At 44.1% G+C, this 112,721-nt stretch overlaps 2 protein-coding genes across 4 annotated transcripts; one reads left to right on the top strand and one right to left on the bottom strand.

The window, feature by feature from the left end:
• Positions 1 to 6,049: 6,049 nt before the first annotated feature.
• Positions 6,050 to 63,942, bottom strand: LOC119180122 (monocarboxylate transporter 12). Of its 3 annotated transcripts, none has more exons than XM_037431264.2 (5): positions 63,773 to 63,942; positions 31,427 to 32,977; positions 21,842 to 22,069; positions 19,872 to 20,154; positions 6,050 to 17,761 (listed from the first exon to the last, which is right to left on the bottom strand). In XM_037431264.2, exons 2-5 carry the CDS (start codon positions 32,636 to 32,638, stop codon positions 17,439 to 17,441), a joined length of 2,046 nt encoding a protein of 681 aa, XP_037287161.2. In that variant the 5' UTR covers positions 32,639 to 32,977; positions 63,773 to 63,942; the 3' UTR covers positions 6,050 to 17,438. The 3 variants fall into 3 exon arrangements, with proteins under 3 accessions (XP_037287161.2, XP_075725592.1, XP_075725594.1); XM_075869477.1 differs by lacking the exon at positions 63,773 to 63,942 and adding an exon at positions 52,144 to 58,232; XM_075869479.1 differs by lacking the exon at positions 63,773 to 63,942 and adding an exon at positions 35,141 to 35,351.
• Positions 63,943 to 64,009: 67 nt separating this feature from the next.
• LOC119179138 (uncharacterized) lies at positions 64,010 to 112,232 on the top strand. Its single transcript, XM_075869476.1, has 10 exons — positions 64,010 to 64,296; positions 64,484 to 64,543; positions 64,659 to 67,245; positions 68,492 to 69,696; positions 73,525 to 73,674; positions 77,923 to 78,089; positions 101,954 to 102,208; positions 103,137 to 103,230; positions 106,516 to 106,655; positions 107,824 to 112,232. The coding sequence occupies exons 1-10, from the start codon at positions 64,270 to 64,272 to the stop codon at positions 108,026 to 108,028; spliced, it is 4,890 nt and encodes a 1,629-aa protein (XP_075725591.1). The 5' UTR covers positions 64,010 to 64,269; the 3' UTR covers positions 108,029 to 112,232.
• Positions 112,233 to 112,721: the final 489 nt, after the last annotated feature.

The following is a 112,721-nucleotide window of genomic DNA, read 5'->3' as shown; positions in this document are numbered from 1 at the left end:
AAAGCTACCATCACAACTTTCCCGCTCCGATGCGACACTGTTATGCCGCCTTTGGTTGGGTGTTGCATTCACAAAGGTGTACTCCTTTCGCATTGGTATGGCAGACACTCCTACATGCGACTACTGCGGAGATGAAGAGACCATCGAACACGTCCTGTGCAGCTGCGCTTGCTACGACACACAGCGATTCCAGCTACGGATGGTTTTGAATCGACTTGACCCCGGACCATTTTGTGTGCAGAAGATACTAGGACCTTGGGCATCTGCCTCAGTTGCGCAGAAAGCAACTAAAGCACTGCTACTTTACCTTAAGTCAACAAACCTGAGCGACCGCCTCTAAACTGTGTGTGCTCCCCAAGTGTGCTCGTGATTGTGTGTACCTTCTCATCTTTCTGCAACCTCTTTTCTCCCCTTTATCCCTTCCCCAGTGCAGGGTAGCAAACCGGATGTGCGTCTGGTTAACCTCCCTGCCTTTCCTTGTATCTTTATCTCTCTCTCTCTCTCTCTCTGATTTGTTGAGATAAAAATTTAACCGAGGAACTCTACAGCGAAAGCTTGTGAGGGTCACCTCACATTAACGGGAAAGGCATTTTGCGGTGTTCCATGTGAACTGCAAGTGCCGAAATTCTTCAGATTGTAGGAGAGACGTTTCGTTGATTTTTAACATTAACAGGCGTTTGAATCGTTCGGAAGTAATAAAAGGAAACTGTGGGGCTACTAGCACCACTGGGAAATTTAAAGATGCCGAAGCGAGCGAATCAGCAATTTCATTTAGTAAAATTCCAGCATGCCCGGGTACCCAAATAAACCGAACTTCTGATAAGCTATGCGGTACGAGAGACCAAAATATCCCGGGAAGAGGAGACTGCTTCGCGGACGTTAAATGTGTACATAGAGACAAAGAATCCGAAATAATAATAGCTTGTGATTGCTGATAATTTAGTTTTCGAAGAGCCAATGTAATATCCAGGAATTCTACGAGATGAATTGGTGTGAAGTCAGGCAATCGGAGTGCAAAAGACCAATTAAGCTGATGATAAAAAATACCTACTCCAGCCTTCTGAAGATTTTGCGTTGCATCCGTCGAAATTACTACGTATTTAGGAAAATGACTGAGATGGTCTTGAAGGAGGCCCTCCAGAACATGCTTTGAAAGTAACTTGCCATTTTTCGGCAAAATATAATCGAAAATTAAGTCAACTGGCACCGAGCATTGGGTTTGGGGAGTTAAATGCTGGAGGGAAACGTGAAGGTTTGATAACAGAGATTCGACGAAAATGACTTAATTGGGGTCTTTGATAACGAAACCACGGGCGCTGAAAGAAAGAAACTGGATGTTTGATGAAAACTGTCTGTGAACAGAAGAGGGCCGCATCGTAAAGTTTTAAAAATGTTTGCACAGTAAGCTGTCGAAATCTAGCATCAAGTGGAATGATTCTAGCTTCCAAATAAAGCACGCTATTCGCGACACACCTAGGTAGCCCAAGACACAGCCGCAGAGCTTGCCTTTCTAGCAATATAAGAGGTCTTAATTTGTACTCAGCACTTCCGGAAAACAGAACACAACCAAACTCCAGAATTGGGCGTACGTAAAGTTTGTAGATCATAAGTAACGTATCCCTGCGCATCCCTGAATTCTTATTGCAAAACCGGCGTAGCGATCCTAGGGCGCTTTCTGCTTTACGGGTGTTTGATTCTATTTGTTGCTGCCAATTTAAATTGTCCACGTAAACAATGCCAAGATATTTTAGCGCCGTTACTTGTGGAATCGGATCATTTCGATAATGCAGTGAAAGAAATACGGGAACCAATAGAAGGAATACAAGCAGAGCACATTTGCTAACATTAAGTGAAAAAGACAGCCCGCCAAGCCATACCTCAAGCTCACTCAAATATGACTGTAAGATTTGATACAAACTATTGATATCTCAGGATGACGAGAAAAAAGCAATATCATCGGCGTAGACGTAAAGAGGAACATTTTTATGAACGGGAATGGATGATAATAATATATTAAATAAAAGAGGTGACAGGATCGAATGACGCTTGCGGAACACCTCTTGTTTGCCTATATAAGGCAGAAGTAATTTTCTCGTGGCAACAAAAAAAAATTGTCTCTGAAAGAGAAACTTCTGAACCCAAGATATAATGTACTTGGGCACCTCACAGTCCACTAATCTTGAATTTAATGTACTGTGTTCCACGCTATCGTAGGCTTTTGCGATATCTAGCGTGACTAATGCAGAAAAGCTCACCAGATACTTTTGCAAGGCGAATTCGGCTTTCCAAATCAACATGAGCCGACCATATAGAGCACCCCTGTCTAAATCCTACTTGCCTTGGTGAAATGATGTCCTGACGAGCGATGAATTCACTGAGCCTTCTATGAAGAATTCTTTCAAATATTTTAACTAGGTTTGAAGTAAGCGAAACTGGCCGAATGTTATTCAGGACATATCCGAGGCTTGGCTTTTTTTCGCAGCAACACAACTTTAGCAATTTTCCATGCGCTTGGAATTCATGCATGCTGTAAGGAGCAGTTAACAATATTCAAAAGCTCATCAGGATGGGGATTAAATATCAATTTAATCATAGAGTTTGTAATCTGATCTGGACCGGGAGCCGCTTGCTTTACAGTTAGTATGACATCTGCCAGTTCCGCCATAGTGACTTCCCGAAAGTTCGAGATTGCGCTTTTGAATGTCACAGGTCTGTCTCAAGCATGATGAAGCGAAACGCGCTTCAAGTCCTTTCGCGATGCCCTCTAACAAATCTGTTGTCTCTTTAGGAGACAGCACTACTGAATGCGAATATGCTAGTACCTGCGTCGATTTTTTTGTTCTGTAGAAACCTGTACAGGGCAGATCTTTTATCAGGTTTTGATAAACGCGAATGTAAGTCAGAATTGTGTTTATCTTTAGCTATAGCAACTGTACGTCACTTCCGGTTGGCCGTAATGGCATCGCTTTTTCTAGTATCGGTACCAAATCTTTCATCTTTAGCAAGCTTTCTTCTTAGGTACCCACTTGCATATGAAAGGTGAAATTTGGTGAAATTTTGTTGTAGATGGCTTTCAAGGAACAATGAAACCGTTTTTACTATGTTGTTTAATCACATTGAGCTGGTAAAGCAAGTCCTTAGAAACAGCAAGGTAGCAAGTTGGACTTGTTGGATAACGTTCATAATTGCAAATTTTGTTGAGGCGCACTAAAAAACAGATGAATAGAAGAGGCTGACAAGGACAGCGCTTGAGCTGTCTTTGTCAGCCTCTTCAGAAGGAAATAAGCCACACCTCTTTCTTCAGCTGAGAATTTTGCTATTTGTGTCCGAGGGCCAGGTTGGCAAGCACATTCCTGTCACCAAACAAAAGCAATAGTTTGTATTTCTGAAATAACTGATAATATTTTCATGACTCAGTCTCTTCTTCTCAATGTTTTTTTTTCCAATAATGTATGTCAGCATGTTAGAGGGAAAGTGAAAAATAGGAAGCCCAGAGTTTTTGTGTATGTTAAAACACACTCATACTATGCATTTTATGGTACAAAGTTTGTTGTTAACTGAATCCAGATAGCATGATGGAGGCTTGTAAAGCAAGTTACCACAACATTTACTAAGAGATGTTACCATATTTTCCAAGTCCTCGTCAGCTATAGAGCATGCAAGGCTTTGGTTGAAGCCATTATCAAGGGATGGGAGATCATCCTGTAATGTAGTTGAAAAAGAACGGTGGATTGAAGTGCAAAGAAGTTTCAGGCAGCCAATTTACCATGGTGGCGCTGGCAGGACTTGGCTCTTCAGGCAATGTCTTTTTTTCAGTTATGGTATCAGCAGGCAATGCTTTTTTTTTAGTTATCGTTTCAACAGTTTGTTTGCTCAGTCCATTCTTAAATGCATTAAGTGTTGACATCATTATGTACCCCATGCATGTAATCGCGGCTTATGTACAGGGAGACCACATCTAAGATGAATACGTCATGTGTAATGTCGTGCATAAGTTCAATAATAATTTTAGGAGTAATCCATCAGATTCTATGAGAAGGTGTTCACCTAAGATTGGATGACATTGTACCCAAAGCGGCTAGGTTATGTGTTATGAAGTGCATTTGACTCACTCTGGCCAACGGTTCAGCATGTCAACGAAGTCTTGGCTGCGACAGCTCTCTTAATCGAGAATCTTTATTTTAATCATAGCATAATGTCTTCGACATGTTTACACTTAGTACAGCGTTTTTCTTGAGCAGTCTTCGCAGGCATGGCACACCTAAAAAGTAAATTGTTTAAACTTCATGCATTTGTGTGTGCTGAATTTAGTTCTTCGCACCAGAAACAAGACCACATTGCCTAAAAATGGGGGAGGGCGAAAGGGTTTCATTGTCATAGAACATTGCACACCAAATGTAGCACCTGCAGACGTAGTTGAATGATGGTTGTAACACAATCAAATTATTAATGCTTTTGCATCTGGCATCAGAATAAAGGAAATCTAGATAGTGGTATATTACGTAATAAACTGCCCTTATGACACTGTACACACCAGCGGAAAGTGAATGCTGTTGGTTTCGTGAAGAATTGCAAGGGCGGTTAAAATTCACGCGAAGCTGGTGCATTTGTCGCCGATTACTGCAATGAAACTTTGTGAGTGAAATACCAGCATCATATGGTACATCTTCGCGCATTACAAGAAAACAATTTCTTTCTTGTGCGCTGAGAAGTGCCTGCGTGCACTGCAATTTCGTCCGTGCCACGCAAGCAATCAACCGCACTTCCAAAAAGTGCTAAGTTTATAATGATCGCTTCCCGAACTGGCTGGCACAATACTAGTAAACACCAGAACTCCCGATACCCGTTTAAGATGCGCGATCGATGTGCTAGACTAAAATGCTAAATGCCCCCTGGGTGGCCGCCACGTGTAAATACAAACGTCGCAGAAACTGCTGACAGGAAATACATGTGCTCGAATGGCGGCATAATACATGCAGTAAGTAATATTTGCAAGTGTGCCCAATGAATCAAGTCCCTTTATTCTGGTGAGAATATGCAGAAAATAAAACACAGCTCAATCGCAAGTGTAATGCACATGGTGCACGGCGTCTCTGCGAAATTCGTTTACATACTTCGGGCGCTGCAGCACCATGTAGTCACTGGATACAAAAGTCATTTAATAGGTTTGAGTTGACAAGTTAACACTAGTGCCTCACTAGTGTTGAGAAGAAATCGTTTTGTGCAAAATGCCGCGAGCAAACTGTCGTCTATGTCACGACATTGCCTATGTGGAGATTCGTAATCCACCGCGCTTCGGGCTTTGGCCTCGGAAGAAAATGCGTGAAAAGAAATGGCGCTGTCCTTCCATCTCGCTGACACGCACTGAGGAACACAGCAGAACTGCTTGGCTGCTTGTTTTTTTTTCTTCACGGGCGGTACCATCCTACTATGCTCCTAACGTATAAGTCTGGCACTTGGACTGTTTGGACCTCAGTACGCAGCTTCCCTATAATGCCACTAGGTTCCGCATGAATTGCTGGAGTCGCGAATCAAGTGGCAGCATGGCAGCAGCAAGCACAGGGCAGAGTTGACAGGCAGATTATGGGAGAGACCTTTGTCCAGCAGTAAATGTAGTCGGGCTGATGATGATGAATAGACCTTTTACTGCCAGCTTTTACTGAAAACCACGAATTGTTTGGTGACCGTTAATTAAACAAGCACTCGTTGCATAATCAGAAGCATTGATGCCTGCCGAAATTTGACTATTCTGTCACGCAACACCATAGGAGTTATCATGTTAAATGTGCTTGCACACTCTGCTGCCATTCAACCAAATATTGAGCCCACTACCCGTGTTCTTGGCAATGAAAGGTCACAGCTACTTACCCGCAATGGTAAATGAAGCCCGGTATCCTTTTAAGGTTTATGAGCAATCTCTATTTCCATCATGGAATGCATAAGTGCTAGTTCTAATGGCACCACAACATGCTTTTCAAAAAAGGCAAGTGGGAACATATCACCACTGATAAACCACACAACGTGGCAGCCCAAAAGAAATGAGTACACGTTACCAAGAAAGTGTCCAGTTTATTAAATCGGTTACTATATATGTACAGTTCAAGGCTTGCCAAGCACCCTATATTTCTTGGGCTATTTGTTGCATCTCGAGGACCAAAACTCACCCCGGAATCTTTCACACCAAGGGCATAAAAGTAAAAGCTAAATGTTTCTTATTTCACTTGTTATCGCAACAGACCACATGCGGGATAGTACTTAATGTGAAATCAAATATACATGGGGCTACCAAAATTGCCAGGAAATTACATGCGCAACAACAATGTGCTGGAATACTGTGAAGCATGTGCATACGCATTACACGTTTAATGTCTGCTAATTAAGAACAGCTAGAACTTGCATGTGACTGCTACACACGCTGCCTTGAATTATCGTATTGAATAAACTTACAGTCAATGCACTAAGCTCAAGAATTAAAAGAGGGCAAAGAAACTAGACACTGATCACCTAGCGACAAACACACAAACTTCCAATAGTTATTTATCACAGTCTGGTAAGGAAAACTCAAATGCATTGCAGCACAAAAATGTACCGATGACAACAAAACACACAAGCATAATGCGAGGGAGCAAAACAAAAACAAAAGAAAAAAATGAGTGTAGAGTTTCTTAAAAATGCGATTAAATTATTAATGCAACTTGCCGACATGTGTCCCGCACATTCTAACAATCACTCGAGTTCTGAAAAAAGCACGACACCACATTGGCGACGATTTCTGAAATAAATATACACAGAATGTGCAATAAAAATGACTGCTCCGCAACATTGTAACACTGGCAATGTGTACAGCAAAAGTAAGCATTGCATAGCAAGATTGTCGTCGGGAAACTGATGAAACAAAGTGTACAATTATTCCATCCCAGTTACACATTCCCAAGACACAAAAGTAACCTTTCGTGATGCAGCACAAGATAAAAAAAAACACATGCTATTATTCTTCAATCTCTTCTAGACTACACTGCAGCAACACATCATACTGACTTACTCGCTAGTCATGCCCATTTTTTCCAAAACATTTTGGCGAAACATTATTTTTCAAAAAAAAAAAAAACAGTGGTATGCAGCAGATAATGTAGACAAGTCCAATCAAAGTTTCTTTTAGTGTTAAATGTATCATTTGTACAGACAGGCTGAACCTAATGTCACCGTTAGAGCACACAAGCCATGGCAGAGGTGCCTATAATTTTTTTTTCTTTTTGCAAAACGTCTCCACGCAATTCTGCACAAATATCTCAACAGGGAAAGTGTGAAGGAAGAACAGCCAGAACTAATAAAGCACATCAACAGCTACTTTCTCTTTTATTCCGTACGAATAAGTCACTCCTAATATCCCAATGATAAATATGCTGTGTGCCTGTTGGTACAGTGAAAAAATGTTGATGAAGCCTTTTCTTTCTTTAGTCTCACCTAGTTGAGTACAGAATTTCAATTTCACATCATCAGTATGCTCTTTTGGCTCTGTTTTTACTGGTAAAGTGGTGCAGAAGGCAACTTTTTTTTTATTCAAAAACATCCAGCCATGCATGTCCTCAAGAACACTACATATAAGCTAATGACCTCCTGACCAGTTAGCTTCTTCACCAAAATAAGCAAGTAAAAGCTCTGAACGCATTACAGCTGTTGTCGGTGCGTTACACCAAGCAGCCACAGCAACACACAACAACTTGAGACATGTGTAGGCAGGAAAAAAAGAACAGTGGTAAGTGCAGTGAGCAATGTTTCATCATTCTGATACACCTTTCGCTCCGCGACAGGCTGCAGTATCAAACCTCACAATAACCCAATGATATCCAAGTCAATTGATGCTTTCTAACAGAAACTTCCCATCGGCATCAGTGCATCCAGCAAACACACCGCTAAAAGATGTTCGTCGGATAACAGCAACACTTGGTGACAAACAAGATCAGTGCCTGTGCTCTTCAGCACGTGTTAACATGCTTGTGCAATGAAGGCACTATCGCTGGTCTGCTGGTGCACGTAATGAACAATGGGGGGGAGGGGGGAAGAAAATTTTTTTTTTCTCATAAATTTTAGGCATGAGAGGAGTGCACAAATCATAGGTGCTCGCTACCAAATGCAGTGTAAAGAGAAGAGAAAAAATGCAAGCATGTTCCTGATATTCAAAAAAAAAAAGAAATTGGTTAATTTTTTTTCAAGTGTTGACAATAAAGTTCCTGCTCACTCACTCACTCAAGTGTTGAAACATACAGAAAAACTGCCGAAATTTCATTGATGATAATTAACGATAATTAAGTCAAGTTGTGCATCACTTGAATGTAAGAAAAATGATGTTCTAATAACATTGATAAATTATGTGACAAAGTCGGCATTTATGTTGGGTGCTCAGAAAGACCTGTCGAGAGGCTCCAAAGTCGAGCAGCAGCTAAGCAATAACAAAAGATACAATAACAAACTAATGTGTTGCAAGTAGTACTACCATCCCAATAAATGTTTTTAAAACTTTAGTGTGTTCTCGTTATTCTTCTTTGTGAAGCAGACACAGTTAAAAATATGCTGCTTTCCAAAAAAAAATTCTGATAACTGTCCCTTTTTCAAATCCCAAGGATAGAATTGTCTGCGTACAATCCCTAGGTTTCAATCTCGCATTAACTCGGACCGATTTAGCCATTGCCTTAACTACAGCACTTTGCTCAACAATGCATGCAAACTTACGAGAAATAAAAAGTGAGAAGCTTCGACCCAAGGACAAACTTGCCATGCTAGAAACGTAATAATTAGCACTACTCACGAATGCAGCAGTGTTTCTTTAGATGAAGCGTAATGGGGTCTCTTAAGAGGTTGAGGAGCGATTGATGATACAATAAATCAAAGATTTGATGCCTATGTGGACTGCTCGCAACAAACATCCAGGAATTTAAAAAAATGCACAAGGAAGTTTGCATTACACTAAAAAAACGCACACATGGAATGCTACGGGAGTACAAGCAGTTCTAACCCATCGTGCACATACAACGAAAGATACTGTGCTTCACTTATTTACACCAAATATTGCAACACCTGTTTCACTGCTTCTAGTGAAAACACATTTAGTGAAGTACTCCTCAGAATTTTGTTGGTGACGTCAGCGGCGACGCGAAAAGGCGTACATTTTGACGACACCGTGTTGCCAAATTACACTGCCAATATAATTAATTGAGCAAGTATTGAAACGCTGATATAATACCTGCTTACTTCACAAGCAGACACAAATCGCACAATGAATATCGGGATACTGGATAGTATTAGTGTGGATGTAAAAACACTCACATCAAACGACAATGGTGCCAAAAAAAAAAATTCACAGTGAAGATAGGCACCTGAAACACAACTGCTTAAACGTTTTAGAGAGGGCTGATCGCTTAGTGTTTGTTTATAAAATATTCACGTACAAAGAGAAGCACTCTTAATCTAAAGAAACTCTAAGAATTAGGTTTTGATTGAAGTTATCGGAGCCCTTTATGAGAAAGCAACACAAAAGCATGGTATCGGAGCAAACCAGTCAATGCAAGCACAAGGGATCAGCTTAACAAAACAAACCGAAGAAAAAAAACAAAGGGTTAACAGAATTGCATCACATGCATTGTTTCAAAAAAAAAAAAAAAACACGCAAACATGGGGGCAGCGTTCTCATCAAGAAAAAGCTATAGGCTGCGACTAGACTGAGCTACAATGAAGGTGCTAGCCTAGAAAGCTCAGTGACTAGATTCAAAAGTCACACAGAGGCACAAATCATAGTCAAAATGCTAACAGGCTATTGACCACTGTGCAGTAGCATCATCGGTCAGTTGATGGGTGCTCTGATGTCAATCTACAGACGGTTCTAAATCTGGCAGGTAAGCACATCTTACATCGCAATCTAGATGTTTCTAATACTAGAATTATTTATGCATGCTCTATTCGATGGAGACGTCACGCGACGTTATGACTTCGAGCAATGCGTTCACATTGAAATCAAGAAACTGCACACCTAAGTCTGGAGTTTGTTTCCATTTGGGCGATGGAGCGATGCCCAGGGTCACCCATGAACCAACTTTTGCGCTTACTAATGTGTATCTTAGTAACCAATGTGTATCTTAGTGACTGAAACTATCGCGTACGAGACAAAGTTGACACGTAGCATTTATCACACATTTGCTACATACATCCACTCAGGCATGCAACTCATAATAATTGAGGGGTTTCAAAAAAATTTAAAAACACTGTACCAAGAAATAACTTGGAGCCAAAATCAGATGAAAACACACAATAAAAAACTGTGTCACTGAAATTGGGCTGCAGAAAAATTTGCTTTCTGAAACCACTCGCTTCATTACTCGAACTTTGGTACTGAAAATGGTGCATGAAATTAAAACTGTTACGTGATGATCTCTAATGTATGGATGAGTCGGTTTAAGCACTCAAATGATCTTCAAAATGTAGCCAGTGGAAGTGTCTCTGATGCCCAGTACAACTGCACAGCATTACGAAGAAAAAAAAGATCATCATCCAACCCAGAAGAAAGGGTATCTAGATCTATGAATTGCACAGCTGAGTGAAAGGGGAAAAAAAGAGAAAGAAAAACACGTAAAATTGAGAAATCACTTAACTTGTGGCTAGAAGTTACAGATTCAGTTACTAATTGCAAAGTTGCAACTGGTGACTTAGGAGAAGACCACATAAATATGAAACTTTACACTTAGTCATGGTATTTTAAATGTCATTTAGCATAGGCAGACAGCTTGAAATTTGAAGTGTTCCAAAGTTCCCTCGAGAATTTACAGTTTGAACAGCAGCAAGTATTTCTCGTTATGGCACACTCAATTTCAACATTTGGTAGAGTATGACACTGAACGATTACATTTTTTTGGAAGTGTAACAACTAACATCCCACAGCCACTGTAGATTTAGCTCTAGAAGTATCTGCTACTACAGCTCGTGCGCAAACGTGCAATACCTTTTTCTGGCATCATGAGTAATGCACTCGGCAAGAGAATAAGAACCGTCACTTGGGGACTGCAACATCTCGGTCACCTTACCTTCAAGAGACAAGGGACACATACAAAATTTGAATAATCTAAAATGGACCATGGTAGAGTTCCTAACTTCCAAGTTGCTATACTAGTAACCGTATTCACAATAGTTCGAGAGTGAAGAAGCGGTTTCTTTTCAACATATTCACCTGCAAGTCCCACTCACAGGCACAACACACCATACAAGCTGAAGCTTGCCTCGTTTCGATGATGGATGAGAAGGGCAACACACCCTTCCCTATTGCGCAACTTCCGAAGTAGCCGCAACGATTGTCCGTTTATTGTTACGCAGAATTCTTGACTCCTCTGACGGCACCCTGTCTTCTAGGGCACACACGAAGTGCCTTCCACGACAAAACATTCTCAATTCTAGCTCTCCTTCCTCAAAGCAGTCTTGCTTGAAGGAAGGCACTCGAAACACTGTTGCGCTTTAAGTTCACCGAGGATGCTGTTACAGGTGTTTGCATTGCCAGAGATTTCCTGCCACTGAGCTCACTGCAGTTCCATCAACTGTCGTAACTTTGCCCTGCAAGTTAGCTGACACGCCGTGATGGTAGAATAGACAACAAATCTCCCTTGCATGTCAACCTGTTCTCAAACATAGCGAAACTGTGGGGGTCCTGGTTCGTGACAATGCTGAATTCTGTAACGGTATCCCAGACGCATCCCTAAGCGCTCAAAGCTGTCAAACCGCTCAGCCCTGCTAGACTTCTCAGGCTTGGTTACACTTATTCAACCTCTGCGAGCCTTGCATTTACACCATAAGCTCCAGTTTACCACCTGCACCTAGACTAAGTCACATCATTAGCAGTGTGGCAGCTTTTCTTTAATATAAATGACTGTACATAGATAACAAACCACTGAGCTCTAACACTCCAAGCCAAAAGAATTAGAAATGTGCGTGTTTAGTACCAATTAACACTGAAGAATGTTACGTCAAATCTGGAAGCTCTAAAGCGAAGCGAAGAGCTATTCTGCACACCTACGGTAAGCCACAGTAGCTCAATCGTGAAATATACACACGACAGCAAAGGTTTACGGGAACTTGGGCTTCACAGAAAAAGAAAATTTCGACTCTTATTGAATGACGCTTCTGATCTTCCGGGTCAGAAGCGTACAGGTGGCAAGAACTGCTACAGGCTGGGACGTTTGATTAGAGGCAGTGTTCAATTTCACTTCCCGCAAACTTTAGCTCTTAGGTGTACATATTCGGTCTTGCTGATATAGTCAAAAATCAATTTTAAGAAGCAAATGAAAGCATAATCATCAACGCCACATACTTCCAAAGCTGAACGGCATATGCCGCCTCAGAGAATACTACCTGCAACAAAAGGCACCAAAAAGATCATTAGCCAAAACACGCACATCTGAAGAGACTCACAGCCTCCCCGACCACTACCCAATTTTCAACAGATGACTTGAAAAGTACTCGACACTACAATAAGATCCTTTCCACCACTGAACGTACCTCACAAATGATCCTGAGAAGTTCCCCAGCAGTGGAAGCCAGTGTACATGCAGTTCATCTGAGACTGACGGCAAGCTGCGACCGGAAGTGGAGACTTTAACCACCTTTAAGCACACTCAAATGCTGTCATCCTTGAAATGTAGCTTTCACACATAGTGCGCACAATACATAGAGCAACGAAAGAACCATGTGTCGGCAAATTCCGTTCGTTTCATTTGACGAAGTTGGAAAGGCATCACTATGAAAACACGCACCTCCAGGGTGATTAGATAGTCTTCATAACGAGGGCTACATTCTTTCTCTTCACTTATGTTTGCCAGGGTCCACCAACGGGGTGACCGCAGCGTTTCTGTCATGAGGCTCGGGACGAGCACATCCAAAGCGTCATGAACACCTATAGACTAACAGTCTATCCTAATGTCTTACTGCCTTCACCTCAGCATCGAACCTACGCAGCTATAAGTGACGTTGTGAGGAAGGGCTTCTCTTAGCTATCGAAAAGAGCTCCAAAGAGTAGTATAGTACAAGTAAACTGGTAATGCTATTCTGGGCTGCGAATGAAAGTGGATTGACATTGTTAAGCGTATAATGTACAAAGCTCACCCCAGCACGGTGAATAAGCTCCTGAAGAGTGTACATAAGTCTTGATGCTAAGGTGAAATGCTACCTTTTGGTCAGCTAGAACTTGACTGGATAGTAGTGTTTTCTGAAATATAATTTTGAAATGGAAAATCAGCTTTATAATACAGAAACATGCAAAATTGATCTAACACTACTAGATTTAGCACTCCCCAAAAAGGAATGCACTCTAAGATTATATTTCCATTACGACCTTACGGCACTGGCTTGGATTACAGGCTCACTAGCTTGAAATCAGAATACTTCCCGCCTCTCTCTTTCTCTACAGGCATGTCCATTATTTCCACTCAGCGTGCTGCAACCAACGGCATCACAGGCACAATTTTGTATCCCTGTTTTACCGACATCAATTTGTGTTCAATTTTCACAGTGCCGGAAAATGTAGGTTTCACAGAATGTTTTTTTTTTCCACTAACTAATAAAAATCTCCACAGGAAACGGTTTAGGAAATAATGCATATTATTTTTACTTAGCAACATAGTTTCTTGCACACCCAATTCAACGTTTCTGAGATCTTTAAAGGGTGTTTATGATCAAAAGGGTATTGACAGGGCCAAGCCTACATACGACGACTTCCGTTTTTCTCCAACACTAATCCTCCACTATCATCGGCCGGCACAACACCACACAACTGGATATCACCGAGATCGGCCAGAAAGCGCAACGATTGCACGATGGAGAGCCAAGCTGGAGAAGAATCGGTACATTACGCAGACTGCTAGTTGTACATGCTGTGGAAACAAGAGTTTACCATTGGGGTAACACAATCCTTCCTGATTGTGTGGTTTAATATATATATGATGTAAGAAGGCAGGGATGGTTAGCAGAAGCAGAGAAGGTAGAAGAGCACATGCTTTGGAATAAACATAGCATATGAGCCAGGCCCCGTTTCCCAGTCATCATAGCATCACATGTATACACTAGAGGGCCTTTTATAAAAGGAACAATTGAAAGCATTTGGGGCACTACTTCGGCCTATGACACTCTTGGCCATGGTGTAAAAAGAAATAATTTAGGAGTGGACACTGTGCCCCATGGCGTGTGCATCCAAATAGTGTACGGCTCTTTCGATCCCTATAGGCCCCCTTGTGTCCCACGCAACTGTGCGGCAGTAGCGTGCGGAACACGAAGGGGGGGGGGGGGGGGGGGGGGCACAATTGCGACAGGAGCATGCGCTATTGACGAACTGCAAAACTGCATAAGTAGCATCCGTGATGGCACTGCAAACATGAGAACCACGGTGTACTTACACCATGGTCACGAGAAAAGCACGGCCTACATGATGTCTAACTCTAGTTGCTAGCATGAAGAGTGCTTTAAGGAAAATACGAGAGAGAAAAAAAAAGTGCGTTCACCACATCACGCTTAGTCTCTTTGACTCTCACGTCACAATGACAGCCCACACACAAAACTGCGACCACCATATGTAGTAGTATAGTTGAGCGTTATTTGGACACACTCACCGTTGCGACGTGGGGAGAGTAAACACCTAAATTATTTTTCTCGTACTGTAATCTTGGTCAAGTGGTCTCCTTATTCCTAGAATATTTCACTAGCAAGTACAGCTCATATATATAAAGGCCCTATTAGTATTGTTACAGCGGAAAACAAAAGCACTGAGACTAGTGCAGAACACACTGACCTGGACTTGAGCTCAATGTATTGCATATGGGATTTCGTACCAGGCATGCTATCTTCGTGGGCGGGCCTGCAGGCTCGGACATTTACTGTGTGCAGACAAGCCACGCATGTCTTCTACACGTTGTGTGTACAATAAAACACTATCTACGTTGCCTTGCAGAAGCAAGTTTGTACAGAGTGGGTGAAAAAACAAGCCGTCGAGAGCCGGCTGAAAAGTCCACGGCAGACCGCGGTGTACCCGACGGTGCAAGGAGCGAAAAAGTTTGAACCTCGAGCAGAGAGCGGCAAAAAGCTGTGCTTTGGGAGTACCGTACTATCGGCGAGAAAGTGTAAGGCTCAAGAACCGTAGGTGGGAAGGGGCAATTCCTTACTAACTACGTGCGACATGAAAAAGTAAGTCGGCACAAGGGCGAGACCACGTACCAGGCCTAGATGGTAAGGTGGTATTGAGAAACAGTAAAGCTGCAGGGTTTGAATGTGTTCCTATATCTTGACACTTGACGAGGCATAGAACACCCCCTCAGGCTTAGCGTAAATGTGTTGAGGTTTAAGACCTAGTCGTTCCGAACCATGGCAGATCGAAAGAGCATTGTCGGCCTCTTCGGGACCTGCCTTTGGCTCAGATTTCTGTAGTCATTTCTTGTGCCACCTAGGCAAAATAATGGCTCAGTTTTTTTTTTTTTCTGCACACACCGAGTAGAGCGTAGAGTAACGCTCGGTTACAGATACATTGTTCTTGTTCTTTGCATTCCTCATTATGACGTGACATCATAGTATGACATTATAATGTCACAAATTTTCATGATCAGTGTAACTGCTTGCTTGGAGACGGTCTTGGAGGTGTCTGACCAAAGCCTTGAGAGACTTTTCAAGACCTTACAAGACATGCTGCGGCGGCTGCATTTCCGATGGAGGTGAAAATGTTGTAGGCCCGTGTGCTCAGATTTGGGTGCACGTTAAAGAACCCCAGGTGGTCTAATTTTCCAGAGCCCTCCACTACGGCGACTCTCATAATCATATGGTGGTTTTGGGACGTTAAACCCCACATGTCAATCAATTAAGTCATTTGTGAAACTGTGTGAGGCTTGACAAGATTTTTTAGGCCCATACACAGCTACTTTCAGCTTTCTCCTCAAGATTAAAAATATCAGTGATTGCTATATCAAGGTTCAACTCAACCGTGTAAGAGCCAGAATTGATTGGGCTACAGAAGCAACACATTACTGCAGTGATTATTTACATGAAAATAAAAATTAGTACGGCACAGTATAACTATTCTTTGTAAAAACACGGATGGTATTGCAATCAAGCAATACTAAAGTGTTTTACCAATTATATGCTGCATACTCTGGTTATATGAGCACACAGGTGCAGATCATGTAGGTAAAATTTTTGCATTCCAATCATACCTCACTATAACGAAATAGCATCTTACCTGAAGAAAGTTTGTTATAACCAAAAATTCATTTACAGAAGTGTATTCCTAGTACTATAGCTATTGCAAGAGTATTCATTCATTTGCTATAACCCATATTTTGTTATATCTGAGTTCGCTATATCGAGAATTGAGTGTACTTCAATGTAATTCTTAGATAGTTTAGCTGTTTTGAAAAATACAAGCCAATGGCGCAAGATAAACGAAACAGCGAAAAACCACATAAATGTGCAAGAAAGGTGCTTTCACACCTTACTATCTTTACTTATTTGATGTTACTGGCCATCTAGCACAGTTAAACTCCGAATAAAAAGCGACCAAAAGGAGTGTTTTTTTTTTTGTCATCCCACAACAACAATTGCCATCTATATAGTGTGCCTTTCCTTGCACTACTGCTGTATCCCCAATACTTCCAGGTGACGAATGACACCCACGATATCGGCGTGACACACTGTTCCTGATTGGAAAGTGGCAAGCACCAAGTTTTGAAGGAAGGAACACACGAGCAGGCCAGGTGACAATTGATGATTGGGGACAAAAAGACACCCTTTTTATATCCCCCCTTTTTTACGATGTAAAAGGAATTCTTCCTTGCAGAAAAAAAAAGGCCACTGAGCGAGTGATTACGTCTAGTAAATGAGAGATTTCCGGCCAATCACTTGTTGCTTCGGCATAAGTTTGAACGGAAAGGCAAACAGTTTTTTATTCTCAAGAAGTTAGGCAGCCAGGAGGAGTGTTTCGTAGCGATCCATTTTGCTCGCTGTTCGTCAAACATCGCGCCAAGTGGCCGATCCCGGTGATAACAGAGGTGCGGTGGCTTTGTGGCCAATGACAATAGGGCAAAAAGTACAAAAAATCAAAATGGATCGCTGCAAAATACTGGGCCCCTACGGCTCCCACAGAAAATAGGCCGAGCGAGGACTCTCAGGCGTCGCTGTAACGTGACACGGCACGCAACCACGTACTTTCCTGGCACCCTGCAGTGACAAACACGCTGCCACATAATGCTCATAAAGGTGCGCCAGTCTGATCATCGCACTTGTTGGCCAGAAAAAATGTGATTGAAAACGAAGTGCGTAAGGTTGATGAATCCAAAAGAAAGTTTGACTGTCTGAGCCAACAACTGCGGCTCAAATGTGCCGTGCTTCCAGATCCCAAGTGTTCGAGGAAGAAAGACTGAGGGCAAAGCTCACACGCAGATTCCGTTGCTGACTAGCGCCACGGTCTCATGCGGGGCTCCCTCTTCAGTAAACTTGGTCGCGACCGGGTTGGTGCTGTTCTGCGGCAGGAGGACCGTAGTGACGTGATTACGCGGCTCAGCGGAGGAGGACGTAGTGGCGGCAGCGGCGGAAGACGAGGACGTGCTGTCGGCGTCGCGGTTGTTGTAGGAGGCTGGGTTCTGGCAGCGCCAACTGCTGGCCACGGGCAGCATTAGAACGCCCGATGCGAGAATGCTCAGGCCACTGAAGTAGAAGGTGGCGTCGTATGCACCGGTCGTGTCACATAGCCAGCCTGCAGAGAGCCAGTGGAGAAAGACTTAGCACTCAAGGAGCGTCGTCCAACTCAAAAGAAAGTTACGAAATGGCCTCTATATCAAGCGACAAAGAATTCATGCACACGAGGTGCCCCTGGAGCGAACGTTTTACGGTGAGCAGTCTTGCCTTCCTTAAGGCCGCAACCTTGTGGTTTTGAGGAAGGCAAGACCGCTGATCGTAAAACGTTCACTCAGAGGCACCTCATGTTCATAAATTTAACATCTCTTTAAGCTTCCACTTTTGCTTCAACTCCTGTCTTGTTTGTATCTGCATATGAAGGAATACACTCAAAGCTTCGACACAAAGAACATGGATGGGACAAAACATTGGCTACAGCAAAGAAAATCTTAAATTCGGTTTGCCACACCTTTATGGAGCATTTTCCTGTACATAATCTGGATAAGTTAGTAGATTGTTATGCCAGGGCTTCCAACCCAAACTTCAGTGCTTTAGCAAGGTATTCACACTGTCAACCTAGCAGGATGAAAATTCAGGAGAACGCAGTGGAGGAGAAGGGGGGGGGGGTTGCATATCTGACATTCGGACTGAGAGATTTGAGATCCTCTGTCGTTGTTTACATACACTGTAACTATGGAAGCACGGTTGTTTAGGACCTCCACACATTTTGTTTTCGGCATCTGCAGCCATTTTCCGACGATGGCAGTTGTTCGCGTGTGTCTGCGCCCGTATCGATTCACAACCGTGCAGTTCGGGAGTGTTTTACGAAACAATGACCGTGCGCGATCACTTATGCTCAGCGGCACGTTGTGTTCCACAAGAAATCCTGTGAATAGACATTCTGATGATGATCACACTGTCTTTGCAGCTATTTTGGAAGAGACTTCCGATGTCCTGCCCTATGTTGACCTGGTCACTTTGCGAAATGCTTACATCACAGGCACTCGTGGTATACAAAACCCATACTTGCCACCTTTCCGCGAAGTCACAAAGCACGGACACTAAGTTGTGTGAGAGTCCAGAAACACTTGCAAGTACACTTTTTACTTTAGAAACCGTCATAGATCTTTCAACTGAACTCGTGGAAACACACATCTCCCCAAAATCTTGTAACAAATACAACTGACACATAGGCAAGCGGCGTAGTTTTAGCGTACCCCTCAAGGCAGACATAAGCAAAACTTGTGGTCGCCTTCTTTGGGTACGGTGGTGACCTGGCCTCGCGACCCCCGGCCCTTGCGCAGATGCACGGTACTACAGTGCCTAGAATATGAACTTAGCGGTACTCTACGGTATGGTTACAATGAACTAAAAGTGTAGCGGTGAGTGCTCTTTTGCAGCACCACAACTGTCGCAGTAGGAAAGGCTGACGTACACGCATGATTAAAAAAAATGGCTCTGCTCTGGCGAGCACTTTTTGGGAGATTCCTGATAGCATTCGTACAATCGCGAGAGATGGCAGGCATGCACTGTAGAACATGTGATCACAGCGCCTGTGTAAAAAGATTCGACCTCTGAAAATAAGAACATCGAGTAAACAGGCATGCAAATGCGATGAAGGTGTAATGTGCTGCGTTGCACCCAAAGAATTTCATCGCCAGCTGGCTTCTCGGAAACGTGGATGGGCATTTTACGCATCGACAGCAAATCCCTCCTGGCTAAGCTCGTGGCGCAGCGACCACTTGGATCACCAGTGGGAGCAGCTGTTTATTGTCATTATCTTTATTTTCAGTTATAAGCTGTTATACTTATTTTCCAAAAGTTCGAATGCTTTGAATATTAACGCTCCGGGCCATTTGACTACTAAACACTACTAAAAACTATGTGAAAGTTCATGTATTGGCGCACCTCTGGATTTTACAAGCGGACATCACTGGCAGCTAAGCATGGGCGTAATTTATGGTTATTGTAAGAGAGTTTAAATTGGCTAGCAACCCGTGTCGTGTCTGAAAAATGGGTTGAAAGAAGCCTGGGCTTCCCGAGTACATCACTGTTATGTAAGAACACAAGCTACAGTAACGAGTTATTATCAGTGTAAGAAATCGTAATTTCTACGGTAACTGAAGAAGTGCTGGCATTCTATAGTAAGATAAATATGACCAACAGTGCCATCACTGGGCAACACGCACCGGCAATGGGAGGTCCCATGAGACCGGCCACTCCCTGGATGAGCAGGAGGAGGCCATAAGCACCCGTGAAGTTGTCCAGCGAGATGAGGTTGACCAGGATGATTGGCACCAGCGTGTAGTTGGCCGAGATGGCAAAGCCGTACACCGAGCTCAGCAGGGACAGGGCTGTGTAGCTGCTCACCATGGGCAGCACTGCAATAGCCGCTCCACTGATGGCCGTGAGCAGGCTGTAAAGCAGTGTGGGCTCCAGCCACGACTTGTCGCCCAGGTAGCCCACTATCACCTGCGCGGGGATAGCAGACTATAGTGGCGACTCATCAGTAGCCTACTGTCACCTGCACGGAGTACCACGGGATAGTAATGACTCAATGGTACGTTTAGCTGGGATGGTTTAGCTGGGATGGTTGGTTTATGAGTTTTCACGGCTACTCAGATTATCTGAGGAACTGTCGTCGAGGACTTCGGATAAATGCGGGGCAGTTTGTACAGTACTGTTTTATGTAATTACAGGTCATTAGCACCATAGCTAATGCAAACTGAAACAAAGAAAGAAAAAGAGCACGGTATACACTACTATCAACCACGCAGACTCACTTCTTTCCTTTACTCTAACTTTTTTTTTTATTTGTGCAAGGTGACCACACTGTGGTCTGCAGAACAGCACCAGTAAAGTCTTTGTGGAGCGTTGGTGACTGACTGAGCTCCCTGGCAGTTCATCCCAATAAGAAAATAGTGTGAACAATTTTAACATAAGTATCTGTGCAAGCACTATTGTTGACAGACTGTGCAGAAATACTGCACATGAAACAATAGTTCTTGCCCTTCCTTGCCCTGTCTGGACTGCACAGTCTTTTGCAAAAGCTTTAGAGGAGGGTAAGCATGTGCAGTAGACTCTGAATATGTGATTTGGTACTGTACAATCAAAAAGTGGTTGAAATCATGCAAAGAGAGGCCACCTAATTAATAAAAATTATATGAGCAGGCATTCACTCTTTATCACAGTCATATCATCATTTGGACATTTATCCATCAATGTTTGGTCTGTAATGTTTATATGACACCGTATGAAGTTCGACAAGAGAGCATCTTGAAGTCATAAAAAAGGGAGAATTTTCTGCGAACGTTCTGCCAAGGCCTTTCTCATGGAAGTGCTGCCACCGCACCAACAGTAAGAGTTTGTTCACTTTAATATTTTTTGTTAATATTTGTTGTTTAATATTTTTTGTTTGAAATTGAGTATCAAACTAAATTATAAGATCTGTGATAATATCACACTATTAGAACAGAGACAGCAATATTGTGAATAATGCGCACTGTTGGAACTGCTGGTTATTTCTAAGTAAATAAATTAGGTGCACATGCCACATATAGATGGAAACTATGTGCAAGAGAATTAAAAGGGTCATTACCCCCCACCCACCCCTCAAAGCTTGGTCAACAGCTCAGTCAAACCTTGCAGGCCGGTGCAGCAAAAGAGTTTAGAAGCGGAGTGCGTAGCCTGCTCTTGGTCAATACCCGACAAAAATCAAGAGCGGCGTTCAAATCAGATGTGCTTCAATCCACGGGGTAGCACCACATGCTGGCACCGCGCTTCATGGCCTGCTAACGTTACACAGTAGCCACACTTGCACACATGAACGACAACGGGAAAAAGCAATCACACTTCGTCACCCACGCTTAGGACTATCACGTGCAGTGACACAACTTCTTTAACCTGTACCGTCCTGCACTGCGTAGCTTGCAGCGCGCTCACGGGGACGAAAGATTAGAGAGAGATCTTAAAGCAAGTGACAAGTCCCAGCAACTCTGCATGGCCTTGACAGACTTGAGATTTTAAAATTTGGGGGGTGGGCAAAAAATTTATGAAAACAATAAACTTCGATAATGAATCTATTTAATGGTAACTTGGAAACGTGGTTCACAAATCCGTTAACCTGGCCGCTTCCCTTGCTCCGTCGTTGCAAACTCACCACGCCAAAGGTGTTAAGGATGCCAATGAAGGAGATGAGGAAGGACGCCCGGTCCTTGTCGACACCCAGCTGGATGGCGCTGTCGGGCAGGTACATGTAGGGGTTGTCAACGCATGCGTTGAGCAGGAAGTTAGAGATGCACAGCAGCGTGTAGCGGCCGTTGAGGAACAGCCTCACGTCCATGGAGTCGAGCAGCACCTCTTTTAAATCGCTCAGCCACTGGCACGTCTGCGACATTGCAAGGAGCGCAGCGAGTCAGCGAACCGGCGATTTACCAAAATGGGCGATGCATGACAGAACACTCGGTAAGGAATGTGTGAAAATGAGCCCTTACAATCATAGGGTGAACTTGACTTCAATATAGCCATTTGAGCAATTTTACAAAACGATACTTTAATTTTTATTTGTAGAATTTAGAAAATTAACCATAAAATCATTTTGCAAGGAGTTACATAACAAGAAGGCTAACGAGGCAAATGGCCAAAATGATTATTGCTGTTACACGACAATACAAAACAAAAAAACAGTGCATGCACACACAAAAGTGTTCTATGCAGAATATACAGTCGCCGACAGATCTTCCAGACTCCGAAAATTCGGACTTGTTGAATATTTCGGGCTTCACAAATGCACAGCCAAGGTTCCTATTTCACTTATGAATTTTTGCGACCAATGTTACAAATGAATTTCTGTTCCAAAGTTCAATTTTCTAGACTAAATCATTTATTTTGAGCTATGCCACTCAATTTTGAAAGCCGCCATGCTGGATGTTTTGTTCCCTTGGTCGAGTTTGGCTTGCAGTGGCTAGTTGTATGGCCTTCACGGTTGGAAGCGCGCACAATCTTTCAGTTTTGGAGGCCACGTGTGATCTTCCTTGGCTAGCAAAACGGCAAAACTTTTCCTTTTCAGTCAGCCTTATCATGACTAATATGCCAGTAAGTTTTCAATTTCTGGGTGTGTGTCTTTCTGTTCGACGTGGCCATGTTAGTGGTGTGCCAAAGCAGGGCACAGAATTTCAGGCCCCTTTACAGCCGCGTAACAGTATGGCTGTTCATATCCTCTTCATATCACTTCGACCACAGACCATTGCTTCTCGATCATCGTTGTTCATGGTGCTCTGTGGCCAAGCGTGGCCCTTGCGCCATAAAAACCCACACATCACCATCATCGTTTTTGTGCTCACAGTTGCCGCGCGTCAAATGCTTGCTACTGTTCGCGATTGCTCAGTAGCACTGTGGTGGTAATGCTGCTCAACTACTGACGTGGATTCAATCACGGCCACGACGGTAGCGTCTTGATGGTAGCGAAATGCTGGAGGCTCAAGTACTGCGTGGGGTCGGTGCAGCTAAAAGAAGCCCAGACTGTGTGGTTAAATCCCTCAAAACAGGCTTGTTTTGTTTGCTTGGTTCCATGAAGCCACCAACTTTTCCGCTTGGAACGGTTGGCAGCAGCAGTTGCCAACCTTGTTACCGTAGCACAGATATCGCTCATCCCTAAGAACAGCATCAATTGTCGCATTATTGGCGGCTTTCTTCAGGCTTTTCTAACCCAACTAAACTTCATTTTCATGGCTTGACCACTTTTTCGAACTGTTCAATTTTTCCGACTATTTCATGGTGCCCTGTCAGGTCTGAAAAATTCGCCGGCGGTTGGAAAAATCGGTCGAAAGATGTTGATGTGAAGAATACAGCTACAGTGGATTACCATATGTAACAAAGTAAAAAGGGATGAAATTGTTGCTCAGCAAGAATATTGAAACAAAAATGAAAGCAAAAAAAATTTTTTTTAATGTAACGGAGTCTCAGCCCACCTGAACATATGAAGTTTAAGAAATTTCATTGAGCCAATATCACAAAAATACAAAATTGTGCTTTGAAATTAGTGACATCACGTACGGCAATTTCAGCATGAAAGAAATTCGTAGTTTTCATATCATATATCCGGGCATTTCGTAGCACGACTTCTCCAGAGAGGTTTTCGCTTCGGTGGCTACACAACAAAGCACTTGCCTCACGGCCCTTGGACGCAAGGGTATGAACGAGTGAGGCTTTTGTGCTAATGCCATACATGTCCACCATCGTTTTCTATTATCCCCAACTTTTGTCATCTATTCACACCCCCCACACCTTTCACGGCATGGTCATGATTTTATTACTTGTATGTTTTTACCCACCTTACCGCGAGGAATTTTATGGCCCTTATAGAGCTGCTTATCACAATCATTGTCCATATCTTTAGTAAAATGAACTGGCACTCTTTGGCCGTGAAATGGCCCTTGCGCCACAAAACATCACACATCATCAATTTCAGCACGAAATTTAAGAACGATAGTTTGGCCAGAATTTCGGTCTTCTATAAATAATAATATGATGGTGAATTTAATCTTAGAGTTCTCAACAGTCCGAATCGTCAGCCTAAACCGATTCATTATTTTACTTTTGTGTTCCTTCAATCATAGGCATGTACACGGGGGGGGGGGGGGCTACCTTTTCTAGATAGATATGTGGGGTTTAACGTCCCAAAACCACCATATGATTATGAGAGACGCCGTAGTGGAGGGCTCCGGAAATTTCGACCACCTGGGGTTCTTTAACGTGCACCGAAATCTGAGCACACGGGCCTACAACATTTCCGCCTCCATCGGAAATGCAGCCGCCGCTGGCTACCTTTTCTAGTCACCTAATAAGGGGGGGAGGGCACAACGTCAGCCCCACACATAACAGGGAGGAGGGGGCACTGCGATTCATGGGGGGGGGGGGGGGGGGCACAAAGCCGGCCTCCATACATTGACATGATAGGAATTGGGGGAGTGCTCTGACATACTTTTGCCTCTCCTGAAGGGAAGGTCCCCACACACCTATGCCTACAAAGATTTGCAACGAACCCTGCCCTCTGTGAGCTTGTTCCATTTTATGCATGTAAATTTCTCAATGTCCTCATGCCGCCAAACCATTCCTTCTTCTCATGCCTGCTTCCCATTTCTTGCAATACAATCTCGTGCTATAGCTGATCATTGGTTACCTGCCTTCATGCCATGAAGTGAACAATAGTAAATTCTAAACCAGTGCAGTCTCAAATGGCTACAAGGATCTTCACGTTATCGAATGCTAAAAACTACTAAAAGAACTACTAAAATCGCACGGTCTTGAAATAACCAACCAAGCCCAGATCTTTACGTAACTTCACCAACGAGAAAAATTATTCTCTGTACATATTCCTGTCACAAATGATCCCATGATCCCACACTCAGTTCTCCGAGAACCACAGCATGGCGCTACGAACCAAAAACGCTTATCATTGCAAGTTAATCATTAAATACTAACAATCCGTAAAACTATCATCTGGTGAATATTGCAGGCACTACGAGAAACTGCCAAGAAATAGGGAAAGATAACGTGCCCTGCCTGGATGGCCATGCCTATCAACCACTCCAGACGCAATCGCCACAATGGTGGGCAGCTAAAAAAAAAAAATGAGGGCTGCTGCAGCTACTTCACTGGACTGAGTACTTCTGCAATAGCACAAAAATACCAACATTGTTTGTTTTTTGCTGAAAAGGCTTCAAAGAAACTTGTTTTCTGTAATGCTTGTTTGCACTGCCCTTTGGAACATGAATGTGCGTAACAGCAGAAGTGCATATAATATTAGATATAACTTCACACTTTAGGGCCTTGACACAATTTGGGCAGACTTTTCAAACCTAATGTGGGTACTCCCAAACAAGTGAGATGATATATATGATAAAGGTTGCTTAAGTGAATTCATTTAACTGACATGAATGTCTCTGATCTCTGTATAACGCTAACATAGCCGAATTTCTCTAAAGCCCAAATACACTTCCAATTTACTGCACCCTAATACCTTGTAGTCAAAGATCAGAGTAGTACACCAGTGCCACTTGCGCCACAAAACACTAATATATCGAGCAATCACTGGCATGTAGATTTTCATTTGATGTTGTCACTCAAGGCAAATGATTACCTTAAACCACGGTGTAAGAATAGTTTAGGTGAGAGAACGGCGCATACTGGAGGCTTCATGGAGAGAGGCGCATGCCGTTCTGGTTAGGAAACCTCTCCAGAGAGGGCGCGCTAAAATCGCTACTCACCGCCGCTGCTTGCTAATGCTCTCCCGCCGCATTCTTGCTGTTCCTTCACTCCACGCTGGACATGTTGTTGCTTGTTTTTCTGAACGTGCTCGCGTAAGTTGGCACTTCGACATCCTTCGTTGTTTAGTGTGCTAGTGTGCTTCGCGACGAGGAAGTGCTTTGTACCCTACTGCAACACAGGGTATAGGCCGTGCAAAGAAAAGTTTTCCCTTTTTATGCCACTACAAGATCAAGCCAGGCTTGAAGCATGGAAGTGGGCGATCCCTCGCAAGGATCGTCTGCTTCAACGGACAGACCGTGTGTGCGAAAAACATTTCGCCCCGCATTTTATTTGAAAGCGTGGTCTGCAGAAATTAATGGCCACGTTCTGATGCTTGGAAGCAGAAGAGCAAGACTTTCAAGGGACGCTGTGCCATCTATTTTCGACGGAGTGCCTAGTTACTTGTCTAAGAAGATAAGGAGCCATCGAAAACAGTCGAGGCGGCATGCTTGCCGTGCAGCTTCCTCTGCGAGCAAAGGCAAGACCAGCAGTGGCTTTCAAGTCGAGCAGCAAGCAGCAACAGCCCCAAATTCAGATGCTAAAGTAAACGAAAACAGCCATGTCGTCGTTGCAAGTGACCCTGACATTTCACCTTTCGGTGAAATGTTCTGCGCTGCATCAACTTTGTGCCTTCCGACGCCCTTGTGGGGTGTTCATCACATTGACTTGGAAGGGTATCGTGACCTAATGTTCTACGATGCCTCTCTGCTTTGCGCAAGTGATGGGTCATGTGTGTTTTTCAACAGAAAAACTGTGCATGCGAAATGTGACATGACTGTGCAAGGGCATATATTTGGCAAGCCCATTGATTGTAGCGCAATGGGTGTAAATAATTTTGCTGAAACGGCATCGTAAATTGAACATATCTTGAAAACTGTTGACAGAGTAGATGTCTGTGGTGAAAAACACAGTTGAAAGGACTTTCGTTCTGTGGCCCCTGAGTCTGCTTTCATTGACTGCCAAAGCAAATGGAGGCGTATACGGTGCCAAGTGTTGTTACCGAAGGGAAGCATATGTTGTGCATGCAGCAGTCTCTTCGATACTCTCAGAATTCATGCAAAGCGGCAGGTTGCTCAAGCGGAACAACGGCAACCACTGAAGTGCATCAGGCTGTTTGTGTCGCTTACCAAGAAACACAAAATTGACGCCTTGCATCAAGCAAGTTCCATATTAAAGAAGGCACAAGCACGACTATTGAAGCGTAACCAGCTAATTACTAAAGAACTGGAAGAAGGTAAAGCTGAAATAATAAAACTGCAAGAAGAGGATATCAAAAAGAAACTCCAAGCTTTTGATATTCAACCGATGCAGCTTCTTTTTGTGCAAGAACGTATATCTGCAGCTAAGTGCACTACGAAGAATAACAGGCGCTATGCAGATGACTGGCTACTCCTATGCATCTTGCTTAACATCAGGAGCCCCTCTGCTTACGCATTTTTACGAAGCAGTAACATATTGCCGATGCCATGCACAACCACCATTAGAAGATATATAAACATGGTGGGGCTCAAATGTGGCTTTGATGAGAACTTTTTAAAAGCTCTCAAGATTAAATTGGCAAAGAAGACACCCTTTAAACGCAGAGGGATGCTTATTCTAGATGAGATACAGGTCAGGAAAGAGATGACTGTAAACTCGAAGAACATGACATATGCTGGTCTTGTTGACTATGGAGACCAAGGTGGACAAAGCAATGAACTGGCTGACCATGGTCTAATGTTTGCTTTTGCCCCTTTTGCTGACAGGTATTTACAACCAGTGGCAATATTTGCATCAAAAGGTGCAACTAAGGGTACACTTTTTGCACAGCTGTTGCTTCAGTGCATTGTGCATTTAGAGCAAGCAGGAGTTTATGTTGACAGTGTGGTCTGTGACGGTGCATCTACCAATAGGGCCATGTGGGTGGAAGCAGTTTGGGGTAAGCGGTGCTCTAGGACATGTCGTAAATGTTTTCGAGCATCCCCTAGATCCATCCAGAAAAGCGTATGCTGTGGCAGATAGGTACCTCTCACTTGTTCAAGTGTATTAGAAATCGTCTTTATGATAAGAAAATATTGAAAGTAAATAGGAAAATTGTGAAGTGGTCATGCTATGCTGCACTTTTTCTTGCCGACACGAAAAACGCAGCAGAGCTTAAGGTTGACTTACTCGCATGTTGATCCCTCACATATGCTCAAAATGCGAGTGAAGTCGGCCACACAAATTTTTACCAACTCAGTTGCTAAGGGCATTTCTTTCTATGCATGGAGAGGCACACCACGGCTTGAGAATGTGGAATCGACTGGGGAGTTAACCCTCCTAATGAATGATCTTTTTGATGCCCTCAATCGTCGCTTTGCTGCAGAAGGCCTCACCCTTGAATGCAAAGGCTTCCATGTTCTAAAGTCAGCATCTAGGTGGCTTGATAGCTGAGAGCAGGAAGTAGTGAGGGGTGACATTCACAAAGATCTTTTTTTAACTCAGTCTACTGCTGAAGGCCTGCGTGTCACACTTAAGTCTGTTCAGGAACTGTCAGCATTTCTTCTGAAAGAGTGCGAGTTCAAGTATGTTCTCTCAGCCAAAATGAACCAGGATCCGTTGGAATGCTTTTTTAGTATTATAAGACAAGCAGGTGGCCAAAATGAGCATCCAACATTTCCGACATTTTTGCAGCTTTACCGCATGCTTTCCTTGTATTCTTTGCTCAAGCCACCAAAGTTTGGCAACTATGTAGTTTCTGAGAAAAACCAATCTGTTTTTCTCAACCTGAATGACTTCAGAGAGGTGTTCCAATCTGCACCTTTCCTGCGCACTGATAACATGCACGACCTCAAGGAGAAACTAGATGGCCTTATCAGTGAGGAAATGTGGGAGTGCGATGAAGTGCTTCAGCATGATTATTCTGATGCTGCCGTTGTGGACTGCATTGTATATTATGTCACTGGATTTGTGTCACGAAAGCTTGCCACTCAAACTTTCTGTACAATATGTAAGAAGGCCCTGGTTGGGCAGAGAGGCATTTTAAGCTACCAGAAGCAGACTTAGTAAATTGCAAAACCAGAGGGGGGCTCACGCATCCGAATGTGCATCTATTTCTTCTGTTTAAAAAGGCTGAGGAGCACTTTGCAGAACATGCTGGTGAGAGAGATGTATATGATCACACGACAGATGCAGTGATAGAAAGTTTCAACTTCACATTTCCATGTGCTGCTCACAAAGAAGTTCTTGCCAGCTATTGCACTATTATGTGTGCCTACGCATACGGCAATAGTGCTGGCAGCTAAAAAATAAGCATGTAAAAAAGAACCAAGACTTGCGCAAATGGTCAAAACTAGTATAATTGATTTAGGAGAAGAGAAACGTGTATGTTTAATATCTGTACAATAGTGCTTGTGTGTACTGTGATCATGGTGTACAGTGATGTACCCTTTGTTTTGTGTTTGTATGTAAAGTGTTTCATTTATAAATGCACTGCTGCTCCAATCCAAATAAATGAAATTTAGGATTGTCACCCACGCAAATGTGTGTGTCCATGTCATGAAGTATAGGAAGTCATAACGAATACTAAGATGTATATACATGAGAAGTTACACAAAGCAAAAGTGTTGAATGGGATATCACAAATCATTAGCCGCTTTTTTAGCCACGATGTGGCTAGCGTTATATGAGGGTTACTTAGATATCTTATATATATGAGGATTACTCTAGATATCTTGCGTGTTTACTGCCAACGCTAATTTAATAACATAATAAGGCCCTCGTGAGCGGCGGAAAATAAACTCGGCATGTACTCTTGACCGCCTACGACTGTGACGAAGGTGTAAATATTGCGTAGATTTCCTGCCGTAATAGGCGCTTTCAGAGAAACTTCCCGTCACCCCGGCAAATATCGGCCAGACAACTGGGACATTGCCACAGACGTGCTACTTCCCCTTTGCTACATAAACCTGAATGCTGCATGCTTAATGAATTCAATCATACGTTATTATAAGGCAGAAAGGTCAAAGAACATAATTTATTAAACAATCTGCTTCATAAAAGCTACATTCGGTGCCATAGCTAGGCCAAACTGGCTTCTTACTTACCGAGCTTGAGCTAGGGTGGCTCCGAGCTCTACTGGCTCTGCTGCGCCGGCGGGGCATTAGTTGCTAGCGCCATCTGCTGACGGGTCCGAGAAGCAAAGCTTTGTCGCAAAGCGAAGAGTGGTGGCGTTCTCTCACCTAAACTATTTTTACAACGTGCCTTAAACAAACAAAATGCTCCAAAGCTGTGCTTAGAGATGAATAAACGTGCATTAAGGTGTGAGAAAGACTGATCAGTGATCCGCAACAGGTCGCTGTCTATTGATTGCAATGACAGGGCCACTGAAAAGGATTAGCAGATAAGCTTAGGGAATGTCATAATCTGTAGTAAAACTGGAACTGTCTAAAGCGCTAGCAGAAAATGCCAGCAGAAATTTAGAAACACTGAACCAAACTGAAGGAAAAGTTCTTATCAGCCAGCAATGCCACAAAATTCACTCAGTGTAGTGACTCAAACAGCTTGAAAAAAAAAAAAAGAAAAGAACCAAGAAGCCGCCCTATAATTGCTCTTTATTGTACTTATATATCAAACTTGCTATACAAATGGGGCCAAAGAAGCATAAAAATTGTCACTTGAAGAATCACACGAAGCCTTTTTGTTTTGGTCAACTTCTCTTTCAGGCTTGGAAAAAAAAAAAAAAAAACTCTTACAGCATGTTAAACCAATGCAAAGCTAGATTGGGAACTTTTAAGACTGGCCTACAACCTTCTCAATGATACCTTTGCTCTAGTTATAACTTTTGAGTTGACTAATTACGGTGGCCTAGTTATGCAACTAGGCAAAATACAAATAATCTTGCCTCTTCTAAAAATGACAAACAAGACTGTATTGTTTCCGTCAAGCTACGTGGCACTTGGAAATTGTGGCACGAATTACAAACCACAGTTGGTATAACATCAAGGCATCAATAAGAATGCAGCTAGTCACCAGCCTTGATGAAAAGCAAATATTAAGTTGCTCGTTTATGACATTGATAGCATCAACGGAATAGGGTGCAATATAAACTATGCGCTGACTATAATGAAGAATGTAGAAGAACAAAGCTTAAACATAGAAGCATCTGAGAAGGCATAGACAATATTGAGGCAGTGGGAAGACAGATTCATAGCAGTGCCAAAAATGTGCGGGAACTCAACCATGTGGGTTAGTGGTCTACGTTATGTAAGTTACATATAAGAGGGTCAATTAATCATTACTTTTGATACCACAAATCCTTTCAATTTGCTACAGAATTATATAAGAGTGAACTAGTTGCCGTTTCAACAGTAGTAAGCTCAAAGCAATAACAAAAAGACAAGGTTGACAAGGTGGCCACAGGTGTGCCTTGAGGGCCAAAAAAGGAGACACTACGTGAAAACATGAATGCGATGCTCACCTTGTCCTCTCCGCTGATGGTCAACATGCTGTTGCGGTATATGTCGGGGCAGCTGGAAGCTCGCAGCCGGTAGCGGCGTATGTTGAGCATCGCACCGCGGTATGTGAGGCTGCCCCGCTGAAGCCGCATGTTGCGCAGGCACGCCGAGTCGGCCCGCTGCTGCAGACGGCGCTCGCCCCAGCCGTTAGGCACGTCACGGCCCCCCACTGCCGCGGGGCCGGCGGCAGCGCTGGATTTCGATGCCGGAAGCACAAAGTTGGGCGGCATGCTCTTGATTGTCGAACTGGGGTCGATGGTGTTCCAGATGTTGGGGTACTGTTCCAGAAGCGTGTTCAGGTGGCCCTTCTCTTTGTTGTAGTTTTCAGAGAGCACGTCCAGGGGCGCACCACGCTGGTCTGTGATGTATGTCGGAAGCTGAATGAGCGAGCTGCAAAGCCTCTGGTCGCTCCCCCCGGCAGATGGCAAGGTCCTCTTCTCATGGGTGTCCTCAACGTTTTCGTCCTCCTCGTCGTCGCCAAAGAGATCAAGGTCTCGCATCAGGGCACCAGAAATGACCATGTTGAGAAAGAAGCCAGCCAGAATGAGCAGCGTTCCCTGCCAGGCAAACGTTTCCAGCAGGCGGATGGTCAGCGGAGCAAATACAAACGTCCCAATGCCCGTGCCGCAGACGGCCAGTCCCGTGGCCAAAGACCGTCGCCTCTCGAAGTAGTAGGCAACGCTCACAATGGACGTCACGTAGCAGAGGGCTAGGCCGAAGCCAGACACGCTGAATGTGAGGAAAAGAAACTCGAGAGATGTGCCAATGTAGGAGGCCACAAAGCCACCGGCAGCCAGAAGCGAGCCCACGATGCAGACACGCCGGCAACCGTATCGGTCCGTCAGCGACGACGCAATGGGGCCCGTGAGAAGCGGCATGCTCAGGTAAAGAGAGCCGACCCATGCTGTCTTGCCCTTGCTCTGCTCGAAGTAGTCAATGAGGTCGACAAAGAGGATGCCAAAGGACATAGAGACGCCGTCGGCGATCAGGTTGATCATGAAGGATGCAAACACGACCACCCAGCCCCAGCCACCGTCGGGCGGCGTGGCTCGGCGGCAGCGACCATCGCTCGTCGACGAGGAGGATGAGGAAGATGAAGACTGCACCGAACACCGCTGGCCTAGCAGCTGCTGACCAGAAGGCACCTGAGACTTGGACTCTTCGTCCACAGACATGCTGGTGCAACACACGGGGACAACAAGAGTGTTGTTACAATGGGGGACACGGGTGTCAGGTGGGTTTTGCACTCACTACCCAGGGTGGTCTCTGCACTACACTGGGAGGGTTCGAGTTTGGGTTGCGTGCACGGGGCGGATGATGAGGAGGTGACTAGTGTGTGCTCTAGGTTCTTGCTGCTGTAGATTTCAGGCACTGATATACCGAGCTGCTGCAAGAGGACCAGTTTTGCCATGGGGCGTTGCAGAGCGTATGACTTGTTACTCAGGCGTAGGTGGTTGGCCGTCCTGACGTGCTGCTCCGGCAGTCTCTCTGATCTGCCACTGATCCCATCAAATCTGCACGAGAGATGCTCAACACTCAATACAGAATCTTGCATATTGCACCAATTTAGCAAGCTGGTCACGTCGTTTTACCTCCCGTCACACTTTCTGATAGAAGACAGCAGAAAATGGGGGCCGCAAGTCGATTGTGGTCAATGATCAAATTGCAAAGAATATTGTACAAGCACAATGCTAGAAGCTAGTCAGAAAAGAGCTTCCGTGAAGGGTTAAAAAGTGCTTAAAGAAACAGGAAATTCGGGTTTGTGTGTTTACGCGTGTGTTTATATGTTAGCAGAACTTGCAAAGGTTCAATAGAAATGTTCTATGACTTGAGACCAACTCGAATTGCTACAACAGGGGGAAAATTACTTGTGTTTGTTAAGATATCGTGGCATTAGATTCCACTGAACTAAAAACATCATCCCCTTCTTCACATATCTCCTGCTTCCGTGTGTGTTTAGCCCGAAAGAGGCTTTCAACATATAAGCAATTTTTTTTTGTTCCGCCATATTCTCTCTTTTAATACAAGTCATTTACTGCATTTTATTGCCATTTAGGAGTGCTGCACAGTATATTACTTGCGATAATCTTGCTCTTCCTGGTATTACTGGCTCATACTTATTTTCTAATCTATACTGTGGCTTACCAGATGGCAATGCCCGATACACCCATTATTTTGTTTCTTGTCGCTAACTTTAATGCCCCCAGTTTTGTACTTAATTTCCGATTTCAGTTTCATGTTATCTTTAAGCTTTCAACAAACTTTTTAAAGGTTTCAAAATAACTTTTACTTCCTGTCATCTCTTTATTTTCAAAAGATAAATACTGGCTATGCTTAGATACCTTGTGTTTGGTGCAGCTTAGCCTGAGTCACTCTTGCACCAATAAACCCAAACAAACTAACTAACTACCACAAGATAAACATTAACGTGGGAACCTCAAATTTTTTCAACATCCCATGATAACAACACTAAAGGGGAAAAGGGGATAGCGTTTCAGTCTTTTTTAAAGTGTTGTTTGTAAAGAGTGTGCACACTTTTCGTGCTACAAAATTACAAACTTTAACAATGATTAAATGTTTTGAAGGACACAATCAATCACCAGCCAAATCAGGATATAAGCCCTAAATAGCAATCGGAATGAATTTTTTTCATTTATGCCAAGTTTGTGAAAAACTCATTATTGGACACTTCGCACAACAAAGCCACAAAAACTGGCATAGTCGTGGCAAGTGGGACATGTCAAGAAACTCCTTGCACACCATACACACATGCAAAAACGGTGCCTAAGGCAGACAGGCCAGGAGTGAAACAAATTCAATATAGCTTTCGTCATTCTGTATGCAAAGAAACCATCAGATTTAGCTGTTTGCCGAAAATGCACATTATGCTAGAGCACTAAAAATAAGTAATGGCTTCATTAACCAATAAAATCACTGACTGTGCATGCTTGAGAATTTATGCAATTCAAGCACATGCTCTCTCTCTTCCTTATCATAGGCAAAATGCTAGCTGAACTTCAGCTAACTTCACCTATACACAAGTCTTATAACCAATGAACTGAAGCGACATATACAGGTGCCAGTGAGACAAAAGAATAGGGCTGACATTTTTATGCAGCCAAGAGCATAGCGCGAAAGAAACTGCATGAACTTAAAAGGCTTTTTTTGTTTTGACATACTTTCTTTTATGTACAAAAAATATTGCACAGACTCCCAACACAACTGATTATGAGCTCATTGGTCACCTTTAACACACAGTGTCCCTAATCAATGCATCAATTGGTAATGTAGTTAAGAAGCAAATGTGTCAAACATAGCAATCTGAAAGCTTACTGGCCCCACTTTCTTTAATTAATGCTTTAAAACACACTATCTGTTTATTTAAGAATACTACAGGCCTTAGAGGGCCCAGACATTGAGAGAAATATATGTGCAAAAAAAAAAAAAGGAAAGTAAAGAGGCAATCTATGACCAAAGTACAAAGGTAATCCATGAACATGAAGTCAAACACTGAAAAGAGCAATACAGGAAAATAGGAATACACAATAAAGAAATATTACCATAAGTAAACCGTTGAAATAGTGCTTAAAAGGAGACAAAATAGTAAGTGAACACTTTTTATGAAAGTAAATTAAAATGCTGCTGCAAGATTCCAGCAAGCGCAAAAGCAAACTCACCCTTTAAAAAATAATTAAAAATAATAATGGGCGAGGTCGCCAGATTATGAGTCCAGTTGCAAGAAACCGCCTTTAGAAACTTTCATGGAAACGCAATGCATCAAAACGCACAACCGGATCGCAACCACCTGCACTCACACTCCATGGCAACGGCGGTCATGCAATCCTCCTGCCGACAACCGGCACACAACCGCCGCACTCGGGAGCCAAGACACGCAATGACGACAACCTCAGGACGGACTCTTCCGACACCTAAGCACATTTTTCCGGAACCGAGTGCCCAGATAAGAACGGCCCCTTTTGTTCTCCATAAAAGATACGTGACGTAACTGAAGAGCCCAGCAATGCACACGCACGCAATTGCTGAAGGACGTATGGTGTCTCAAACACAGCGATAAGAAGAAAAGGACAGACCCTACCGCGATAGCATACATAGAGAAACGGGCGATTGAAGAGTGGCACTTTCCATTGAGTCCAAAGGGTACTAGACAGGTCTCTCGAACAAGCAAATCATTCACGGTATCGATTAATGTCGTCTATAGATGGAGATACCGTTTAGAGGTAACGCAAGCAAAAAAGAGTTCTTGGTCAGAGTTTTTCTTCACTACTGGGCATAAGGACAACTCAAACTTGTTACACTAAAACAACTTAAGAATATACGATATAGATTCTCAATCTACCTACAGCTAGCTGAATTCAGGGACAATGGCAACTTGTTTTGTTCTTGGAGTTCAATGGCACAGCCAGAATGTTTTTTGGCGTATGTGAATGGGGAGCGTTCAGCCACCCTTTATACATGTTTGTGCATGTAAGCATGTAATGTAGATGCGCAAAACAGGGAAATTTGAGGTGGGCGGTTGAATCGTAGAAAAATCACACATAGAGATTGAATCATAGGCAAATGCCTATATTTTTTATTTCACGCACCCTAGAGCCTCAATCTGTTAACGTATGAGCACGAATTGGGTGTTAATGGATGATTTAGCTTTGCCTACTGGCGTCCCTTTCTATCAATGGCACATTTTGCTTTGAAAGCACATTCAGTAATTTGTGCAAGATCGAGTAGAAGTGGCTGACGCTACTGTTAACAGGAATGCGTCCGGCAATGTGACCTAGCAAATAAGACCGCACGGTGTCACCGTTTGTTGATGTTTACAGGGCCTTTTCGCCATCTGCCTGGCACTGTTTTGCGATTTCAGAGCAAGAGCCTTTTTTTCCCCTTTTTTCTTTTTGTACAGCATGCCATACACAATCACTTTTTGCAGCAAGTGGGTGAATGGCCAGCACAAAAAGGTGCTGTATTTCTAGAAAAATATACTGCAGACAGTGTAATAGGAAGCAGGGAAGTCTGCGTATGACATAAACATTTCAGTACATGGTGACATGATGAATATATTAAAAGCTGTTATGGTACCTCAGTACATAAAATGTCACTTTTGTGTTGTTTTCTGAGGAAATTTCTGCCATAAATCCACAATTCTGTTTAACTTGATTACTGGCTTCATTCCTGCAATATCTGTATGCTTTCCCCTAATATTTTTCATTAAGAGGTGGCGGGTCTTTGATGAGTGTCATTTACTAATAAAATTTATACGATCAACTGAGGCACCTGTAAATGACAATGTGGCATCAGCTATCCAACAAAGCATTCATAGCCTTTGACTAGATGTGCATTTAGTGCTGTGTTCATTGACAGAGATTAGTATGAATATTAGTAAAAATACTAGAACTCTGCCCAACTACTTTGAGTGAATGCAAACATGCTAGGGCTGAACATCTCTTTGCATAAAACTGAACAAAGAAATTCGTAGGCTGCCCAAAAGCATGGCATTATTGTAGGATGAATGGGCATAATCATTTAAGAGTTTTTGCCTGTTTAAATCATTCACTTGGGAAATACAGCCCCCACACATACACCATAGCTCCCATAAACCCGCATAATTTGGAGAAATCCTTACATCGTAGAACTATCTCCCATGAGACTCCAGTGAACATTATAACCCCTTTCATATCAAGCATGAGGAAATGCTTGACAACATACAAGTTGTAAATTCTCCAACTGATTATCAATAAGACAGTGGTAACACTACTTCGCTTTGAGTTCAGAGTAATAGGATTACTGAACCTTTCTTCTTTTGTTACAAACATTATTATTTACATAGACCTGAGGGCCATTTCATTTATTGAGAATAGTACTTTTTCATATGATGTACTTCGATAGGCTCACACTCCCAATGTTAGTACAATAGTCAGGCTGAAAACATCACAGCCACTTGAACAGCCTTACTTTTCCTAACTTAATTTCCACATTTTCCAACTTCCGAGGGCTGTTGGCGACCTGATAGTTCCGCTTAGGCCTGAAATGCTTGTGGAATCATAAATAATTAATGTGCACACTTTCTGTATTCAATCTGCCACCCTCAAAACTCCTCGCCCCAGCTGCAAACTGATGAAAAGTTTTCAGTGTTCCAGAAACTCACGTCAGCCGGCATGTGTGTAAATGTGTGTAGTGCATCGCTTGCCACACAAAGCACAATATCCAAGGCCCTTGAGCCGTTGGCAAGCTCAGAAAATATAATGTTAAGCATACACATCAAAGACTGAGGCGCACAAAACGGTTGTTTCAAACAGGAAAAAATAGTTTGCGAAATCGAAAGCATCATCAACCTTCAAACAACCGAGAGATGAAAGCACTGTTACATTTCGTAGAGCCAATAGACTTATGTAGATGGCTTTAGTACTGCACTTTGCATAGAGGTAAGAAATTTACATGATTAACTTTAGCATTGTACTTCTTGCAGAGTAAAAAAAAATCAGTAGATGACTTAGCATTATCCATTTTGTGGAGGCCACAGCCTTATGTACACTGCTTCAGCATTGTACTTTTTGTACAGGCAATAAAATTAGATCGGTGGCTTTAGCATCAGTTAGCAAAGAGTTGCATCGATGCCTTTGAAATGTACACATGCACTGTCTCTCTTCCCTATTATTCAACGTCTCCTTCTCCCCTACACTTGGTGCGGCACGGCAAACTACATTTGCTGCTCCTAATGGCGCACCTCTTTTTCTAAGAAGTGTTCCCCCCGAGCCATTAAGACAACTTAAACAGTCATCGCAGGGCACTTCGTAACAGATAAGCGCGAAAGGGCGCTCGTAATTCTATATCTACGCGATTAGAAAAGCAAATAAGGCATGCTTCCAAGCAGCGCAATGCTGAAATTGGAGTGTGTGCACATAAGGCCCACTATCTGTTCTCCAACTCCAGTTAGAAAGCAAACCAAGAGGTTTATTCCACTGTAGCAACAACAAGAGCATTGCTACACTGGTAGCATCTTCCGCATCATTCTGCTATGTTTGTCGGAAAAGGGCCGTTCTTTAAAATGTAAGTCAGTGGCGGCATTTTCAATGGATTAACACATCTTTCAATTAGAGTTTACCCAAGCAATCAATCCATGGAATGGCCTCTTCAGAGAGGTCGCTACTGCGATAGTTACATTAAGAAAAGCATATACCTTCCAGCTTTTGGGTTCAATGGTGTAATTAATTAATGAGCATACATGAATCACTCTTTGTGAGACATTGTATTAATCAATTAACATACATTGCCATCCCTTTGTGAGACATTACACATGTGGGTATAAAAGTTGTTTGCAAATTATAGATAACAAAGAACAAATTAGCCCAAAAGTATCACTAAAATATGTGAATTGATAGGCAAATAGTAAAGCATGTCACGGAAATGTGCATATAACAAATCAACATTGCATAAAAATGTGTTTAATGGTAAAAAACATGAATATACAAAAAGCACACTGCAGAATTAGAACTCATGAGATACACGACAAACTTTTTCTCGAAATGCACATAAGGTGCATGTAAAGTGCGCCGCCAAGACCATTCCAGATTGAGACCGTGGATGGAACAAGAACAGAATTTAATTAAAGCCCTTAAAACATGCACGGAACAGGAGAAGATTAAGGGGGTGAAGGCTCTGAGTAGCACGAGTGGAGTGCTTTACAAATAAAACTGGTGCCACTATAACCGATGACCCACATACTATATCATGAAGAACAAGGCATTCACACATTCACGTCCATGCGCAAGTGTGTCAAGCAATAAGTTATGTGTGTGCAATGAGGTAGAAAAGTGGTGGTTGACGAGGCATTCGTGCTAAAGTCACACTCCCATATTTTAAAATCATGATCACTAATCAGTTATTCTCACCATGCATGTTTCACATCACTATCATGATTTCAGTAATCATACATTCTTACACAGCTCTACTATGCAGAATTGTAGGCCTTTATACAGCCACTAAACACCTGCATTGGTCACACCCTTTACTATAACCTAGCACTCTTTGGCCATTACTATAGCTCTTGTGCAATCTCTTTCTGTGTCTGAAATATGCACTGTATCTGAACGAGAAGATCAATGATAAATATGCAGCACTTTGTTCAGCACTACTTGATACGAGCTGTCCCCTCGAAATGATTTCTCTTGCGAGGTTGGCTACAGCTATCAACCATTTGAAATCTGCTGCCCCAAAACAAATGATCGCGTGGTGCCCTGTGTCCCGTGCACAGGGACTCAGTAACAAAGCAAAGAAGTCAACAAGGTCGCAAACTAAGTCAGGAGTGGTTCAGGTAACAGAAACATTCAGGATTGGGCCATAGGGACCTTGACGTAATTGCAGGTGCACTAAGTCAAGTTCTGTTGACGTTGATGCCGTAAAAACTCCCTCCCTCCCCCCAGGGAGGAGAGGTGCCATATTTACCTCCGACCCTCACCTGCCGTCGTCTGTCGCAACCTTGAACTTGGCCTGTGCCCAGACAATGCAATCAATTCAAAGGCCCTCCCTGGCCGTTTGTTTTTCTGATGAACGCGATGCATGACGACACCCAACGGTTTCTTCCAGGTCCATTTGAGCCCGAGTCATGCGTCCAGATTAAGAGAAGGATAGAAGGTAGGAACTCTGGCATTTGCGTAGTATTCCTACTTTTCATTGTGTTGGGAAATATAAGGAGGATCATAAGGAGCAACATGTGAAACACTGCCACTTGCACCGGGCAGTAGAGGTGGCAGGTTGTTAGGTCGGCATGCAGGTAAGCAGCAGCAGTCATTTGGCAAGCCGCCAGGTAGGGGAAGGCCCCACGAAAATGGCTCCACCAGTGAGAAGAGGCGTGACGCGTGTCCCACTTTTATATGCAGCTGCAAAGGAGCTTTGCATTCAACGTGGGGTGACACGGGACCCAGCCAACCTCGTGGAAAGTGCGATGTCGATGAGACAGAAAAAAAAAAAACTGTCATTTTATGTTTTCGAAACAGCTGTGCAAGTTGAAATGACATGCAGCTGACAGCACGTGTGCAGAGCACAACTGGCGTTCCAAGGAAGTGGTGCTTTTCTTTAATGCACTGCTTAATGGCACAAATCAAATAGGCATGTCTTTATTAAGAGCATAGACTGACAACACATGTGTAGGGCATGAACTTGCCTTTCAGGGAAGTGACGATCTGTTAAAAATGTTGCCTAAGACTTGATTGTAAGATGACAGAGTTTTCTCTAGGCTCGTGTCTGAACAGCATTCCCAAAAATGAGATTGTAGGTAACACTTCAGTGGGTGGATCTTAATCAGGCAACATAATGTGTACAAGGGCAAAGTGAAAGCTGTAAAATAAAAAGCTATGAAAGTACATTGCCTAGCATCAAGTAGGCACTACACAGGCGGCATGATGGATGCGAAAAAGTACAAACAAACACTTATTTTCTAATTTCTAGGAGTGGTTTTATCTGTAGTGACTGAAAGCAACTGCTACTTACGGTTGGAAAAAAAAAAGAGTATGGGCCTCAATAGAACGCAGAAACATCATTCGCACTTTTCACGCTCGGTCCCTGGTTTACACACATATATAAAGTTGCCTACATGACATCTATATTTTGCAATTTGTGCGTTTAGTTTTATGAATAGATCCCAAGACAAAAACACAAAAGTTGGATGTCATGTAGACAAAGGTGCGGTGTTTTTATCGCTCTGACATTTGCCTTGTGGTCCATATATGCTTGAACAGCGAACAAAATAAAACAGCTGAAAGTTGTGTTTTGTCCTTCTGAAAGTTGTGTTTGTCCTTCTGTACTTCTGTTTATCTTCTCCACGTCTTCTTCATCATCCTTGTTTAAAACAGCACATATACAAGATTTCAAAGCGAATATCAAATTGTTCTGAATCAGTCTTTAAAATGGCTCTTCATTTTTGCACCCACTGACAAAAATTCTGGGTGTTTTCAACACTAGGGCCTGTCATGTTGGAAAATGATGGGAAAAGCGCAATGCTCCGCTGCATTGTTTGCTGTATATGAACGAGAATTTCTGTACAATATTAGCCTGACCAACTTCCTTTGCAAATGGTACAACCAGCGTGTAAATTATGCACACTTTTCACAGGCAATGATTGTGAACTAGCACAATTACAATAATCCAGCATGCTGCTTAGAATCGATTAATAGTGACCGTTTTCTGCTACAGAGTGGTAATGCTGCAGTGCGACATTATAATGCTTTGAAAAAAAAAAAAGTGACACGAATGGGAAACGTATTACAGTCATGATGAAATGAGGTTTTTTGGAAAGCCAGCCAAACCGAAAATTGGGCGACCATTAAGCTTCGCCTTTAAGATTTGAACGCAATGCTGATATATTATCCCTAGTGCATACTTCAATTACCTAGTGTGTACTTTTTATTTTATAAAATGTTACTTAGAAATTTGAGTTGTTCACTACTACAATGTCATCAATAAAGTTGAAAGTGGCTTATGTCAGTGACGTTTTTGCATATGGCCGGGTTCTATGAAAGATGTAGCATGCTTTAAATTACGAGAGATTATGTGTCTGAAATGCTTTCGAAGTTATTATGCACCAACTACGTGGTATCCATTATAAAAACCTCAAAGTCGTAATATTACGACCTTGAGGTTTTGAACACGTGTTTAGCATATGCGTGGCTGATTCGATGGATACCCAATGACAATGTACGCTTGTTGTACGCAATATTATTGTGATATTACCTGTTCTATTGTGAGGCATGTATGTATTCAGGACATGTGTGTTTGTAAAGCATGAAAGTTAATTTCACAGCACTTTCAAGCACAGGAAGTTATTTTCACTGTATTTCCAAAGTTAATTTCACAGTATTTCCAAGCACAAGAAGGAATTTTCACTGTATTTCCAAAGTTATTTCCCAGCATGTGCATAGATGGGCGGTAGAACACCTGCTTTCAATGCAAACTTCCAGAGTTTGATCTTTACTCGGACTGGGAAATTCTTATTATTCATTTTACTTGCATCCATCTCGATTTTTTGGTCACAGACAAGGCGATTTTTTGCTCACAATCAGTGACACTGACGCCAGAATTTCTGCGAAATGAGCTTTTTTACGCTATCGCATTAATAATGGAGGAGAGTAGAGCAATTATGATAATATCTGCACCTTGTCAAGGCCACATATGGATAAATGTTTCCACTCTTGCTGCCTTACAGAGTCAATGCAAAGTTCAGTGAGAGTACTCAATCCCTCATACAGAGTTTGAACATTACTTGACTACCAGCTACAGATATCTAAGAATGACTGCCATGCAAAAGATATCTCTATACTGATAGCACAAGCAAATCTGTACAAAGAATCTTAAAAATGAAAAGAGGGCTATCCAAGCTACAACACTCTACATTTAAGTCTCACTTAGGAAGCACAAACAATCAAACATGTCCAACGTGTCTCAAAATGTCTCGAGGTGTTAAAGCACATACTTAAAATGACACAGGAATATTGACAGTCATAAGCTGTTCATTAATGAATCTTTTTGTAATGCTAAAAAAAGAAGGATCATAACAAAGCTATGGAGCCAGCTAATACATATAGAAAGAAAGTAAACCAATTAATCATAAACAGGTAAATAGAATTGGTAACAGCCATATTTCTGCAGGTTTGGACGTTCACACACAAGGCGTCAAAACATCTGACGCACAGTAAGAGCTTACAAACTTGGCAAAGTTCGCCGTGAGTTGGCGTCACAGCCCAGCCAGAGCCAACAAATGCATCGCGATGACACGTGCGTGCGAAAACTAGGCTGTGCCCATCGCACGTGATGGTCACAATCTCCGAAAGTAGCGCGATTTTCCCACGTTTCCAGCTTGTGAGATTAGTGAGTTTCTCTTTTCATTCAAGTCGGATAGGCGGGCGAGCACCGTATTCCTCCTCACGAGGTCTTTCACTGGGGCCCACGCACGCTCCAATCTCTGAAGTGGGCATTCGGCAACACGACTGAGAGGCCTTATCAGCGGCCACTCTCCCGTCAATTGTCCCACGATAGATGGGTCATTCCCGCCTGAAGTACTACTCAGGAGCACCCTTTAGCCCTGACAGATAACATGAACCCGTAAAACTGATATGAGACAGCCTCACCTCTGAGAAAGGAGTTGCCTGCCTTTACTGAGAAAGGAAAGTATTAGGAATACCTTATGCAAATTGATGAAGTACATATGCCCTTATTCTAATACGCTGAGGCACAAGAGGATGCGAATATGTCGGTAATAGGCCACCACAGTAGCTCGGCGGTCAAAGTGCTCTAGTGCTGGCCCAAAAGCTGCAGGTTTGGTCCTGGCCACAATGGTTGCATTCCCCTGTAGGTCAAACTCACACAGTACTCAGCCTGGAGGGCCTGTGCAATGTTTGCGTATGTTCAAGAACATCACATGATCGAAATTATTTGGAGACCTCCACTATGGAGTTCCTCATCACCCAAGTTGCTTTGAGATGTTCAACCCGTCAAACCATCCAAACCAACCAACAATATTTGTAATAGGAATAGCTGATAAGTAAACTGCAATACTAATACTAACACACTGCCAAAGCACTGACCTTTACACCTAGCAGCCAAGTAACAGTAATAACATATTTAAAAGTCTTAAGCCTCTTAAGCAATGAAAAAAAGCAAGTTTATTTTCAAGTTCCCCGATTCCGCAGTGTTTGCATGACGGCTGATATTTATACTGAATCAAACACCTTCTCGTAATCTATGCAGGCTATGTATAGTGGTTGGTTATATTTTGAGCATTTCTCTATTACCTGATTGATAGTATGAATATGGTCTATTGTTGAGTAGCCTGTTCGAAATCGTGCTTGTTTCTTTGGTTGATTGAATTCTAATGTTTTCTTTACTCTGTTAGCAATTACCTTTGTAAATAGCTTGTATACTACAGAGAGCAAGCTTATCGGCCTGTAATTCTTCAAGTCTTTGTCATCTCCTTTCTTATGTATTAAGATAAAGTTAGCGTTCTTCCAAGACTCTGGTACTCTTCCCGTCAGGAGACACCTCGTAAACAGGGTGGCTAGTTTTTCTAACACAATCTGTCCTCCATCTTTCAGCAGATCTGATGTTACCTGATCCTTACCAGCAGCTTTGCCTATTTGCATACTCTCCAAAGCTTTTCTGACTTCTTCTATCATTACTGGTGGGGTGTCATCTGGGTTACTGCTAGTTCTGATAGTATTAAAGTCATAGTTGTCCCAGCTACTGTACAGATCTCTGTAAAACTCTTCCGCTATATTAACTATCCTATCCATATTGGTAGTTATTTTGCCTTCTTTATCCCTTAGTGCATACATCCGATTTTACAGGGGATCAACTGCTACTATAGCGCTTCATAAAGAAAGCAACAGAATACCAATCAAGAAGAGTGTAAGGCAAGGGGACACAATCTCCCCAATGCTATTTACCGTGTGCTTACAGGAGGTTTTCAGAAGCCTAGAATGGGAACAGTTAGGGATAAGAGTTAATGGAGAGTACCTTAGTTACCTGCGCTTCGCCGATGACATTGCATTGCTGAGTACCTCAGGGGACGAATTGCAGCTCATGATTACGGAGTTAGACAAGAAGAGCAGAAAGGTGGGTCTTAAAATGAATCTGCAGAAAATGAAAGTAATGTACAACAACCTTGGAAAAGAGCAGTGCTTCAAGATAGGTAATAGTGCACTTCAAGTTGTAGAAGACTATGTGTACTTAGGGCACGTAATAACCGCGGAGCCGAATCACGAGATTGAAGTAACTAGAAGAATAAGAATTGGGTGGAGCACATTTGGCAAGCACTCTCAAATTATGACAGGTAGATTGCCACTATCCCTCAAGAGGAAGGTATATCACAGCTGTATCTTGCCGGTACTTAGCTACGACTGACGATTGATTGATGTGTGGGGTTTAACATCCCAAAACCACCATATGATTATGAGAGACGCCGTAGTGGAGGGCTCCGGAAATTTCGACCACCTGGTGTTCTTTAATGTGCACCCAAATCTGAGCACACAGGCCTACAACTTTTCCGCCTCCATCGGAAATTCAGCCGGGATACGAACCCGCGACCTGCGGGTCAGCAGACGAGTACCTTAGCCACTAGACCACCGCGGCGGGGCCGGTACTTAGCTACGGAGCAGAAACCTGGAGACTTACAAAGAGGGTTCAGCTTAAATTGAGGACGACGCAGCGAGCAATGGAAAGAAAAATGGTAGGTGTAACCTTAAGAGACAAGAAGAGAGCAGAGTGGATTAGGGAACAAACGGGGGTTAAGGATATCATAGCTGAAATCAAGAAGAAGAAATGGACATGGGCCGGGCATGTAGCGTGTAGACAGGATAACCGCTGGTCGTTAAGGGTAACTAAGTGGATTCCCAGAAAAGGAAAGCGGGTTAGGGGGAGACAGAAGGTTAGATGGGCAGATGAGATTAAGAAGTTTGCGGGTATAAATTGGCAGAAGCAAGCACAGGACCGGGTTAACTGGCGGAACATGGGAGAGGCCTTTGTCCTGCAGTGGACGTAGTCAGGCTGATGATGATGATTTTCAAGTTCAGTAAAGCAGACCAGTGACATTGCTTTTTCAATCAAGATTAAAGTTTTATAAGTATACAGGGTGTATTTTTTAAGGCAATACAACCTTTTCAAAAATTCTATGAGAGTCAGGCTGTTCTTAATTTCACTCATGAACTCTACATCTAGGCAGAAATAGTTCATTTTCAGCAACTGAAATGACACTAATGCAACAAATTCCCCAAAACTATCAAACTCATTTTTTAGTTATTGACTTGAGAGCAGTTTATATGAAAAAATTATAGTGCATGATAACTGATGGCAAGTTCATTTTTTAGAAATCATTAAAGTTGCACATAATTCGAAACAATCATAATCAAATTTTGTGGGATGACATCAAGACAGACGGCACCCTGTACACAGGAAACATGTTTTCTTTATTACATCAGACCAACCATGACAGAGAGGAGGTGAAATTCGAATCAAGGTGTGTGAAGGCAGATTCTGGTTGGGATAGTCGGCCAGCATTCTAAATTTCAGAGGTGGCCAGCTTATTGTTAGCATGCGATGTTTAGTGCTAGTCTGTTTTCTACTTGAAGGGCCCCTAAACAACTTCTGAATATGCAAAGAATGAGCGAATCATTTTCACCCGCAGTGGTTCTTCTTTTTTCGCACAATTTATGCCTGCTGTCTGTTCACATGACGCCATAAGTGAAAATAAACTCTAGATTGGTCCATGTGAGAGGGTTATTAGTTGCAAATTGTCACCTCAACCAATCAGTCATAAGGGATATTCAGGCACTTTCAAGCTGTTAGCTTTTGTACCAATGAATTGTCACAAAACGTTGGAAATAAAGATTTCATTGATTGATTGATTGAATTGTCACCTACACCACTTTCCCATGTAGTTGCAAATCTGCCCTGCCTTGTCTTGCATGACTATCATGCGCAACTAACTTGTTTCATTTAGTTTTGTGGGTTTTCAACTGCACAAGCAGAGCTAACAGCATTTAGCCAGAAATCTCTAAATTCTGATAGTGCACTCAACGCTTGGTGCTGATGCTGTTCACATGTTTCATGAAGGAGGAAGTGGCAAGGTGAAGATAGCACCTGTAGAAAAGATTGAGATGGCGAGAAAGAAACCACTCTCTCGTCTTGGATCACGGAGTAGTCTAAGGGCCAGTCTCTTTTGTGTGAATGCTTAAGAAAGAGCCGATATTTCTTGATGGTAAATCATTGACTTACTATTCTTATGTAAAGCTACATATCCGCTGAACCGACGTCTTAATGAAAAAAAATAAACATATGCTAGATAAGTAATACTTCTTTGTAGACTAGTTGGTTCATAGTTGAAAACTCGACTATGGTTAAAGCTGCAAGCTTTTACAGAGACAAGTGTGAGCCAAGCAAGACTACAATCAGGTAAGCGCAACTACATATTCAACAAGCTCGCGACCTGCAGCAAAGCCAATCCACAACACTTTCACGCGCTGTCAGGTTTCTAGAGGTCACGGCCGTGCTGCGCATGAGTGGAATCAAAACAATGACTCCCTACAGTGAAGGGAACAACCCCAAAGAGTATACAACGCTGAGCACACATGAATAACCTCATCTGACAAGTGATGATGGTGCCAACGTCCTAAGGCTGCCTTGTTAATTAGGCCAGCCTGTTAATACCAGTTCAAGTAAGCGTCACATGGGCAAGTGAAGAAGTTACCGAAAGCTGTGGTGCAGCATTTCAGAGTGGCAAATCACAACCTTGATGAGTCAAACCATTAAGTACTTCAGTCAAAACTTGTGGTCCGTAAGAGATAGAAAATTTAGAGCGTTATCTTATTTACAAGTTCAATATACTCCAGCCAATAGCTAGAAATGTTTCTAAGCGAGCTCTCGAGTCAATCCGATATGGTAGGCACATAATGAACACCAGTAAGATGCTTATCTATGGCTTACTAGCTGTTCTGATCACCGGAAAATCGTCATGTTTATTCGCTGCTCACTGGCGACATTCATGACTCCGTGAAATTCCCTCCCCTTTCTACCCTTTTAAAGCTAAAAAAAAAGACAAACAAATAAATAAAAATTTAAAAAATGAGACAAAACACGAGTGACCCTTCTCGCTATCTTTTTGCTCTTTTTTAATACTATCTATTATTGATGTGTTTTCACTTACTGACCCCATTAGGAATGCCAACTTATCTCAATACTCCCCCTCCCTCTTCCTACCTAAGCGAGGCCTGATTCAGAATGCTGATGGTTTCATGATATGCTTCGTTTAACATGGTAAAAAACGCAGTGTTTTTTCACTTACAGTTACTCATAAAAAAGTTAATTTTGCCTAAACAGAAAAAAAAGTAATTGAACTGCCAATATATTTTTGCCGCAGGCTTCGGGAATTAGTATCTCGAAACTCACATCCTCCTGAGAAATTGTTGGTGCATACGATGCAGAACACACAAGGTATTACTATTACACTTCAGTATGTGGCACCAAATAAGAATTAATTAGTGAAATGTGTAGGCATGTCAATGTTTTCTGTGAAAACTAAACCCCGTGTTTCAACAATCCCGCTAAAGCATTACAGTTCAAGTTAGTGCCATAATCTGCTTTACAAAGGGACTGAGACCCAATTTTTATGGCATCCGTTTTCTTTAGTGCAATGAAAATCTTGCTGGTCACAGTGTATAATCGTAAAAAATTAATGCAGGAAATACTCCCAATTATTTATAATCAATATATTTGGGTCTGCGGCAACTGTGAAGTCGTAAAGAAAACACACTGGAAATGAGGAAGGGAGAGAGAGATAAGCCCTGCCGACGTTCATGTTTGTGTGCTGCAATGAGCCGCACATGTGCCTGAATACGCACATACTCTAATTTTAATTGGTGCATAAAATAGAAGCATCAGATTATGAATTCAACACAGAATTACTTCACAGTGCAACATGAAGGCTCTTTCACATTAAACCCTTTCCCAATTGAAAGAAAAAGACAAAAGCGTGCCAAAATCATCGAAAACTTTTTCCCTACCAATTTGTACAGCTATTCTGTTTTCTTGGTAGAATTGTACCATTCTTTGAATTCAATAGTATTTCATTATTTTAACACTAATCACTTAGAAAAAGATAATGCACATGTGGCTTTACTACAAGGCAATACAGTAAGAAGTAGCAATAAGCTAAAAGCAGAGATACAAGTGTCCGAATATGAACAGGTGTGGCCATCTAACTTTAAGAAACACAAGTAAGACAAGTGTCGCCTTCATAACTTTCATGCGGGACCAATTTTTTTTACGAACGATATAGCTCTCATCGGTCATTGGTCAGAAAATCTAACCATGACCATACTCGCTGAAGGCTGCGAAAGGGTTAAACACGATTTAAAAACATAATGCTGTTAAAATCTTGAATAGGGGGCATGAATCCGTCACTGTAATCCACTGTCTATATTTACACTGGGACCTAATCGGACATTCCAGCCTCGGTCCCTTTAAAGTCTGAACAATAAAGAAAAAACAATCATACATTACTTTTTTACCCTACACAGTGTGTGTTATTGCCCTCGTAAAATAGCGCAACGCCATGCTATCAACACTTGTCTGCTCTTCATTTTGCATGCGCCCGTCACCATGCGCTCTCGCGCCTGAATATGAAAGAACCGTCGTGTGTCATCAGGGCGCCCCCATCTAAATGCAGAAGCCACTAAAACACGCCCGCGCAGTGCAATGTCCCCATCACGTGAGCTGCACGTCTCGCAACCGCTGGCTGCCGCAAGTACTCCCCACATGGCCATCCCAGGTGCTGCGTGCAATGGTCTACGACTCCAAATAAAAGCGGAGTCACGTAACGAGGGCTCAACACAATAAAGATAGGCAGCTGCCCTGTAACGGCAGGAGAACCTGCACGTTGGGACTATATGCAACTCCTGTGGAACGAAGTTGGACCGAGGCATCATTAAAAGGATGTGCATGTTTGCTATTGATAATGCAGGTTTTAAGAGACAGCGATGTACTGCGCTAGTAGCGTGTTGCAAATGTAATAAAAAGTACCTACTGGCTAGATTCTATGCTAGAGTAGGTAGGCCTTAGTGGTAGCGATGAAAGTGTACATCAGAGCTTTTTTTTACAGCGAAGGCTGTATATGGCTAGGAGGAACAAAAAACTGCTCGGCACCGGTGTCACGAGCGGTGTACTTTGGCTGTGCAATCAGTTATCTCGTTCTCAGTGTCATACCCCAGCACGCACGCCATTGGCTGCATTGTGAGTGATGTCGTCCATTGCTTTGCTGTCACAAGAGATAGCTACAACATTAAAACAAAACATATGAGCATCTTCTTTGCTTGTGAGTTGTGTACGAGATGCTGACTTGAGACATTGGCAATAAGATGATACAAGAGATAATGCCCTGGTGACGATTCACTGTTCTTTTTTTTGTTTCTTGCAAACCCGTGAAGGAAAGGAAGGAAGCGTAGGTTAACTAACTTATTATCACTTTTTCTTATTCTAAAAGAAAAAAAGTGTCACTACTTGAAAGTTTAGTAACATAACATCTTTAAAAGATGCATTTCGAAATGTATTTCTTAATTGGGAGAGCTTTCTGAAGAAACATGCTAGCTTGAGCAAGACTGAATGGCGGAGAATGCTGCACCCCTGTCAAAACATCACTTCATGCATACTAACAATTTTCAGTTTAACTGATTCATTGGTTGATATGCGAAGTTTAACGTTCTAAAATCACCGTATGATTATGAGAGACCTCGTAGTGGAGGGCTCCGGAAATTTCGACCGCCTGGGGTTCTCTAACGTGCACTCAAATCTGAGCACACGGGCCTACAGCATTTTCGCCGCCATCAAATATGCAGCCGTCGCAGCCGGGTTTGATCCCGCGACCTGCGGAAATTTTCAGTTTGTATGAAACCTAAAGCAGCAGATTTCTGAAAACTCACTAAGCTAAAATGAATTCATTGAAACGCAGTTCTTTTCCCGCAGAGGGTTTCAAAAAACTACATCTTACAAAGGACAGTCGTGGTGAACTAAACAAAGCTGAAAACGGGCCAGAACACTTTGAACAAAGAATATATTGAAATCCTAGAACTAAGGCTATGAAAATGCACAAATATTAGGGTAAAAATTTTTTTAAAATGCGAGAAGGAACAGCTGCTGCTGTAGTTTAACTGGTAGAGCATTCCATCCATCACACGAAGCTTTTCTGTTCTGCTCCAGGCAACTGTAGAGTTGCCTCTTTTGTGAAGTTTTATTTCCTTTCCACAACTGATCTCCCGAAAAATTCCAGGCTTGCGCGGAACGGGCAGCACAGTCACAGCGAAAGCTACAAGAGCGGCCTTTGAGAGCCGTTTCTAAACACTCTTTGGGATGCTACAAGCACACTGCTGGGTAGCCACTGCGCCATAAAAAATTGCAGTTTTTGTGTAGTAGGTTAGCATTCACTATGCTATCGTTCATCATTCTTGGGAGAATGGTGGTGTCCGCTACATACTTGCTAGGAATTAAGTGCAATTTTTTTATGCAGTGGCTGACAACGAAGAATTATGCCTGAAGTGGGTACGTGCCACTGTCAAAAGGTGATCAAGAGCACGTTTTCTAATGGGTTGGAGCACTGAACGACCCACTCATTACGCAATTTACATTGCGTAAAACCTGGTTGTTCCTTGGATGTTCTAAAATGCTTTATTACTCATATTAGCAGGATTCCATTCCCGACAACAAGCCTGCCTAAGACCACTTTAGAAATGAGTTCCAAGCACCGGCATGGCTCAGTGGTAGAATACTGGGCTGGCATGCAGCGGACCCGGGTTCGAATTCCACTGTGTCATTAGTGTTATTTATTAAAGATGATAGTCTTTCTTGGAAACCTTCGACGAAAAATTTTTGCCTGTCTGTCCATTTGTCTGTTTGTCCACCCTTAACGATACTGGGAACATTAAATGGCACCAGCCAATAACCCAAAGGCCGCAGCGCCCACCAATGTTGCTCAAAATTCAGCGTGCATACTTGTGCGATTGTCAACTAAAGAACAATTATTGCGCATATCTAAGGCACCATAACAACACGTATATATTCTGTATGTGCGTCTTTTACTAGAAAAGGCATACATAAGTAATTCTAAGGATTATAGCGTTTATCATGCTGTACTGACCATGCAATGCTTGCACGGAAAGGCGAATGTTTCCAACGCTTTGCTGAGACGACATGGTGGTGGCACCTACCCTTCGCCTTGAGTTCTACACCTTATCACCTCTGAGACCGGTGCGCCCGCTTTGTTTTCCAAGATAACTGCCAGATAGCGCTCATGTGTCACTTGTGACGGGACTTGGTGCGCTCGTTCACCTTCGCTGCATGCTCGAGGCACTAACGTAGTGCCTCCAGAATACCATTAACCGATTTTCTTGCGCAGAACATCAAATAAACATCTTGTTCAATCTCTCTAGACACAAGGCTATTGTCTTTCGATGATATTTGCAAATTAACATGCAGATACGGGGCCAATTTTTTACTGAGCTTTTCCTTTTCTTACTTTGTGCGATGATGTTTAAAGACAGTGGCAGCGGTGGCGGAACACTACGGCAGCACGTGTGACCTGAGTTCTGATCTCATAACAGCTTTCCCTGTAAAAGAAAAATCTTGGCTGACTTGCTTAATGCACTTTCTGGATTCACAGCTTTGATTTCAAAGCTTTGCGGGGCTGTTACAAAAAAAATAAGATCAGGTACCCTCTCCCACATTAATGTTTTCATTCTAAACAGGATCCAAACGTTTGGTGATGACTCCAAAGTAAACAGGCGCTGACTCAAAGGTTTCGGGGGTCACAGATTAAGTGCAAACCTGATAGCTTAACTGTAACTCTATGCCTGGCTTGCCCTTCGAGCGTTGGATGTCGGAAGTGACCAGTTTTTGTGTTACTTCATCGTGCCTTATCTTTCAGTAGCTCTTTCACTTTCGTGTTGAATTCTTGCTTCCAGACAGACAGTTGATAAAGAGACAAATAGGATGTTTGCCACGACCATTTTGCTATGGTGTTACAACTTAAAGCAATGTAGACATCGCAGCTTGCTTTTGAAGAGAGATGTGCTTCAGAATTGTATTAACACAATTGCGTTAGCTCATTTTGCATACATTTGGGATAGGCATCGGCAGTGTTGGTTCTCAGTGAAGAATTGCCGTTGCCGGCAAGCGAAAGTTCAAGATAGATGCAAACAAATAAAAAAAATTGGCCGGAATGAGAGTGGAACTGAAGCCTTTTACGTGGCAAAAAATGTTTTCTACCATAAGTTCACACAAGAGCTTGAAACTGTTTCATATAAAAACTCTATAAGAATGTCATGTTCTTCAGGCAAGAAGGAACATCTATGTGAGTTTACAAAAAACTTGGAACAGAATCTGAATATTGAGCAGACTTAAATCACACACATGCACCCATTGTTCTAGCAGAAGTCTTTAGCAAGCACACAATCTTTACGGGGGAGATGCGATTTGGAAAAAAAAAGTTAGGTTAATATGCAGCCTATGCCGAGGAAATGTTTACTATAGGCTTTCATGCTGATTTCAAATATGCAATAAGTTTTATAGTAAGCTACGCAGTTTTAGTTCTATATCATGACAATGCGTAACGTATATTCGGTTTTGAAAAAACTTTTTATGCCACCAAACATATATGGTTCTCAGTCATTATAGGCTCATATTTCTCTACATTAATCATAAATTGCAAATAACTATCAAAAAAGTGAGTATAAGACATTTTAATAGAGAAAAAAACTGTAATGTGAGAATGCTTAAAATTCTCGGCCCATATTAATAGTTAATTTCACAATAATTACACAGGTGACATCAAATTTTCAAGAAGATGCTTGCATACATCACATGTTAAGGAATACGTAGGCAAGATTTCCTCCCAATCGGGCTATCAGAAATAACAAAAACATAATGTCTAAACTCAAGAAGTTGTCCAAAAATAGATCTTGAGAAACGGGCATTTTAAAGGTATAAGTGAAAGGTCATATATGCGGAAAAGATACGTTTTGTAAGATGATTTAAGATGATTTCTTTTTTTGCAATAGCTGGGCAATCACGGTTATTTGATCATGTGGCTTTAGTAAACTCCTCATGCACAATGCAATGGCAAGTAGCCGGGTGACAATTTTCAGGGGACTTAAGAAGATGACCTCCTTTTAGTTCTTTGTAGTCACAAATCTCGAGCTATTTAAAAGCGTTCTTAACCTACTTACAGTTTAATGGAAATCTTTAGTTCTTTTTGTCATGGAAGTAGAGAAACTATAATTAACAAAGAGAAGAAAAACCAAAAATATGTAATTTTAAAGGAAAAGTTGTGTTTTTCGACTCGCATCTTCCTTTAATCACAACAACACTCTTGGTACCACCATACCAACAACAACAATCTTGGTACCACCACGATTTTCGAACTGTGCCAAAGGTGTACCAACAAGGGCGAGCAATTTTGATGCCAGTGGTATCTGGGAATATCAATACCAACTTAGTCTAAAATGCCGAGCTGTTGCACGCGATGAAGAACACCAATGTACACTTTCTGAGTTATGCAAGATGGTGCAAAAACTCATGACGCAGAAGTCAACAAGCCAACCCACAACTCGATCTGAAAATTGTCCCTGACAGCTACGATTTCTGTTTATGAATGCACCGATTTCAGGAAGTGCTGTACTAGAAATAACACAAAAAAATGGCCGTTTGTAATACATGGCATAACAAAATCAGGATGAAAATCGATCACCCCCTTGAGTGGCTTTCCAATTTCACGAAGACGTGCAATCTGAAGATTGACGCAACACTGCTGCCATGATTTGGACTATACTTCTTATGTCATCCAATCATGAAAACTGGAGAGAGTCTGTCTGGAGTATGACACTCATTACTAAACAAGTTTAGTATGACACTCATTATTAAACAAGTTTTCAAATTCCAACTAAGGAAGCACTCAAATGATTCAAATCTGCCACACCCAATAGTAGCCTAAGTGCACGTACTATTTTCAGGGGTTCTTGGAAATATTATTTTCAATGTAGTATTATCACTTAGATTATAATTTCCATCGATTTAGGTGCTTTGCAGTTCTGTTAATATAAAAACAGTCTGTGTTGTGCAGCTGGTCTGAAATTGTGCTATAAGAAATTCTGATGATGCAATACCTGTGATATCTTCCCATTTTCACCTAAATTTGTCTAAAAATAAAGGCTGAAGGAAGCCTACCAGAAAAAACTTGCTCCAAATTACAAGATAGTCACTGGGGCACCAAGTTCATTCAAGTGCGGAAGAAATACTATTGTGCGAATCTGTTCAGAAGCCAGTTATGAAGACAAAACTAAGATACTTTGCCTGCTTTTCTTTTTTTTTCAGAAAATAATAAAACTGCAGCTAAACCTTCGTCTCAGTCTTCACACATGCATAGTAACTTTTTTTTATTGCTCGTATTGCAGAAATTATAGTGTCGGCGAGGTTGCTTTTGAACACCGCTTTGTAAAAAAAAAATTACAGAATTCCGAAAAGACAACTAGAGTTAAACGTTCCTCTCAGCCTCAATGCATGCAGGGTGTGAAAAATAAGGTGACCCTGCATGCGCAATACTGATGGTAACAAACGGGAGTGACTTGCGCTGCATTCAATACTACCTACGTGCCTGTCTGGAGTATGACACTCATTACTAAACAAGTTTAGTATGACACTCATTATTAAACAAGTTTTCAAATTCCAACTAAGGAAGAAATACTATCCTGCGAATCTGTTCAGAAGCCAGTTATGAAGACAAAACTAAGATACTTTGCCTGTTTTTCTTTTTTTTTTTCAGAAAATAATAAAACTGCAGCTAAACCTTCGTCTCAGTCTTAACACATGCATAGTAATTTTTTCTTATTGCTCGTATTGCAGAAATTATAGTGTCGGCGAGGTTGCTTTTGATTGAAAAAATTGGTGTTATCTGTGAGCCTAAATTCGAGATATATGTGCCTAAATAAATAATAAAAGATTGTCGGCCCGAGAGAGAATTAAATTCAGGACTTCTGCATGGCAAGAAGGTGTGTCAGAGAGCCCCACCGATACATATATAACACCGCTTTGTAAAAAAAAAAATTACAGAATTCCAAAAAGACAACTAGAGTTAAACGTTCCTCTCAGCCTCAATGCATGCAGGGTGTGAAAAATAAGGTGACCCTGCATGTGCAATACTGATGGTAACAAACGGGAGTGACTTGCGCTGCATTCAATACTACCTACGTGCCTGCGAGCGGCGCAACTTGCGTCTAAGCCTTTGTGACGCCTGTCCACTCATATCTCGGGGGCATCTACCCTCTCATGACTCAGCAAGACAACAGCTGCAGGTTAAATCACCTGGCTCTCCTGTGGACACCCGATCGTCCTGCGTGTCCCTTCCCTTTGTCATGGCAGCTGTGCTTCGATGGGAGTGACACAATGTATGCCGGCAAGTGATACATCATCACGTGCAGAATACAAGTGAAGATATTTAGGGCCCGGAAAAACTTGCTGTAAGTCGTTTCATATTGCGCTACCCGATCGCAACAAATTATCGAAGGAAGCGTGACTGTTTGTAACGTGAACATGCAATTATGTCGTAAATTTTACGAAGATATTCTAATATTTTTACAGTGTTTAAAATTACCGCAGTTCATCTACAAGCATTCACAAGCTGCCAATGTGACTGGATTCTACTGTTGGAGCGGTCAATGCATGGTCGAATGTCGACCAAAGTACACGACTGCACAGAAGCGTCTGGCATTCGCAATCACATTAAGCTAATGTCCTTGATACAAAACTGGAAAATTTTCCTCAGTCACATCTTGAAGGGTTGATGCTATGCAGTGCAACAGGAAAAACAGAATAAAGTGGTGTAACAAGAACTTGATTGGCAATTGTGTGCATTATAACGATTGTCCGCAACTCTGCTTGCAGTCCTACAATGCAATCACAGTTGACTCTCACTAAACATTAGCTGATGGGACCAGGAAATAATGTTCTGTTTAACAGCCATTGAGTTCAACAAATTAGGGGTGCAGAGATCAAGTGCAGAACCAATCATATAGGAGACAGTTGTTCCATATAGGCAGCAGTTCTGTTTAAGGTTTCTTTTGCATTAGTTTAGTGCACTATCTATTCTTATTGAAGAATTTGCCATTTATAGAACTTTGCTGGAGCAACCCGCTCTATTGAGCAGTAAATAGTTACATGCCTAAATCCCGTTACACAATGCCTCCTGAAATTTATGGTTCTGCGTCTACTTACGCCAATTCATTCAAATCTTCCCAACGCACTTGTTTTAAGGTGAGCACACTACTGGATCACCACAATATCTTTGCTGACTGTCGTCACAGTTATTCCAGAAAGCCCCCGACAGTTTTCCCCTGCTTCCTGTGTTCCGGAGTGACGACCTCATTTATAACATCCGCCGCCCTGACGCACAACACTCAGTTCATAGAAATAGAATGAACAGCCTATCCTCAAAAAATTAAAAAAAGAAGCACACACCCTGCAGCACCAGAAAAACAAATAAACAAACAAAACCTTGTAATCACCGGACTCTAAGGCATTTAAGCTATGTTTTTAATAAAAGATTACATGCACTACATTCAATGAAATCAAAACTACAAGTGTTACAAACTACTGCTCTTCGTGTCACGCATGCATTTGCTCCAAATATAGAAGCCACGGTAGCTCTCCTCAAACGTATTTCACTAGTATGATGCCTTCTTAGTTAGGCATTTCTTTTTTGTTGGCGACCTGACTTTCATTACATTAAAACAAAAATATATTTTCACAGTTTGATTGGCAGTGATCGCTACTATTTTGCAACTGTCTGGCTTTATTTATTCTCAAGACTACTTCCTTGCAACACTTTTTTGCGAGGTCAGAAAATGCTGCCGATCCGTAGCAGAGGCTCCCGGCAACATGCGAGCCAAATATTATAGCGCAGCACGTGGCCTGAAATTCACAATAAACTATCAAAGTCAGCTAAAACTACTTTCTTTTCTCTAGACAAATCACGCAACAAGCCCAAAAATCACACGTAGTAAGCCCATCTATCAGCCATTGGCTGATTTGAACATGGAGTGCTTGATTACTACAGAGATCCCACAGGAGACCATCACTTGTCCATGCATGCGCGCGATCGCACTGAAAAAGTCATGTATTCGAAAAAAAAAGTGCTCAAGGTTACGAGGCACACGTGATGTTTTTTGCTTGCCCCTCCCATCCCTCCCTGCTTGGCTTCCAGTACTTTCATCGGGACGAGAAGAGAGAATGCGATTGCAGCGTGTGACAAATCTTTGTAACTCCGCTCGTACTGGACGGATTCTTAAAATTTTTGTGGCGTTGAACTTGTAAGGCAATACCTTTTTTCAGCAAATTAATTCAATGGTTACTCAAAAAAGTGTTTCAGGGCCCCTTTAATTATCCCAAGCCCTGTCGTGCTTTGTATTTGCATGTTCCACTCGAATTCAATTCATTTATTTTCTAAACGCATCACGGATACTTAGAAACCTCACTAACCATTATTCACAAAAGATTAAAAAAAAACATACCTGAATAGTGCAGATACATTAGTATACAACAATCAGTAAAAGAGAACACCTGGCGCTTAAATAGGTTGACATGTTGCTATTGTTACCGGTGGTTCGTCTTGAAATGTCAGTTGACAACCTGTTCAGTAGTTTCTTTTTATTCTTTGTCTTCCAAGCGTAGATGTATTTGTAGACTTAAAATAAAGATGTTTATCAGGCTATATGTAGTCTATTTCCAAGATGCTAGATTCAAACTGCATGGTCTCCAAAGCATTAAAAAAAATGCAGTATCTAAAGTGCCGCTGATAAAACTGAAGATGGATTTTTTTAAAGGACAGACTGGTGGTCTAGTTGGTGATTGCAAACCACCGTGAGCATTCACTAGTCAATAATTCAGACCCAGTGACGCGAGGAAGTCTCGAGGCGGCAAAGATTAGGCATAGAGACGCGGTAAGCAGCCCTTCAATCTGTCTATTGGAAAAGGAAATGCTATTTTTGTCGCGTCAGCTGGTCGTGTGATTATTGGGTCGATCGCCTTGTGTGCTCCTTACGCATCCCCTCCCCCTCACCCCCTTCTCTTTTTTTTTTATCTTGTTTGTGATCACCTGCAATAAACACAGAGTTGTCAATTTAGTGCTGTGTCCCATCTTGCAGCTATCGTTCGTGAGAATTTTTGAGCTACTAATCCGGGAGAGATTTCTAGCATGCCGTGCTAATAGTGGTAAAAATACCTGCCAGAGTAGTAGCCCGTAATGATGCTTATTTTACTGTAGCTTAGATGTGATAGATTTGCTTTTTGATCAAACAGAATTTATCATTACATATTTTTTATTAAAAAAAAAATGATGGGCCAAGTGCCTGGCACTTACAATGAAAATTCACACGTCTTTTGCGTTAAAGGGTGCATTAAAGAATGAGCTCAGCACTATAGGCATCAGATTCGACATGGCTCAGCACAAAATTTGCCACTTTATGAGCTTCTCAGAGCAGGGGGGGAAAAGAAAAACTCGGACGCTTGAGCTCAAAGTTTCATAGAAAACGATAGCGCAATCGGGCTGCTGTGCATAGCCTTCCCAGTTGCTCGCCAGTTCTTGGTGCACGCCTCAACTGTGACACCAGGAAATAAAAGACTGTGCATGTAAACATTGACTGTTTAAAACTGTGGTAGAATGCCTACTACAAGTACTATTGCGAGGTGCCTGCAATAGTACCTTAAGTACCACAATAGTAATTTAGTACCTTAATTGTTCCTTTTGCAAATCAGTGTCCGTAAGGCACCAGGCGAACTAGTGCGGCTGCTCATTCTACTGATGATTTCGGAGGTGATTAAATATGTTAAAGCTCTTTTCAATGGGTAAGCCTTTACAACACCTACTCGTCGCACAATTTGTATATTTTGACACCTGGCGCGATTCTATGCTGGTGCCAAGCAATATTACATGCAATAAAAACAATTTCCGCTACAGGGCACGCATTCATATAGCGTTTTTTTTTTCCTTTTCTTCCCAGAAGCAGTTTTAAGCAGTGGTGAGCCTCTGTTATAGAACGCTTAATTGCAGTGCAAATGGCCTGGGTTTGATTCTCGCTTAAACATAAAATTTTTGAGATTTGTTTTATTCGCACTCTTGGAGCTTTAGCCATGGTCACGATGATGACCTTTCACTCACAAATAACGACACCGCAACTTCTGCAAGAAGGCCTCTGTAGTACTGTCGTGTCCAAAACAAAAGGGGAGGGGGGGTCCCAAAAGCTGATGCCTGCATCACAGGACACACAATATGTGCTGACAAAAAAGAATATCTGTCCTTTATTTTATTTTTTGTTCCTGTAGCAAAGGTACGTGAGTACAAGGACTTAGTTTCAGGAAGTAAAAACAAACGAAAGTAAAACAAATCAAAAGCTGTGTCAACAGTCTTCCACAAAGTGCTGACCTCAACAGGAAGATATGTCTCTCTGTGATGCGAACAGGAAAATATGTCTCTCTGCAATACACACTCAGCATCTCGTCTGTCACCTGTGAAACACTTGGCCGACTGGCTGGGCAAGTGCCTGGGGCAGGGTGCCCCTCTAAAGCTGAGCCAGAAAACACCACCCCCAGACAAGTTGCGGATAACAGGACTTTTTGTGAAGCTGCTATATCTCCTCATCTTCAGTTGTAAAAAGCCTTCAGTTGTGAAAAGCAGCTCGTTTTTTTCATAACTAGAAACAAAAAAAAAATGCCGCTTGCAGTACAATCAAGTGAAATCAATGAAATTGAAAAGAGATATTTGAAAGAGTGGGGTTTGGACTCGCCACATGGCAGTTTTGATGTTGCTATCAATTACTAAGCGTGTGTCACATGCGTTATAATTGAGTAAACATGAAAAAGCACGGAGTAGGCACTAAATGGTTCCTCTCACTTTCTGGTAATTACTTGTGAACTGCCCACAACTAGGAAAAAGACAAGACGGTGTCTCTCACTTTCTAGTAATTACTTGTGAACTGCCCACAACTAGGAAAAGGACAAGACGACACACAAAGCAGATTGATCGGTTTTGTACATACGCTTTCGATATGTGTTTTCTCTAATTGTGCACAGTCCAGAATAGGTAATTAAGATAGTTACTGCAATCTATGCACCGACTAGTACTGACATTCCAGCTTTCACTGAGTGCTGCACCAAACTACCTCGGTAGTACAACAATATGCATGCCATTACGAAAATAAATCAAGTTCGTCTCCTACCAATAAGTTCCTAGGCAAGATATCCACCCAGTAAATACCGAAACTGACAGAACAGTAATAAGGATAAGTGGGGGTTGACTCCTGCTCTACCAATCTCAAGATGACTCGGGCAACGACACATGCACTAGCCCTGCCAATCTCGAGTGCAATCGTTTTGCTTCTTTAAATCACTCCCTATCACTCTTGTCAAAAGAATATAATGCAGGTGTGCCGCGTTGCCTATGGAAATAACATATAAACAAAAATAACTTGTGGTAAAATTTTTTACAAAAGAGAAACTGCATGCTTGAACATCTGCGTCGCCTCACGTCTCTCTCCATCGGCAGCATGGCGAGTCTGCGTTTCATGCGCCAGTGCTATTTGACGAGAGAAAATCGGGAACTCTTGACTAACTCAGACCCTGAATGGCATAAATAACATTGTAGTGGCTCTGAATTATTAGGTAACTATTTACAAAAAAAAAAAAAACATTACTTCATTAATTTGTTAAGCTGTTCTGTGTTACCCCCAGTGTGTGTTCTTCAATCATAAATCACAGCCAACTAGCTTAACTTAGTTTCTGTCGTTTTAAACTATGAATGGTAACTGCTACCCCTGTTTACAATTCCCTAAAGCTAGAAAGTGATAGCAATAATTTTTTTCACTCATTCAAGAGCACATATATGGTCGTGGGCGTATGGGCTTGATGCAGGACCAAGAGTTAGAGAAATATAAAGAAAAAAAAATATTAAAAAAAAAGAACTGCAGTAGGCAATCGAGCACAGTTGCAAGTAGGAATTGGGCGATGCGCTAAAATGCGCGTGGCCGATTGGTCGCTTCCAGCATCAGCCGAGTCAGAAGCGCGCGGAGTGGCGCGGTACAAAGGTCAGCTGGGGGGAGTGGGCCTCGATCGTAAAAAGAAGCTATAAGCGCAAGACAAAGAAAAAAAAGAATAAAAACGCTGGTTGCGTGGTAGAAGGACGCAACACGCGGGCAATTAAAACGGACACTTGCGTGCTCACTGAGAAATAAACAAAAATAACAGAAAAAAGAGGTTCGGCACAGCAATTCAATGGACGCTTGCGCGACGCGGGCAACTGCCTACAGCCGTTATACGTTCGTAGAAACTTCGAGAGTGCGCGCAGAGTATAGTTGCATGCAGCGAGCCGATCGCTATTGAAAGGTGTGCGCCTGTGGTCATCGCGCGTGGTGGCAAAAAAAGAAAAAAAAATAAGTGCACGCAATTACAAGCCGCGAATAGCACGAGCAAAGCCGCAGGTAGGTGCAGAGCACGACCTTGAAAACCAGACAAATAACGTAAGAACTAAAAATAAAGGCTACACAGTGGTGTATAAGTAAGTGCACGACCGGTAATTACGGCACGTTCCCGAGAGGCGGCCCAAAATGACCCGAAATGTGCCCGACTGACACGCTAAGCGGGTCGATGATTTCAGTGTTACGAAAGGACATCACTCGCGCGATGCAACGAGTTGGATGTAGAGCCGCACGGCTGACTGAAATGAACCAAGTAAAAACTAATAGTAATATAAACATGCGCCTACAAAGAGGCAAGAAAGCACCGCAAATGCGGGTACCCTGGCAACCACGGAGCAACGCCACGATTCGTCCGTAAAAGAACAGCTGAGCGCAGTTCAGCGAATTGCCGAAACGATAAGCAAATGCGTGCACGGTTTTTTTCGTACGGAATTCGCGGGAGGGCCCGAGCAAGTGTTTCGGGCTTTCCAAAAGAAATTCGTTCGGCGCTACGCGCGCAGTTTGTGGGCATCCGTAAGGGGTGTTCTTTAGGAGGAGGAGAGAGCGCGAATGTGCCGCTACACTGCTGATCGCTGCAATGCGGAGAAAAATTGAGTAGACGCGCGCGCGCCTCACTTTTCACTACTGGCGATGCGCTGCTTTTTAGGCACATGAATACACGAACACGTTCACACGAAAAAAAAAAGAAAAATTCTGAAAGTGTACATCTTTCCCACGTGCATTCCGCTGGCGTATTTTTCCTCTCGGCCCATTCACACGTCGCCGGGGTGTTTCTTTTTCCGAAGCGCGCGCCAGGCTCCGATATCCGAAACCCACCAGCTAGCCGCGCCGCACGAATTAAAACAAACGCCGCGCAGCCACAGGATGCGGCGTCTCGGATGACGCCACCTTCTCGAAGTCCTCCGATGCCGAAGGACGGCAGGGATTCGCACGACTCTGGTGCAGTGAACGTCCCTTTCTATCAGGCTATTCGCCAATTATAAACTGGCTACGATGCGCAAAGATTGGCCATAGCTGCGACCGCGCAATTAAGAGCAAAAAACGACGCCTCAGGGCGTGATTGAACCACAGTACGGCGTCAACAAACATTCAAATGAAGAGCTGAAAAACGAAACAGGAAATTTAAAAAAAAAAAAAAAAGAAAGTGACCGCGATCAGCTGCTGCAGGGAGCCGATCATCATGGGCAGTCGCGGAGAAAAAAGAAAGAACAAAAGCAGCGACGATGTGAAGATAAACAGGGCATCGCTCACCTCATACTTCGTCTCTCAGCTGATCATGAAGAAGACAAAAGTTTCGTGGCGTCGTTTTCAAACAGAAACTGAGGGAAATCACAACGAAGAAAAACTAAAAAGAGACAACACAAGCGACGCACCCCTTCGCTGTCTCGTCGGGCGCTCTAAAAGCAAGCTGGCCAGCAACACACCACAAACGTCAGGGGCACCTGGTGACAAGAATGGGTAGGAACAATGTACACATCATTTGTATGCCGAGGCTAATGACTTTAAAGCAAGTATTGCATTCGACTTAACTACTAATGAAATGCCAGTGATTGTACAATGCATTATATCTGTGAAAGCTCGAGTACACTTGTTACGCTAATTGCAAACAGCAGGTGGCGGAGAGAGTAGGAATAAGATGGCGCCGCGCGCCAGTCTTCAGTTTGCTAATCGTTGTCAACTTTTATCCGTAAACCACGCGAACTAGTGACACTTGGCATGACAGTTCGTGATATTGTCAGCATACTGCCATGGATTCCTCCAGCCGACAATCAGAGGTATTTGAGCTCTGTCTCGGCGTTCGTTGCTATTGTTTTTCCGCGTTCTGCCATTCACAACTGTGCCGCTTTTTTGCCGGTTGATTGATCGATTGATATGTGGGTTTTAACGTCGCAAAAGCGGCTTATTGCCTGGTAAACGTTTGGCTCTAATGAAACTTAATTTTTCTTATGACGGTCCATTCAGATCCTGGAACAACTGGACAAGATTCGCAGGGAGCTTGCCAGAAAAGAACGCAAGTTACAGGTCAGTTATTTTTCTACCGTGTTTCTTTCCAGTTTTTAACCGCAGACTTCTGCTAAAATGATTGATGACATGCGCTCACGCATTTTCCCCCCTTTTTTTTTTGCGTTGCAAACAGAAACTGAAGCGGCTCTCTGCTCAGAAGAGGAATTGCGACAGCTCCGAAAGCAGCTCTGTGATCGACGTCGAAGAAACTCGTTCGTCGGTTTCGCTCGACCTCCGTTCACCCTTGCGCCCGATTGAAACGACGCTTTCGCAGAGTGAAATCTGCCATTCAAAACCTCTCCGAACGACCGATCCGCAAGAAAGATCCATTCTCTTACGGGGAGCGAACAGTGACGCGTTGGAAGCCGACGAAAAAGTCTATGGACTCCATTCTCCCGTCGATACGACGCGAGCTGGAATCGGCGAATCGGCTTGTGATGCCCGGCGGGGTGAAGTGCAGCTATCTCGTGGATCGGCCTGTGGAAGAGCGTCGCCGTCATACGCGAGTCTTGGACCATCGAAGCCTGAACAACAGAAACCACCGTCCAGTGATGAGTGTCGACTTACCAACGAAAGGTCGCCTGCCGGAACTATCCCCGACACGCCATTAAATATCGACTCGCGCTTATCGTTACATCTCGTGAGCCCTGATAACAGTGCGAATGTGGCAACCGCAGGAGCAAGGCTAGTTCCTGTATCTCCAGAGTGCAGTCCTGTCGGAAAGGAATTGGATTCTGCAACCAGTGTGAACTTCTGTAAAAGTCGAGACGTGAGAGTGCTTAACACGACTGGCATTTGTTCTCCTGCTGTTAGGCATAGGGTTTCGCAAGATGAAAGTACACTGCTTGGAAACGTATCGGTGCAACAAATTGAGAAAGAGAGCAAGTGCACTGTGAAATCACTTCTCTGCAGTGTTAGAGGTAATGAAAGCTCAGAAGAGACTTTCGAGGCTTTTGCCTATGAACGGGCAAACAACGTATCATACAGTGAAAAACGATTCAACGTTCAGAGTGACGTCCATCTTATGCCCACATTGGATGGTGAGAGCTCGAACGACAACAAGAATGTGCACAACTCTCAGATGGAGGTGTTTGTAGAGCATGAAGAACACATGGAAAGCCGAGACACTGAGTGCAGTATGAGCAGCTGGGACGAAGCCACAGAAGGGTCCACGTTGGAGAGCAGCGAAATGACAGAACCTCCGTGGCAAGCGACTGAAACGTCGTGTTCAACCAGTTCCAGGTCATGGTTTCCCGCACACAAGCGGAGACGTACTACTTGTGAGGTTACCGCACCGTCTGGTCCAGCAGACTCAAAGTGCTACAATTTCAGAAAGCGAAATCTTTCTTACAGCCCTCTTGTTAGGAGACGGATGAGCAGGGAAGCCAAGAGCATCCTAGGCACTTTCCAGAAGCTCATTCAACATGTGCGCGAGCTTCCCGTCTCCACCTTTGAGCAGTCATTTGAGGAGCTTGGCTTGCATCCACAGCAGGAGAGGAAAAGTGTGTCTAATAGTGAAAAGAATGTAGAAATATCCAGAACGTCCTCTTGTGGCATTCTGTCCCCAGAAAAGTGTCATGACGAAACCGAAATTGAGGTTAAGGAGAGCACAAAGGATGACAAATCCTCGGTGCTTGAGACAGCAAACACTTCCAGATGTTTAGAATCGTTTTGCGCAGCCTTGTCACTCTTGCCAAGAAAGAAAACAGAAGCAATGACAAATGCAACGAACTGCGAAAAACAGAAGGCATGCACCAGTCAATGCCAAAGGAGAGAGTCTTCTCTTTCGGCGAGCTCTGCTTGTCGAGTTAGTGACGTGCAGCAGTCTATCGTGACCTCCACTGCAACCAGGGACCACTTTTCGAGTGTAAAGGAAAGTTCGTCATCTCCTCTTGTGCATAGTGTCTGCAACGCAGCCGACAGCTACTGTGATGCAGCCGTTGACGCTGTGCAAGAGGAATCTTTGTATGTTTGTGAGCACGCATCACCTGAAGCGGAACTGACGACAGGGGCTGAGCTCACAGACAATCAAGCTGAAGTGGTCCCTCGTTTCGGCAAACACGGTGAAAGAACCGAGCCGTCAGGGCCGTTGAGGATTGTTTGTGAAGTTGGCGATTCTTGCGAGGATGTTGAACAAAGTGCCATCTGCGTGCATGTTAATCGAGAGCCTTCGGACCATTGTACAAATACAGCTACCAGCTCCTGTGAGATTATGGCTGTTAAAGTTCAGTCAAAAGCTGGTGCAGAGGTTCGCTTGCAGGACAACGGTGTGTGTGGTAACTTGCTTACTGAACGGCAGGAACCAGGTGACCCTGTGCAGGTTACACGCATCCAGAATAGCGATACGATTACCAAGCAAGTTTCTCCTGCTTTAGCTCATGTAGGTTGTGGAAAGCACAATCGTTCATCGCAGGAATGCTACACGGATGTGCCCCAACAAAAAAACTCTAGTTGCATGTTGTTGTCCACGGAGGGGGACGCTTGTATCCAAATTGACGGACAGGATTCAGAGTGTGACAACGGTGATGGTGTGTTTGAAGCAGCTTGTCTGGATAACAGCGACCTGTTCACTCAGAGTGAGGAAAGTGACGGCACTACTGGTGGGATCAACGAGTTTGTTGCCACCATTGTAGAGCAGCTTGATCCGCACATCTTTAGTGCTGCGGGCTGTGGGCCTGCTGATGAGCCACAGGGCAGCCTGAGTGGCAGCACAACTGCTGGTAAGCTCTTTGACTTCATGAAACTGCTACTTGTGCATTTTTATTACAGGTTTTTAATATATGCATTAAGAACAACTCTAGACTGGGCGAGTTGGTAGCATTGGTGACCTTAAGGATGGTGACGAACTTCATAGAACAAAATTATGCAAGAAGCTCCAGGCTTAGTCTATTGTTATGGGCATTTCTTTCATACCGTGCCAGTTCTGTGTGCCACATGAGTTGAGGAGTATACACAGAAGACACAAGATTGGTCTAACTGGATTGATTGGTCATATACAGGTTTTGTTCAACAGAGTCCAATGCTAAGATGGTGATGATTTCATGGAGGGTTATGATTAATTGTGTATAACATTGAATTCGTGCCCCAGTGAGCGTTTTGATGACACAGTGAAAGGTAGGAAGTAGTACCCAGTGTGTCTGTGTTTGCACACCTTTTAACATAGATATGTACCATCTAGCACAGCCCTCTTATTCTAAGGGCCTAATAAGTTTGTCAAGTGCCATATACCATTGGCAATGTACTAAATATAGGCTTTATGAAGGAGGCGAAGTAGGACTCTCTGCCTTAAAGTGGGACTCACTTTGGAGTGAGTACTTGCGGAGTTCTCTTTGGTGGTTCTTCGTCACTCGGCACTCAGATGCAATGCAGGTTTGCTTGCTGCCACTTGAGCTGTATACCACTCAGGTTTGCTGTGCCCAAGACCTGGGCAAGCTCTTTAATGGCAAAGAACTCCTTAAATGTGAAACTCACTAATTCACTTGGGGCACTTGAAACTTACAGATCTGACATAAGGTGGCATAGGCACGTTGAAGCTGCTTCCTCACTGAAGTGTAAAAAAAATGTGCTTCAGAATTTGGGCCTTAGTCTATAAATTTCGTTCACCGTTCATGTATGTTGCATCAGCATATCTCCAAACAGAGATGACACAATGTGCTGTATTTCTTGAACCTATAAAATCTTCAATTTTTGTGTGTGAGCTACCTGTTTGGCAAATTATATAAAGGGAAGTATTGTCAAGGAAAGTTTCAAAAAAGAGTAGAGCTAGTGTTCTAGGCATTAAAGGCTTGCTGGGTGGACTGTATGTAGACTGTCTTATGATGTTGCCCAATGGAGCGCTAAACATGATAATGTTTAGCGTGTTTAATAAATTTTGTATGTTCAATAAATGCACAAGTGTGGTTTTTGCAAAACAAAGAAAGGTGTAATTAAACTTCATGCCTGCATACTACATTGTTTCTATTGCAGACGATTTAAACCTCCCGGAAAGTCAAGCGCGATCGCTAGTTGAAGCACGAGAGCACCCGTCACCATCGCGCGGGCAACAAGATCTGCTTACAGAAGCCACAACAAAAAGATTCAAAACAAAAGAGGAAAGTCCCGGCAGTCTGACAGACAAACTGCAGAATGCTGTTCTCCCATCTCCATCACGCACTTTTGACAAGGCATCAGACCATCCTTTATGCATTGCAGTGCTTGCTTCTAGGGCGGGCGCTTCAAAGCCTGGCCTCCTTGATGGGAGTGAAATGGATGGTGGCGCCGGAACTGTGGATGTGCGTTCATTTCATTGCGCACCTCCTGTGCCTGCAGCGGGAGCAACAAGGACAGAAGAGTTGAGCATGCCTCACATGTCCGGTACTGTTTTTGAATGCGTTGCTAAGAACCTCTTCTCCGACTCCTCAGTTGGCAACAAGGCATCAGTGGCAAACTCGGACTTGCCGGAGCTTTTGGATCCACATGAACTGGAAGGCATGTTTGACGAGTGGTCGGAAGGTGTTGACTGTGTTCCCAGAACCTTGAATGCGAGAGATGCGCGGGACTGTGGAAACACGAGTTGTACTTCTGGCGCGCACAAAGAATGTCAGGCTATTGACGTGCCAGCAGCTGCTGGCAACGGAATAAGAAGCAGTGCAGACCACGCGTCGGTCCCGATTACGCACGAAGAACTCAATGGGGTTGATGCTATGGATGTGTTGTCGCAGAGTTTGCAAAGGCATCACTTGGACTCACCATGCGACACTGATGTGGAAGACGCCAACTGCGAAAACTACAGCCAAGGAGCAGAAGTTGCGCAGAAAGTGGAGTGTGGCTCCCCAGACTCTGCATTGAGGAGTAGCATCGAGGTGAAAAGAAAGTTGCCGTCGGAAGACCACTGCTCTCAGTCTGCCTCAAGCTCTCTTGAAGCTCTTTCAGCCATGTCAAGGTTTTCAGACGAAGTGGAAGAAAAAGATGCAGTGCCACATCCCGACGGGGACGAGCAACTTGGCTGCGAGGACCTGGACTCACCCGAGCTATCTGGTGGCACGTGTGATGGCTTGGCTGAGGACGACCATGACGGAGCTGGATGGGACAACAAGGAGGACGAATACGCAGAACAGTGCCAGGGCACTGTTCGTCCCTGTGGGTCCTTGCTTGGCACAGGCAAACCACTTCTGTTGTTTTGTGCACTGAAGGTACGTAGTGTTTGCTCAATTCGATACTTGCGTAAACAAACACACAAACACATGTGCGTAAACACTCAAGGCAGCAAAAAGTGGGGGACTCAGTCATCTCTCATCTTTTGTTGTGGTAAAGTGCATAAGGGCTGTATTTTTTTTTTTGTAATGCTGTGACGATTTTACTCTTGCACAGAGTTATCTATTGCAATAAGTTGTTCCAGCTGTATGTAACAGATAATGCCCACTAGTGTTTTCATATTCCACTTACTTTTTTTGTTTGCATAAGCAGGTTATGCATCTGTCGACTGGCAGTACTCCGCCACCATCACTGTTTCCATTTCTCAAACTTTTCAACACTGGTAGATGCTTAGAAAAACACACACACATGCAGATGTCATCGCATGTCATTTTGTGCAAGGTATTCTGGAGAACGGCAATTTGGGTGGCCTAGGGGAGGATTCTTTTTCAATTGTGAAAGAGATTAGCTGTAAAATATGCTGCGCCAGGCCATGCACTACCGTAAACCAATACCCTGCCACAGATACAGGCCTGCTGTGCAGCTCATAGTGTAAGGACGAATGTTTAAAGGGCCTGTAAACCACCCAGAGGTTAAAGTTCAGTTGTGTGGAAATCGTGCACGAGTGTATGACAGACACCGAGCGCCCCTCCCAATCTCGCGTGGCATACGTCATCGCTGACGCGCTGCTGAAACACCGTCTACTTCCGGTTGCCGCGACTCCAACTGCCGACTCCGTCAGTTGCGTGTTTGTTGGCGAACCGTGGCTGCCGTAATCGTGCCTTTATGGAACCTGCATTGCGCACATGTCTTAGAAAGATTGCCAATGTGATGGACCAGTGGGGGAACACACCATGCCCCGCGCGTGTTACACGCACGCAGGCAATGCGACGAACAACAAGCAGCACAGACAGCTGCTTGCAGACAGACTGGAAGTCGTAGGCTCTTGCTCGACAGCATTTTGGCTTGGCGCGCCAGAGATGTGGCTTGTCACGTGGAGGCCTGATAGGAGGAGGGGTTGTTTTTTGGACTTTCTGGTGCGCCGGCAGCTCGTAGCGCTGCCACGTGCAGAATCGTTCATCGTGATGGCATTCTGCATACGATGCGGGCGTTTACTTGAAATGCTTGAAAAAGTATCGAAGGTGGTTTACAGGCTCTTTAAGGTGCACTGCACGGAGCACAAACATTGACAAAACAGTCTCCTCACCAATGTGCCCAGTGAAGTCAGTTGTAGCCATGCGTGCACAGTGTGCATATTGCCACACCTGTTTCTTCCTTTATGTTTATGTATTCAAGTTTCACCCACACAAGCTGTCAGCAACGCTCGTCACAATGTTTGGGAAGCTTCATGATTGTCTCAGTGAAGGACGAGAATAGTCAAGTCAATTCGAGAGCTCTCGCAAGTGCCAGCAATAACGCTAGAACTTATAATTCCGCAGGTGTAAATGCTGACGTGCCTTACCGCAAATCAGATTACTCAATGGCAGACAGCTGTTCTCATCGTTATCAGTTTAAAGTGTGAAACACTTGTACATTAACTTTTTTTTTGGTCGGCACAGGTTCAATGAAATAAAGCATTCGGCATTTTACAGTGTCCTTTAAGCCTTCTTCACTGTCGGGACCTCGTGACAATGTACTTCGTTTCAGAGTTCACAAGAAGACATCTCATTAGTACCTTACCATAAAAATTGGGCATAGATGTTCAAAACATAAAACTGGTTGTGATTTGCCAACAGTTTATTTATTGTGCCTGTTACAAGCCTAAATGTGCTTGAATGTAAGATGCAAGTGCCTGTTATAGGCAACTGACACCCGCATTTTGTATGTTTAAGTTTGTCATAACAGAACTTGTCCACTTCAGAATACGCTGAGAATGTGAAAAATACAAACAAAACACTATACAACCAGGCAGTAAATTGAAATACTTCATTGAGCTTCCTTTTGTGTGTGAGATGGTGCACTTCAGTATCGGCCTGTTATAGCTCTGTACAAGCTTTTTAGCTAGAAAGATTGCCAATGAAACATTCTGGGCTGTTTTGCGATTTATGATTTTTCAGAGTGTCTACTACTCTACTAGTTACTTGAGCATGCTGGCCTCAGTGCCTGTGTGCCTCACTTCCTGCCTACTGAAGTTACTCTTGGTTAAATGAATCAACTAGAAAAAAAATCACAGCATATACATAGAGTGAATGATGATGAGTGGGACGAAGCTTCGAAAGGTTTTATTGGTAAATTGTCAATTCTCTGTCCTTCCATCTGTCTGTCTGTCTGCCCATCTGTCAGTTCATCCATCCACACCTGCCGAGTGAGTCATAGAACTAGGCGGTCACGTACTAAGAGAGACATGTACAGACCCACAGCTTTAGGAGCTTTGCCCCTAAAAGGTTGGCACCCAAGACGGTAGTTTGAAAGCTGCAGCAAAGCTTGTAATGTCTTCCCAAAGACTTGTCTGTGTTAATAGTTGATATGTTTTCATACAGGCAATCTGGCATGCTGCATATCATGCCTGTACTTACTAGGAAATTTACTTGTCACTTGTGAAAGCTCTTGAGCCAATATGCTTGGGGAGGGCAGATGCTAGCAGGAAGAGAATCATATAGTTTATTTTTTATTATACAAATGAGAAGCAGCAGAGTCTGTATTTCAATTCTCAGAGCTGTGTATGGTGTGACCTGCTTCACAAGCCTAACTGATGACAGCGTTTCCTGCGCCATGGCTGCAAACTGCACTTGGGAGTAGCTGTAGTTTGTTTCTATTAACTGAAGTGCATTTTAACTGTGGTTCAGTGCATTGGTGTCATTAGGCTGTAAGGGCCGTAACAAGACAGGAGGGTCAGGTTGCTGTTCATGCACTCCTGATTGCCCTCTTGACCCTCTCACGGGACCCGAAAGAGATAAACGATTTTTCTCATATTAAAAGGTCACTTTTTCATCCTTCCAAGATTACTACATTTGGCGCAAGCAGATGCTTGGCAACCGAGAAAACGCACATAAAGAATAATGCATGTGGAGACGCTACATCGAAATTTCTCCAACAGACCTCATGACGCAATGGATTTTGAACGTCATCTACAATGTACTGCGCCTTTCTTAATCATTAAAAGTGAAGCATGTTCTTTTCTGAGGTGGCCATAGACTTGACATACCAAATGTCTAAAAATACACTTTGAAATCTGGGACAGCACGTGTGAAGATTTCAGAATGGGGGGGGGATTTGAAAATGAAACTTTGATGACAATTCTCTCCTTTTTAATAAACCTATGACAGCGACAATAATGACATTAGTGTTTGTGGAGTACAATTTATCAAAATAACTCTGTTCATTTTTTGACCTATGTGTTCCTTTAACAGCAGAACTCTTCTGTGCCGGGTTTTCCTCCTGTCTGGCATCACCCAGAGGCAAAGTCAGGTCATGTGACCGAAGGGGAGACTGATATGAAATACTGAAGCTCAAGAAAGCAATGCTCATTTTTTGTAAAGGCCTATGTTAATTGCAATAAATCAAGGCAAGGTACCTGGTCTTACAAGGGGATTATGTCGAAAACACTGGGTGCACACCGGCAGCAATATTACGGGATACAAAGCATTCACAGGTCATGTGATCTTGTTTTGCCATCACGTGATCTTGTTTTGCGCACACTTATTTTGAATTAAGTGGTGGGTTCACGGCTTCACGTGATATCGTGAGCTAATCAAATACGGTCCTAGTCTGACAGCTTCAATGTGCAGAAAAATTCGACAGCATGGAAAAACACAATCTGACGAAAGGGAGGCGATACAGATGAGCGAAACTGGCTGAATTCTTTCTTTTGTGCACCGTGTTCACAGTGCGAAGAGAAGCAACCTGTAATAGGGGTACACCTGGTGCAAGCGGCGGCACACCCATTCCTGGTGACGGTGCAAGTGTCGGCCATCAACGTCTGGCACCTGGAGGGGGAACGCAGTTGGCGGCACAGCACGGTCATGAGAAGGTTAAAGGTGAGCGATACAGCACTTGTTGCATTGGTCCATGTGGGTTGTACCTGGCCTCCCATTGAATGATTGAATGAAATCTTACTTCGATAGTTCTGCATATAAGTTTGCAAAATTGGATGAAAAACTCTCAAGTATTCCTTATGGAATTTGCCTGGCACAACTTGAAGGCAAAAGCCATGGTCTTGTTTTTCTTCTCAGCCCTTCCCCACCTTTCCATACATCGCTTGGTTTTGCATTACCTTCATGAATAGCCGACCTTGGACCAAGCAACAACGTCATGGGATGACATCATAGTGATTTCATGTTGACAGCACAAATTTTGGTAACCTCTGACATCATGATGACCTCATCTGGTGGCGTCATCCTGTGACAATCATCTTTCACATCGGTCATGTTCACGCCATCTCCAAGGGATGCCTGTTCTATAGGGATGCGCTGTAAAGTTCAATAATAAAACTAGTTTATTTAAAGTTCTCACGCTACATAACTAGGCAAGGCCCTGCATCTCTGACTTGAGAAGCAAGTTAGACGTGCAATGGCCCTAAGCAGCTCGTGCCACCGGGGACCCGAGCCCTTGAACGTTGCTCTTATAACATACCATCAGTTGCATAGCAACTGTACGGCATCTTTGAGACCGTTCGCTATCTTTGTTGGACGTCGGAGATGGTGCTCCTAAGCACGCTAAAGCAATAGGGTGACTCCCGACACTCCAGTTTCTACGGCGATGGTCAATAGTCGTGTTTGATGAGGCATCGAAGACTTTCGCCATTAAAGTACTACTTGCCACCAGCGGGACCGCAACCTGCAACCTCCTCATGATGAACACAGTGCCCTTCTCTAGTGCTGCAGTGGTGGCTGTTTTTACCAGCTGTATTTTTTGGCACTACAGTATGCATAACCCCTGGAGTCGAAGCACACGCCACACATGTGCACGCTAGCTTATGTTGAATATTCCTTTCGTCCAATGGTGTCATATATGCAAACATTTCATGCATGCGAACATTTCAGAGAAGGTGACATGTGCTGTTGTAATCATCTCAGCAAAGCAGCATGGCTGATATAATTAGGTTACTGCCTTACGAAAAGTTGTTAAGTAGCAGGTAAACGAACAACACGTGCACCCAGTGATGAGAACATTCCCAGCATGTTGCCTTTGAGATTTTTCATCTGGCTGTAAGCACTCTCGAAGGTCATATTGAGGCGTGACACATTGCAGGTCTTGCATTACTGTTGACAAACAGTGTTGCTACCATTTCTTGAGTTTTAAATGGCCATTTTTGCTAGCGTTTTGTGATAAACTTGCTTGTATATCTAGGAAGAGAAAAATTTTGTAGTTTAGTTGGTGCACACACAATGAGTAATTTAGAATTTTGATGGGGTATAGAACTGAAGCGTTTAGTTCTCTAACATCTTAGAATGAATCAGCAAAGCCAGTATGCCAGTTGTAAATAATAGAAAAAGGTGTAGTATTTTGCCATGTTCTTGTGCATACAGCAATTGACCTCAAGCCTGTTAGAGTAATAGAAACCGAAGGCAAGAAAATAGTCAAGAAGGGTGGTGTGCTGAGATCAGATTTGCAGGCATAGAATAGCTACATTCCGTCCTCATTCACCCCACTACATACAGGGTACCTCAACCAAGTCTAGTCAGAGTTTAAAGATATTCACGACGCAGCCATACGGGGCAGTTTACGAAACAAGGTCGCAATGTGACCAAATGCGGCATCAGTGGCGAGAGAAGTGACATGCTTTTGTAGACGTGGCTTATTTTTGTCTGCGTTTCATCAACCTAGCCGAGAAACACTCAAGGTTAAAAGCTTTCGCTACGGGAAAACATCGTGTAGGGAGATGTTCATTGTTCAACCATCACTGATAATGAGTGAGATAGATTTATTTAGAGATGTACACAACATCTGCGAAATGTTAAGGGCAAAAGTAGCCTAGAATAATCAGGGGTGGAAATGCTGCGCCAAATGTGCAATTCTGTGCCAATTTGACCTGGTGTGCCAGGCTGTGCATGAACAAAAGTTTTTGTGATAGTTGTTGATTGGAAATGTAAACTGCCTAATCTAGCTGATCATTATCGTCGACCGAGCAACAGCAAGCATTGGCTACACGAAGGACATGGCCGGATCCGTATCCAGTGGACTTCAATCACGTGATTCGGTTCATTAATGGGGCTTGCTATTGTGCGTCTCATTTCTGGTATCGCTGTGGTTTCCTGCAAACAATGTGGCGCCAACATGAGTAACTGTCAATTATCAAGAAATGCAGTGAAACCTCGATAATTTGTACCAGCTGGGAACAGGACATGATTATCGTGGTTACAAGTGCAAATGTGCGTTTCCTGGCGTGCCCCATGGCCACCAATAAAGAAATACAGTATCACAGCAGATGTTGGCAGCGACTGAAATACCGACAGAACGAACACTGTTGGCTTCCTTCAATACATACGTGCACTTCTTTACTGCCATGTGATATACCACGCGACAACTGACAGTGGACTCAGATCATCTCCTGGTTAGTTGCATGCAGTGCGTCGCCTATGCTGCCCACGCCATCACCACCAGGCGGTTTGCTGCACTGTGTGCGCGGATTTGCTGTGTGAATCGCTCGCCTCCACTTCGCTCGAGAACAAGCACAGATGAGCAGTGTGTTTAATTAGCATCAGGATAACAAATTTCCGAAAAGTGAAGTGCGCTGCAATTATCTATACTTTGTATCACACATCAGGTGTAACGGGGCGGAGGCTAGTGAGACTACTTGCAATAGATACTTCCCTATTTTTACCACCCAGGATATATTTTTCTTTTGGTTTCAGGCTGAGTATAAAATGGACACGTTTTCTATTTTTCTCTGTCACACACACACAACACACACACACACACCTTGTAGGTGGTAAGTCAGGTAAGCTCACTAGCTAGTACTGATCCTTTAGTGAAAACCTATCAAAATCTTTTACCAGAAATAATTTTGATTGACAGTGATGTTTGACCCTAGAAAGCTGCTCCAAAACTAACTTGCGCCGCTTCAAAACACACCTTTTGGTGCTCCAAACCTGCTCCAAGACTCGCTTTTTACTGCGCCTAAACTGCACCAAAAGAGCATTATTTCTCCTCCCTGAGCTGCTCTTAAACATTGAAGTCCACTTCCACCCCTAAAATATTTAAAATCAATTTTAAACTGCAGGCTGTGCCTGTAAGGGAGATGCGGAGCACTTCGCGACACTGACATCAATGCCGTGTCAGCATAAAGAAACCTACGTCACGAGCTTGTGTTAGCTGGTCAGTGTAGTGTCCGCTTGGGTGTGGTGCCTGTCATAGAGTTTCCTAAATAATACACTAGAGGGAACTCTGGTGTTAGTGTCTGGGGGAGCTGCAATGCAAGGCGCATCAGCTGCATGGGAATGGTGGTTAGTACGCGGATTTGTCTAATTTTCGTACTTCTGACTCCGTGTGTATTCGTTTGGCTTGGAGCTGTTTTCTCACGAAATAAAAATCGACAAATGTTCAGCGATTGCGCTTCACCACCTTAATATTTTAGGCTTAACATTTTAAATATAAGCACGAAGTTCAAAAGGGTTCGTTTTTTCCTTCTAAATTAAAGCAAAACACAGCAATAAACGATGCCACAAGTGCGATTCCCCGCCTGTAAGTACAAAGACTAGGCAAATACGGCTATTACCCATCATTCCCATGGTCGCTGAAGGATCGCAGCCCCATTCACTCCTCTAGTTAACTTTAGGAAACTCTATGGCGTCCGTGTCACTGTTTTGCGCAATCACATGGCCAGCTGTGTCTGCCTAGCCACCAGAACTGCTCCTGCCTAGCTCAGTGCGACACTTCAACCTCGATATAACGAACCTGAAACAAAGTAAATGAAGAACAGTGTCGAAATAGTCAAAGTGTTACGAACATATCTTTATAATAAATTTTTTTGGTATAACGAACTCATTTTCCTGTAAGGTGCAACTTTGTTATAATGAGCTTTCAGTTTAGTTTAAACCGAAACTGCTACTGGGCATTCTCAAAACATCTGTAAATCAGTGATCGACATGCACTCGTGCAAGCAAGGTTTATAGCCGTGATAAATGGGTCACTAGCTACCTATTGCAACAACAAAAAAGGGGGAGGGGGCAATATTTTTCTGTCAAGGCTACATGAAGACCACTGGGGAATGTCTCTGTCACGCAGTAGGCACGAATGGGGCAGTTGATAAAGGTGGCGCGGTAAGCATCTTTTGTGCATTTCAGTTTCCGGTGGAAGAGGACTATTGCCTTCTGAGCTGCGACGAGTGGACTGTCTTGCTGTACCTGAACGCCAGGGTGCCCCTGTACCTGTCGTGCCTGGAGTGGCGCACAGAGGACGCCCAAGAGAATGGCCAGCTGCTGCTCACCCTGGGCAGCCTCGACAGTGCAAAGTGAGTCTTGCCTGGAAGCGCATCCCATCCGCTTCTTGGTTATTGCGGCAACACCGGTGCGGAATACGAGGAACAGTTCTTCAAGGAGACACTAAAAAGGAAAACGATTTTTCAGTTATTAGTAAAATACAATTTCACTATACTAAAAAAAAAACGCCACTCTAACGGTGACATAACGCTTGGGAAAAAAAGGTACGGGCTAAGATGCTGCTTTGAGATTCCTGCGGCAAACACCGCGACGTCATGAATTTTGAACGTGTTCACTGGTCCCTATGTAGCATATAATTGATGAAAATAAAGTACATTGTCATCTGTGGGTGCCATAGACCTAGCATAACAAGTTTTAAAAAAGTTTTATCGAGGCAATGTTAGGAATATACAAAAAATAAATTTTGAAAATTTGAACATCACGCCTGCATATTTGGCACAAGAGTTAAAAATGAAACTTCAACCATGATTTTTTCTGCTAATAATGAAATTATGATTGTGAAGCATGTGGTATTAGAGTTCTCAGAGTGTGGCCTGTCAATGTAGGCCAAGTCATTGTTTCTCTTTAGTTTCAATTTAAGCTGTTAACCTATCAATCAGCTGATTCTTAATTTCAACTAGAACTGTAGGCTTGAGTTAATTTAATAAAATATAGCATGAATACCTCGGGGACTGGCAAAAGGGCATGAAAACGTGATAGATTGCCTGACCCAGTGATTCTAAAAAACCCCGAAATTTCCCTTCCAAATGATGCAACGCTAATTGTTATACCATGTAACAGAAAGCCACAGCTAAAAGCGCAGTAAACGGATGTGTTCCATAACTGTTTTGTACAAAAATATGTGAAGATAAGACTTCCTTCGATTGGATACAGCCTGATGAAGCCAACAGAAGTCAAAAGAGGCACTTGTAATGTAAAAGAAAAAGTGTGCCAGGTTGCTTATGGCCTCAAAGGTTTGCATGCAGCATCTTGGAGATTATAGCGAGTTGATAGACAATGTTAAATTACTGGCATGGCATTCGTGCCTAGTTTGAGCTTCTCGTGGTGATACATAATTCTTGTGACTTCTGTAGCCACGCAAGCATCGCCTCATTGTATCTGCAGTGCAGCACTTATTCGTATGAAATGTTGCGGGTGAAAGTGGATGCGTAACCACCAATGAATGTTTTGAAGACTCCTTGTAACTGGTGGAAATAACGAGGGACTCTTTCCAGTGTGAGAAAAAATAAAGGCGGGGGGGTACCATAAGTTACCACGACTTGCAGCTTGAAGTAGGTGCCTTTTATTTCTCTGTAGCAGAAAATGATCAAACAAAAGTTTCACCCTAGTTCGATTTCAACAGCTTGTCAATTAGCGATGCGGCCTGCAGGCACATTCCAGCTGTTTATAGCTCTTCTCACTCTTGAAATATGCAGACCAAGAAAAAGTATGTTTCCGTGCATGTCATAAAAAAATGTATCAATAGCTTTATAGTCTTCTCATAAAGAAAGGAAACGTAAGTCAGCTCCGTTGCAATGCAAAGGCAAAGCAAGCGAACTATCAGAAGGAGTCGCTGTTTGAGATGTAGTGTGCCTCAAAAGAACAGTTTCTTTTGAGGATGGGTGATGAGACCGCTTGGATCCCTATTTGAGAACTACTGTGGTAGGACATTGTAGGCTAATGGTCCTTAGCTGGGACCAATGAAAAGTTCGTATCATTCCAAAATTTTCATAAATTGTGATGGTATCCCCAGGGCTCTATTTTTTTTTCTGGAGGTTTTTGCAGTAAAGTTTTATTGAGTGGTGAGGTCAAGATTGCAGTTGCGCAAGGAAAAGCGGGTGGGTGCACCAAGACTGTCAAAGCATAGCATGAGCTGGTTTGCCAACAGCAAAGACATTGCTGGGGAAGAAGTGTGGGAGAAATTCAACTTACGACTAGGCTTGTGCAAATAGTGAATTTTAGGTTCAAAGTGTATTTGGAGCAAATAAGGATTTTGGTCGAATAATTTCGAATCTAATTCAAATAGTATATATATCATATCGATGTACATCCTACTGAATGAACTTCTTACCGCCTCATGAATCGATGTGGCAGTAACATGTTCATTTTAATCTTTCGTTACCACGCGAAAATAGTTGTTTTTCGTATGTCTCGGTTAGATCATTTTTGCCAGTTTGAAAAGTACTTCAGCACACATTGCAGCATACCTAGCTTTGCACAATGAAATGCTCTTTCCGAGAAATACATGTTATAGAGGTACAAAATTATTTTAGAATGAATAAAAATGTGATAAGTGTGGAAGTTGCTGTTGCCAGCTGGTAAGCAGCACAATAAAATATATTCAAAAGAAATAAAATTTGGAATATACATTTTTTGGATAATTGACCTAGGATTAATATAAAAATAATAAATGTTGTATATTGTCACGGGGTCGTGACGTGGCCGAAGACAGGAGACTTCGTGTTGGGATTTAACTGTTTATTTGGGCGAACCTGTGCCCGGTAAACGGAAAGTCCAATTACAGCAGCAGTCTCGCACAGATAGCAGTCTCAGACTGATAGCGGCGAACGGAGCGTCGGCCTTCGATCAACAACTGACAAGCGGCGAAGGGCGTCTGCATTTTATACTCTTGCCGTCGAATGTTCTAGCGTTATCGCTGGCGGTGGCGTAGGTTCTAGAACAATCTGTACCGTTCGCACAGTGGGCGTGATCTTATCGAAATGATCTACTACAGCCCGGAACCTTCTCGAAAACTGCAGGCGCGGTTTGCGCTGAGAATCGTGTGGTGTTTTGGGACGATAACAAAAACTTGGGAAGTGGAACGTGGCATTGCCCCCCTCTGAAAAAAGGCATCGTCCCGATGCTTTAACTAAAGATGAAAGTAAAATAATAATGCAAGAAAGTACAATGAATAAATTACGATACAACAATAATACAAAAAAAAACACTGGTTCAGTTTGTTAACGCGCATAAAACAGCTTGAGGCGCGCGACATGGACGACTTCAGGTCGCGATCGACGTCGTTGAGAGTTCGTGATGCCATCGGGGACAACCTCGTAATCAAGTGGGCCGAGACGTCGAACCACCCTGTACGGTCCGAAGTACCGTCGCAGAAGCTTTTCACTTAGTCCACGTCGGCGTATCGGCGTCCACACCCAAACACGTTCACCGGGCTGGTATTCCACGAAGCGTCGTCGAAGGTTGTAACGGTGGCTGTCGGTCGTCTGTTGATTCTTGATACGGAGACGCGCAAGTTGTCGGGCTTCTTCGGCGCGTTGAAGGTACTCGGTCACATCGAGGTTTTCTTCGTCGGTGACGTTGGGTAACATGGCATCGAGCGTCGTTGCCGAGCTCCTTCCGTAGACTAATTTGTATGGAGATATCTGCGTCGTCTCCTGCACCGCCGTGTTGTATGCGAAGGTCACATACGGAAGAATGGCGTCCCACGTCTTGTGTTCGACATCGACTTACATTGACAGCATGTCGGCGATCGTCTTGTTAAGTCGCTCGGTGAGGCCGTTGGTCTGTGGGTGGTACGCTGTCGTCCGACGGTGGTTTGTTTGGCTGTATGCCAAGATCGCTTGAGTTAAGTCGGCAGTGAATGCCGTTCCTCTGTCGGTGATAAGGACCTCCGGGGCGCCGTGACGTAGGACTATATTTTCGACGAAGAACTTAGCTACCTCGGATGCACTGCCTTTTGGCAGGGCTTTTGTCTCGGCGTAGCGGGTGAGATAGTCGGTAGCTACCACGATCCACTTGTTTCCGAAAGCCGACATCGGGAATGGCCCCAGTAGGTCCACACCAATCTGCTGGAAAGGTTGGCAAGGTGGATCAATTGGCTGCAGAAGTCCCGCTGGCCTTGTCGGCGGTGTCTTGCGTCGCTGACAGTCCCGGCATGTTCTCACATAACGAGTGACGTCGGTGGTAAGACGTGTCCAGTAGTACCTTTCTTGTATCCTCGCGAGCGTGCGAGACACACCGAGGTGCCCTGCCGTCGGATCGTCGTGCAGGGCCTGCAGGAGTTCTGGTCGCAGAGCTGAAGGCACCACAAGGAGGTACTTAGCTCGAAGCGGTGAAAATTTTTTCTTTTGTAGAAGACCGTTTCGTAGAAAGAACGACGCAAGTGCGCGCTTGAATACCTTCGGGACTTCGGCGGTCCTGCCTTCGAGGTATTCTATTAGGGCCTTAAGTTCCGGGTCGGCCCTCTGTCGTTCAGCGAAGTCGTTGGTAGTTATCGTTCCTAAGAAAAAGTCGTCATCCGGGTCGTCGGGTAGCGGTTGGTCGACAGGCGCACGAGAGAGACAGTCGGCGTCGGAGTGTTTTTTGCCGGACTTGTAAATGGCAGTAATGTCATATTCTTGAAGTCTCAGGCTCCATCGCACGAGGCGACCTGAAGGGTCCTTCAAGGTGACTAGCCAACACAAGGCGTGGTGGTCGCTCACAACTTTGAAGGGCCTGCTGTACAGGTAGGGGCGAAATTTCGACGTAGCCCAGATGATGGTGAGGCACTCCTTTTCTGTTGTGGAATAATTTGCTTCTGCTTTGGATAGCGATCGGCTGGCGTAACTAATAACCCTTTCAAGTCCGTCAGCCCTCTGCACAAGAACGGCGCCAAGACCTACGCTGCTTGCGTCAGTATGTATTTCTGTCTCGGCGAATTCGTCGAAATGGGCAAGTAACGGAGGCGTCTGGAAGCGATGTTTAAGCTCCTGGAAAGCGTGTTCCTGCGGCGTTTCCCACTTAAACTCTACGTCGGCCTTGGTAAGGTTAGTGAGAGGATCGGCGATGCGGGCGAAGTTTTTCACGAACCGCCTATAATAGGCACACAGGCCCGGAAATCGGTGCACGGCTTTCTTGTCAGTTGGCGGCGGGAAGTTGGCGATGGCGGCTGTTTTCCGTGGATCGGGACGAACTCCAGACTTGCTGATAACGTGCCCCAGAAACAAGAGCTCCTCATACGCAAATCTGCACTTTTCTGACTTCAGTGTGAGTACGGAAGTCTTGATGGCTTGAAGTACAGCTTCAAGGCGCCGAAGATGCTCGTCGAAACTCGAGGAAAACACGACGACGTCGTCCAAGTACACAAGGCAAGTCTGCCACTTCAATCCTGCCAGTACTGTGTCCATAACACGTTGAAAAGTTGCAGGTGCTGAGCAAAGGTCGAAGGGCATCATCTTAAACTCGAAGAGGCCGTCCGGTGTTATAAACGCCGTCTTCTCTCGGTCTCTTTCGTCGACTTCGATTTGCCAATAGCCAGTCTTGAGGTCCATTGACGAAAAGTACTTGGCGTTATGGAGCCGATCAAGTGCGTCGTCTATTCGTTGGAGAGGATACACGTCCTTTCTTGTGATTTTGTTCAGGCGGCGATAATCGACGCAGAAACGTAGGGTCCCATCCTTTTTCTTCACTAACACCACGGGGGATGCCCATGGACTCTTGGACGGCTGGATAATGTCATCCTGCAGCATTTCATCAACTTGTCTCTTCATGGTCTCACGTTCTCGCGTCGAAACCCTGTACGGACTCTGACGGAGTGGTCTGGCATTTTCTTCGGTTATGATGCGGTTTCATGATTGGGGTCTGCCGAATTTTCGATGACGACGAAAAGCAATCTTCGTATTGCAGGAGCAGGGCCTTGAGCTGTTCTTGCTTATCATTCGAAAGTCTGGGATTGACGTTGAAAGCTATGGGAGGGGCTTGGTTCCTCTGAGCAGGTTCCGCAGAATCGGCGAGGGCGAAAGCACTGGTGGCTTCGACAATTTCTTCGATGTATGCGACCGTTGTTCCTTTGTTCACGTTTGTACTCACTGCTGAAATTTGTGAGCATAACCATTGATTTGCCTCCCCGCAGCTCTGCAATTCCTCTTGCGACGCAAATATTTCGGGTGACCAACAGATGGTGACTGCCTTCAATGACGCCTTCCAAGTCAGGTGATTTAAGAGCGCCGACTGAAATAATGACGCTTGAGCGAGGCGGAATGGTGACTTGTTCTTCCAGCACATCTAAGGCATGGTGTCCGGACGGCGTGCGCGGCGGTAGTGCTTCTTGTGTGGATAACGTTATCGACTTTGTTTTTAGGTTGATGACAGCACCATGGAGGCATAAGAAGTCCATGCCAAGGATGATATCTCTCGAGCAACGCTGTAGGACTACGAAGTCTGTAGGATAAATACGGCCGTTAATGGTGACCCTCGCTGTGCAGATTCCTGCAGGCGTTACGAGATGTCCTCCGGCTGTGCGGATTTCAGGGCCTTTCCAAGCTGTCCTAACTTTCTTTAGCTTTGCGGCGAACGACCCACTGATGACAGAATAGTCGGCTCCAGTATCGACGAGAGCGGTCACATTGTGGCCGTCGATAAGAACGTCGAGGTCGCTAGTTCGCCGTCTCGCATTACAGTTAGGGCGTGGCGTCGGGTCACGGCTGCGTCGGCTTGTTCCGCTGCTTCCGTGTTGCGTCGTCAGACCACCTTCGGTAAGTGAGCTTTCGCCGTCAGGGCTTTGCCTGGTTGGCATTGTGTTCGGAAAGCTCCGTCGCGTCGTCGTCGTCGTCGTCGGAGGATCTTCGGTAGTTCGTCGCACAGCAACCGCACCTCCACCGGTTGCTGCCCTCAGTTTCCTGGATACGGGCTAGGGGACCGGCCCCGCGTTGGGCCGGAGTACTGCCGGGGCTGCGGTGACATGCGGCGGCTGGGCGACGGCGAACGGGAAGGACTTCGGGGTGTCCATTGAGTTCCTGTCAGGTAGTCAGCGATGTCACGTGGCCGTTCCCCTGGCTGCGGACGTGGTGCATCGACGGCGAAGCCACGCAGTCCCATCTGTCGGTACTGGCAACGGCGGTAAGTGTGCCCGGCCTCGCCGCAGTGGTAGCACAGTGGGCGGTGGTCAGGGGTGCGCCAAACGTCGGTTTTCCTCGGCGCACTGCGCTGGCTCGCTGGTGAACGGTAGGTCGTCGGTGGGGGTGGTGGTGGCGGTGGTGTTTGGCGACGGAAGTGTGACGGGGCGGCGGTTTGGCGCACTGCAGCGGCGTAGCTCATAGTTTCTGGCTCGGGCAGCGGTGTTTGGGGAATTCGAAGTGATTGCCGAACTTCTTCTCGCACAATGTCGGCGATCGAATCCACTTGAGGGTGCGCCGAAGGCAACAGTTTGCGCAGCTCTTCCCGCACAATCACTCGGATCGTTTCACGCAGGTTTTCGGAGTCACTGGTTTGAGCAGCAATTCATTCTGGAGTCAGGCGACGATTATACTGCCTGGTGCGCATGTCAAGGGTTTTTTCGATGGTGGTCGCCTCGGGTACAAATTCTTGGACGGTGTTCGGTGGATTCCTCATTAGTCCCGCGAAGAGCTCCTGTTTGACCCCTCGCATGAGGAAACGAACTTTCTTCTCCTCAGGCATGTCTGGGTCAGCGTGAAGAAATAGGCGGGTCATCTCCTCTGTGAAAATTCCAACCTTCTCATTTGGTAGCTGAACCCGGGTCTCTAGTAGAGCAGCGGCCCTCTCTTTGCGAGCGACGCTCGCGAACGTTTGCAGGAATGCGCCGCAGAAAACATCCCACGTTCGGAGCGTGGACTCTCGATTTTCGAGCCAGGTCTTTGCGGTGTCTCCCAAATAGAAGAACACACGACGCAGCTTTTCGTCATGGTCTCAGTGGTTGAGGGCGGCCACACGGTCGTTTATTTCTAGCTAGGACTCCGGGTCTTCGAAAGATGACCCATGGAAAATTGGTGGTTCCCTGGGTTGATGCATGACCATCGTAGGCTGGGACGCTGCGGTTGTCATTGTCGCTGCAGTCGCGGTCATGGCCTTGGTTTTCCGCGCCTTTTCTTGTAGAAGCCCGTACTCCGGTGGTAGCCCTTGCTGTCGGCGGCTTGTTCGCTGCTCTTGGTTGGCGTCGGTGTCTTCTCCGCGACGTGGGCTGGGTTCACGGCTTGACGGGGGCGTCCGGTACATGAACGAAGCAGCACCTCCACCAGATGTCACGGGGTCGTGACGTGGCCGAAGACAGGAGACTTCGTGTTGGGATTTAACTGTTTATTTGGGCGAACCTGTGCCCGGTAAACGGAAAGTCCAATTACAGCAGCAGTCTCGCACAGATAGCAGTCTCGGACTGATAGCGGCGAACGGAGCGTCGGCCTTCGATCAACAACTGACAAGCGGCGAAGCGCGTCGGCATTTTATACTCTTGCCGTCGAATGTTCTAGCGTTATCGCTGGCGGTGGCGTAGGTTCTAGAACAATCTGTACCGTTCGCACAGTGGGCGTGATCTTATCGAAATGATCTACTACAGCCCGGAACCTTCTCGAAAACTGCAGGCGCGGTTTGCGCTGAGAATCGTGTGGTGTTTTGGGACGATAACAAGAACTTGGGAAATGGAACGTGGCATTATTGTTTCTCTTCACATAGGCAATGAAAATTAGAACCGAGCTGCTGCTTCATTGCTTGTGCCATGCGGTGAAGCATTGCATGTTTTTTTTTGCGCGACACAAGTTTACTCATACACTTTTCTTAGTACTTTTTTTTGTCTTGCCATAGGAGTCTCTAGGTGTTCCAATATAGATGGATACCCATGATGTGAATAATCCCTCTATAAATGAAATGTACAATGAACTTCGCTATTTCATCTAGCGTCACCTCTTTCTATCTTCATCCGCATAGGTTGGCTTTCTAATATACGCATCCAAGTATATTTCTTAGCATTTTTGCACATACTGTATTAAAAAAAGGACAATAATGCGCACAGCTCTAAAACATTTCGCACTGCTTCTTAGTCGGGCCAAGATGGGCTCCGGGGGCCTTCTTGTGATTAGGAGAAGTTCTCCAGCCTGCACCCGCACACCACGTCCCAGCGAAGTGTGGGCCACGAACGTAACCAGAGTAGCATTGAGATTGTCCAAAAGGTCAGAAGCTGTATGCAGCTGTGGGCGAGGAGACAACTTGAGGATGTAAATAAAAGAAATCCATGAATGGCTGCGGATGTCTTAAGCTGACGCAAAAAATCATGACCATAAAACTTGAAGCTGAGGTGCTGTCATCCTCGAACTCTAGGCTCGTCCTCACTCAGTTCAGGTGGGGTTGCAAGACAGCTTCGAGCAGCGGATGTGTTTTTCAGCGCTGATGCGCACCCGTGCATGCATGACGACAACCTCATAGGAGCGACTAGTGACACTGGACGCGACCCTGTGTCTGATATAGCAATGCAAGCAAAACCAAAGCTACTGGAAACTGTCAGAGAAGGCCACTTCGACACTTTCAACATGTGGCGGACCTTCATAAATGTTTTTTGTAGAACAAATTTTCCCTGGATCCAAGGAATGGCTATCTATTGAATGGCTGGCATAAATTTCTGGCAAATATTAATGCTCAACATAGCGGAATTGCGAAGCCGACACTTTAATACAATATTTGGCTTGTAAAAATTATTTTCATTACAGAAGTTCGATGTTACTGTAGCACAATTGCAAGGGGCACGCATTCCTGTCAAGTTCACCAGTCTAGTGCATTTTTCCAATAACACACCCACATTTGTTCGTGCAAAGGTCTGTCAGAAATCACTATGTCGCCAAAACGCGCAAATGAAAATTGATTCTGAAAGTTTAGTGGCCGTTTTAACTACGAGAAATTGCTGGGTGCACGCGAGAAACAAATTTACCATGCCAAAACTGATGATCCAAAGGTGTCAATCACCGGTGATCGATTTGAATGGGCATGGTAACGAAAGAGTTAACCTCGAAAATGGTTTTGAGACAATCGATTTTTTTTTGGTAGGTGTTTTCACTGCGTATCACACCCTCATTGTATTGAAACCACCTTTGCAGGGGTTATATGCCAGCTAATATACATTTATTTTTTCATCTCAAATACTTCAAAGTTTTCAGTAATTTAAATAAAATCAAAGCACTTTTGATTACTGTTATATTTGTTGGAATATTCAAAGCAATTGAATATTTGCACAAGCCTACTTACGATGTTTCGGGCTCCATGAGACAGCATACAGAGACGCTGAGCTTATACTTCTGGTCACAATCTGACGTGCAAGGTGTGAGCTAGTGTGATGCTTTGTGTAATAGAGATCAAACTGGAGAATACAAGCAGATTGGGTGACTTGGTGGGTTTCCATGATCAGTGCTGCATGTGTCTCATCTCTCCTGTGTCTCAGCGTTGTTTTATATTTTTATTAGAGAGATCACTGTGTCACTTACACCAAGATAGATAGCTGGGTCACTTCAAGGTGAAGCATGGTGAATCTTGTGGTGCATGAGAAAGACAGAGACAAAGAAAAAATTGATGGGGCAAAGTGCATAGTGCCATCGTCTCTTTCTTTGGCCGCGTCTTTTTCAGGCACTTGATGTTTCGCTATGTGCAGGGGTGTAAGTGCTGCGCCATTCTGCGCCAATTCGACCTGCTGTACCAAGCTGTGCCTGAACGGCAATCTGCATGCGCAACGCCAAAGTTAGTTGAGTTTTATCATCGACTGAGCAACACGTATGGGCTACATGAAAGACGCAACCGTGTCCTTATTAAATTAGTTCGGTCACGTTGCACTTTGGTTCATGCATGAATCTTGTTTTGGTGGCGTTTGTGTGCATACCTCATAATGCGACTTTATTTATGTTTTAACAGCAAAGCTATTAGCCGAACCATACAAACAGAAAAGAAATCAATTTCACTGGTGAAGCGATGACAGCAACAGGAAGAATTGGTAATTTTGTAATGGTAACGCCGCACGCGCTGTTTTATTCCTGTTTTTGCTGCCGCATCATTATGCGTATAACACTGTCCTGCGTAAACGGCACCCGAATGACTGGGAACATTCTAGATAATCTTAGAACCTTCCGATGAAATTACGTGCACAACGTGTACATTAGAGCTTGTTCTGCAACTTACGCAGCCGCTAGCGATAATGCTGGAATCTTCAATGGCACATGTAGAAATGCGGACGCACTTTGCTGCATGGCAGATTATCAACGGACGATGCTGTGTTTGCTGCTGTCGGCCTCCACGTATGACAACAACGTCATGCGCATTGTTTGTCGGGTAATCGAAGCCGCCTGTCCGGCTTGTCTTTAGCCACCTGTTTTCGCAACGCTCGGCTCTGACCAACAACTGCCATCAGTGGCGTTCATACAAGCTGTGGTGAGGCAGGAGTTTGCGAACCTCAGCCTTCCATCAGTGTGACGCGGGTTCTTGTTGCTGATTTGTTTCTCCTGGTTGAGCCCCGGAGAGTTTTTCTAATAAGGACAAAGCCGTTTGCTTAACAAACAACACCTAAACATTTACTGCAGAACTGAAGCAAAACTCAAACACAAACTACAAGAAATGAGTAGCTGGCTAAAAGCGGGTTTTAGAAGGAAAACAAACATCTAAAGTCCCGAAACTGCCGACGGAAAGTCACAGCTACATGATGCAGTTCTGACGCGGTGATTCGGCGGTGCAGGGAAGAGAGCAAGTTCGATCTCACCAAAACGTTGCTGCTGTAATGGTGGCGACGGCGTGTACCGATGCTCGCTGGCGGCGACGATGGAATGGGACTCGCTCGGTGATGCCTGTGGCGGCCCAGATTCGCCCGATGAGGTGGCTGGTTGCAAGGCTCAGGCCCGTGACCCGAACTGCCGTTGCTGCACCCGCACCGGAATCTGCAGGCCTTGGTCTCGACCGTTGAGGCAGCTCGCCGTCCTTGGAAGGCGTTGTCCGGAGGTCCAGACCGGGTGAAGTCCAGAAGGCTCAGGTCTGCCACCCGACTGCCTGTCTTCAGCTCCCAGCTGTGACCTTCCTCTTGCCTCGTTCACCTCGAACTCCTAGCTCTTTTGCCCTTCAGGATTGGCTTCCTCTGGGGCACACTTGTCTCGTCCCGATTGGCCTTTCAAAACTCCGTGGTGATCAGCCATTGGCCCTTGTTTGCTTTATGGTCTTGGATGCTTGCGCTCCACGCTCTCACGTGTACCGGTCCTCGGCGTCGTCGTTGTTCAGGCGACCCAGCACGTGCACTCGGTCATCCTTTAATTTCGCGCACTTTTCAATCATTCACAATTACGCGCACCAGTCGCATCACCATCGCATCACAATGGCCCCCTTTCGAAGAAGTTTTTTCCCGTTGAAAAACTGTCGTTCGATGCGCACCACACAAGCTATCACAACACACCGATGGCACCACACTGCTTCTTCGTTGACATGTCTCACGTCGAAACACCGAGTCCACAGAACGTAACATTCAACTAACAACAATAAGAAAAGTTTTTGGAACATTCAACTAACAACAATAAGAAAAGTTTTTGGCAGCAACTAAGAACAGTACAAATACAGTCATTAACTCCAGTAACAGTCCACCACACAAGCATAACCTTGTAATAATAACACACAGAACATATTCACTGCAACCTACTCATGTAGTCGGCTCCAACATTCTCGGATCCCTTTATATGTTCTACGTGAAAGTTGTACTCTTGCAGTACTAAACTCCACCGCAGAACTCTGCTGTTGAGGTGTTTTGCTCGAGATAAGTACTGCAACGGTTGGTGATCTGTTTGAACCGTGAAATATGTCCCATATAAAAATATGTGGAACTTTTCCACTGCCCACACCAACGCGAGACACTCCCGCTCGATTGTTGAGTAGTTCTGTTCTCGAGGCAGTAGCTGACGACTGGCGTATTTTACCGGGTATAAAACACCGTCGTGCTCTTGCATAAGGACTGCACCGATGCAAGAATCGGAGGCGTCACTGCGGAGTACAAATCCACGTTTGAGATCCGGAGCCTTTAAAATAGGTCCAGACGCCAGAGCTTGCTTTAGTGTTTCGAAAGCTGTCTGCCCTTCAATATTCCAATTGATCTTGTTACTCTCCCTTTTCTTTGTCATCTCTGTCAGAGGCAGTGCCTTCTCAGCGTAGTGAGGGATTAGATCACGATAATATCCTGCCAAGCCAAGAAACGAACGTAGTTGTTTCTTCGTAGTGGGTAATGGGGCTTTGGCGATTTTTATGATCGTGTCCTCTACCGGCTGAATTGTTCCATCTCCCAGTCGATGACCCAGGAACACAATCGACGTCATTCCAATCTCCGATTTCTGGGGCTTAATTTTGAGTCCTGCTTCTCGAATCCTATTCATCAGTTCACTCAGAGTCTGCATGTGTTCCTCCCAGGTTGTCGTAGCGACGAGAACATCATCGATATAATGAACGACGTTCGGGATGCCCTGAAGGAGACGTCTCATTAGCCGGGTAAACACTGCGGACGCTGTTTTGATACCGAATGGCATATAGAGGAAATGGTAGTGTCCCGATTGGGTGGAGAATGCCGTTTTTAGCCGGGATTCTTTGTCCAAGGGCACCTGCCAGTATCCTTTCGTAAGGTCAAACTTGGAAAAGAATTTTCTAGTGCCGATCTCTGTAAACAATACATCCGTTCTCGGAATTGGTTCTGCGTCGGAGACCAACACATCATTGATGCGACGGAAGTCGATGCAAGTACGGTAACTCTTATCGGGCTTCTTCACCAGCACCAATGGTGAGTTGTAAGGTGAGTCGGACCTTTCAATCACTCCGAGTCGCAGCATTTCTCCGACTTCTTTCTCAACTACCTCTTTCATTGCGAATGGTAACGGATATTGTGGAGTGTTGATAGGCTCGGACGTTGTCAGTTTAAGACGACACTCTAACAAGTTTGTCTTGCCGGGGACTTCGGAAAAGACGTCTTTATGGGTGGCTAGGAGCTCGTCAATTTCTTCCCTTTGTCTATTCCTGAGGTTAGGACCAAGCTTGATAGCTTCAGTACCAAAGCCCTCAGTAGCTTTAAAGGTAGGCACTGGCGTGTCTGTCTCTTCCTCTTCCACTACAATGAAAGATGCGGACTGGGGTGATATTTCTGGAGGACGCTCTTCGTAGCGTTTTAACATGTTTATATGGAACAGCTTGGTAGTATGTCCCATATCCAGCCAGTAGTCAGAGTCACCCTTCTTTCCTGTGACCCTGAAAGGTCCTTTCCAATGCATCATAAGCTTGTTTTCCGTCGTGGGAAGTAGTACGAGGGCGCGGTCTCCAACCTTTAGCCGACGCATCCGACTTCCCCGGTCATAGTATTTCTTCTGCGTTGTTTTAGCTCGTGACAGGTTTTCTTGTGCCAACTGCAATGTTTTTTCTAGGCGATCTCTGAGATCCAGGACATACCCATATGTTGTCTTCACTTCCTCGCTTTGATTGTCTCCGGTCCATAATTCTTTAAGTAGACTGAGAGGTCCTCGAACATTTCTACCGTAGATCAGCTCAAAAGGCGAAAATCCCAAGCTGGCTTGCGGGACTTCCCGGTACGCAAACAGGAGTGGGGCTAATAGTCGGTCCCATGTCTTGGGTTCCTCTTGGCACAATTTACGCAACATTTGCTTTAGTGTGCCATTAAATCTCTCCACTAAGCCATTACACATGGGATGATAGGGTGTGGAGCTGAGATGCTTGATCGCCAACAAGTCATTGACCTCTCTCATTAGCTCCGATGTAAAGCATGATGCCTGATCACAAAGTACCTCACGCGGGAACCCGATTCGAGAAAACATCTCTACCAGTGCCTCGGCTACTGTGGCTGAATCGATGGATGGCAGGGCTATTGCATCTGGGTATCTAGTAGCGAAGTCCACTAGTGTTAGTATATATCGATTACCCATGTGTGATATTGGCTTTAAAGGCCCGATAATGTCCACTGCCACTCTTTCGAATGGGGTGTCTATCAAAGGCATTCGACCTAGTGGTGCCTTACCAACTCTGCTCTTGGGGTAGGTTCGTTGGCATGCGTCACAAGAGCGCACGTATCTCCTCACTGCCTCTTGAACTCCTGGCCAGTAAAATGATTGTAGAACACGATCAATCGTTCTTTTTATTCCTTGATGCCCCGACATCAGGGTTTCGTGCGCCAAAGTAAGCACTTGGCTGCGCAATCTTTGGGGCACTACTACTTGTTGAATCACCTTACCAGATGGTAGGTGATAATAGCGGTATAGCAGCCCCTTTTCTATCTCGAACGAATAGGACTTTGATCCTCCCTGTAGCCCTTGACCTACTTTACTCCTGCAAGAATCTAGGGTCTTGTCCTGTTTTTGAGCGGCACTAAGATCCTTTCGGGTCGTCTTCAAGGTGGGTACATCGATTTCAGATGAGATTGACCGTTGCTCTCGGATTTTGATACCAACCACTGAAGACTTCAGGGTACCATCCTCTCTATCTGCTCCTTTTCCACTCGCTATATAGTTGGGGTAGGTTTTTACCGGAATCCTTTCCTCCCACTTGGTATCGGGGTCATGGACTTCACGTGAACCTGGTACATTTCCGACGATAAGGTCGTAGAGTGGGTTTGTCATGCATTTGACAATAGATGTACCAGAAAAATAAGGTGAATGAATTTCCACCTCCGCCTCAGGAACGATGATGCTACTGCCATCGGCTAAGAATAGCGTAGCGGTAGTACCTATGAGGGCTTCATCGGGTACCAGAGAACGACGCACCACCAGTGTATTGCTACCCGTATCCCGCAACACTGAGACGGTTCGGCCAAAGATTCGGCCCTGTAACACGGGCATTTTGTGTGTGGCAAACTTCGGGTGAGTATTCACGGCGCCCGCCATGTCCTCTTCTTTGTCCGGTGAAAGCTTCACTTCCGTTGAGTGCTCCTCTGGCGACAAAAGACATGACGTCTTGTTGGCTGAACCGTTCTTCTTTGAGCAAGTTTTGGAATCATGCCCCGCCTTCTGACAATATCCACAGAAAGGTTGTTTTGACCTTGATCGGCACTCCGATGCCCTGTGACCCATTTTGCCACATACAAAACAACGTACTGCTCCTCTCTCCGAGTAACTACCACTTTTTTCCGTATTGCTTTTAGATTCCACTTTTTCTCGGAAAACTAACAGGTTGACTTGCCTCTGAGCTTCTAAAAAGTTATCTGAGGCCTCGGCCATGTCCTCTAGCTTGTTGAAGTTCTTTTCTCGCAGGAAAAGTGCCAAACGGTGATGACAGTTTCTTAAGAACTGTTCGGTAACTATCAAGTTACGAAGAGCCGAATATTCTTTTCCGGTCCTCGACATTTCGACCCAACGATCGAAAAAACTCAGTAGCCTAGTTGCGTACTGCTTGCCTGTTTCGCCGTCCTGTGGCTTGCTTTGTCGGAACTTTTCCCGATACCCTTCGGCCGTAAAACGGAAACGCTGGAGCAACGCCAACTTGGCTTTATCATAATCGAGTGAATCCTCCGGCGAAAGTCTTCCAAACACCTTTAAGGCTTCTCCGCTCAAACATAAACTTAAAGCTGTGGCCCATTTGTCCCTAGGCCATTCTTGACCGATGGCGACTCTCTCGAACCTTTTTAAATAGGCGTCCAAGTCGTCCCGGCTTTCATTAAATCCCGGTATCAACTTATGAGGATTCACGCTGCATGAAACACTCCTTTCTTGTGCTGAGCCTGGTGCTGAGTCAACAGTTCTTGTCTCCACACGGCTACTCTCAGCTTCGGCAAGTCTAAGACGCAGTTGCAGGTTTTGGTTCTCTAATTCCAGCTGCTCCTTCTTTGCGCGTGTCTCCAGTTCGAGCTGTTTTTCTTTTTCGCGCGTCTCGAGCTCAAGCTGCTCCTTCTTGGCCTGCGTCTCCCGTTCCAACTGTTCCTTTCGGGCTTCTCGTTCCGCAGCCCGTTCCTCTCGTGCTCGTGCCTCCTTCTCCTCGTACCATGCTTTAAAATCCGCCCCATCAATTCCCATGCGATCCGCCAAGGCCATTAGCTCTCGCATATTCGACATGATGTCAACCGCGTCAATAAATGAAGGTGTCAAACCAACGGCTTTGTCCTGTCGCTGCGGACGCCAGTTTGAGATGCGGGTTCTTGTTGCTGATTTGTTTCTCCTGGTTGAGCCCCGGAGAGTTTTTCTAATAAGGACAAAGCCGTTTGCTTAACAAACAACACCTAAACATTTACTGCAGAACTGAAGCAAAACTCAAACACAAACTACAAGAAATGAGTAGCTGGCTAAAAGCGGGTTTTAGAAGGAAAACAAACATCTAAAGTCCCGAAACTGCCGACGGAAAGTCACAGCTACATGATGCAGTTCTGACGCGGTGATTCGGCGGTGCAGGGAAGAGAGCAAGTTCGATCTCACCAAAACGTTGCTGCTGTAATGGTGGCGACGGCGTGTACCGATGCTCGCTGGCGGCGACGATGGAATGGGACTCGCTCGGTGATGCCTGTGGCGGCCCAGATTCGCCCGATGAGGTGGCTGGTTGCAAGGCTCAGGCCCGTGACCCGAACTGCCGTTGCTGCACCCGCACCGGAATCTGCAGGCCTTGGTCTCGACCGTTGAGGCAGCTCGCCGTCCTTGGAAGGCGTTGTCCGGAGGTCCAGACCGGGTGAAGTCCAGAAGGCTCAGGTCTGCCACCCGACTGCCTGTCTTCAGCTCCCAGCTGTGACCTTCCTCTTGCCTCGTTCACCTCGAACTCCTAGCTCTTTTGCCCTTCAGGATTGGCTTCCTCTGGGGCACACTTGTCTCGTCCCGATTGGCCTTTCAAAACTCCGTGGTGATCAGCCATTGGCCCTTGTTTGCTTTATGGTCTTGGATGCTTGCGCTCCACGCTCTCACGTGTACCGGTCCTCGGCGTCGTCGTTGTTCAGGCGACCCAGCACGTGCACTCGGTCATCCTTTAATTTCGCGCACTTTTCAATCATTCACAATTACGCGCACCAGTCGCATCACCATCGCATCACAATCAGCATGTCCCTTGACTCGCCCTGAAGTCCCATCTTACTCCCCAAGACACGCTCGCCGTTTATTTCCAACTATGCTCTTCCGTAACTCTTCGGAACGGCGGACACCCAATGACCGGCCTATTTGTTTTTCCTGCCACCAGCCTGTGCACGTTTCTCGCTATTGCCGCCATCGTTGGTCAAACCAACCACGTCAGACCTTCTCTACCTCTGCGCACATGCACCCTACGACCCCTTGACGTTCAGCCGCCACACCCTTCAATTTCTATTTGTCGTGATCTTACGAGCCTTCCACTGACGCCCCTTTGTCCGGTCGCCGCTACACTGACGCCCCTTCGTTCGGTCGCCGCAACTCCCGCTTCCCGTCGCCGCTATGCCACCAATCCCGCTCTCCGCCACCTCGGCGCTTTTCGTCGTCGAGCTTCTCTGGACGACTGCAGCTGGAAAACTAGATATTGCAGCTTATAGCCTGCTCATAGCCTGCTAGATATTGCAGCTCAGCACCACAGCCTGCTTGAAGTACAAGTGGACCTTGTTCCTGTGACCGCTCTCATCGAGACAGGTGCGCACCTGTCTATTATGAGCGCTTCTCTACGCTACCACTTGCAAAAGATTATGACGCCGTCTACGACGCAAGCAATCCATGTTGCCGATGGCGGTCGTGTACCAGTAATCGGAATGTACACTGCTTGTGTCAGCAACGCCGGTCGTCACGCCATGGTCCTTTTTGCAGTGCTAGCCTGTTGCCCTTATGACCTCATACTTAGCCTTGATTTCCTTTCGGCACACTTGGCCTTAATCGACTGTTCGTCTGGTATCCTCAGCCTCGATCTTCCAATCTTCGCCGACTATTCTGCAAAGCCCACCAGCCGCTTGATCCCAGCCACTTTTGTTCGCCTGCCACCTCGAGCCGTCACGTACCTGTCTTTGTCATTGGCCCCTCACGTTCCTGACGGTGATTATATCGTTACGCCGATTACTGACATTCGGCTGACGCGCAGTGTTACTGTGCCTTATACCATCGCGACCATAGCGGATCACTGTGTGTTCCTTCCACTCCTTAACTTTGGTTTCACCTCTCAAGTGTTGCCTTGCCCAGCTAACTGCCACAACAGACGACGACGTCAGTGTTGTCACTGTATCTGCTCCTGATCGAAGCGCAGTCTCGCGGTCACCCAGCTCAGACGATGCTATTTTTCGAAACATGATTGGATCGGAGCTTGTGCCTCACCAAGCTGACGCTCTCTGCCAGGTTTTGACCTAATACAGTGACATTTTTGACACCCACGATCGTCCCTTGGGCCAGACTAAAATTGTCACTCACTGAACTAACACTGGTGACTCTGCGCCCATTCACCGTCGGCCATACCGCGTGTCATACCGCGACCGAGCGAAAAGTGATTAAAAAAGAAGTGGCCAAAATGCTTACGAAAAACGTAATCGAACCATCATCGAGCCCTTGGGCATCTCCCGTGGTATTAGTAAAGAAGAAAGACAGCTCATGGCGTTTATGCATTGATTATCGCCACCTCAACAAAATTACCAAAAAAGATGTGTACCCTCTACCATGCATTGACAATGCCCTCATGGGGCCACCTTCTTTTCATCTCTCCACCTCCGATCTGGCTACTGGCAAATTGCTGTAGATGACATGAACCGAGAGAAGACCGCCTTTGTTACCCCTGACGATCTTTACCAATTCATGGTCATACCCTTCGGTCTCTGCAACGCTCCAGCGACCTTCGAGAGAATGATGGACCCGTTCCTACAAGGATTTAAATGGTCGACATGTTTGTGTTACCTGTATGACGTGATCATTTTCTCACCTACCTTCGCAAGCCACTTTGAACGCCTTTTTACCAATCTATCCATATTTCGACGGGCCAGCCTGCAGCTCAATTCCTCCAAGTGCCACTTCGGTCTTCATCAGATTACCGTGTTGGGTCACCTTATTCACGCTGCCGGCGTTCGACCAGACCCGGCAGAAGTACGCGCTGTAACAAACTTCCCAGTCCCACGATCTGTCCATGATGTTTGCAGTTTCGTGGGCCTCTGCTTCTACTTTCGCCGGTTCGTGAAAAACTTTGCGGCACTCGCACGGCCACTCACTGACCTTCTCAAACAAGACGTCCCATTTTGTTGGGGCCCTCTTCATGCTGACGCCTTCTCTCAGCTAATCACCGCTCTAATCACACCTTGACCTTCTCAAACAAGATGTCCCATTTTGTTGGGGCACTCATCAAGCTGACGCCTTCTCTCAGCTAATCACCGCTCTAACCACACTTCCTATTCTTGCACATTTCGACCCGGATGCTCCTACACTGTGTTGGCTTTTTTTCTCTGAAGGACCTCACTGGACGACTTGGCCGTTGAGAATTACACCTATAAAAGTATTCTTACTCGGTTGCTTACAAGTCTAGACGTCTCCATCTGGACGCCGATTGCTTATCCCGCTACCCTGTCGATCAGCCCGACGAATCAGACATCAAGCCTAGCCTCAGAGCCATGTCAATGTCCCAGTTTCTTCAGATTGGTGATGAACAACATCGTGATATCTTGAATCTGCTCCAAACCACGCATCGCTTCACATGTACGTCCTCCTGAATGGCACACTGTACTGCCGGAGCCTTCAGCCAGATGGACCTGAGCTCCTTCTTGTTGTGCCGAAACATTTGCGTTCAACCGAACGGCACAAGCTTCACGATGAACCAATTGCTGGTCATCTGGGTGTATCTCAGACGTACGACTGTGTGCGTCGCCGCTTCTTTTGGCACGGTCTCGCCAGGTCCGTTCGTCGTTACGTGTCCTCCTGTGATAAATGCCAATGTAGGAAGCGACCTACAGCACCCCTGCAACCTCTTAAACCGATCTCCATCCCGACCGAACCTTTCTTCTGTGTTGGTATAGATTTTCTTGGTCCTTTTCCCGAGTCCAAATCGGGCAACAAGTGGGTCCCCGTTGCTATAGATTATGGGACTAGGTATGCCATCACTCGAGCGCTCCCCACCAGCACCACTACTGACGTTGCCAACTTTTTGCTCCACGATGTCATCCTACACCATGGCGCTCCTCGCCAATTACTAACGGATCGCGGCCGCGCATTTTGTTCCGAGTGATTGACGACCTTCTGCGCTCTTCCTCGATGCAGCACAAGTTAACCACTTCATACCATCCCGAAACAAATGGCCTTACCAAACGCCTAAATCGTACCATCACAGACATGCTCGCGATGTATGTGTCTCCCGACCACCATAACTAGGACCTGGCGCTACCTCACCTGACCTTCGCGTACAATTCTTTGCGCCACGGCACCACTGGTTATGCACCCTTTTATTTGCTTTATGGCCGCGATCCGACGTTGCCACTCGACACCCTACTTTCGACCGCTACAACACCGTCAACCGAATATGCGCGCGACGCTATTGCTCGTGCTGACCACGCACGTCAGATCGCCCTCTCTAGACTTTCGGCTTCGCAGGCCTCTCAGAAAGCCATCTATGACAGCCGGCATGTTGACGTTCACTTCTCACCTGGTTCTCTCATTCTCCTGTGGTGCCCAGTTCGTCGAGTTGGCTTATCAGAGAAGCTGTTGTCTTGCTACATGGGTCCTTACCGTATCATTTGCCAGGTAACCAACGTCACCTATGAGATCATTCCTGCATCTGAGACCACAAGCTTGCCTGCAACCACACCCAGTGGTGTTGTGCACGTCAGCAGGCTAAAACCTTACCACCTGCCTTCTGAAGACCGTAAATAATGTGCACTGAGATGGTGCTTTTACCACCGGGGGGTAATGCTACGTATCTGACATATCACTGTCAGAACAGGACAACGAGGAAGTGGTCTGTCGGTTGTGCGTGTCAATATAGATTCTAAATAGACACACCTCATGTCATTTTTACGTAACAATATCAAAGTTCACCGCTGCTGCTCGAGCAACCCCCACCCTTTCCCCTGCGTATTTTCATGCTCGTTCAAGATGGGCGGTGTGTTTCCTCTCTGCTTGCGCATTCGACGGCAGGTCTAACACATGGTTGGATGCTGTCATGTGTGCCCTCCGAGCCATGGAGATCAGCTGCCTTGTTTAATTTATGCTTGATCAGGGCTCATCATCCCAGCTTGTGCAATTAATTTTACATGCGCGTAAAATGTATGACACGCGGGTATGTTACCAACTCGTAGTTTATGCGGAACATAGTGGTGACTGCGAAAACCCATCAAGTGTCCATATATTTTCTATCGTAATAAAAAAATTTCACTTAATTGCCTAGCAATGGCAGTGCGAGCCCTTATAAATTTTCTCGTAGTTCTCATGTCGGCTGTGGCACTTCACTGACCGGAACATAAGCTTTTTACATTTACTTTTATAGAGCCCTGTGGGTTTAGTGTGAAGATAACATGTCTTATATTAGTTCATCTCTAGTCTTGAGTTGCTGTTCATGTTGGATGCCGTGTTTTAATCACCTTTTGAAAATCGCAACATTTTAACATTTATTTTTTTGTTTGTCTGAGGTCTAGTAGCTGTCCTTAGCGTGACTAATGTTTTTTATGTGACTTGCTGTGCTTTGAGCTGTGATGTAAAGTTTAATATAAATGCCAGTTTGGGGTAAGTTTGGTTACTTGATCAGCATTGAATGCTTAGTAAAAGCCGCTGAAATTTTTAGTGTTTATGAGAAAGCAAAAGTTTTAATTAATAGTGATGTCTGACCTGAGAAATCTGCTCCAAAACTAAATTTTGATGCTCCAGAACACGCGTTTTTGTGCTCTAGAGCTCCTCCAAAACTCCCCTGTTACTGCTTCAAAGCTACTCTAAAACCGTATTATTCCTGCTCCCAAAGCTGCTCCAAAATACAGAAGCCTGCTTCCACCCCTCTATGTATATCACCCTCAACAAGCCTATTCTTACATCCTGTGAAGCATGGTGCAACATTTGTGCAAGTCTTTACCCCTTTCATGCCAGGTGTTGCGAATGCACGAGATACCGCAAAAATGCTGACTATGCAAGTCCCGAAATGTGTTCAAAGATAGTCTTTTCAAGGTTCGATTTCGAACATATCTCTGTATCGAGCCACCTACTGGCTGAGGTGCCTCTTGTCGCGAATTCACGACATACCTAAAAGTATGCATCAAAGTTGCATTTCAGACAATTTAACTGCAGAGTTAAGTAAAAGTTGATATTTAATGCTGAAAAATGAAAAACAAATTTTTTTGTGGGGGTGGTTTCGTAATTCAGGAATTAAAGGACTAATGAGCACAACAGTGCGAGTGTTTCTGTGCAAACAAAGTTGCATGCATTCGTTACACATCATGAATTTTTTCGAGTGGGTGCTAGTCTTATTTTTGTCTTTTGTTTCTCTATTTTGATATCATCGAAGGCATTTGAGCAGCAGTCAAAACACGTAGCCTTGATTGGGCTGTTATTTGGCATTTCATCTGGGTCCTCTGCTTTCTCATTTTGCAATGATAGCACTCGAACTCAATGGCCTCAAAATATGTCTTGAAAGACAGCACCTTTATTTAGGAGATACCCAATGCAAAGAGAGTTACACTTTTTCAGCAGTGAAATTTATTGACTTGCTTTCGTTAGAAGTCCACTGCTTGACAAAACTCTTCTTGTAACCGTGTGCTTCCCAGACGACATGAGTTCCTGGTACTTGTGCAAAATCTAATTGCGATTTCATTGATGTCAAGACAGCTGCAGGTTCACAAATTTCAAGCCCTTCTGATATCAAAATGGTTTTATTTGTGAAGCAGGCATTGTACTTGGAACAACATGCTGTAGTTATACAAAAAAGAACTGAGTAGATATTTCTGGTGAAAATCGGGACTATGCACCACTGAAACTGAAAGTATGACTGGTGCGCAGTGAGTGCTGCTCGGAAAACGAGTAGTGATTTGATGTGGGGTGCAGTCAAACTTGAATGCACAGGTAACTAATATGTATAAAGAAACCACTCTTAACTACAGCTCGTTGATCAGACTGTGGCCCCGTGGTGTTTTTAAATTTCTAGTGGGGGGGGTCGACGCAGTGTTCACTAGTAAATTAGCAATTGAATAGAGCACACACACTTTGAGAAAGTGTTCTATTACAATCGAACAAATATTGCCTTAGTTCAAACCAGTCCTTGTTTTCCTCTTTTTCTTCTTTCCTGCTGCTTTCACAACCAGTCTCCTCTCACCAAAAAGAAGCCAGCGCATCTACCGTATAGCCAAGCTGAGCCAAGAGAGCCGGTTTGCTACAGCGCTGAGGACCAAAGGCGGAGCAACACTGTTGCGCGTTCATCGGCTGCTTCACCTTGACGGAGAGCTCGGCGACAAGACCCACGTCCTGGGACGCACGTCCAACCTACTCGACTCGCTGGTCTGTGTTGAAGGACAACCCGATGCGCTACTTGGGAACTCCGCGAATATCTTTTACGTGTGGTAAGCACACCTTTCATTTTGTCCTAAGGAAAGAAGTGTAAATTTAACAGCTCATTCTCTTTGGTAGATACAATATTAATTAAAACTAACAGACAATGATGCCAAGAGAAGTATAGGGGATGTTAATAGAAGCAGTTGCGATGTAGATGTATGCCTTTTCTAGTATTTACTGACCTGTATGTCTTTTCTAGATATTTACTGAACTTTCAAATGTCCTGAATATGTCGTTGCAGTGGAAACTTTGGTAATTTGGCTATGTAATGAATGTTGCTTTAGAAGTTTTGTTGAACAGTAGAATTTATTTCAGTTCAAGCGAAGTTAAGCTCTTGCATTAACTAACCTTCGGTTATAAGTCGTTTTATGCTGTAAGGGTATCAGAGAAATACAGTCGAACCCCTTTATAAGAGACACTGATATCAGAGACAGATGGGTATAAGAGACACCAGTGTGCCTACAATAAAATATGCATTGATAGAAAAATGCATACGAGGTGCCCTGCTTATTAGAGACATCCCTGATAAAAGACAAGAACTGCTGCTTGGATCATGCCTCTTGCAAAGGGGTTTAGCTGTATTCACAACGAGCAGTTCTATTCAGGAAAGTTCAAGAAGCAGGCAAAAGCAGCAATGCCGAAGTTGCTAAGCCACTGTGGTGTTAAAACAGCTCACTGCTTGTCGATATTTTCTTTTACAAGTTCGCGACTTCTCGTGTGTTTCGTGTAAAGATGAGTGCTAGTTGTTAATCAAGTCAATGAGTATCTTTCAAAAAGCATCTTCCCTGAGCAAGCTTAAAAAATTAATGCCACACTCTATAGGTACCCCCCTACCCCTCCGAGTGTTTTGCTCCCATGAACCATTTAGCAACCTTAAAAGTTTTACAGACTTTACTCCCCTGGTGTCTAAATTTATGATGTTTTTAATTTGGCCAGGGACTGCAACAGCCGGGCACTGGTCAAGAAAATGATCCATGAACCGGATGTGTTCACTGACTTGCACCGTATCTCCTGGTGCTCTTCTGACCGGGTGAGCTGAGAGACTGTGGCATCGGCGTCTTGTGCGATTGTTTTTAAGTGCGCTCGCGCACGAGACAGTTCGCCGGGCTGAGTTTATTTGAAAGTGACGGAAGAGCGGATTTGTGGGAACGTTACGTGATACATTTGTCAGCTGTTTATTCGGATGGTGGTAATTAGGATGCGCATGTTTATTCGGACACATGTGCGGCATTGCCCCTTGTAATGGTGCCATGTTTAACCGCAACGTATCATTTAGACGCTCTATGGCATGCCATTTGATTTTTCGTGCTCTGGTAACCTGCTCAGGTGTGACCTGAAATACCGCAACGAGCCGAGCGAGTGATGATAACGTTCGCTTGGTGGCAAGCACTGATAGGGTGTGGTGTGGCTCTGTTTCTGGTAGGTGGCTCTGGTTTGGTGGATCTATCTGGTAGCAATGGCTGCCATGTTAATTTTGACATGACCTGCCCTGATTATGACTTCACCGTGTTGTAATAGTGCCAAAAATAAAAAAAAATGGTTTGTAACTAAAAAAAGGAGACAGAAGCTACGGTTGTCTTCTCTTAGGTTACCATCCATTCTTTTTTTTTTTGTTTTTGGCCTTACATCACAAGGCAGGATGAACTAGATTAACTTACCCTGCTTCTGCAGATATATGACTTGCCCTAGTCTATTCTTTATCTCGCAGTGTTAGCTAGAATATATTTTACTACTGATTGTTTTTGGTAGTGCATACTTATTCTTCAATGAATTTTTTTTGCATGTGTAGAATTTCTTGTTCATATTTGTCTGAGATAGACTTAATCTGCAGAATCTAGGGTGTAGTTGTTTATATTGAACTCACTTTTGCTGGCTGATTAAAAAAAGAAACACTTGGTTATGATGAGTAACCTGTAATGTTGATTCATGTATGAATACAGTCGACGTCTGATTTCTCAAACGCCCGAAATTCCGGACATGCCTGGTTTCCCGGACTCACCTTTAGCGCCGTGAAGTTCTCCACAAAGTCAGCGTATTGAAAAGTCGAAAATTTTGGACGCTTATAGCCTTACTTGTCTATCCGATTTTCCAAAATTTTTGTCGCTAACCGCAGACTCGAAGTCACCATCAACGCCATCATTTTAGTTGTTTTCGTACCCCTCAAACCCACAATTATCGCAATGCATGTGCGACCCATGGTGCGACTAGTAGCACCGCCCCACTGCTGCTGTGCGTTCGAAACCGCAATCGGTGCAGTTTAACACACACCAATCCATTGCCAGCCGTAGCTTAGTCAAACCTGTGGTCAAACCTCTCTGTGTTTGTTCACGTGTTCTGTCAACTCTACAGTAGATTGTGCGCTGCTGAATGCTATCTTCAGCATTCACGTTTTATCTGTTTGGCGCTGCGCTTTTCATCAAGAAAATTAGCCAAGAGAGCCGTATCGCTCGGAGTGGACAGCATGTGTGACGAACTCCCGTCCTCGGATGTTGCCTTTGACGATCCGCACGCTGCCACCGTTTCGACTCCAGCCGGTATAACCTTTGAGGACTTTTCGACACTGACAAGCCTCAAGCTTTGTACCGAATTGGCTGATGACGAAATAATTTGTTGATTTACTGAGGATTCCAAAGACTCCGACACCGAGATCGAAGAGGCAGCACCTACACAGGCAACGAGCTGGAGTTGACACGAGCACTGATCACACTGTCGTCGGTGTACAGCGACAGCATGAGGTTGACTGAAATTGAGGCAGACATCATCGTGGGCAAGCAGAATGCCGTGCAAAAGAAAATAAGCGACTGTTTTGGGCCAAAGTGTTGACCAATGAAGTAGTGCTGGCCACGTAGGATTTTTAAAGACGATAGTCTTTCTTCTTGGTGTACTTCGACGGAGAAATTTTGATTTGTGTCTTTCTGTCCATCTGTACATTTGTCTGCTTGTCCGCCGTAACGATACCCCAAACGGCACCAAATGATACTCCAAACGGCCAACCTCATCCGCAGCGCCCACCAATACTGCTCAAGCTTCAGCGTTCATACTTGTGTGATACTCAATTAAAAAACAATTATTCTGCATATCTGAGGTGCCATAACACATCATTATTTTGTATGTGTGTCTTTATACTAGAAAAGGCATGGAAAGTAACTTTAAAGACCATGCAATGCGATGCTCAAAAAGGCAAGTGTTTCCAACGCTTTGCTATGACGACACGGTGGGTGGCACCGGCCCATCGCTTTGCGTTCTACACCTTATCAGCTGGGCGCATACGCCTTCCTTCATTTTCGAAAATAACTGCCAGATGGCTCTCGTTTTGTTCCTTCATGCGCTCGTTCGCCTTCGCTGCACGGACCGAGACTCTCTAATGCAGCACTTCCAGAATACCATTCGCCAATTTTCTTGCGCACAACATCAAATAAACCTTTTGTTAACTCTCTCCAGATGCAAGAATATCATCTTTCAACAACATTTGCAGTGAAACATGCAGATATGGGCCCATTTTTTTCGTTTCCTTTCGTTTAAAAATTAAGCAGCTCTTTTCAGAGCCACCTAAATGGTAAATTCGGAGGATTGCAACGAGAATCTTCGACTCCTGCGATGACGTTCTCCGTCAGCAAGAAATACCTGTAATAAAAGGTGTGTTTTTGCGTGCATTTGTTTTTCCGGACATTTTAATGGTTCTTTGAGGGTCTGGGAAATTGTATGTTAACTGTGCCAATCATTAATTTACTGCTTGCACCATTACACTCATTTCTTTCACAGTAAAATTATCGTTAACATTAAGGCCATCCATTACGTTTGCTTGCAGTGCCTGAATGGTAAGATGGTTCTCAGAAAGGGAAACTAACAGCCAACTGATCTTAGCATCAAGCCAAAGAGAAATCCATACATATTTCTGGAAAATCTATGTGGACTTCTTGTGGCTTTGTGCGACAAACAGATGGCTGTCAATTTCCATTTCTTAACTCTTCCACCACTCCGCAGAATTTCGCAGAAATGATTTGCACAGATAATTTTCTGTCACTCCACTCAAAACTCATTATAACAAAGTGGCGTCTTACACGAAAAAAGGTTCGTATCCTAAAATTGGTTATGAAGGTTTATTCCTAACACATTATCTATTGCAAGTCTATTTATTTACTTCGTTATATCCAGGTTCATTATATTGAGGTTTGAGTGTAGTCGTTTCCCTCACATTACCATGAATGGATGAGCAAGCGGCTTCATTGGCCACTTTGACAGGTGTGGTGCAATTAAATAAGAAAGATTGCCCCTTGATTCTTCGTTCGTCTTCCATTGTGCAAATGCCTTGCAGGGCCTGCTGTTTGTGCTGATGCAGTCCTTGGATGAGGTGGACACCACGCTGGTGGCGATGAACCCATTCAGCTGTAAAGCAGAGCCGGTTACAAGCTTGTCCTGGAAACTGGCTGCTAAACAACGTACTGGAGGCTCAAGGTACCGGAAAAAAAAAATCATTTTGGGCGACCACCTAGTGCTCCCATGCAATACTAACTCGAACCGCAGGGCTTATCCACGAAATCCTAGCATGCTCCTTGGGATTTACTAACGCCGTACCCTCTTTCTTCTCTAACAGAATAGTGTAGTGGTGCCCAATTTTTAAGGCATCCTCAGTAATTTGAGTGCCTTCACAGTAATGCCTTGTCAGGCTGTTTGATGCTGCCTGCCTCGTTGAATCGCTGACCACGGGGCTTGGCTGCTGACCTGAAGGTCGTGGGTGCTATCCCAGCCACGGAGGTTTCATTTCAATATAGGTAGAATGGTAGAGGCCCATGTACTGTACGATGTCAGCGCACGTCAAAGAACACCAGGTGGTCGAAATTTCCAGAGCCCTCCACTACAGCATCTCTCATAATCACGTCAGGGTTTTGGGATGTGAAAACCCAGTTATAATTATTATTAGGCTGTTTGACACTTGGGGCGGGGGGGGGGGGGGGCAGAAACTTGTGCATTGTAATGTGCTGCGAGTTTTCCCCTCATTGTGAAACGGCTTGTGCATATAAAAAATGTGTAAAAAGAAGTGAAATTTTGGATGTCATAATTTTTTGCAATCTGGTTTTGCTTTTACTTTGTTGTTGTGCGGCCAAGGGCATGCAACATTTTGTGAAGTGCTGATACAAAATATGGGAAATCCCGACTGTAATGGGGCACAGTATGTGTCGTTTAATTGGAATGTGTGCGCCTGTTGTTTTCTGTTACAGCGTCTGTACTGAAATGCCCAATAAGTTTGCTGGAATTTTTTATAGACCTATTTTAAATGCGACTACGTTAATTTCACCCCCCTCCCCCCCTCCTAAAGGTAGTGAAAAGAATTGCATTAACTTTTTGGGTCTTTGTCGTATGCCATGGTACCCGGGAAGTCCGAAACTCGAATGTTGGTTTTATAAGCCGCATAATTTTTCACTAAAGACAGGTTTTATGGTCGCGAGATTATACAGTACTGTCTTTAGGCAAGTGACCTACCTAGGATAAGTTCAGATTCAAGTAATGTGCAGCGAGCCATGTATATTTGCAGCTGCGAGCGACACCACCAGATAAACTGGTGTTGTCACTCACAGTTCCAAGTGTCAGTTTGCCCACACTTGGAATTTAATCTCTCGTGCAGGTCGTGTAGTGCCCAGGTCAAAGGTCGCTACGTGGCTTGCGTCGCTCGGGGATACGGCGTGCGAATATGGAATCTCTTCACTGGCAACCCTGTGGCCAACATGTGGTATCGTTGCTCAACAAGTGTGGCCATGGCCGAGCTCTCCGGCTCCATGGCGTGCGTTGTCGGAACGGACGACGGCCGTGTGCTCTTGTTTTCTTCCTAGCAATGTGCTGCGCCTAGGCCTTTTTACAACGTCTCATGGTGGGAGAAATGCGTTCATTCAGCTCGCTCTCCGAGGCAAAGTTCCTAACGGGGACGGGCTAGGTAAGGTATGTGCAGGTGTAGAGTGCATAACATCATTTGAATGCCCTTTATGAACAACTGTGAGTAGCAAAGCTGTGCACTTTACTATTTATTGTGTAATATATTTGTACATAGTTAAGCACTGCATGTGTTTTGTGTATACCTCTGATGCATTGCATTGTTGTACAATGATGTTTGTTGGACCACAGAAAAGTGGGTCGCAGTTGTTGCTTGCCACAAGCTATACGTGTTTGGTGTGCACAAGTTCTCTGTGTACTGTGTGCACATTTCATAGGTATATTTAGTGTTATTTGAGAGGGCAGCTAAATCTGTTTGCACTTATGTACATATCAGGAGGCTTCGCTAAAAACAGCGCTTTGTTAAAGAATTTTCAATGAGAATTTTGATATGTAGTGCAATATTGGACAAGCATATTTTTGCTGACTGTTTTACTAGAGTGTGCAAACTTGGTGGCAAAAAAAAAAAAGAAAAAGTTTTTCTGCATGAAAGAGTGAACAGTGGATCTAGTTTAATTATTACATGATTTAAAAGTGATGTGTGATACATGAGGTACTGTTGTCATCTTTCTTGCGTTATCTTGTAGTTGCGAAATTGTTTTTAGGCTTTCCAAGTCATCCTGCAATTACAGCGAGGCTTCCCGGCAGAATGCAACAGCGTCACAAATTGATGATATTTCTCATGCAAGAGATAAGCGCCTCGAATTCAAAGGAAGATGTCTGCTTTCCCAGAATAAAGTAGTGTTGGAAGCCAAATTTGTTTGTCTTTTGCCCTATTGCTCGAGTCTGCGTTGAAGACATTCTATGAGCAACTTGAATCTTGATGCCTAAGAACATGAACTCTGGATTTTATAACTTGGTTGCTTTTGGCAGTCTCAGCTCTGCCGCCAAGTTAGCAGAAAAAAAGAAGAGAGCTCTACGCTCACACGTTTGCTGTTTTCAACATAGGCTGTGGCACTTGCATTGAAATTGGCAAGGCAAATGGTAACCACACGTAATACTTGCAAAGCGAGTACATAATACTCTCACATTACACCAGTGACCTTAACTATGATGAGGGTAACTGCATTCATTGCTAAACTCGGTGACTGTAGTTTCACATAGAACGGCGGCATGTCCACTAACTGCGGTTGTCCACCATCCGATCTTGGGAGACCTTGGTCTAGTGTAACTGACATTTGAATGGGCAAAACATTTTGCCCATTCATCTACTGAGTGCAGCGCCACCACTTGCCAGATACCTAGCCAAAAAATGTACCTTAAATTGAGCCTTACACAAAAACCTTTATAGTAATGAAAACCATATTAATCATTCTGGGAGATAATGGTACTGCTTTGCGCACAAGTATTCAAAATGTGCACCTTTGCTACAATCTGTTGCAGTCATTGCTACGAAGTAAGTTAATGTGCACTAGGTGCTATTGACATGTGAATACTCCGCACAGCTGCCCTGCAGGGAAATTAACCAGTTGGAGTAGTTGTTTCCAAATGGGGTCACTAAAATAATCCTATCATTCAAATTTCGTATCACTATGGAAAATTAGCATGTGACAAAAGGAAGCTGGGATACAATCACACTTATTGCTATTATGGCTGTAGCAAAGTCATGAATAGCTCTGAGTAATTGCGAGTGAAGTTTTTAGGTATTAACGTTTGTACCTGCTCTCGTAAATATATGGCACTGCTAGTGAAAAAAAAAAAGGCATGAATTGTAGTCAGCATTCATTCATTCTTTGGCCATCAAATGTAGAAAGCAACAGTGCATTGTGAGATGGAAGCACTATTTGCGAAAGAAAAATCTTGTTGAAGTCTGGTCACAGGGTTGTATTGGCTAAAGTTTGCAGAATGACATCTGCTCGGCAACAAACCACTTTTGAGACTCGAGAAATTGTTTAGAAATCCATATTGCAATGGAGAATTCTCATTTTTCTTGCCTCAGTATCATTGGGTGGAGTACAAATCGTGAAAGAATGAAAAACTGTGCAGACAAAACTGAGATAAAAGATACAATCGAATACACTGCCACTAACTGTTAGCTGATAATTCTGTGTAGTAATAGCAGCCACTTAGAAGCATAACCGTAGAGACTAAATGTAAAGACTGGACTTGTGTAAGCTTCAAAGTTGGGTTTTGTTTATTGATGATTTTGGATGTGCCTTGATTGATTGGCTGTTGGTAAAGAAAGAAAGCCTCAGCTCACGAGCCGAAGTGCTGATAGGCAGATATGCTCCTTCGAGTGCCCTCACAAACCAGCTGCTTTCTAGAAGTATTGGCTCTGGATACATTTCTAATTTTTTCATACTTTATCGCGTGAAGTCTTCTTGTTACGGACCTTTTTTGTTTTTATATTCTTGTCACTTTTTGTGCGAAATACTGCTTACAAAATGATCAAATTTTGTTAAGTATGTCCATTAAGTTTAGTTTGCAGTCGTTCCTTCCAAAGAAACATCAGTTAAGTTGCAAAAGGAGCATTAGTGAAATACCAAAGGGTCATTCTTGCTTTAGTGTCCCTCTGAATACCCATATTGATACGATCAGTTTGGCTAGCAGCACTCTTACTGTTGGCTGAAAGAATTACATGTTTCATCCTTGTCAGCTATTGCTCCCCCTCACGGGACACTCCCATAGAGGCATCATGCCGTCTCATTTTTTTTTTACATTTGATTTGTGCTGCCTTAAGGATACGACTGTTCTTGGTTGTTAAGTTGTGTGCCTGTATTTCTACCTCATGGAACTGGCATATTTCAAGCGATCTTACATCCTGTGATTTTCATGTTATCAGGCTGTTTCTGCTGTGTTTCTCAAATGTGAAAGGTGGTCACACGACATAAATGTGCTTACGTAGCAGTTATATCCCGCTGTTCAGAGGAACATCTGATTAACATATAGGGACTGGCTACAACTCTGTTTAGATGTGAAAACCTCAGCACTAATATTTTATAATATTGCACGATTTTCGTAGTAACAGTCACATAGAACACAAACATACATTTGTAAACCCATTTTATATACTTAGATTCACCATGTTTTAATCATGCTGAAAGATGTTTTGTTACATTGTTTTGCATCTTATACATAATACATTATCGTTTGTTATATTGAGGTTATACCTCTTAGTTGTGTAAGCCTGTCACATTAAACACAATCTCCCCTCAGTACTTAATGCATTCAGGTTGTACTGGCTAGAGCACAGATGGCATGTTTCCTTTAATAATGTCCCATACTGTACACAATGACAGCCATTTGTATGCTAGGACCTCAAGGTTAATGCATTGTGTCACCTAACCAAGCGCCCCTGCAGTAGTGCTGAGTTGTTATGTTGAATGTGAGCTTAATTTGTTTGTCGAGTTGCTAATGTAAATTGTTCATCTGTGATGCTAGAATACATAATGTTGATTAAATGTAAAAAATTATGTCAAAAGTGTTGTATGTTCTCTGATTATCTCACTGTGATTTGGTTGTGTGAGTATGTGCGAAGTGTGCTTTAGCACACATAGTCTGTTACATGGCCTCGCCGCGGTGGTCTGGTGGCTAAGGTACTCGGCTGCTGCCCCACAGGTCGCAGGATCGAATTCCTTCTGCGGTGGCATTTTCGATGGAGGCGAAAATGCTGTAGGCCATGCATGTGCTCAGATTTGGGTGCACGTTGAAGATCCCCAGGTTGTCGAAATTTCCAGAGCCCTCCGCTATGGTGTCTCTCATGATCATATGGCAGTTTTGGGACGTTAAACCCCACATGTCAATCAATAGTCTGTTATATGATGTAGATCTTTTCAGCAGTCGTCTTATTGGAGTTGGTGACAGCAAGGTTCGTCATTAAAACTCCTACTAGTTTTTATTTTACTGTGTATAATAAGAGTTCTTATTATTTCATCAAGCAGTTACTGAGAGCGACTTTTGAGAAAATAAATGAAAGAATGTGCTTGCCGTCGAGGGCTCGAAAAAAAGTATTGCTGATCTGCTTTTCATTATAAAGCTATTTTGGTGTTTACGAAAACTGTTTCACTACTATAACTATGATGCACTCTAACAAATTCACAAGGCAGAACTACATTCTGTAATGTTTTCTGTAGATGTACCCTGATTAAACATTGTTACTTTACGGCATCAACTGTTATGGGCTATTTCATATCACAGATACATGTTGTGACGTCACTATAGTGGTGTTGGAGCATGTTTATTGTTGTAGCTGTCAGAAAAGTGTCACTATACACTTGACGATTCAGTCCAAGATATTCTATACACAAAGGCAGTGCAGCTATTCCATTTGATTCAACTGTGCTAAGTAAGATTGCATGATGCAGCAGTGTTCACCTGCCTTCAATTGAGAAAACGAGTTCATTTTGCAAAGTGCTGCTTCCTTGTCTCTTGTACGATGCTTTGCTTGAATGGTAGGTACCTGCATGTGCCGTCAGTCAACCAAGCGCTCCAAAAGTAGGATTGAGGTGCTTCATTGATTGATATGTGGGGTTTAACGTCCCAAAGATTGAGGTGCTTCAACACACTTCAGTGGTATTAGAATGAAACTTTTAGTGTGTCTAAAGTTTAGAATAAAGTTGAGTGTGTGGAATACATGACAATTATGAAATTAATTGC

This window comes from Rhipicephalus microplus, chromosome 7 (genome assembly GCF_043290135.1).
Source record: "Rhipicephalus microplus isolate Deutch F79 chromosome 7, USDA_Rmic, whole genome shotgun sequence".
NCBI lineage: Eukaryota > Metazoa > Arthropoda > Arachnida > Ixodida > Ixodidae > Rhipicephalus > Rhipicephalus microplus.
This window is presented reverse-complemented; position numbering and strand designations above follow the sequence as displayed.

Coding starts and splice junctions, on each gene's coding strand:
- LOC119180122 (XM_037431264.2), bottom strand. CDS start 32,638: ATGTCTGTGGACGAAGAGTCCAAGTCTCAGGTGCCTTCTGGTCAGCAG. Junction 22,070..31,426: donor CCATCAGCGGAGAGGACAAG/GTGAGCATCGCA, acceptor GCAATGTCGCAG/ACGTGCCAGTGGCTGAGCGA. Junction 17,762..19,871: donor CATGGGACCTCCCATTGCCG/GTGCGTGTTGCC, acceptor GGCTCTCTGCAG/GCTGGCTATGTGACACGACC.
- LOC119179138 (XM_075869476.1), top strand. CDS start 64,270: ATGGATTCCTCCAGCCGACAATCAGAG. Junction 64,297..64,483: donor CCTCCAGCCGACAATCAGAG/GTATTTGAGCTC, acceptor CGGTCCATTCAG/ATCCTGGAACAACTGGACAA. Junction 103,231..106,515: donor CCTGGTGCTCTTCTGACCGG/GTGAGCTGAGAG, acceptor AATGCCTTGCAG/GGCCTGCTGTTTGTGCTGAT.